At 37.1% G+C, this 126904-nt stretch overlaps 11 protein-coding genes and 1 long non-coding RNA gene across 25 annotated transcripts; 6 read left to right on the top strand and 6 right to left on the bottom strand.

Annotated features, from left to right (window-relative positions):
- The first annotated feature begins 1351 nt into the window (after window positions 1–1351).
- On the top strand, window positions 1352–2601 carry LOC116164230 (carboxypeptidase B-like). Its single transcript, XM_031478378.1, has 5 exons — window positions 1352–1486; window positions 1533–1599; window positions 1659–1821; window positions 1873–1964; window positions 2023–2601. The coding sequence occupies exons 1-5, from the start codon at window positions 1428–1430 to the stop codon at window positions 2599–2601; spliced, it is 960 nt and encodes a 319-aa protein (XP_031334238.1). The 5' UTR covers window positions 1352–1427.
- Window positions 2602–3926: 1325 nt separating this feature from the next.
- LOC116180695 (proteasome subunit beta type-6) lies at window positions 3927–5055 on the top strand. The gene is made up of 5 exons (XM_031500814.1): window positions 3927–4068; window positions 4128–4195; window positions 4246–4377; window positions 4494–4768; window positions 4822–5055. Exons 1-5 carry the CDS (start codon window positions 4024–4026, stop codon window positions 4947–4949), a joined length of 648 nt encoding a protein of 215 aa, XP_031356674.1. The 5' UTR covers window positions 3927–4023; the 3' UTR covers window positions 4950–5055.
- A 1910-nt stretch (window positions 5056–6965) lies between these two features.
- LOC116177894 (eukaryotic translation initiation factor 2 subunit 1) lies at window positions 6966–8512 on the bottom strand. The gene is made up of 5 exons (XM_031497064.1): window positions 8453–8512; window positions 7826–8318; window positions 7541–7773; window positions 7377–7492; window positions 6966–7204 (listed from the first exon to the last, which is right to left on the bottom strand). The coding sequence occupies exons 2-5, from the start codon at window positions 8293–8295 to the stop codon at window positions 7040–7042; spliced, it is 984 nt and encodes a 327-aa protein (XP_031352924.1). The 5' UTR covers window positions 8296–8318; window positions 8453–8512; the 3' UTR covers window positions 6966–7039.
- A 5124-nt stretch (window positions 8513–13636) lies between these two features.
- Window positions 13637–35169, top strand: LOC116159363 (putative vitellogenin receptor). The gene is made up of 19 exons (XM_031472327.1): window positions 13637–13755; window positions 14013–14215; window positions 16564–16694; window positions 16739–16988; window positions 23211–23492; window positions 23777–24078; window positions 24125–24312; window positions 24362–24563; window positions 24609–24918; window positions 25476–25739; window positions 25790–25934; window positions 25981–26174; window positions 26223–26375; window positions 29684–30257; window positions 30311–30402; window positions 30453–31182; window positions 32835–33780; window positions 33827–33993; window positions 34930–35169. Coding segments are annotated over exons 1-19 (5292 nt in total). The 5' UTR covers window positions 13637–13753; the 3' UTR covers window positions 35087–35169.
- A 3352-nt stretch (window positions 35170–38521) lies between these two features.
- Window positions 38522–51145, bottom strand: LOC116160302 (trimeric intracellular cation channel type 1B.1). Of its 2 annotated transcripts, XM_031473479.1 has the most exons (6): window positions 50900–51145; window positions 44737–44826; window positions 40000–40156; window positions 39319–39591; window positions 38996–39273; window positions 38522–38950 (listed from the first exon to the last, which is right to left on the bottom strand). In XM_031473479.1, exons 1-5 carry the CDS (start codon window positions 51018–51020, stop codon window positions 38997–38999), a joined length of 918 nt encoding a protein of 305 aa, XP_031329339.1. In that variant the 5' UTR covers window positions 51021–51145; the 3' UTR covers window positions 38522–38950; window position 38996. The 2 variants fall into 2 exon arrangements, with proteins under 2 accessions (XP_031329339.1, XP_031329340.1); XM_031473480.1 differs by lacking the exon at window positions 44737–44826 and having other exon boundaries at window positions 50900–51129.
- Window positions 51146–57294: 6149 nt separating this feature from the next.
- On the bottom strand, window positions 57295–61808 carry LOC116182429. Of its 4 annotated transcripts, none has more exons than XM_031502973.1 (7): window positions 61639–61808; window positions 61240–61450; window positions 60432–60610; window positions 60171–60386; window positions 59913–60115; window positions 59699–59861; window positions 57295–59649 (listed from the first exon to the last, which is right to left on the bottom strand). In XM_031502973.1, exon 7 carries the CDS (start codon window positions 59533–59535, stop codon window positions 57445–57447), a length of 2091 nt encoding a protein of 696 aa, XP_031358833.1. In that variant the 5' UTR covers window positions 59536–59649; window positions 59699–59861; window positions 59913–60115; window positions 60171–60386; window positions 60432–60610; window positions 61240–61450; window positions 61639–61808; the 3' UTR covers window positions 57295–57444. The 4 variants fall into 4 exon arrangements, with proteins under 4 accessions (XP_031358833.1, XP_031358841.1, XP_031358826.1 ...); XM_031502981.1 differs by having other exon boundaries at window positions 60171–60368; XM_031502988.1 differs by having other exon boundaries at window positions 59213–59649; window positions 60171–60368; window positions 60428–60610.
- A 2500-nt stretch (window positions 61809–64308) lies between these two features.
- On the top strand, window positions 64309–69469 carry LOC116169771 (glycine receptor subunit alpha-3-like). 2 transcript variants are annotated; one of them, XM_031485939.1, is made up of 6 exons: window positions 64309–64541; window positions 64591–64673; window positions 68594–68728; window positions 68780–68956; window positions 69004–69209; window positions 69258–69469. In XM_031485939.1, the coding sequence occupies exons 1-6, from the start codon at window positions 64381–64383 to the stop codon at window positions 69408–69410; spliced, it is 915 nt and encodes a 304-aa protein (XP_031341799.1). In that variant the 5' UTR covers window positions 64309–64380; the 3' UTR covers window positions 69411–69469. The 2 variants fall into 2 exon arrangements, with proteins under 2 accessions (XP_031341799.1, XP_031341806.1); XM_031485946.1 differs by having other exon boundaries at window positions 64312–64541; window positions 69004–69213; window positions 69258–69437.
- LOC116169785 lies at window positions 68876–71263 on the bottom strand. The gene is made up of 2 exons (XR_004145074.1): window positions 70763–71263; window positions 68876–70715 (listed from the first exon to the last, which is right to left on the bottom strand). It is a non-coding gene; the product is annotated as an uncharacterized LOC116169785 (long non-coding RNA).
- LOC116169736 (nuclear factor 1 B-type-like) lies at window positions 69979–81012 on the top strand. Of its 5 annotated transcripts, none has more exons than XM_031485898.1 (9): window positions 69979–70479; window positions 71269–71424; window positions 71488–71863; window positions 71913–71981; window positions 76227–76331; window positions 76380–76535; window positions 78949–79145; window positions 79193–79534; window positions 79590–81012. In XM_031485898.1, the coding sequence occupies exons 1-9, from the start codon at window positions 70399–70401 to the stop codon at window positions 79974–79976; spliced, it is 1869 nt and encodes a 622-aa protein (XP_031341758.1). In that variant the 5' UTR covers window positions 69979–70398; the 3' UTR covers window positions 79977–81012. The 5 variants fall into 5 exon arrangements, with proteins under 5 accessions (XP_031341758.1, XP_031341772.1, XP_031341765.1 ...); XM_031485905.1 differs by having other exon boundaries at window positions 69982–70479; window positions 76227–76322; XM_031485928.1 differs by having other exon boundaries at window positions 69982–70479; window positions 79193–79538; window positions 79590–79839.
- A 3127-nt stretch (window positions 81013–84139) lies between these two features.
- On the bottom strand, window positions 84140–94544 carry LOC116160291 (DNA (cytosine-5)-methyltransferase PliMCI-like). Its single transcript, XM_031473465.1, has 13 exons — window positions 94430–94544; window positions 94088–94383; window positions 92368–92949; window positions 90991–91662; window positions 90347–90537; window positions 90130–90292; window positions 89835–90075; window positions 89587–89784; window positions 89375–89535; window positions 85542–85813; window positions 84887–85489; window positions 84610–84836; window positions 84140–84558 (listed from the first exon to the last, which is right to left on the bottom strand). The coding sequence occupies exons 1-13, from the start codon at window positions 94434–94436 to the stop codon at window positions 84359–84361; spliced, it is 3813 nt and encodes a 1270-aa protein (XP_031329325.1). The 5' UTR covers window positions 94437–94544; the 3' UTR covers window positions 84140–84358.
- A 1490-nt stretch (window positions 94545–96034) lies between these two features.
- LOC116160661 (glycogenin-2-like) lies at window positions 96035–116671 on the bottom strand. Of its 3 annotated transcripts, none has more exons than XM_031473920.1 (11): window positions 116444–116671; window positions 112321–112456; window positions 111586–111760; window positions 111372–111534; window positions 111192–111318; window positions 104199–104379; window positions 102382–103014; window positions 98357–98558; window positions 98267–98305; window positions 97273–97362; window positions 96035–97227 (listed from the first exon to the last, which is right to left on the bottom strand). In XM_031473920.1, the coding sequence occupies exons 1-11, from the start codon at window positions 116448–116450 to the stop codon at window positions 96200–96202; spliced, it is 2781 nt and encodes a 926-aa protein (XP_031329780.1). In that variant the 5' UTR covers window positions 116451–116671; the 3' UTR covers window positions 96035–96199. The 3 variants fall into 3 exon arrangements, with proteins under 3 accessions (XP_031329780.1, XP_031329781.1, XP_031329782.1); XM_031473921.1 differs by lacking the exon at window positions 102382–103014 and adding an exon at window positions 104085–104102 and having other exon boundaries at window positions 116444–116667; XM_031473922.1 differs by lacking the exon at window positions 102382–103014 and having other exon boundaries at window positions 116444–116666.
- A 4894-nt stretch (window positions 116672–121565) lies between these two features.
- Window positions 121566–123870, top strand: LOC116160662 (protein Spindly-B-like). 3 transcript variants are annotated; one of them, XM_031473926.1, is made up of 5 exons: window positions 121566–121623; window positions 121670–122333; window positions 122381–122560; window positions 122609–122740; window positions 123572–123870. In XM_031473926.1, exons 2-5 carry the CDS (start codon window positions 121672–121674, stop codon window positions 123765–123767), a joined length of 1170 nt encoding a protein of 389 aa, XP_031329786.1. In that variant the 5' UTR covers window positions 121566–121623; window positions 121670–121671; the 3' UTR covers window positions 123768–123870. The 3 variants fall into 3 exon arrangements, with proteins under 3 accessions (XP_031329786.1, XP_031329784.1, XP_031329785.1); XM_031473924.1 differs by having other exon boundaries at window positions 121604–121638; XM_031473925.1 differs by lacking the exon at window positions 121566–121623 and having other exon boundaries at window positions 121659–122333.
- The last annotated feature ends 3034 nt before the right edge of the window (window positions 123871–126904 follow it).

The raw sequence follows: 126904 nt of genomic DNA, 5'->3' as shown, positions 1-126904 counted from the left end.
TACAGGAGTGTACCGCCTCAATCCCCATTTCTTTTAACATGTGTTACTTACAGATTAAAGGCGAATTTCTAAGAAAATAAGAACGTAATAGGTTTTAATAAAGATTATTGATTTTTATTCATTTATCCTTTCCCATTTCCCCGAGGCCAGAAAAGGACCACCGACTGATTGTTAGCCGGAGCCCAACAACAATTGTTTTATGTAAGAAGAACTACCCCTAAATAAAGTAGCTTGAGGAAGAAACGGTAGGAAGAGTTGAAAAGTAACCATCTGGTTACACAATATATAGCCTGGAATTCTTTTGAGATGAAACTTAATATTATGTGAGCAGACATTGAAATAACCTTCACTGTGTCATTTCTAGAAGTAGACTGAATTTGTGTTGAAAAATAGCAACTTAGGTTTAATTGGTATAATGTTGGCAGGTGTTGCGATGCGAATCCATTTATTGTTTTTTTTATCACACCCCGTACGTCTCTCTTAACAGACCTGATATTATAGGGGACCTGTGTCAGCTTATCGAATTATAAAATAAAATTAAATGTGCATGTAAATTTGTAGCTTACGCTTTTTCATTCCGAAATATAACCTTAATTTTGTTTTTTTTTCACCGAATTAAATCGCAATATATGAGACTACTCCTCTAAATTTACCCATAAAGTGATCATGATGGCTACCTATTTGCGAATATTTATTTTTTGGTTTGGTTAATAAAATCACATTATTTTCGCCACTAATTACGATTATCAATTTTTGGACAACTGCTTGCGGAAAGTAACAATGTAGTCGTAGTTCAGACCTCTTTACCACTGAATCTTTCTCCTACATACTTACAGCTTACACCTTGTATTATGAAGTACCTACACCAGCCTCTCTAATAATAGGCGCTTTCTTTCGGTGATCCAAACGCGTTTGGATCTTAGACCATATAGTACATGGACTGCTATTAGCCCTATGCTTTCAATACAAAATGGGTGGTCACGGATAGAGGGCACTGTAGTCGTGGGTATGTGATTCTCAGGGTAAACTAAAGTCGTATGAACACCAATCGGATCGCGTAAAGAGTAGCTTTTATGGTAACCGCGTAGTACGGGAAGCTTTAAATACTCTTCATTATCTTCTATACGTCCACAAATAAGAATATGTTTGTTATTTTTGCCATATTTAGTCTCATAAGACAATTTCGGATAGACTCGTTTACCCTGAAAGGTTTGGCAATCCGTTTCATAATTAATCGAGAACCAAAGGGAACCGCTATACAAATGGTTCAATGATTTGCGGTACGTAGGTATATACTATAAATTTTAACCCACGATTCATTTTTATTAAACATAGTTGTCACAAACATGACAGTTGAAACTTCGATACATATATGTGTAGCTATGCTTCGATTTTGAGCCACTTTTTAATTATGTAGCTAATGAAATATGAATTTCATATATTCATCAATCATTATTATTTGCAGTATATTATATAACAGCTCAAGGTAAGTTTCTTCATATATTTGAGTACGATTACGAAATATTATTTAGCGCATATCTTCAAAATGAGAGGAGTGATGTAGAAGTCCGTTTTGATCAGTATCTTCGTTACAAAGACGTAAGTTATCCACTACTTATCATTAATGGGTGATAGATACCTAGTTGATAGACTTGCAGATCCAAGCGTATTTAAACAGGCTTGATCGAACAAATCCAAAAGTTGTGCAACTAAAGCAGTTTGGGCTATCGGTCGAGAACCGTAATCTTACAGCTGTTAAAATATCGACAGGTGGCGGCAACAGAAAACCGTTAATTTTTATAGATGCTGGTATACATGCACGTGAGTGGCTTGGTCCGGCTCAAGCTATTTACATAATTAGTCAGTTGGTAGAAAACTCTAAAACGACCAAATTACTGAAAAAGGTGGATTGGCTAATTGTACCATTGGTGAATCCTGACGGATACGAATATTGTCATGCCGTAGTAAGTTCTTCATCAATTCGAATTGAATTGCCATCTTCTATGTGGTTTTAACATTTAGGATAGGCTTTGGAGAAAAAACCGAGCAAAAGGTCATGGATGTCGCGGAGTCGATTTGAATCGCAATTTCGATTTCCAATGGTCAAACCAAGGCGGATTTGATCATGAATGTTCGAACACATTTGCCGGTCAATATCCCTTCTCCGAACCGGAAAGTTTAGCTCTGAGTAAATTGCTGATGGAGAATGCAAATCGAATTAAAATGTACATCAGCTTACACTCGGCAGCGCAATCAATTTTATATCCCTGGGGATATACCACTGATTTGCCTAATAATGGTAAAGAACTGCACAAACTGGCCGTAAAGTTTTCCGACGCTATATATAAAGTAAATTTAACTGAATATAAAGTTGGCAGTGCAGCAAACGTCTTATATTTAGTATCGGGAACAAGTCGTGATTGGGCATACGGCGTTGCAAATATACGGCTATCGTATACAATTGAATTAAGGGGTTTTCAAAGCCACGTGCTAGAACGGCGCTTTCAGATTCCGCCAGAACACATTGCAAACGCTGTTTCTGAACTGTTTGAAGGAATCAAAGAATTGCATTCGTATATTGAAAACAAATATACGTTTTAATTATCTGCAAATTGACACTGACGTATGAACAGTAGTTGCTTGTTCCCTTTTTCCAAACATTTTGTAATGAACCAAGTAAAAAAAATATATTTGAAATTAAAAAAAAAGGGTTTTAGGTGAGTGCCTATATAAGCATTGATATTTTGCATTCAAGAGGTGGGAAAAATATCCCTTAGGGGCCAAATCTTTTCATTAAGAAAATGGGCAAACGGATTGCATCTAGGAAACAAAGTAAATTTCTTCTCATCAATTCAGATTCAAGTCACTTGGACATGTATAACCTCCTCATGTGGTTTTATCCCATTTGTATGGTCTGCGGCACAATTTGGCGGTAGGAAAATACAACTTCGAAACGTTCTATTAGGTACCTACCTACATGCAGCAATCGTTCTGTGCCGAAAAACAGGGAATTTTACACAACAAAGCTTGTCAAGAAAAGTTAGCGTCGTTTCGGTAACGGGATTCGATTATTTCGAATTCGCCGTTCGAACGTGAGTAATGGTATGTCTAACGTTTATGTTGTTTGGTGTACTACTGACATTTTCGTACTCGTGGTGTTAAATTAATTGAAGTCAATACTGGAGTAGAACTATGCTTTCAACGTCTTACATTTATACGATATTCCACAGTAAGTCTAAGTATATATAACTTATGGGTCCAAAGAGTTAGCTAGCAGCTCACAAGATACTTTTAACGTGTTCTTTTATGCGACATTCCACATTAAGTCCATACATTCGGCATTGTAATTTTTGACTTATCCTATATTTACAGTTGGCGACTCTGTAAAAAATGTACAAGAAGCGGTGGTTCGGGTGAGCCCACAGCCTCTATTTAATTAATTACTTTTTATTTAGATCAGTGGGTGACCCTTAAAGCTACAAGCCCATTCGTATCTTGAATGTTAAGATGACAAATTTCATTTTGTGTATTCGCAACAATATTATCTTCTATCTCCAACTCTGCTTTATAGGTCACAATCACAACATTTTCATTTCGTACGCTTAATTTTACGTTGTTATCCGCATTCATTTTACATTAAAATTCCTATGAAGCGTTACGCAAGTCACCACCCTGTATATCTAAACACTTAATTTTGAATACAACAAAAACAAACACACAAATAATCCTGCTAATTCTGAGCTCTAGTGACCATAGTAACAATTGTTGACATTTGCAAGAATTGCCAAATTGATGCTACGCACGCTTCAAAATTGAACTATAAATACTTGTGTCTGAATGCGACCATTTTTGTCGAACCACCGAATCCTTCCATCACAACGATAAAAGTTAGTGGTACCAACCCACTTATAATTTCTAATAAAAGACACTAATATTTTGACAACATCAAAACGTTTTGCCAGTCATTTGAAATATTTTTTGTAAAAGCTAACCTCTTTGAAAGAAAATAAATTTTTCTCCAAAATGGACTATGCAAATGATTGGTTGAATGCCGCAGAAAGTACAGGGGTAAGTACTTTAACCGGTTTCACATTTCCTACAACATAAACTTGTTCTCGCCTCCTCAGACTTCGATAATGGCAGCGGAATTTTCGGATGGTGTTGTTATAGGGGCGGACTCTCGAACTACCACTGGGTAATGAAAAGGTTGTCTGCCTTAGAACGTTCTGTAATGATTGGTTTTAGAGCTTACATTGCAAATCGTGTTACGGATAAGTTGACAAAGGTAACGGATCATATATATTGCTGTCGTTCCGGATCTGCGGCCGATACACAAGCTATTGCAGATGTAGTATCGTATCATCTAAATTTCCACCAGTAAGTATATTGTGCGGTTTTACAGCTTTATATTTATGGCTGATTCATATTTTACTTGTAAATTTGCAAAAAAAAAAGTTGGAATTGTAAAATCGAGCGGTGATAATTTTTTTCAGGATGGAATTAGGCGAGCAACCGCTTGTTGAAGCAGGCGCACAAGTATTTCGCGAGTTATGTTACAACTATAGAGATTCCCTAATGGCCGGTATTTTGGTAGCAGGATGGGATCGCAAAAAGGGAGGGCAAGTGTATTCCATTCCTATTGGAGGAATGTGTGTACGTCAGCCTGTATCAATTGGGGGTTCTGGGTCAAGTTATGTGTATGGTTACGTTGATGCCAATTTTAAACCGGGCATGTCCAAGGAGGAATGTGTTAATTTTGTAATTAATAGTAAGTGAACGTGTTGCTTTTTGTTAAACAAGGTTCTTAAAATTTTTTTCCAGCATTAAGTTTAGCTATGGCTCGAGATGGGTCATCTGGTGGAGTAGTTCGTGTAGGTGTAATCACAGCTGAAGGTGTAGAGCGTAGAGTTATTCTAGGAACAGATCTACCAAAATTTTATGAAGGTTAATTACTTACTAAATACAAATTTATAATTTGCGTGTAACAATGATTTGTTCTATTGGTTGTTTTTGTATTCCAATTATATAAATTCAGTAAAATTTGATTTAAGCCTACTTTTTGAAGCCTGCTTTGTTTGTTCCTACCTGTCTTCTGTATTCAAACGTTCCTATACATAATTGTTTATATTTCTTAGAGGTAAGGTACAGGAAGAGAGCGCTTATAATCAGTTCCGTAGAACTCAATTCTGTAAGCTCAAATATTTAAATACAGTATAAACTCGCGCTAATGTGAACATTCACATAAGTATGTGAACGATGTAGTGTGAACAATGTACACTCTCAGTAACGAGAACAGTAGGTACATTTTGCAGGTTCAAACTTGCTTGCAATGCAACTGTTTTAGTACATTATTAGGCAGCGCGAGGCCTGGAGTGGCGCTCCACCCTAAGGAACGTAACCGTCTACTGTATTTCTATTGTCTGGCAATTTGAGCTAAAGTTGTAATGAATATAAACTAGACCTAGTAGACTGTAGATATTTCAAAATGTTTCCACAATATACAAGGTGTTTAATTAAACACTGATAGATGCTAGAGTACATAGGTTCCTGCTAATAGATCATACTCTTATTAGTTTATTGTATTCTATCTTCATAAATAGATACCAGTTCATGTCATGAGCCTATTCCACTATTGAGCATTATTTGATTCATGATTGCCACATACTTACCTATCTACCAACAGAAGAAAAACATGGCTTTGTCAGCTAAGTTCCTAACCTCAAATAAAAATTAAATGTTTATTGCTTGAAAAAGCATCAACATTACAAAAATGAAGGAGATAAATAAATAAATACTGTTACCTACTATCAGTGCGTCCCTAAGCATCATACAGTTGTCGCAGCTGTATTTTACTAGGTGGGTGACACAAAAACAACTAGATTTATCCCTAAAATTGCGCGGTCCATGGCTACATGCAAGAAAAAGGTGCCCCAGTTCTATAAAAATTGCATGCAAGTGTCTTGTAACAATTGATCAGCTGGCTTTGATCTGTGCATGCCTTTCGTACTTCCTCTTGCTCCATGTCAAGTGCTCTTAAAAAAAGACGTCTCCATAAGAAAGTGTCCAGTTTGGACCACCCTGTACAGCAATCTTCGAGGTACAAATCTCCACTTGCAGATGTGTTCCACACTGACTCCCTGTACTGCGCAAACGCAAGCGCGCCAAAATTTGAATTTGTGTACAGCTGTCAAGTGTAAGGGGTAAATAATATACACAGCACAACCCGCAAACGTTATAATTGAAGATAATTTAGCTTACCTGCTTACCTATTATATGTAGTAGGTATATGAAAATGCCATGTTATCAAGATGAATTTTGTTATCTACATTTGGAGTGCATGGTCATAGAATATGCCAAAGGCGATATTAGGAAACTGCTTCGGTAAGTACTATAATAGTTAATTAGAAAGAGTTAATGACATTTACTTGCAGCAATAACGTTACAGACCAACATTGACCTATGGTAAAGAGAGAGTCCGGTGCTGAACGAATCACAAAAAAAACAGACTACAAGGATCATGACTGATAGCTAAAGTAGAGGTTTGCTTTCAAGTTGGCGCTATAATGTATTTAACTGGAATTCACAGTAGTGACCGAAGGCTTTAATTCGAGAAGAAGAACATATTCTTTCCGAAAATACAGCGACATTTGATTTGTAATATGGAAGTCAGCAGGAACTGGTATTATAAACAAAACAAAGGTGGCACGTTAAAGCAAATTCAAATTTTAGCGCGCTTGCGTTTGCGCAGTACAGGGAGTCAGTGTGGAACACATCTGCAAGTCAAATCTCCACCTACATGAACCGAGCCTGCAGAAAGGAACATCTATGCAGTGATGCAACAGGTTATAAGCTACTCTGCTGTATATCTTCAAAATTGAGGTTTACAATCAAAATTCATCAAGCAGCTACCAATTAATTGACAAAAGCAGGAATTAGAAATCTCTTGATAGACTCGCAAAATAAGATTTAATTTGTTTTAAATTATATTTAAAAAATGTTTGAGATACATGTTTTTTTAATATGTATCCTTAAAATTAATTTAGTCCTCTTCATCTTCTGCTCCATTCTCACCTTCACTAAATGCCTGACCTTCTTCCTCCTCTTCATCATCATCGTCATCACCTTCAACCTCAGCATTTTCAGCTTCTGCCCGTTCCATTTTTCTCGCTAATTCTGCATCGTCCATAGCAGTTACAACTTTCGGCTGTAACAAAACTTGTTATCAGACATTTTACGGAAGGTGTAAAAAACTAGGTAAACAATATGGTCAACAGAGCAGTAATTACGACTAGCTTACTTTTAATAAATATGTGCATACCAAAAGATAAAGAAAGACAAATGAAAGTGACCTCTGCTATTTGAGACAGTTAACTTACAGCCATTTGCACTTTAAATACACCACCCAGTTGGGTAATACTTTGTTCGATAGTTTCAATTGCCACTTGCAAGGCCTTCAATCCATCTTGCTTTTCAGGTGTGGAGGTTGTCATAACTAGCAACAAAAAAAACAATGCACAGCTACAATTATTTTACCACTTACCATACAAAGGAGGCGCAATAAGATTAATTTTTATAGGCAATTCTTCAGTTGACAGTGCTAAACCGGTTTTCAGAGCAGTTTTAACAGCATCAATACCCTCATATCCGTAACAGGCGCATTCAATATCCGCACGAATCTTAACAGCTTGAGATGTAAGTTTACGCCTAATGTTACTTAAAAGAATATCTTTAGTTTTATCATCTAAGCCACACTCTGCCAAAATGCTGGGATCTCTAATCGAAAAGAAAGTAAGTTTAAAATAAAATAAAAAATAATGTAACTTACACAACAGCTTGTTTAAAAAAGTCATACGCACTCGCCTTGTTCTTCTTATACTTCTCCTCAAAGTGCCACGCTGTCTTCTGATAAAGTTCTTCCAACTCGGAGTCTGATTCGTACTTTAATAGTTCAGCTACGTGCCTCAAAATTGAATTGACAGCCTTTGCTTTGGCAAATCGTTCTGTACACTTTTCAACATCCTCTGTACTTACACGTCGCTTGGACAAATCAATATAACCTTTCTCTTTGTCCACCCTAATAACAACAACGGGCTCCGTTTTCCCCACACGAATTAATTTGTTAATCGAACGAATACGTCTCCTCGACAATTCGGATAAGAGAATCATCCCTTCGATGTTGTTATATTCTAATAAGTGAACGTAGGCGCCCATTTCGGCAATCGACCGTACATTAACCATAACGACATCTTCCACTTCTGGATATTTTTCCTTGTAGAAACGACAGGATAGTGGCATCTTGAACGATTTGTAAACTTAACCTTAAATGATAGGAACGATATTTTAAAATTATTCAGCTTCTATTAAACGTGGGCATTGAAAATATATCTTTGAATGCATTAATTTTACTAACAAAAATCCCGATGCAAATTATTTATCTGTGTTGAATACCTACACGTGAAGTTGATAGAAAACGGGTTTTTTGCAGGTTAACACTATTACCACAGAATAAATTGAATGATGAAATTTTTAATTTTGCAGTACCACAGAATGTAAACACAGTAAAGTTAAACCAGGTAATGATTATACAGAGTCACTAGATATAGAAAGTACCGCAATCATCCGCCATTTTTGGGCAAAATTTGCTGTCAACTTAAACAATGGACAACTAAAATCTGAATATCTGAAGGAATTATGGATCCGAGGGATCTTAGGTACCTGTAGAAATGTCTATGTTAAATCCGCAAATATACGGTCGTATACGTAACTTTAAAGTGTTGGACATTGCTGAAAATCTTGTACTAATAATGGCGTTTAATTCTTTACGTCGCGTCGATTACTTTAGAACGTGCTTTTGCTGTTACTGTAACTTCTGTGTAACTGTAACCAGCTTTGAAAATCCTAAGGAAACTGTAAGAGTTCCCAGGTAGTTCCTTATATCTAGCACTTCACCCTTTAATATAATATCTTGGTGGCAAGAACATCGCTCAGAGAGATCAAAAATTATTCCTTATATTGTGCACTCGAATTCCTTTGGGAAATGTTATAAAAATGTAAAACCTCAAAAAAACCAAAAAAACCCTGCTATCTAAAAAAATACAAAAATTGAGAATTTTTAAATCACTCACAGCCCCGTCCTCCATATGACAGGTACTCCCCCCCCCCCCCCCCTCCGGAGTTAAACTGACGCCTGCGTACCGTACCTTGCCGTAATTTACCAATACACCTCTGATTACAACAAAACAATGAAAAATGTCGTGGCCAAATCACAAATATTAGTACAAATTAAATTAATACAAAGTACAACTATTCAACAGTCTTGACCTTTGATTAATAAATCCAAGTTTGTTGGAGTCAAACTTAAAAACAAGTTTAGGATACCTAAACAAGTACCAAAAATTCTAAGAAAGGGTGAAATACACAGGATGTGACTCGTCTTTGGGGGAACTAAAATACTTAAAATGAACGCGATATCAAACAAAAAGGTTAACGGTATCAAACACATGAATCTACACTGGGATGAGATTAAACCAAGTCAACTTAAAAATAGGAGATTGACGCTCGCAAAAAATATAAATTTCGTTGCGGCATATAAAACACAAATACAGTATAAAGAAATGCATTAAATAACGCAAAAAAACAACAAACATTTACGGCCGATGCAGTGATGCTGTCGTAATCGCCATTACAGACAAGATGTTGGATTGGATACTTGCAGATGTGTTCCACACTGACTCCCTGTACTGCGCAAACGCAAGCGCGCTAAAATTTGAATTTGCTTTAACGTGCCACCATTTGTTTTGTTTATAATACCAGTTCCAGCTGACTTCCATATTACAAACCAAATGTCGCTGTATTTTCGGAAAGAATATATGTTCTTCTTCTCGAATTAAAGCCTTCGGTCACTACTGTGAATTCCAATTAAATACATTATAGCGCCAACTTGAAAGCAAACCTCTACTTTAGCTATCAGTCATGATCCTTGTCGTCTGGTTTTTTGTGATTCGTTCAGCACCGGACTCTCTCTTTACCATAGATCAATGTTGGTCTGTCTGTAACGTTATTGCTGTAAGTAAATGTCATTAACTCTTTCTAATTAACTATTACAGTACTTACCGAAGCAGTTTCCTAATATCGCCTTTGGCATATTCTATGACCATTCACTCCAAATGTAGATAACAACAAAATTCATCTTGATAACATGGCATTTTCATATACCTACTACATATAATAGGTAAGCAGGTAAGCTAAATTATCTTCAATTATAACGTTTGCCGGTTATGTGTATATTATTTACCCCTTACACTTGACAGCTGTACACAAATTCAAATTTTAGCGCGCTTGCGTTTGCGCAGTACAGGGAGTCAGTGTGGAACACATCTGCAAGTTGGATTGGATGGGATGCCCAACGGAACACCTTAGACCATATAGTACATGGACTGCTATTCACCCTATGCTTCCAATACAAAATGGATGGTCACGGATAGAGGGCACTGTAGTCGTGGGTATGTGAATCTCAGGGTAAACTAAAGTCGTGTAAACACTACTAGGATCGCTTAAAGAGCAGCTTTATAGTACCCGCGTAGTACGGGAAGCTTTAAATGCTCTTCATTATTTGCTATACGTCCACAAATAAGAATAAGTTTGCTTTTTTTGGGATATCTAGGCGATTAATCAATTGACGTTTGTTAATTTATAGGTTGACAATCTCAAATCGTGTCTCATCGGACAACTTCGAACAGACTCGTTTACCCTGAAACTCACATACCCAGGCGATGTCCTTGACCATATTTTAGTTACAATTAGCAGTCCATGTACTATATGGTCTAAGCGGAACACACTTTCGTGCTCTCTAGATTGCGCAGAGGGCTCTTCCCCTTCCAAAAAGTGCGTAGTTGTCAGCTCTCAAAAATGTATGCATCGTAGTAGGTTGAATATACAGCGTTGAACCTCCCATACTGATACATAAAAATAATTGTTGTTGTAATAATTTCTTTTCAAGTTTTAAATTTAAAACAAAAAAATAATAGGCCATTGGATTTCAAATTGTTACTGAAATAAATAAATTTTATGTACCTACGCAAAAGTACAGTATAACTGTAAACTGGTACCTAAACCACGGTGTAAAATAGAAAGATATGCATAAACTCCTCCTCTATTTGCTAAGGAATTTCGTGGTCGTCCAACACAAAAAACGGACGGCAAAAGTTAAGGTAAGTTCATAGCTCTACGTTCATACGTTTCCGTTTGTCCGTTAGCCAATCAGAAGACAGCAAATTTTTAAATCGTACGTCGTCCGTTTACGACGGAAAAGTTGGTTGAAGTTGAACATTTACGTTTCCGTTGGTCCGTTTTTAACAAGAGTGAGGTTATGTTTGGTACGTTAAGTCGTTAACAGTATTCGCCTATTCGTTCTTCACAGTAATAATCAGATAGCAACGTGTTTTTACTTTCGTATCATTTTTACATACTGAAAATCACAGAGGGTATAGTACAAAATAAAATTTAGGTTATGGTTATACGTTGCAAATGTACAATGTGGACGGATTGCTATGAACCTTAACAAAATGTACTATGCGTTTGACGAATCAACGCAACGGATGAACGGAGAGCTATGAACCCACCTTAAGTTCAGTCTATTACACATCCCCTAGTGGAGTCTTAGATACTAAGAACACGGATTCGTAGGAAGGAGTCAGGGGATGTAAAGAAAGGATGCGAAAGAGGAAAAGTGCAGGTTTGAGGTGTTCGGAAGAAGTAAGAAAGCCATAAGAGCTTCGAATCAAAGAAAAAACGAAGAGAAAGGATGGAGAAAGCGGAACTGAAATAATGGAGGACGGGACAAAGGACAGAGAAAACATAGAAGAATGCATAGAAAAGCTGATGGAAGGAGTAGGAGGAAGAAGTAAGGAGGGCGGCTAAGGAAACATAAGAACAAATGCGTATGGGGGAAGAAATGTAGAGAAGGGAAGAGCAATATGGGATAAGGAAAAAAGAAAAGTGATGGAAAGGCTAGTAAAACTAGAAGAAGAAAATGACAGAAAGAAAATAAGGAAGATAAGGAATAATATAACGTTACAAAAATTAAAGATTGAAAAAGGAAAAGAGAGAGAAGGCACGGAGAAATGGTTAAAAGAAATGCTACAAATAGAGACAAACGTAGGTAAAAGAGGTGAGAAAATTGGAAGTAGAGGGAAATATCAAATAAGGTAATTGTCGCGGAACTAAAACAAAGGGAGGGGCACGGGAAAGTTAAAGAGACGTGGGGTATACATACCTAGATGTCGAGCAAACGTATGAAAGAAAACGACACAGAGAGAAATTAGGGAATTAGCACCGAAAAGGAAAAGAAGAATAATAGAAAGATAAAAAGGAGGGTAATGGAAGAGGAGGAATATAGGAAACAAAAGTGGAAGTAAGAGGGGAAAAAATGAGAGTGATAACCACTTATAATAGAGAATGAACGAAAGACTGAAAAATAAAACAAAAAATATAGTAGAGGAAAGAGGCGCCCACATACAGGTAAAGTGGATTGTCAAAGCGAAACTTACCTGTTATAACCAGGATCTCTTTACTTCGGTGGAGAAAGGTAATTTTCGTTTTGATAAAGTGTTTTCGGGAAATCGTCATGAAACCTTCATTTTTTGCCCCCCTTATGCCAGGAAATTTTCGTTTCCATGACAGTGGCAGTAACACATTACATGACTACTTTTATTGTCCCTTGCCACTTTATACTAGACTATAAAAACTGATAAATTAATATTAACCAAAAGTTTTAATATGGTAACACATTATATTTTAAAACACTTTTTAAAACAAGTTGTAAATCAGCATATCCATGATGCAAGTGCATTTTTGGTAATACCGATCAGTATTTTATTAGCGAATCTCATGAGTAATCTAACTCAAAAGACTAGAGCCTGAACATCTACACTACATCAGAAAGCTTTTAATGAAAAGTCTCTAGCTATTGTAATTCCTGAGATCTCATCCGGACAGCCAGCCAGCCAGCCATAACGAATATAATAGCGTATTTTTTTCAAAAATGCGCCATAAAGACAATTTCGGAAAAAATGTAGGTAGTAGGTACAGAACTCGTCAGTAAAATGACACGTGACTCGTGAATTAAAGTATTCGGCTCCAAATGAGCTCACCAGTAATGTGTCTTTTTTCTTACTTATGAACAAATTACTTACATTTCTAAATTAAAACATTTTCTTTAACCATACACGTTTCTGAAATTTTGTTTCTCTGTATGGTTGTCAAATAGGATAATAACGGTAGCAGAAGTTCACGATACGACATCTTAAGGACCCTTCCTCCCCCAAAGAGATTACCTCTTCACATATAACTTCCCTGAGTAAAAAAAGGCCGACAGAGCCGGACAGGAGCGTTCACAAAAATGTGCTACTGAGTTCGCGCTTTACTTCCTCTCGTTTTTTAGTACATTTTCCGGTTTTACACTCAAAGTTACCCCCTAAATCTGAAACAAAAATAAATGTAGGGGATCGTGATAAAAGATCTAAAAGGAAGAAATTGATACCGGTTTAATATTTACGAAAAATTTCTATGAATCTAAAATTTGGGCAGATCTTATCAAAATAAATTCCCAGGAATAGTTGATACGTTCGTCTGGGCGAAGAGATAAAGGCTTCATTGTACTCTTATGCATGTTCTCTCCTTTTAGTTTCAATTGTACGGTACTTGCGAGTGGTTAATTTTATAATTACGTGTGTTTTTAATTAATTTATTAGTAATGTAAGTATTAAATACTACAACAAATTTTTCATTTTTCTGTTGTTTGTCGACACCAATTTAATGAGCAAGCAGTGGGTTAAAATTTTTGATTTGTCTATTGGTGATGGAAATAAAAAAAACATTATTTCTACAGAACTTAGTAAACGTCACCAGGTAATGAATTCATATAACTCAGCAGTGCAAAAATTTGAAGTAAGGTATCTCTTACCATCGACCTGCTAATGTTTCTTTTCTGATACAGCATTTTTACTTTACAGGTGTATAACTCTACATGGGAGTTGCGCTAAAATCGCTCTTATCAGCGCCGCGTGTGTATTATTCACTTGGGAATCTTTAGCGGAGGCCATTTGTGCCCCTAGTACGCAATATCAGTGCCATGCTAGCAAAGAATGCATTCCGATATCTAAGAGATGTGATGACTTCAATGATTGTATCGATGAATCAGATGAATGGGATTGTGGTAAGTCAAATCATCTCTCATGCGCTCTCGCTTTCCAAAATTTTACCAACTTGTGATGACCACAATAGAAATTGTTTATCACAACTTCAATAATATGTGAACAATATTTATTGGCATAGATAAAGACTTATGTATTTAATATTGTTGATTATTGGACCAGTTGACGATAGATATATCTTTATGCAGTTTAAACAATGCCGCATAATTTTTCCAAACAGCGCACCAGTTTTGCTTTCTTCTACTTTAAAGTTGACCCTCTATGCCGGGAGTTGCCTCGTATTTTTTCATTTTTTGGGAGTGAAAACTATTCCTATTCGAAGGTAATTATTGTAGATTCGGGCGTGTTATCGATTAAAAACAAAAAATAAAATTGAAGTACCTACATTAAGGAACATAATTTATGATTTATTAAACAGTTTCGCCCCTAAAAACCACCCTCTAGAGTTGTAATTAAAACAAGTTGTAAATCAGCATATGCATAAATGCGCATTTTTGGTAATGCAGATCAGTATTTTTTTAAAAATTTATTTATTTAGGCTATTCGGGATCAAAGCCCATAAGCCACGTGGGGGAATACAAGAGTGTACTAAGGAATCACAGGGCCACACGCTTCACGATTCGGGGCAATCACACAAACGATTAATCAGCCATCGGAAAATGGGTTGTATCGCACAAAGGAAAGGGGGAAAAACGGATAGGAACTCTCGTATTCTCCATTCAAATTTTTAATTTGCATTCAATTATGTATTCAATTATTGCCTTATATGTAGGTATATATTAATGTTATTAGTTTGTAAGATTTGTACCATGTTCGTAGGAAACATAATACCAAGTTGTGTCAGTTTATTGTATAATAGCTTCCGCTGGATTTCATATTGACTGCAGTTTAGGAAGATATGATTTAAATGAGCTTCTATGTTCCCGCACACGCACTCCGGAGACCCGATTATTTTTAATTTATATAGGTGAGCTGGATATTGTCCATGGCCAAATTTTAAGCGCGCTATTGTCGAATAAACGAAACGTGATACATTTACATTCTTATACCACTGATCGAAGCTTATGGAGGGGTGAATTTCTGCATTATTAGCAAAGTTTAAAATTATCGACCACACGAGTAATCTAACTCAAAATAGACTAGACCTGCACATCTACACTATAGCAGAAAGGCTTTAGTGAATTCTCTAGCTATTGTAATTTCTGAGATCTCAGCCGGACAGCAACCCAATATATTATTTTTTTCTAAAATGCCCTAAAAATATTCTCAAAACGTTACGCAATAACTTCCAATGATTAACTATCGACCTTTACTTGCCACTGCAGCAATTCCTTGACTGCCTTATTTAGGTACGACCATTAAATAAGGTTTTTATTCAACGGTACGACGGAGTGATGCGCCATCATTATCATTATATACTTATACAGGGTGGTGACTTAAGTAACGCATCATAGGGATTTCAATGTAAAATTCATAACATGCGATTATTGGCGCCCCAAATTATTTTAGAGCAAAAATGTATTAGTTTTTTGTAGAAAACATTTTTTTACGCCAATCAACCGTATTAGTTTTCAATTTTTTTCATATAAAGACAGAAAATTGGAAAAATAAAACCCGCATCTTTTTCAATAATCTGCGATGCCATGGAATTGTCTAAAACAAAAAGATATCCAGTTATCAATTAGCAGCAGTTCGAAATGGATTTTATGATCGACTTGGTTACTGTCTTGCAGTTAATGGTGACTTATTCGAACATTTATTGTAAATTGTTATATTAGGAAACCGTTTTTAGTGATTTTGCCTTTCTTTATGTTGAATTCGATGTTCTAAATATAATACTTTTTGATAGAATTTGATTTGTTTTATAGCAATTCCATGGCATGACAGATATTGGCGTAGTTTTTGTATTATAAAATTCCATGGCATCACAGATTATTGAAAAAGATGGAGGTTGTATTTTTCCAATTTGCCGTCCTTATTATGCAAAAAATTGAAAACTAATACGGTTGATTGACGTAAAAAAATTTTTTCTACAAAAAACCTTAATACATTTTTGCTCTAAAATAATTTGGGGAGCCAATAATCGCATGTTATGAATTTTACATTGAAATCCCTATGATGCGTTACTTAAGTCACCACCCTGTATATCGTTTTGTAACAAAATGTAAAAAATAAAATGCTTGGAATTACAATTTTTTCTTCAAAAAGTCTTTTCACTCAGCAATGGTCTATTCTCTCAAAGGGAAAAGTGTGCCCTAACCCATAATTTAACCAATCAAGCAACCCAACTGAACTAAATTATATTCATATCGGGATTTTCTTTACAATTTAACAACCCTCTTATTCACAGATATATATCGATGTGAAAAGCCATATTGGTTCCGTTGCAAAAACAAGGAATGCATAAGTCAATCGTACATATGCGATGACGAGAATGATTGCGGCGATTTTTCCGACGAAGAAAATTGTACACCGAACAAGGTAATTGAAAGACATCGCCCTTTTCCCTCAACATATGATTTCAGAACATTTCGCAATTACACACGTCGGACGATTGCGGTAAAGGCAAGTGGCAATGCTCGGATCGTTTGTGCATACTGGATGACTGGGTGTGTAATGGTAAAGAAGATTGCTTGGATGGATCCGATGAGACGGTGGGGTGTGAGCATGCTAAGTGTACTGGTTTTAAATGTAAAAGTGGCCAATGTATCTACAAGGAGTGGCATTGCGATGGTTATAAGGACTGTAAAGATGGAAGCGATGAGATTAATTGCGGTGAGTACTTATTCAGTCGTTGTTATTTCGTATTTCATTTTGAAGGAGGTGAATTGAGATCAAAATAGCTTACAGATGACTTATACAAATCAAATTTAAACTGCAAGCTTAGTAACGAGCCCCCAAGCGAGTTCATCATGATTTTAGACTTTCTGTCCGCCCGTCCGTCCGTGTCCATGATAACTTGCGAACGGTTTCGAATTTTCCAATTCTTTTTTCAGGTTCAGTGACCCAGGAGTTCGTTCGCTATATTTATTGTTACAAGTAAAGTTTATTTATTAAACTTAAGAATTAGTAGCAACTACTTTAGATTCTAAAGATTAATGACTAGCATGCGCTTGTTTTAAAACACGGTACCTCTCTAAGTTGTTAGATACTGGGGACAGTGAATCTTTTTAGCGCATTTTCCAACTCATGTTGGAAGGCGCTATTATAGGCCAACTAAGTATTCCTACAATTTTCAAGATATTTAATTCGTTAATAGCAGGTAGACTAGAATTTCTTGCTAAAATTTTCTTATGGTTATCGATTTCGGAACGTAATATCTCGTTCCATCATCTTTCCGAAATCGACAACCATAGGAAAACTTGACCAAATATAAGAAATTGTAGTCTACCTGCTTTTAATATACTTCTTATAATTCAATGGAGCTCTACATCGAAAAAATTTATTTCGTTCTTTTTGCATTCGGCACCTTATAGCTCTGCCACCTCAATCAGGAAAAACCTTGGTGATTCATGTTCGCATTTTCGCTATTTATAGAGGTATTTTTTAAAATTGCTGATCAATTCATGAAAATGCGCCTTAAGGCAAAAAAAAACTTTTTTTTTTCATTTTTTCTAGTCGGAGATCTTTAGGTTTCAACGAACCGACAGGAAAGAATTGTTTCATAATGATAGAATGTGGGAAAAACTAAAAAAGTCCGAATTAATGTGGGTTGTTCATGCAGAAATTCAGTCCAAACATTTGTTAAAGAATGTTCTTCAAATGACAGACCTTAAAGCCCGGCGCACATTGAGACACGCAACGCAACCCACGGCCACACACGCGTTGTATTCTGTCGGAATTAAGGAGCAAACACATATTATGGCGCAATGTACGATACCACGTGACTCATATCTGACGCCACACAGTGTCTGAGACACATATTGTTTAGTAATTTCAACAGTACCCAAAGCGTGTGTGGCCGTCGGTTGCGTTGCATGCGCCGCGTGCGTCTCAATGTGCGCCACGCCTTAAGGTTTCCTGTCAAGTGGATTCCAAACGGGCAAATTACATATCTATCAACTCGGTGAAGAAATGTCAAAAAAATTAGTGACACTTTGACGACTTTTTGCCTCTAATTAGTTACAACTATAATCTGTTCACCATAGAGTTTTCTAACTCAATGCTGTTCACTCAACAGATGCAGTTAAGCCACTCCCAATAAATTTTGGCCGATGTAATAGCAGACCCGTTTCACTGTCACAAAAATTATAAAAACCATGAAATTTAAAATCGCATGTCACATTGTATGATTAAGTTATAAAGTGTTATGTTTTGAATATTGACCATTCAACGCACAGCAGTCCATAGTTTCAAATTGTTTATTAAGTTCAAACAGATTATTTTGTTCGTATAAATGAAATTGTTTATTGTCGATCGTTACAAGTAGTGGACTGTATATAACTTTTGGGTATGGTTGAAGAAAGCACTCTTGAACTACAACTGTTTATTGATTTACTACATACTACTTCAACCAAACGCTTAATACTACTCGAAGTGAATAATAATTTCTTTAGGGTGGCAACCGGTTAGGCCTTAACTTCTCCCTCCACTAATCATGGGTAACAGAAATTAAGGGCAAGTTGAGGCAAGACAAATACAAAACGCAATGACAGGTTTGACGTTACGGATGTCAATTCAGATACGGCAATTATAAATGGAAGCAAATAGTTGCGCGTGTTACAGGTTTTTAAAATTCGGCCAATTAAAAATGTTCATTTAAATTTGCCGGGAATTTTTCGGGAGGAGCTTAACTGCATCTGGGAAAATAAAAACGTTGCCGCTCTTTTCTTTTTTTGAAAACTGATGTCTAACTACGTTGATGTCAATTTCCCGATACACTAATAAAAGTAATAGATATCCATAGCATGCCACAATTAAAGAGCTCTAAATTGGCCACTAATTAAATGTCAAAACTAAAAACATAAAAAACTCAAGTCTGCACTGTTGCTAACTTTGTTATTACAAGGCGCCGGCGCCGTTCATACTGGGACGATATGTTGCGCCGATATATTGCCACGGAGGTACATACAGCGGGTGATATCTTGCGACTGCGAACTTTATTTATCGCCTCCCTTTGAATTTCAAGAATCTCTTAATGCGTATAGCGTGTCCTGACTCCTGTATCGCCTACGATATACGTTGCGCCGAAATAATTTTACGGAGGTAAGATCAAAGAGTACCTCTTTGGTAAGTTCACCGACAAAAGTAATGATAATCGGATGCTTACTGCCACTTAGGCAACCAACCATAAACAATAAATTAAATAAAAATGGCAACGTTGAAGCGTAAGTTTTCCGGCGGGGATTCGTGTGGGATGGGCCGTACGGTATCGCGCATTGTCGTATTTACTTCGGCGTTTCTTCGTAGCTGCCTTGATATAAACGCTAGAGAGCAAGTACAATTACAAGAATTGGTAAATTTTTTTTTAATTTTGCGTATTGATTTTCCTAATTGTTGCAATATACCTACTACTCCCGTTATATCAAGACAGCGACGAAGAAACTGCTAAGAAGGAACAAAGTGCGACGCCTGCGGCCCATAACAATGGAAATGTTAATAAAATTACTTCTTAGATAAGCAGTCTGGTTTTTCCATTAAAAGGAAATGTGATTTTAAATGCCGAGGGAGTATAAATTACCACTTCATCGGTTACTTGTTATGAATTGTTCGCTGAAGTTATTACCTCTATTTTTTCAATTTAGAGTAAAAGGAAATTCATTGACAATAATTACAATTTTTTTCACTTTCGGTTTGGCTGGAAACAACCTAAATTAAAAAAAAATAAAACACTGTTTTTTTGATATTTTGTGATTTTATGATAATAAAACACAAGTAGTATTTAAATCTTTAAGTTTTATTTTTTTGCTGCGTTATTACGTGGCTTTTTTGTCAGTGTGTAACAAAACTGGATCACTAAAATAAGAATTACTTGTCTTGCAAAATTAACCTTAAAAACCAGTTTTTATGTCAATGGAGAGAAAAACGAGATTGAAGATACAAATAATGTGAATTAACGTCTCTTAAGTTTTCCAGAATATAATGCATAAACTCGAGTTTTACCAATTCTTGAAAGTATACCACTATGTCTGTAGCGTTTATATCAAGGCAGTGACGAAGAATCGCCGAAGCAAAAACGACAATGCGCGGCGCCACTGTGCGGTTCATCTCACACGAATTCCCGCCAGAAAAGTTACACTTCGACTTTGCCATTTTAGATATAATATTGTATATGGCCTCAGAATGAACGTTGCCCAAGAGATGTACGGTCGGTTAAGACTGCTTAAGAGCCTACCTACACGCAACTTTTTACATTATAGTTGCAAGTGACAAATTGATATTCTTGCTTTGTCAACTCCTGTCTTGGTCCTTAGTTAGGTCCCGCCGACACTGTGCAGCGGCGCCACTTGCTACACTCAAATTGTTGATTTACCGCCCGCCAAGATACAGAGTTTATTTACAAAAAATATGATTTCATTTTTTGGGGTAATGTTTAGAATCTAGAAAACTGTCTGCTTATTTCCATAAATCGTCTTGATCGAGATTAAAAACTAAAACAGATTAGCGCAATAATCGGTGCAATCTGCATTCAGTTGCTATCAACTTTTTTTTTTAAAAAATAGTCATTTTGTAGATAAAGGTCTAAATATATAAAATTCTAAAAAAAAATTTTTTTTTAACAACTCGCGTTTTTATGGCGGGCGCTCTTATGGAAATATACATTGGGTGCAGGTGGGTACAGAAGACTCTTAAATTAGAGAACTAATGTGTCTTTTTACGCTGATTACAATGGTGAAAACAAAAAAAAAACAATGACAGTGACATTCTCAAAATATCAACAAAAACGCAATTTTTGCTAATAGAACACGATGTAACATTCCATTATACCACATTTTTCTAAATGCGTAAATGGGATTTTGTCCTAAAAATACTGTAATGTAAGTTTACAGTCTTGAAGTGGATGAATTTACCTATAACAGTCAATTATTTATCATTCACAATTTATAACATACACGACCGCATCGATGTTGGCACTAACTCGCAGTACAATTCGATTTCCGATTATATAGCAAACAACAATCGTTCATTGAGTACTCTCATTGGCCCGTATGAATATAAGTAAGCAAATGCTTATATTTGCAAAATTCAAAGTAAATACTCATAAGTGCCCCGTGGCGTGCAATAAGTTGATGAACTAATAGTCTCTCTGCGCATTTAGAAAAGCAATGTTTTCCGTAAATGTTGTATTATTGTCTAAACAATATAAATAATTATTAACCACGACTGCAAGAGAAATTTTTGATATTAAATTTTCAATAAAAACATTTTATATTTTCATAAATATCGCAAAAAAATTTAACATAATTTTTTTCCGTTGATATTAAATTTTCAATAAAAACATTTTATATTTTCATAAATATCGCAAAAAAATTTAACATAATTTTTTTCCGTAAATTTTGCTATTATTGTTTAAACAATATAAAAAATTACTTTCTGATATTCGGATGTTTCTGATTTTGAATAATACTAAAAAAACACGCATTAAAAAAATTATCAAAATCGGAGCTGTTGCTCGACTATTATACGTCTTCGGCCTTCCTTATGTCAAGGTGCGCCTTTATTGATAAAGCCTGGCTATTGAATGTTTGCCGCTGAATTTTTTACCAGTGGCGGCGATCCGACTTGTTTTCAGGGTATCATTAACGGTGTATTTTGTGGGTGGCCTATTATCGGGGACCCAGCCAAGTCAGATTGAGAATTTATTTGGTAAATTTGAACATGTCTGGTGGAAATGCACTTGAATTATGTTTTTTAGAAAATTGGAATATGTCGGTAAGTGTTCAATATACAGGATGTTTTTTGGGAACTTTAGTTAAGTAAATATGTTTCTGAGAAAGTGAAATAGGTAGGTTTTTGAAAAGTTGTACTTAGAAGTTTAAGGCCGAATCAATGTATTTTCAAAATGGTGACACTTCATACCGGAAGTAGCTAGTAACTTCGTTATTTTAAATGGCAACCCCTATTTTTTTTATGGCAATTTTGGATTCTACGTAAAATATCAACTCTTTTGATACCCACAATGTCGATATCTACAATTTATGGTTTTTAAGTTATTATGTTATACCTTGGTTATTGTTGGCAATCCATTTTTACCAGTCCATAGAGAAAGAATAGGGCTTTCTTTTAATGCACTTAAAAAAAAGTTAAGTTGCGTACAACCGCACCTATGGAGATCTAAATTTAAGATATTTCAAACACAGTTTTTTAACGAAATGACAATTTTCTTACTGTTGCATTTAATAGAGAATCAAAATTGGCATATTTTGATATTAAATGTTCCAAATTCTCATTTCATTGAATTGTTACCATTTTTTTAAATTTTCTTTTTTAGTAGTCCGCCTTTTAAACGAATCTAGCGACACTAATCCGCACCTGTTATAGCATAACATAAGGTTTTCGATAACCGAAATCTGACTCGCAGTGGTTTCCCCATGAAGATTTTTGGAATTTAATGGATATGGTAAATTGGTCAGAATCGCGGCACGTGCTTGTCGTACATTGAGCGATATCAAGACAGACGTCGTCCTAATGATACCATTCGAACATTGAAACGAAATTGTTTAAATTTTGTCATAAAATCACGGCCGATTACTAAAAAGAAAATCCGACAAAATTGTTAAAAAATTCGAAACATTTAAACGGCGTAGCGGGCTCCCGTTACACATATTTGAAGCCGATAGCGTGAGTGGTTTCCCAGACCGAAGGTTTTCTTTAATCACTTGATTTCATGCTTATTATTATTATTATTATTAATTAGTATTGTATTGGGCGAGAGACATTTTAAATGAGAAATTGATTGAAGAGTTACTAGGCTACTTTTACACCTGAAATTTTTCACGAACGATATATTGAAGATTATGTTAATCTCCCTACAACTACAATTACTTTACGTTTTAGGTGTTCATCTAAAACCGTCTCAGTGCGATCTCGGCAAAGGGCTGACGTTTTGTAACGGTACCTGTATAACCTTGAACGTATTCTGTGATAGATCAACGCAATGCTCTGATGTTGATGATAAATCTGTCTTATGTATGAAGACTGACGCAACCTGCCAAAGTTTATCCTGTCAGTATGAGTGCGTAATGACATCATTAGGGGCCAAATGTGTTTGTCCAGAAGGATACAGTTTGAGTAGTAATCACTTAAACTGTACGGAAGTAAATGAATGTGATATTTACGGTAGGTATTACTCATAAAAATTCAAAATTTACACATTTCATTCTCTCACTTGGAATTTGGATTTTCGGGTCTTTTTTCATTGAATACCTACAGTCGTTTGCATCAAAGATAAACTTTACATCACTGGTTTGTGAACCAATTTCTAATTATACGTATTTCAAACTGTTACCACTTCTATCTCACCCATATGACCACAGAACTCTTGTAAAATTGGTTCACGATCAAGTAACGCAAAGGTAATCTTTTGTGCAAACGACTCTATGATGACTTAATTTTCTCTGCAGGTATATGTGATCAAAAATGTGAAAACACTCCCGGTTCGTACAAGTGTTTTTGTGACCAATATTACGAGTTAGAGGCCGATAACAGAACCTGCAGAGTTCGAGATGGAGAACCGCTTATGATCTTCAGTTCTAAAACCGAAATTCGCGGCTACTATCTCGATTCTGAGCTCTATTTCCCCATTGTAAAAAATCTATCTCAAGCCATTGGCGTTGCGTTTGACGGACGGTACGTTTATTGGACGGAAATAATGGCCGGGCACGAAAGTATAGTTAGGTCGTTGTTGGACGGTTCTCATAAGCAAGTGAGTATAGGAGACAGGAGGGATCAAATAAATTAGCGTCTTGTAGGTTTTGATTTCATCCGGTCTTGATACTCCCGAAGATTTGGCAGTTGATTGGATGACCGGAAACATTTACTTTACCGACGCCGAGTTGAAGCACATTGGAGTTTGTACTAACGACGGAATGTACTGCACAGTGCTAGTTAACCAAGACGTTCAAAATCCGCGATCAATAGTACTTTATCCAGAAAAAGGGTACGCTTCAAATTATCCTATGAAGTCCACTTGGAATGTTCACTTTCAGAATCATGTACTGGACGGACTGGGGAAAACGGCCGGAAATTGCACGAGCCAAAATGGATGGGACTGATGACATTTCCTTTGTCGCAAATGGAATTTACTGGCCAAATGGACTTGCTATCGATATTCCTAATGAACGACTGTATTGGGTTGACGCAAAAATTATGACTCTTCAAAGCATCAAGCTTGATGGCACCGGCCGACGCGTATGTATTTTCTTATAAAGACTGCAAATTAAAGACGCTTTGTAGGTGATACTAGAAAGGATAGTGAAACACCCGTACGCGCTGGCGGTCTTTGGAAACCAAGTATACTGGTCTGATTGGTCATCCAACACCATAGAGTCATGCGAAAAGTTCACAGGAAAGAATCACAATGTTATTATTAAACAAAAAGAGAATATTTATGGAGTGCACATTTATCATCCCGTAGCACAACCCATGTCGAGAAATCCATGCGCTTTAAAGTCATGCAGTCATATATGCCTTCTTAGCGGAAGCCACTACACTTGCGCATGTCCAGAGAATAAAATGCTTGGTTATGACAAACACACTTGCAGAGGTAAGCACTTCTAAGGTCCGGTTTTTCATGGTATATGCTCCCACATTTGTTTCCGTAATCCACTCCTGAGCACGAGACCAATAAATTCTTCGTAGATGGTAGAGCTTTCGGTTGTCGTTTACGTTCTTTAGCGGTATCACACGTTTCAGTAATTTATATATCCATTTGAGGTCCTGACCGCATATATGATGTGAGATGTACACGGTTGAAATTCAGAATAAAGCACCGTGCATACTTCTTTTCACCTCGGAGAATGGATTCTCCTTCCAGTCAGAAACACAATACAAACGTTGACATAAAAATAATACAAATCTAGAAGCATAAAATTCGTCATAAGTCATATCTATTAGACCACAAAATAGCACACACTCTGCACTAAGCACTAGGTTTTTTTTAAATTAGCGGACCACTACCGCATGCAATTGGCTTTTGCGTGGTAATAGGTATTCTTTTCCCGTTCCCACACTTAACTTAACCGGCTGTTTCACCATCATTTTGTTCCATTTGTTACGTGCTTACTTTAAGTTGCCACTCTATAATTAAGTTATGTGTTTTAGCCGCTGCCAAAGACCAAATGCTGGTCATATCAACCAACACCACCTTGATGACAATCCTCTACCAAGAAATGGGCAAACATAACTTGACGATATCTCCCGTTAAAATACGCAACATTACAGCCTTAACATACAACAGTAATAATAATATTTTGTTTGCGAGCGAAGCTCATACTCGTACAATAATTGCCGTCGATTTGCAAAATGGCCTGAGAGAAAACGTAATGCATCCAAGGAGCGTTGATTACATTTCGTCAATGGATTTTGGTAAGAATCCCATGTATTCTTGGTCTTGGTTAGTCAACGTACCTTTTCAGATCCGATAGGCAATAACATTTATTGGTGCGATTCAGTTCGATCGACCGTCGAAGTATTAAACCTGAACAGCATGTCCAGAGCGATTTTGCTCAGCGATATGGCAGATGAAACTCCAACGTCTATATCGCTTGTACCTAACGAAGGGTAGATGCAATTTATTTGTGCAGGTTTATCAATGATGAAATTTTAGAGTTATGTTCGTGGCGTTCCAGCATCCCAATCATCTAGCACATATTGACCGGATGAACATGGATGGTACCAACAGAGTGCACATTCAGGAAGAACATTTAATGGGGCCGATAAATTTATTATACGATGCCACGCTCAACCGGATATTTTGGGCAGATTCTGGCAATGGCGTTATGGAAAGTACTAGCGTTGAAGGTGGGACATTATGTATATGAACAAGGTCGACAGTTATTATTGTTACAGGTGACGACAGGCACGGTTTCCAATCGCCACATCAGCCTATAATTACCTTTGCTTCTTTAAACAAAAATATATTTTGGACAACTGAAAATTCGAGGAAATTGTTTTGGGCGGATAAGATGAACGCGAATGATAACATCAAGACGCTGGACGTTGGTATGTTGCGATCGTAATTATTTATACAATTCTTCTGTACTATTTCAACTGTACATACGGAATTAAGAAGTTCCATTTTGAGATTGATAAAAGATTAGGTACATTAATAATTAGCATCATTGACATAAATGTTGGGTTTCGTGCACATAATATCAAAATTTATTTTTCTGAAACAACTTTAGAAACGATACTACTTTCGTCTCCAAAAAGGGTGAAGAAAATGTGATTTTCCTCTCTAGTGCGGAAAGTAAAAAACAACTACTGCGTTAATATTAATAATGACATTTAAATTGAAAGATACCCGCATCGAGATTGCTATGTGTCAAACTTCATTATTGTATACGATAATCTGTTATTGTGTGTAAAACTTAAGAAGAAAGTGTTTTTCCACTCTCGTTCAATTTACACATGAGCGTAGCGAACTCGAGTTGAAAAACTTTACGTTTTTCTGTAGCACGAGCACAACTATGTCTGTCTGTCGCATTGGAAGCAGTAAAATAAAAAATAATCGAAGTTATCTAGGATGATACTTTCGATTATAACGCAATCAAGGTTCATTGATACCGATTTTTTTTCATATTAAAATCATATAAATTATTTTTCATGCAACCGTAATATTAATTCAATATAATTCAATATACCTAGGTAAGTCAACATTTCAATATAATGGTAGAAACAGCTTGACGGCATGTTTTGCCGTCCGTCAAGTTTGTCAACGGTATCGGGTCCTCCGTGAAAAGTTGAGTTGACATTCATATGCTCAAAATTTGATCTGTTCACTCACTTAAATTTGCAAAAAAACCTTACATCATGCACCGATGACGTCATCAATGAAGCGCTTTTATAGCGATTTTGAATTAAATAGGGCCGGGCACGTCCGTGAGGGGTCTTAAACTCTCTAAAATTTCCATCCGCATGTGTTGGAAGCATTTTGTCGCTACGAAAAGGCTTATTTTCCTTAATTTCCTTAAAATGAGAATTTTCCGCCATTTTAAGAAAACTAAACGTCAAACTGATGGAAGAGTCCATTTCAAGATAAACAAAGGGGTGTCCTAGGTCGGGACTTTATTTTAAGGGAAATTAACACAAATATGAAAAACTTAACACGAGTAGTCGTCTAAATTGTCTTTTTAGAGCATTAACTTAAGCTTTGCGGTTGGTAACAATCAGCGAGGGTGTTTTTTAACGCCAAGTATATAGCAACATACGACCTAAGTATATTATATTTTCTCATTAATACTAAACAAAGTTAATACGTAAGAGTTGCGCTTCAAATATACATAAAGTACATTCTAAGGACTTCAGTGAAGCTATATCTATACCTAAAAGACGTTCACACTTCACAAATATCTAAAAGTAGGTACCTACAAGAAAAATATTATTATTATGATACTACACTTTTTTTGCACACTAATGCCGAGCGAGCCGAAGGCGAGTTCGGCATAGCTCGGGCTCTTCCTTAGACTCGCCTCTCTTCGTCCACGGTGGCAAACGACGTTTTCCAGCGGCCAAACACACACTACACTTTTTTGCACACCAATGCCGAGCGAGCCAAAGGCGAGTTCGGCATAGCTCGGGCTCTTCCTTAGATTCGCCTCTCTTCGTCCACGATGGCACACGACGTTTTCCAGCGGCCAAACACACACTACACTTTTTTGTAGATTAATGCCGAGCGAGCCGAATGCGAGTTCGGCATATCTCGGGCTCTCCCTTAGACTCGTCTCTCTACGTCCACGTTGGAAAACGACGTTTACCAACGGCCAAAACACACTACATTTTTATGTACATCCATGCCGAGCGGGCCGAAGGCGAGTTAGCCATAGCTCGCGCCTTCCCTTAGACTCTCCTCTCTTCTTCCACAGTGGCATATACGACGTATACCAACGGGCAATCGCCAAACAGACACTGCACTTTTTCAATCATACATCCGACCTAATAAAAAACGGCGATCCTCCCGAAATAGCTTTAAAAAAAACAAAAACCGTCGTTAGACTCACATTGTGTAAGACATGATAAATTGAAATAAGCGACATCTGATAAACAAACGCGGTTGTATCGAAATGGCGGATGACTCAAAACGACTACTCTTCTCCTAACAAAGTAAGGTGATCTAGGGCGTACGATTCTTAACCCACGCACCTTACATACCAATCGAACCGAAGGTGAGATCGGCATTAATCAACCGCCAACCCGAATTTCGGGGTTGATAAACGATTCCGGTCACAAAATGTGAAGCGCATACTAATCATCGGCTCGCTCGGCGTAGCTCCAGCTCGCCCTCCTCATAACGAAAATGGCTCGCATTTTTCGTTTATCAATGCCGAGCGAGCCGAGGGCGAGTTCGGCATAGGTAGGGCTCTCCCGTAGACCCGCCCCTCTACGCACAAGGCGGCAAACGACATTTACCAACGGGTAAACACACACTACACTTTTTCAATCATACATCTAACCTAATAAAAAACGGAGATCTTTGCGAAAAGGTAGAACTATATAAAATAGTGATCCACTACCATTATATTCCACCCGAAAACTTGTAAAGCAAACATTTCGCTTCTTTGGATATTTACACTGTGGGGTACCGATTATATTAATTGCTTCGGCAACAGTTACGTTACATTGTATAAAAATGTCTTGTTCAGTGTGTTATACTTGCGAGAACCTGATGTAGAAAACGAACCAAAGGCACATGATCACTACCACTTGACAGGGACGTTTTAGGACACTAACCACCTGAAGTGCAATATACATTTTCTTGTTTTTTTGTTAACACGTTAACTGCCACGTGTAACCGATGTGGTGTTACGCAGAATCCATGTTAACGGCCGCGTGTATCCACAGTGGGGTCTCGGACCATCAGCTAGTTTCAGCCGCGTGTACTCACATACATGTCTCGATTGTGTGTACATCATATGGATACCATAGATATCGGCTGTTAGAAGCAGAAACCTGTTACATTGCGTCTTGTTAGTGGGTACACGTGGCTGTATCATCAAATTATATATACAAGTATATACATAGATATATATTTCTCTGTTGGGATTTTTTATTTTTACATTGCGGCAGCTAACGTGAAGCACAATTTTTATTTTTTACTACTACGTTTCGAACGATTGATGCTACGCGTCCCGGCTGTATTCCTAAAATGGAACTGACCAAGTTTTTTGAGGTTAGTTGACACGGTCGTATTCGAAGGAACTCGGCTATAAACCATAACGCACAAATTTAAAAATCACGAATGACATGTCAAATGCACATCGCACCTTGTCGTTTCAGCCCTTGAAATTCATGTAAATTATTATTAATTGCAGATGCACCGGATAAAATAACGCACATCCTGTCTATAATTCCACGCAAAGTCAATCCTCATCCTTGTCTCCTAGACAACGGAAACTGCTCTCATGTTTGCATACCAAACTTCAAATCCGCCATTTGTCTGTGCCCATACGGTTTAAAGCTACAGTCCGATCGGAAGACGTGCCTAAAATCGACATATTGTGAACTGTACGAATTCTACTGCCCCCAATCCGACCTATGCATTCCGCGCGAAAAGCGTTGCGACAAACACAGGGACTGCGTGTTTGGAGAGGACGAAAGAAATTGCACCTTCCATAGAGCTTGCACGTTAGGTGAATATCAGTGCAGAAATAAAGAGTGTATTAAGAAAGAGCTGGTGTGCAACGCAAACAATGATTGCGCTGATAAATCGGACGAAGAGAATTGCTCTACCGATATCAACGCCGTAAGCTGTCCTGCAAACAATTTCCGATGCTCCAATGGAGTTTGCATAGATAAGAAGTATGTATGTGATACCCGCAAAAATTGCGAGGACGGAGGCGATGAAGAAAATTGCAAAGATTTTGAGTGTAGGTTGGATCAATTTAAGTACGTAGTTGCTACTCAATGATTCGCGAATTTCTTTAGTGTTTGAATTTCAGATGCGCTTCGGGAGCGTGTATTCCAAAAAGATGGATGTGCGATCAAGAATATGACTGTCCGGATAAAAGCGACGAGCACGCGAACTGTAATGGTAAGTTGTATGTTATGGGTTCATTTTATGCCTGCCTTGTAAATTGACAGGTGATGAATGCGCCTCTCCAAACTTTAGATGTGATAATGGTCTATGCATTGAAAGTATGCTCAGGTGCAATAAGCAAAACGACTGTGGAGATTTCTCCGATGAGGAGTCGTGTGAGAATGTAGAGCTGAAGGAAATGTGCAATTTAAACGAATTCCACTGTGTTGGAAACAAAACGTGCCTGCCCCTTCGAGTGCGTTGTAATGGTGTCCAAGACTGTCCGCGTGGCGAAGACGAGCAAAATTGCACTAAGTGTCAAACGAACGAATTCGAGTGTAACAATCGCCACTGCATCCATTCGCAATGGTTGTGCGATCACACTGACGACTGCGGCGATGGATCTGACGAAGCCGTTAATGTTTGTGCCCATATTTTGGATTCCTTCGAAGATAAATCTCTCACTACCTGTGGCAATAAGTATCAGTGCAAAAACGGAAAATGCATCGAAAGGTCTTTGGTTTGCAACGACGCGAATGATTGCGATGACGGTTCGGACGAGAATGGCGCCTGTTCATCGTCCTGTTTAAAGGATAGCAATCCTTGTTCTCAAATTTGTCGCAGAACGCCCGCCGGTCCACAGTGCGAGTGTGGTGAAGGATTTAAGTTACGAGGAGATGGACGTACTTGTTCTGATTTAGCTGAATGTTCTCTTGAACCCCCTGTGTGTAGTCAGATTTGTCACGAAGCCCATGGGTCATACAAATGCAGTTGTCACAGTGGATTTGTTCTAAGGTGAGTTTCATTCTAGGGATTAGTTTCAGATTTAGTTACGCTAAAAATCTACAAATTAGAAAATTATGTTCGCACCTGCGCAATCCATTTCTTCCGCTGAATTTTCAGAAAAATTGAGTTGAAAAATAAGAACTATATGACTGCACATGCGTAATAATTTCCTTGGTTTTTTAGCGCATTTTCCAAAAAGAAAATGGAAGCTATTGTCCGCACCTTGTCTGTCTGTACCGAGGTCGGTACCAGTACTGGCTCTCCAGTTTAAGCTTTTTCGTTTCGGTTTCTTTCTTATACGATGTAGAACAGCCCCGAGACCAGAACGATTAGTCACATCCTTCCCGAGTTACTACTGATTCTGTGCGGGGAAAATGCGCTTTCGTCGGTCCCGAGTGACCACATCTATACTAGTTAAAAAGTTGGGTCCGCGCATGCGTAATCAATTTTTTTTAACATGTGCACATAATAAAAATAGCCCGAAGTTATAACCATCGCTGTCAATAGAGCCAATTTTTTGACACAAAACCCCCCTAATCTCGCTTTTGGTGCTCGAAATAAAGCTGATGGACCACGTACTAATCATCTACTTGTCCACGACCGAATCAATCCCGAAAATCTCCCGCATTTCTTACACTACCGAAAGACCTCGCGCTTATTCAGTGGTTTGGAGAGGTAAGTCTATTTCAAATACCCACTTTGGCCCTAGTTACAACGAAATCTCGTCTCTGCACATCCGGAACCCATTGTGTAAACAACTCTTGATAGAAATTAAAAGACGCAGAAAAGACAATTTTCAATTTACAATTTTACAGATTATTCTTCCTACACTACACTAGTGAAATAATTTATTGAAAAATCGGTCTTCCAAATTTCGACACCCTGTAATTTTTGTAAAGCCTAAGCTGCCCTAACTCTTGAATCTGTAATGCAAAACATTTGATTTACCGTCCGAGGCCTTTACATATTTCATATTTTTTAAATATATTTTGTTGAAATTTTAACCACAGATGCTTCTAGTAAAGGTAAACAGCGTATATTGTAAAAATCAGGTGTGTGCATGCGCAGATTGCGCAATGCCAAGGTTATAGGCATTTTTTGAAATTCTATCCATAGACGGTTTAGTAAAAAAAACATAACACAAATAGCTATGTCGTTTTGCTCTGAATTGCCCCACGACTCTCTTAGAGCAACCAAGCTTCCGGCACATTTACATTTTAAAACTACGCCCATCGAACATTCAAATCTGTTCTACCAATCAGTAGGGTTTTTTCAACCAATGAAATCCCTCGAAACCCAAATAGTCATATAAAACTGGTCCACGTGCGTAGGAGACTCGATAACGGCGGACCCTCACGTAATTTTAGCTAATTTCGTCTCTTCCCACGACTTTCTGGCGCCGACAACTTTCACACGCAGTTAACTCGATAGGACCGTACTCAGAAACCATTCGTCCAAAATATACAACAACATTTTCAAGAAACTGGTCCTATAACGATACCACTCTCGATATTTTGCATCTACCAAATACCAATTAAAAATCGCGCAAGTACCTACATAACATAAATAGTGACCACAAAAAATAAAGGCAGGAATTGGACTGCGGACTAAGTTATAGGAGATCCGTTACAAATTTATAGTAATATGCGTTCGTTTTTCAGATCTGACATGACTTCATGTAAAAGCGAAGGCGAGACGGTGTCCTTTATATTTGCATCACCAAACGAAATTTTCCAACTTTTACCCAAAACCTACACATTGCGACTTCTCTACGCTCAAGATGAACATGACATTACCGGTTTAGATGTGTCCGTAGAACAAGAATATATATATTTCAGCACGGAATCGAGAGGAATGTTGCATAGATTTATTGTAGAAACGGGCACCATCGAAGACATCGGAGACGTTGGAAAACCGGGAAGACTATCGGTCGATTGGTTAACGCAGAATGTGTATTACGTGGACAATTCATTCCCGAACAACGCGATTAGAATGTGCAACTTCTTGAAAAAATCGTGCGCGCATATCATCGATACCGGAATTAACAACAACGTTTCGTCGTTAATTGTCGACGGAGTAAATAAACATTTATTTTACGCGACTCATAGCGTGCAGATCTTGGGATGGTATGGTACATTTGTCTACAGATGTAATTTGGATGGGTCGCAGTTGCAGAAATTAGTCAAAACGGATTCAGTACTGATCACGGGATTAAACTTTAATCCGTATACTCAAACACTATTTTATATTCATAGCTCAGGGAACGTTTTCAAAAGTTCATACGATGGAAAAAACGAATTGAGAATTGTTACTAACCTTACAAATCCGTCGACGTTATCAATATTTGAGGATCATATTTATTTTTATACACCCATCGGTTATGTCACAAGATGTCCTTTATACATTAATTATCAAGCATGCATTAGCTTTAAGATACACAATAGTTTTAGTAGTTTGTTTGTTTTAAATGAAAATTCTATGCAACCGCAAGTACCAGACGTCTGTGGTGGCGTTTGTAGAAGTTTGTGTGTTCCAAAAAATAACACACCCCAATGCATATGTGACCCAAACTGGAACGGAGTTGATCACCAGTGCCAAGCAGTGAAGGTACTCCATCAATATGTGGCAGTTTAACTTTAACCACACTTTTTAGATAAACTCCGTAGAATACGTCCTCGCAAATCACATGAATGATGGAAACGCCAAAAGTGGTAGCAAGAGTGCAGTCATTGTTATTGTTGTTGTGGTTATTCTGGCGGTACTATCCAGCACTGCATACTTTTACATCCAGAGGAAACAGTCCGGTAGTTTTAGCATCAGGTATGTATAGTACCTACCCACCTACTAATTTCTGTTAAAAAGCAACCGTTACAGTAACCCCAAAAATCTGTTGCCATACGTTACCATGCCAATTTTTATTAGCTCCCGCTAGTGCGAAGCCGGAAATTTTACTTTTTCCGATATCGCCATAATATTCTTTCGTTATTTCGTGTCGTTACTAGACGTTTCTTCCAGAATGTGGGAAACATCAACGGTCAGTGGCGAAAAGTTAATCTGCATTTAAATCGTCAACACCCATTAAGTGTGACTCAAGATCACCATTCGCATATCAACATTTGAATCATGCAAAAATCTGCCAACGGGCAGACGTTGGATAAAGTTTGTTTTATATTATGATGAAATGGAATTTGCACACGCTTAAAACCGTGGCACATCTAACCTCCAATGATAACAGACCGTTTATTTCCTCTCAGTCCCACTGGTTCACAACGAAAATTTCTGTTTGGAATTTCGCCAAAAATTTTTTTGTGCTATATTTCTAACTTTAACTCGAAACTTAGCACTGCAATTGAAACCATTTACAACTTTAAATGTTGCTAGATTATTGCTAATTTCCAATATGCATAATTGTTTATAAAAAGGTAAGATATCTTTTACCAAAAAAATTATTGACTTGATACCTACCCCTAAAACATTTACATCCCGTTTTAGATTCGATTGCGCTATATTTTAATGCAAGACATTTTATACTTACTCTTTCTTCTTTTAAAAAGAATTTGGACCGCCATTTCAATTCACAATTTGGCCATTTTGAGTTCTCATTCAACAATGCCTACAAATAGAAACTGTAATCTTAATTATCCACATCAAAAAACTATCGCCGCTATTTTGAATGTTACGTAGGTATCTACTACGAGTATATTGTTTAATAAATAGATTGTGTAACCACTTTCAATATCTTACTCATTTTTTCAGCATGCGGTTCCAAAATCCGATGTATGGTTGTCAGCCCCACGAAGTTCCCTCTCAAGTGATTCTAAATCCGAGCGAACACGAATTCTACAACCCTCTGGATACGCACACAAACCAATTGAAACAAAATGAAATACTTTCTAATAAACTATTCTCGTAATAATTTATAAATATAGGGTACATTTTTAATTGTTATATTTGTTATTGTTGTACGGCTGCTAAAATAAATGTTTGTGTTACAAATACGGTATTGCATCGTGCTGCGCGTTGAGGCAAAGTTTCGTGTGGCGGTCATATTCTCGATTATGGGTCAGGTAAGCAGGTACCAAGATTCTAAGAAAGGGTGAAATCCACAGGATGTGACTCATCTTTGGTGCAATAAAGTCCTTTTGTTAAAAGCAAGATGGAAAATTACATGGCTTTGTAGGCAAAAAACAACATATATGGAAATCGCCACTCATTTATAGGACATAGATTCTAAACTGAAGAGCTTTGATTAGCGTAATCCCGCTCCTGCAAGATGGGTAACCCGCTTCTGGTTTCGTGGTTTCGAGCCTACAGTTGAATGTCGAAGACAATCACGGAATTAGGTGTCGTAACTCAATTTTAACTACAGTTTTTTTTACCACCCGCGTGACTGCTTCATTCACGGAGAAAATTGTTAGTAACAAACAACAAGTCAATACATACATCAAACAAATCGGTAATAAAATGAAAACTTATATGAATGTTACTTCAGGGACAAGACCAATTAATCAACATCAATAAACATAAATTAAGCAGGCATTACACCAAAAACGTAAACCATTACAAACAATAGCGTAACAGTATCATATATGTGATTCTGCATTGCGGTTAAACCAAGTAAATTTCAAAAACAAAGATTCCAACATACAATTATACAAAAAACATAAAATGTGGCATACAAAACACAAATACAATATAAAGACATGCAAAAATTACTACCTGCATTAAATAACACAAAATAACAACAAACATTTATGGAGCGACGCATTCACGACCGCCATTCAAGACAAGATGCCCAATGTAACCCCTGTTCGTGCTTTTTAGATGGTTTGGTTTTTCTTTTGCAAAGCGCGCGTCTTGGTGGGGTAGTCAACTTTGGACGCCCAAGCCCAACGGTATCTTAGAGCTCTAATCACGGTATCTCATTCTTGTGTCGCCAATAGAAGCTCGAGCTATGAGAAGTGCCCAAAAATTGAGTACTATTCTGTGGCGAGTTTTTAGGGAAATTCACGAAAATGCGAATTGCGGGTGAATGGGATGTCGGAACTATGTACCGACAAAGGAGCTGTGGTATAATCCCCCAACAAGATCTTACTAATGGGAGAGTCAAAACTTCAAACGCGAATTGTGCGGGTGAACACGACGTTGGAGGTGGGTACCGACAAACGGGACCGACGAGATCTTACTGATGGTGGAGTTAAAACTTGCTAATAGAATACTAATCTGCCATACACAAATGCGCTGAAGTCCCTTCGATGTCACACAAGGACAAGGACAAATATTTCATAATATAAATCCTGCCGAAAAATTTAAGAAATATAATGCTGCTTTCCCATTTAGTTCAAGCTTTGAATATAATATTCAAAGGTTCAAGTTCATTTTTGGTTTCCTAATGTGTATCACAAGTTTGCCGTTTTTGATGTTGTATTGTGTGTTGCCTACTTTATGTATAAAATAAGGTTTCCTCAAAAGCGGTACCGTCTTTTAGCGGCCATCAAAGATGGTAGGTGATGTCACAAACGGTGCCGCGTATTTATTAACCAGCTTCTAGCGAGTTTATAATTTTGCGGTGTCTGTCCGTCTGTCCGTTAGCACGACATCTCGATAACGAATGGACCGATTACGATGAAATTTTCTAGGTGGATTCCTTATCAAATTTGTAGATCGGAGTTCGTGAATTGGCAATATAGCCCAAAAAATAAGGAAGGCCCTTTTGACATCTCTGTGAGTTATGAACCGAATTGTATGAAATTCAATATGCGTATAGCTTTACCCATATCAAACGCAATTCCAAAAGTTGAGTCGAATCGATCAACATTCACAGTGTCCTTTTCGCATCTCGACCATTTACAAACCGGATTGCATAACCACTTGGAATAAAAGAAAATATAACGCCAGTTTCAAAATTTGGTTTTGTGCATGATGTGCAGTGCCAACTTTCATATTTATGGAAGCAATTAAATAATATTTCATACGTAACACTAAATAAAAGCACAACTACCACCAGGTTCAAAATTTGGTTTTGCACATGCTATAGCCATACCCAGGAGCTCGTTTTCTATATTTGTTTACACGTTTATAACGTATTAAAACGGTGTCGTTTTAATTGAGGCGGTGAACCAATACGGCGGGAATAGTTCCGCAACGTTTTTGCTTTTGTGACGTGACTCACCGGATTTTAATGCCCGCTAAAAGACTGCACCGCTTCCGAGGAAACCGAAGCTTTACGAAAGAGTGCAGTCAAACTGAGAGGTTCCAAAAGATTTTTCAAGTTCAAAATCGATCTGTTTAATTACAAATTTTAAATTTAAAACAGCTTCAAGCTTGGGAACCTAACCAAATATTTGAATAGGAATATTTACAAATGTTTGAACTTGTTAAACTGTTAGGGACTCAAATTGGAACACCCCACACTAACACTTATAGGTGTGAAGGAGGATAATTTGGTGATGCCTGATCCATTCACCTGTAATGTAATGTGTTAATAAGTCAGTAGACATTATCTCGAACAATGAAGACACCAGAGTACTATAGTGCAAACGGCATTCATTAATAATTAATTGTAAATAATTAAATCACTAATTAAATGTACGTTGCAGTACCTTCTCCACAAATCATATCCTTTTCTCCCATGGAATTCTGTATAGGATTGGAAGCGTATTTTGTTCAAAGAGCATGTCTTAGTGTTATAACTCATTTCCCATAAGTTGTTCAGGACGGATAGAAATTTAACATTTTTACTTTTTGAAGGAACCACTCTCGGTCTACCAAATTTTGTCCATTTTAAGAAAGATAATAACTAAGTATGTACTTTCTTTTCCCTTATTAAGCCCCTTTTGAGTTGTTTTGGTGAAGATTTCACTTGGATACTTTATACTGATAAATTATACGTATATAACAGCCTGTTTTCGATAGCTCTACCCCTACGTCCTTCTAATTAATCTGTTAAATATGCAGGATTTATCTTGTTTTGACTTCGGCTGGTAGGTAATTGTTGAAATACTATCCACATCAGGTAAAAAAAGGTTTTTTGTCGAAAACAAAATAATACCGATTTCTTTTACTAATTTTAACATAGCTTTTATTGCTTTAACGACAACTATAGGTACTATGATACGTCTGTACCGGATACCTACCTTTTGTTAATACTGCTTCTATATACTTATCAGGGGAGTGGAAAATTTCTCCTCCATTGTACAGGTTTTGCAATTTCTTGTCTGGTATTGTAATTTGTAATTTTCATAAGTAATTGTAACGTTTTATAATTGTTCTACTCAAACATTTTTTATCAATTAATCGATTAATCCTATATTTGCTAAGTGCATAAAACAGATGTTACAAATAAAAATTTCGTATTTCAAATTTGTATTGTCAAACTAAATCCGGTGGTAACATTACATTGTACAGTGCAAATTAAGTTCATCACAATTTGTATGGTCGGGTCACCCAATCAACTGATGTACATTACATTATAGTGTTTTTATTCAATGATTTTAGGTAGGTACACATGCAAACTCCCAAACTTTTAAATTAGTGTTGGTTTCGTGTAAAATGTGATTGCCTTAGCTTAGGTACTTTACTAAAACGTGATGAGTATAAGTCAAAATATGTATATACCTATCTTTACGTTATAGGTAGATTTTTTGGTAATGACGTTGACCGGTTTATTGGATAACGCGACTATCTACAGTTTTCTTCATTCATTGGTCCGTAAATGGCACTCGTGTGATTAACCCAACTGAATTTAGTTGAAAGTAAATTTCCAAATGGTAGGTACCTAAAAAAAATTGAATAAATGCTATTCTCTATACGACCTGCATACCTTAATTTGTCTTTTTATTATCCTTTGCTTCCTCTTTAACTTGTCCGGATCCAAGGAGCCTGGACAGTGAATCCCAAATTCCGCCAAAAAAGAGAGCGCACACCAAATTTTCGAAGGGTACAAATGGATCATGTATTCCAAGTAGGATAGATGACAGTTTGAAGTACACAAAGAATATCACTATTCCAAAATATACCAAAGCGTGAGGTGCTGATATCAAGTCGGTCTTTTTATCCAAGACAAATATGATCGAAGCGACTAGAGATGCCTTCGTGTAACTGAAGTGAAATAAATTTGAGAAAGAAGTTTGGCGTTGGACTTACAATGAAGGCTGCATAAATTCCATGGCCGTTGGTGTCCAAACGCCTCGAATTAATCTTTCAAATAGCCTCACGAATCCTGCCCCATTGCCTTTTATTGTACCAATTATTATCATTATCAAAAATGCGTTCGGGTACAATTTGCCTGCGTGGGATACACCATCGTACACTTTTTTACACCTGTAAACCTCCTTCATTGCAGCGCATACAATTTTGATCGGCAAAAATTTGGCTAACTTATATCCAATATCGGCAGGTGTGTAAAATATAACGTACCTAAAATAGCAAAATAAAAATTAAATGCAGACACGCCAAGATTTGCCAAATTTTGCGTTGGATGATGATTATATGATGTACCTATTAAAAGTTGGCCAACGGTACGGATTGCGTAAACGCTTCATGCAACAGGTTGGTTAACAGTTTACTTGAAGTACACATTCCACGTAAAACTTGCTTGTGTAATAGTAAACATGCCAATCATTTAAAACTAATTTCTGCCCAGACAAAACAAGCCGTGTTTTTGGCGTTTGCCAAATGTTTTCCACTTCTCATTGAGGACTTAAATCGGTTGTTGTGCCTTTTAAATTTTGAAAAAAACTTACAAGATCACGAATATACTACGATATGATATCAGTTTTTCATGGTATTTCCGATAATGAAAAAAATATGGACTCAAACACTTACCAAACTAATGTAGCCACAAGAACTTGTGGCGTGTTCTTTATAGGCGCCAGGATAGGTTCTGCCAGTAGAGCATTGCATACCATTCCTCCAGCAAAAACCACCAACATATAAGAAAGCCAGCATGCTAGGGGATGTTTTCTTGAAAACACTTGTGAACCTTTAAAAAAGTGTCTAGTATAAGTTTTGATTACTGGCAAGGAAAGGTAATTTAATAGTTCGGTTGAGATATAGGTAGTAATATTACATTTCTGACACGATATCAATGACTATAACACTATAATGAATATAATATAGTTCAGAAAACAGTAGCCGTGGTTAAATACTGCCTTACAATATAAATCATATCTATGCTATAGGTATACTAAACCTATAATATGCTATAGAAACCATCTTTTTTAAGAATTTAAAATACCAATAGAACTGTTGCCTTGTTTAACGTTCCCGAGTTTTGCTTTTGTCGTTAAATGCAAGGTACCAATTTCGCGAAAGATGTTGAAATCTGAAGTGGAAAATCCAAATCCATCAAGTTAAAATTGTCGAAATTATATGTCTAAATGTATTCACACCAATGCGTCATCTTTCCGAGGTAAAGTTATTTTCATTAGTTTCGTTATTTGGTTCACCACGTCCCCTCTTTGGTTATGCCATATGTTTTATTTTAATTACTTATCTTTATTTTTGCCTATATCACAATCCGAAACCCCTTGTTCTGCATGAAATGCCAACACTCACTTTCGACTAGAAGATTGGTATCTGTCGGTTAGCTGGAACTTATCCAACACATGGTATCTAAGTTCGACGAACTGCTACGCAAATAATTATCTGAAATAACCGGAGATATCAACGTGCACTGTGCAGGTATCCCGTAAAGTTTTTTTTGTCAATTATCTTTTGCCTTTATCATTAATCTTACCCCGTGGCCATTAAGTTAGATAGTTAATTTATTTATCTTTCTGTCTATCAAGGAGATTAGATTAAGTTATAGCATTGAATAAAAACACTATAAGAAGCCTAACGCTTATGGAAGAAAGCGCGACAAATCCCCTTGCACCCGCATTGGTTGTGATCACCGAACTCTCTTTGCGGTAAATAGGAGGAAAGCAAATTCTCATTCTTCTCAGTTCAAGAATCGACACTATTGACAGTTGTTTCCATTATATTCTCAGTTCAATCTCTGTCGCGCTTTATTTCCACGGGGTTAGGCTTCTTATAGTGTTTTTATTCAATGGTTATAGTTTGTAAATAACAGCGGCCCTAAGAATTCGCATTTAATTAAGTGTAGGTAACTTTGATCCGAATTGCAAATTTATTTATTGTTTTATGCAATTAAATATTCAAATATGTATTATGTATCGTTCTTTACAAAACAAAAGTTTTTTACCCGCAAGGAGTCAAGGACCTGATCATCCACAAAGCTTGTATTCTTATTTCATGTTTAGTTTGCATTTTTATTTCTTTTTTTTTTGTGTGGCTTGTCCACAAGTGGTACATTTGAATAATATGGGAGTACCATGGAGGGGGCGTGAAACGATTATGCTCATAGGCTTTCAGCAAAGTGACGTAACCGCTCTCATAGAAACGCATGTGTCCATAGGTACACCTTTAAAAACTCAAAGGTTACAATCTTCCCGCTTGAAATCGTGGCTACTAGCTTAGTTGTGTGCGTTTTAGATGTTGAATTAAGGAAAATTCTCACATAAACGACGCAGTGCGCCACGTCTAAACTAAAAGAAGGGGACAGACAGGGTGCACAAAATTTATAAGGTGCGTTTTTCTAAAGGTAAATTATATTTTTTGTACGAGCATTTACTGAAAGACTCTAAAACATTTCCGGATAGCCTTTCACAACAAATAATTAGATCTTTTATCTTACATTACCATTTTTCTACAATTGCCAATAATAGTACAGTATATATCAGGTAGAGAAGTACAGTATTATTGCAATAATAGACTTCTCTACCGTGGTATATATACTATTTTTTTCACTACTAGCACTTGAAATCCTCGAAATTAACATATTATATTGATAAGAGAGTTAACGGTTGGACAGAATTGTTTGTTTATTAATTTAACATGTCAATCAAGTGCGTAGAAGTACAAGTCAAACAGGCCGTACTTTGTTCTGTCATTGAGATATTTTAAAAGAGTAATTTCGTTTCTGCCTGTGACAGGTGACGCAAGTTACAAATGACATTCTCGTGCAATATTGCCAAGTCATATGTAATCGGAATGGATCTAGCAGCTGATTGGTCGGGATTATTAATTACGTCACAGAGCCCGGCACAATCATCTCGTTTTAAATAAACCCCTAATACCGCACATGTTCATTATGGTTTCAAGTATACGCAATTATTAAATTAGAATTACGGAATTCAACTATACTGTAAACCCCTATTGCGTATCGTTGCTTTGCGTTGGGGTCGTTTCCGTTTTTAAAGCCTGCATTCTCTTAATTTGCAAGGAGATGTACGACAGTCGCCATAGCGAACAGATCGTCCCCTAAAATTGAGATTACGAGAGTTATCGTGAAGTTGGTGTGACAGACAGGTAAAAAACGAGCAAAGATCGTCTTTAGAGTACAGGCACGAACTTATTAAGTTCGTGAGTACAGGTACAGGTCTTCCGCAAACACTGGAAAAAAGGAAGTTAGGGGTGTGAATGTATTAATAAAAGAGTTTCAAGCGGGCCACTATAAATTTTGTATGTGAAATTGTGAACGAGTCGAAGAACGGAGTGTCTCAATAAAATTCGAGTGGGCGACGGAGAAGTAAAGACAACCAATTGTAGTAAGTGCATTTTAACTCGCATTGGGTAATTCCATTGAATAAAAACACTATTTTTATTCAATGGTAATTCGCAATACGTGATGTGCACTGTTTTTGTGTTAGTGACGTATGATTAGTTTTCTATCGCAGACTTGAGCGACGCCAAATTAATTTCGTTCTATAATTGCGCAAAATACACAAGAGAAGAGGTATTATTCGCACGAGTAAAATATACTAGACGTGCACTACGTGCTCTCAGCCGCGCCAAAGAACTCGATTATCTCAGATATATCCATTATCAAAAAAGACGAATATTAACCTAAGGAAAGCTGAAACCGCATTTTTATTAGTTGACGGTTTGCTAGGCAATCAGATTTTCATTACTTTATTCGGTAACATACAAACCTCTTGTGCAACTATAAGTGATTATTTCCTTCATGTAGTAAAAGCATTAGAATTGCTACGCTTACTGTTCATATTTCAACGATTGTTAACATCTAAAATTAACAAAAAAAGATCACATACTGCGAAGATCTATACAATTAGTGTTTAAGAAGTATTATTTTCGTCTGTGCTGTTTGATGAACATTAAATTTGTTTTAAGTAGATTTAATTCAGGTAGTGTTTGGAAAAGTTAGAGTTTAATTTTATATTTAAAGTGTGTAATTTTGTTTTTTAAAAATGTCACGTGTGTTTATGAACCTAGTAAATTTTGTTTCTTGTTAATTGGAGCAAGCCGAGCGGTTATTTGAGTGATTGTGTAAACCAATTACATTTTGTGTTTGAAATCTAGTTGTTTTGGCCTTTCGAAGTCATTTTCTACGGCAAATAGTGGAGTGGGACACTCATTTCTTTGCATTTTCTTGAAATTCTGCGATTCAGCATTTTGTACTTTTGTGTGAGTCACACTGTGCACCCTGGTGAGTTACACAGCAATGTGTAGCACCAAATACAGAGTAAGAAAGTTAGGTGATTCAAAAAATTGTCAAAAATTTTCAATGGTCTTTTACTGCTTCATGCTGCCTTTTCTATTCGTTAGGTATATTTGATAATTTAGTATCAGTGATTTTTGTGAGTAGTAATCTACATTGATCAATTAATAACTCATACACAATAATAGAAGCGTTCATTTTATCAAGAATCGCAGATAATTGACCGGTGGGGTTTTGTCACGTTGGGCATTTGACCGGCGAGAAAGTCACGGCGCGGGATTTTTACCTTGCGGTTGAATACTTCAATGTCCAACAACGAAAAACAGACATCGACATAAATACAGATCAACTGCGCGAGCCAATGCTAAGCGCGGATACTGCAAGTGAGAGAGAAGGGGCAAGCTCTCCCTATCATACGATCGACATATATGCGACATAGACGTACTGTCACAACACTGTCGATTGAAAATTTAATAGGACCAACACAAACGCGACAGAGAAAACTAGCTTGCCTCTTAGTTGTCCCTTCCCTGTCACCTGCAGTATCAGTGCTTAGCATTGGCACGCGCAGTCATTCTCTGTAGACAACAAAATGGTGAGACTGTTCCTACAGAAAAATGACCGGATCCCCTTTGCTGACGTCTAATATCTAAACAAATGTTCTGTCAAGGCACAAACACGTTTAAGTAGAATCGTTGTGTCTTGTGACGGAACTATAACTACACAAAAAAGGCATACGATTTAGCACAAGCGAACAGTGTTTCGGTGCAGCGTTAATTCGAACAGTGCGGAGTAGTATGGCAAAGAACAACTGTAGCAGCGGCAACTTATACAAAACGTTTCTGTCGTACTCATTTTTCCAGCTCCAATACGTACTTACATTACATTGCAATGGTTTAGTGAAAAAAACACTGACTATCAACTATCAAATTAAACATTTGTAATTACACAGTTTGTGTGAATTTCTCGGCCGAAATTAAAACATTGGCAATGCTCTCTATCGCTAGGTACAGCACATGAAGCAGCTACCATCAACTTACTATAAACTTTTTCGTTAAACGAATCGATCACCGTGGTCCGACCGTGTTGGTCTGTAACTTGGATGGATTGGCATTGTAGCGTTCTCGGTTCTAAATTGATAGGAAGAAAAACAACTTCAGTTTAGTAGTAGTGCGTTTGATGATCATAGCAAAAATATAAGTAAGTATTAAAAAAATAAATCAAAACCAGATGTACCGGTAACAAAAATGATTGTTCATTAATGCGAACGCAGGAAAACTGCCTATCATATTTCAGTTTCGCGTCCCTGCGCAATGGTAAAAAATAAATAATAATAATAAATAGTAAATACTTTAAAAGTTTAGACCAATCAAAAGTATTTAAATAAATACTAAATACTTTTACGTCCAGCACGAGCAAATTCTAACTACAGTATTCAAATCCTTTCAAAAATATACTTTAGAATGTATTCGAATACTTTCAAAAATATTCAAATATTATCAAACGCATGTGAATACATCAAAAAGAATTTCATTACTTTGAAAAGTATTCAAATATTCGTCACTGAAATACATTAAAAATTTAAAAATTATCCTATAACGAGGCACCCATTTCCGGTCTTGAAGTTCACCCGCCTTATGATGGCCGCTCTGTATATAGACGAATAGTTGGGCGTTTCGTTACTAAAAAACGATAGTTTCTGAATTTACTTATTTGTTCTAGGAGACGAGGGATTGAACTTTGTGTGTTTTCATAACGCACGTCAGTTTCGTATTGAATTTATCCGTTTTGAAACCGTGTCCGTAGATATATTTCAATTGCTTTTGTTGCGTCCGAAACCTCTTTTCATTTCTAAGAAGAGGCAAATTAAATTTTAGAATTTCAGTCACGTTAAGCCATGATTAGCAGGTTTTTGTATTTTAGGAGCTAATTAAAACTGCAAGGCCATGCAGGTTTACGCTGTTATCATTGATTAAAGAAGTTGTAATTTTTGGATGTAAAATACCGAATACGCCGCCGGCCGACTTGAGCTTTTTCGTAAATTTATTTTGCATTCGTACAGTTACAGGGGGGGGGGGTTGTTTCGGTTTCCTGAGTTTGCATTTCCATAGACACCTCTAATTAATTTGAGTAATTTTGCTTTGCTCTGTAGTTTTCCCGAAATCCCGCCATTAACAAAACTCGTCCCATTCCTGGCGTTGCCGTTTGCTCTGATTGAGTTTACCCGAGATTTGCGAGAGCTATCAGTCTAACCGCTGCTACCGTCGACCTTGACCAGGGGCGATGTCGTACCCTTGGTGGTGCTATATAGTCCGTCCGTCCGTTCGTTCCGCCGACAGAACACCCAGATTGGTGCCGACTGCCGCTACTTTCGTCCCCTCACATGATTTACTTACTATAACTTGTAAATTTATTTATTTTTCTTTTAAGTTAAATTGTTCCCAAATATGCTTTTCTACTACTTGCTGTAAGTGGAGCCCGCCTTGTAGTTTACAGTTTTCTAATTCAAAATTCGGTAAATATCATTAATAATCAATTAGACTCCTGTGTCTTAAAATAGGCAACTTGTTACCATACCAAGCAGGCATTTGTTTAGTAAATAAAGTTTCTCTCTCTGAGTGAAATTGCATATCTGCCGCTTCATACGAGTCAGTTTGTTGGCGATAAACGTGCGCATTTAGAATGCGTGGTTTTTTTCCGAGATAGCAGCGTGTCGGGAAAATTTCGTTGGTTCGCCCTTTTCCAAAGCTGAGATAAAACATTTCGTAAATGCGGGCTTAGAAGAGACGCTGGTCGAGGAAATTTCGTTGGTTCCGTTTTGGGATAACCATACATAGCGAAGGACAAAGAGAAAAAGGATAGATAGATGCAGACATCAATCGCAGTAATGTGTCTGTCTTCCACTCTGTTTGCGGTTACGAGAATTAGATTGCGCGGTTAGCGTAAACATTGCAAGTAGCGGCATGGATTTAGAGTAAGGGAGATCCACAATTTTAATTATGAAAGAATAAAAGTAAATAGTGTTTTAAAAACGTAAGGAGTTAGTGTAATCACGGCGACAGTTTATGTGAAGAATTATTAAGAAGGTTAATCGGGATCGCGCCACTCGAAGTTTTTAGCTAGTCGTTATGAAACGAAGCGCGGAGTTCTAAATAAAAATTCGATTGAACAGCAAAAAACCAAAATAAATTCATTTCATTAACGTGAACGCATCGTTTTGTTCGTATTGGGAAATACGTGAGATTGTAATCGTGTTATTGCATTATTGAGAGAGCGGCATACGTGTGAATCTTCTATTATAAATTTGAGCAATATCATTGAATAATTCTTATGATTACTTATTCAATGGCGATATTAAATGAATTTGGTGATATGATCTCCCAAACAAAACATTCTACGTAGGTATGCATTACCAGCTTTGAGAGCACCGCACTTCATAAACCCTTACTTATGAGGAATTAACTTATTAAAAAAACTGGTTTTTATCATGGTAAATAATAAAAGTCTCAACGAAAGGAATTAATTTCTACCAACCACCGTTCGATCCATTATCGAGGGCTAAGGATTATTATACGTATTTGGATGTCAAGCAATAGGCGAGAATGGATTGTTTCGTTGCGTCGGAGAGCGAGAGGTGTATTTTCTGCTATACCTTCGCATCTATAAAAACAGCCTGAACCTGGTTTGCGGTGGGTCCGTTTCGTATTCGGCGAGTACTTAATTAAAAATCTGGTGGGAGAGCGGCATTCTTACTCAAACCTTCAAAGTTCGAGCGTTGCATTTTTCGATCGCGTATTTAATTCTTAGCCAGACTCTTCTAGGCAGACCTACGTATCGTAAGCGCAAAAAAGTATAGATCGCGTAAAACCAAACCAAACTTTCGAGGCGAATATTGTGAGTTACACCATTTTTGAGATAGCGCAAAATTTCATGGTTAATTAAAAGTTGGAACCGAAAGCCGTATATAAAAGTATCGTTGGCCCTGCCACCATTTTTCGACGAATTTATTGTCGTGCGTACTTTATATGTATATTCAGTGGTAGTTGCCCTTTCGAACAGAACCAATACAAAGAAGCAATAAGGGGACTAATGGACGAAGAATTTATGTTTAATTGAAAATGCACTGCGAATAAGTTACCTTCTTAATACGGACGTGAATATTTGCGGGTCATTACACGATCAGAGTAAAGTACTCGCTTTTCAATAGATTGTTACCACGAAAGTGTTCGAGTCCAAGGTGCAAAAATTTCATCGCACTATTTTTTGGAGTGGCTAGTTACGTTAAAAAATTCACAGATTTCGCAATCCTTGCAACCATCGGAGACATTGGAAATGATAACCGTATAACCTACAAACATAAAGCCATAAATAACCCTTATTCACACGGAATAATCTTGCTCCACTCGCTCGCAAGCTCGCTCGTTTCGCAAACGTAAACTTTCTGAATAGTAAGCGGCGTAACATGCTTGTAATACTATCACGGGCGATGTGCGAGAATTTTAAATTCGAATTAACAAAACCCTTGCGCACTGTTAAGTAAGTACCGTATCGACAGTATTCGCGACTTTTCCTGAATCTACCGATTGCAGTCGAGTACGGTCAATCAATACTAGACGCGACACCACTGTCTCTTTTTCTACTCGGCAAACTGGTAAATTCATACCCATACAAAACATAAGCATTTCCAATGCTAAAACCAGTTTCTTAATCAAAATTGTGTACTTAATTTGTTTACAAGATGTGCTAATAAAATTATAAAAAAAACGGCAACCGTTAAAAAGGTTAAAGACAATTAATGTGTGCTTTCGGTTGCCGCAAACACGTAATTTTTGAACATTTCCATACTGCGGAACATTCGTAATTTTTTCCATAAATAAACTAATAAATTTTAATAAAGTTTTACTTTAAATGAATAACCAGATAAAAGGCGTTCTATCATTCAATTTTCGAACTCGCTGCTATCTTTCCAAAGTAGAAAATCAGCTATCAATTGGAGAATATTTCAACTCATCGATAAATGTAAGTTAATTGAATTTTTACATTGCATCAAAATAGGAATCGGCAGGTTTTGGATAAGGAATTTACACATAAAGTCATTCTAACATTTCTGAAAAAGTCAGCTTATGGTAATTTATGGTGAACTAATGTTTGTGTGTGTGTGGTTTTTTTTAAACGATAAGTGAACCAAAACCAAAGATCAATATAAAGTAAGTTTTTCTCATTAATTGTGAAGTTTTTTTAAGTTCAGTAATAATTATTTTGTGTGAGTAAAATTTTATTCAACATCCAGAGACGTGTAAATTTGTTTTTGGATAGAATTTTGTACCGGGTATTGAAGTAATTATAAATAGTAAACAAATGTAGACAATTAATTAGATATTTAAAATTCATTACGAAACAGGGTTTAACTTTTATTTTATATTAAATACATGAAGTAGATCAATCTTTTAAATCACAAAAAATGTAGAGAAAATTGGAGCTCAAACGAGATTATTTTCAATAGTATATTCGCATAATTCAATTTATATGAGTACTTATTTGAGAGTTGTAAACAAGTGCATCAGAGTTTTATTTTTAGAACATAGTGCAGACATAAAGAACTAACCTTTACGCAAGGTAAGAGTCATTGAACATTCATTACGTGGTATCAATTATTTCATTACAAAAAATTAATTGTTACATTTTTACCATCAGTGCCGTAGACAATAAAATTTATTTTCTCGAAGAGGAGTTTCTCTTTCTAACTCCTGTAAATGTAACTATCTCGTTACAAGTTGCAAGTCTGAGCTTTACGGAGCTTTTCAACCCTGGATCACTGGTCCATCGATAAACCATCCAAAAATACTGAGGGAAGAATTTCTATACATGAATATAATTTCTGTAGAGTTGATAAAGAAGATATGGCTCTGAGAATTGTTGGGTCAGATGGGTTTCATTTCCAGTGATTATTTTGCTCATTTTCCGTATGTAAAAAACTACGTGAGAACTCATAGGTAGGTATACCTGCTCTGTTGTCATCCCCATCGTTGATAGCCCACCCCAATTATTATTCCTGATTGGCACATTTGTGCATTTTCGGCTTGAATTAGCAGTAAGGCAAATTTTCTAAAATGCCAGTGACGGAGACGGGAGCAGGAACGGTAACGACTCTGGTGTTACCAAAATTTATACCGGAGGCCGTTACATTGCATCACGCTCAGACGATTTAGAATTTTGGGAATGCTGTCAACCGCTAATGAAGAAATACGTTCGTAAGTTTTAATGAGAGGTCTTCCTTCATTCGGCACAAAATAAAAACCCAGTAGAATTTGCAAATAGAATATAGATACCGGGTGATCCCTTAGGATCGCTTCAATCTTTCTCACTTTTCAACGTGGTGTAACTTATGATTTATTCCAACGGTATGCCATCATGCATTCACTATGATTGTTAAATCTTTAAGCACGAAATTCAAAGGATCCTCAACTATGAAGGATCACCGGGTACAAATAATTAACGTTAAATAAAAAAGCGGACTATCATAATAAATGCATACTAATCTCAGAACTGTGTGTGCCGTTAAGTCACTGTTTTCTACTTATTGTTAAATATAATATCAAAAGAGACGCCGTGACAGAATTCAGCATTGTATTGTGTGATTAATTAATCTCTTTGTGTGCCAAAATTTAATGCCTGCTACATTCAAAATGGTTATGCCTACTTTTCAACAAAACCATAACGTCACAGTAATCTTTTATTATAGTAAGACATGGTGATAAAAATAACATATGCCCCGAAGTGGAATATTTATATTACACCTATGTACCTACCAATATCACCAGTGTAGTAGAGTAGATGATACCTACCTACATATGATTTACTTAATTTTTAATAAAAGTACCTACGCGCGATCGAGCGAGGATAAAATTGTACCTATAATTTTTTGGTTCCTTTTAAAGAGCACTTGCAGCATCTGTCCGTGTACATACTTTTACCAGAATCAATGTAAATTGACGTCGAAAGCGAAACTCTATTTAAATAGATATGAAAATAACTTGCTAAAGTAACTTTGTGGAGAGAAATATAGTAGGTAATTAATAAACTTTTTACAAATCAATACTCGAGTGCTCCTATATGACGCTAGAGGCGGCGGCGCTCGCGACGACGCGAATTGTTCCACGTAGCGTAGCCATAATTACATGTGCAGACGATTACTTCACTTACCATTTCCTAAATCCTCTCTGACAGACAGAGCGCATAACACACAATACGCTATATCGAAATACGGAAACATTTTTAACTTAATCACTTGATTAGCAATATCCAAAAACGATTCCGGATCCATTTTTCAAATTTTAATTTAACGTCCCGCTCGCTAAACCCGTTGTACACTAAAATACTAGCTCAAAACTACATATGGCGTCGCGCCAGATTTCTACTGCTATTTAAGATATTTTATGTTTAGCGCTGTGTATACCTATACATATTCATACAACAATGCTAACTTTATTTTTAGTCCAAATTCGTAGCGTTTAATTATTATATCATACATTACTTATTTTATAGACATTATATTGCTGCGGTTTTTTAGTTACTATTTTGGAAACGGTATAATTAGCCTTAGCCGGCCTTGTCGGGCACCATAGATAGATGTTATAATATAGCCATATAGGTACCTATGCCTTTCTAGTTTTTAGAGCATTGTTTATCAGTTTATCATCTGTGATGTGATATAAAAGAAGCGTTTAAAGGAGGTGAAGGAACGCATATAAAAGAAAACGTGAAGGGGGCATGAAGATATACAGTGAATTTTTTTTTAATGCAAACATAGGAGTTTGCATGCAATGTAATTTCCCTATGTTCGATTTTTAAAAAAACACCTCAACCTATTGAGTAGTTCAAATGAGTAGTAGATACAATTGACAGCTGTCACATTTTTAAAAATACCGACGTCCAATTTAATTACGAAATCGGTTAGGTTATTGCTTAGAATGTCTAGGAAGACACTTCGAACCTTTATTGTAATTGTTCTCGTTATTTATTTTCTTATTTCCTTCATTTATGTATTGAATAGATCAAATTAGTAGAATACCAGGTGCACATGACCTAAAAATAATTGAAGGTTGGTTCACAATGAATGGTGATGTCAGCGCGTGCCATGTGAAGTCAAGTTATCGTAAGTTTAAGAAAAATGTATCCTAAAGTTGCTATGGCCTCACATGGCTTCTTTAAAAAAATCTTACCGAGTGCTCTACATCATAAAGACTATGAGTTGCTGTTCATAGTCACACAAGTTGCGCGTTTTGGGAATGTGAACCGCGCACACCTCATAGATTGATGTGTTTTTTTTAAAATCGAACATAGGGAAATTACATTGCATGCAAACTCCTATGTTCGCATTTAAAAAAAACTCACTGTATATGTAGAGAATACGTGAGGGAGATTTAAAGAAGAAATTGTGGTTGGTGTCTTGGTGAACAGGAAATAAAAACAAATGGCGGACAGCGAAGACGATTTGGAGAACGTGTGAAGGAGGGGTAAAAGACGTTATATACCTACCTATGTATGCGTGAAGATGACTTGACAGAGGATTGAAGCAATAAAAGTGAGGATGAAGGAGATGCAGAGAATGTATGAAGAAGAGAAATATTTAGTTGAATGGAGTTGAGGGTGTGATGTTAAGTGTAAAGGGCGTGAAGACGATTTAAAAAATTATCAAAGTCCTCGTGTGAGATCGAAGGGCAGATCAGTATCCCATTAGCCAATGTTGACTCAACAATCAATAAAAGATCTTGTCGAAGGCTACTACATTCCCTTTGTCGGTATCCACTTCCGATGTCCCGTTCCCTTCCAATGCGCGTTTGAAGATTTGACTCCACCATCAGTAGGTAAGATCGTGTCGGGGGCTACCACATTTCCTTTTTCGGTGCATACCTATATTACACCACATTTTGGTGGGTTTCGCTAAAAACATTCCACAAGATAGTACCTACTTAATTTTTGGGGCACTTCTCATTGCTCGAGCTTCTATTGGCGACACGAGAAAGAAACAGCGATTCGAGATTTACGAAACGTTAAATCGCGTGATAAAATTCGCAACGGAAGGTAAAAGGGGCCCGAAATTGACTACCTCTCGAAGACGCGTGCGCGCCTTGCAAAAGGTCGTTAATTTCGCCCCTAGGACAAAAAACAAAATTGTGCGCCTTTACAACATCTTTTCGACGACACCGCAATTTGAAAAGAATCAGACCAAAACTGTAGTAGAAGATAGAAAAAAACTGAAGAACCTTCACGTTAGTAAACTACGCTCGAGGATGACGCCCAGATGTCGCCAACCCCACATCATGTAGCCCTGTCACTAAGGTTGACAAACTACACGGCCTTGTAGATACACGTACATACACCCGCTGCCTTTCTACAAGAGTTCTTCTACGCGCCCACATTTGCTGCCAGCCAGCCAGCCGACCAGCCAGCCCAAGTGAGATTAAAAGCTACTTTTTAAAATAAATTAAATTTGCAAAAATGCGCTAAAAAGGAGACGTGAAGTTGACTTGGGGCGCAAAAAAAAACAGGTGTACGAAGCTGATTATTTTGGAATAGGTATCTATACGAAACGTGTTTTTGACAATTATAAATATAAGCTGGACGACATTCAAAAACTCGACCAACTCAGTAGGCAATAATAATGTTTCCATTTTGAACCCTATTTCTAGTTATTTTAATTTCGCTGTTCATCGTTATATGATTGCTTGTAGCTGTGTAGGTATTTTTGCACTTTAGCGCCTCTGCACGACCGGAAGATATTAACCGATTTTGAAAAAAAGTTGTGTCTTGTTTTGTCTATACAGGGTCATTCTTGACGAGCGTCAGTTAGAAAGATATGGAAAGCCTTTGAAAATTAAGCTAAACTGATAAGTCCTTTAAGGGTTTTGGCACATGATGAATTGAACGAAAATATTTTCAAAATGGCGCCACTTCCGGAAATACCGGAAGTAGCCATCAACTTTGTTATTTTAAATAGGGACCCCCTATTTTTCTTACATTTTCGGATTCTACGTCGAATTTGGAGTACAACGATACCCCATTTGTGTCAAAAATTGAATTTGCAGGGGTAATTTTAAAAATTTATTATTCGAAAACGGTGAGAGATATTGCAAAACAGTTTTCAATGCTTTATTAAGGAAGGATCGAATTTTCTTATGGTATGCGTAACAGTCTAAAAAAGTGAAACTACGTCACTTTTTCAAAGCTCTCAACTTTTAAACTTTTAAATATCCGTAACTCCATTTTTTCAAATAGCACCCCCCATTTTGTTCTTCACCCTTGTTTTCCTTTTTCCTAGACCTTTAATTTGATGCAAAATGTCAAAAGCTGCTTCAAACGGTTTCCGAGATATTCCATGTTTTAGTTGCTTCTTGTGGAAGATTGATAAAAAAATTAAGTCGCTTGATGTTATTCTTTTGTTTTTATTCGCAATTCGCAAATTACTACAACATTTCACGAATAACGGTATCTTTCAAACAAAAATACAAAAAAAGGAAGCCTGTGGTAGACTCTGAAGAACAGGAAATAACTGTACTGGTGTATTTTGCTGCAAATCCAACTGCATCGCTTAATGATATCCAAAGAGAAATTGACATTTCAGACACGAGTGCACAAAGAATGGCGCCACTTCCGCAAATACCGGAAGTAGCCATCAACTTTGTTATTCTAAATAGCGACCTCCTATTTTTTTAATTTTTCGGATTCTACGTCGAATTTGGAGTACAACGGTACCGTTATTCCTGAAATTTTGTAGTAATTTGCGAATTGTAGCCTATGCGGGTTGCGCCTTGTCATGGTATCTTTCGGAAAAAAGACGACAAGTCCTGGCAGCTATTCGATTACAATCACCGTGTATTAATATTAAATTCACAAAATCTTCATTAGTGTAACCCAAACGAGCCATTATTGACCAGAAGTATAAGTTCAAACAGCGAAAAATTTGACGTTTAAACATTATCATAATAAAAACAAAAGAATAACATCAAGCGACTTAATTTTTTTATCAATTTTCCACAAGAAGTAACTAAAACATTGAATATCTCGGAAACCGCTTGAAGCAGCTTTTGACATTTTGCATCAAATTAAAGGTCTGGAAAAAAGGAAAACAAGGGTGAAGAACAAAATGGGGGGTGCCATTTGAAAAAATGGAGTTACAGATATTTAAAAGTTTAAAAGATGAGAGCTTTGAAAAAGTGACGTAGTCTCACTTTTTTAGACGGTTACGCACACCATAAGAAAATTCGATCTTTCCTTAATAAAGCATTTAAAACTGTTTTGCAATATCTCTCACCGTTTTCGAATAATAAATTTTTAAAATTACCCCTGCAAATTCAATTTTTGACATAAAAACTTGAATATCGACGAAGCCCTTGGAGCAAAGGGTCAACTATGGGGTATCGTTGTACTCCAAATTCGACGTAGAATCCGAAAATGTAGAAAAAATAGGGTGTCCCTATTTAAAATAACAAAGTTGATGGCTACTTCCGGTATTTCCGGAAGTGGCGCCATTTTGAAAATATTTTAGTTCAATTCATCATGTGCCAAAACCCTTAAAGGACTTATCAGTTTAGCTTAATTTTCAAAGGTTTTCCATATCTTCCTAACTGACGCTCGTCAAGAATGACCCTGTATAATTCGCATATTTTCCGCGGTCTTACAACTTCGAAATCAAACAATGAGTTTTTTCGGCCCACCCTACTATTTAACCACTCATTTCAATTTTTAAAAAAATTTGCAGCTTGATGTCCAAGTCCAATGTAATTTTTTTTCTGAAACTACCTACCTACTTTAAAGATAACAATTTTCGCCTGTAAAAAGGGTAAAGAAAATGTGATTTTAAATAAACACTGAAATCGTGACAAGTTTGTGTAATATATATATATACTTATTATTAGGTAGGTACTTATGAAGATTGTGAAAGCCCTGAAATTTAGTTGGTGTACATTTAACGCGTAAACAAAGCAAGCAAAGTCAAAAGGAGCTGTACTCTCGCGACATTTGATTAATACTTACAGCCCAACAATTAGTTAACAAAATAGTTTGTGGAATTATCAAGTTTAAGCAGTGGTTAACAAAGATAGTAGCGTAGGCGGTACAACTGAATATTGAGGTAAACGCTGCACTTTGTGACAAAAGCATGAAACTCGGTACACATATTTATTAGGTCCAAATAAAACTTTTGACCCGCAGCACCCACCGAAATTTTCGTGTGGGTTCAAAATTTGAACACTTTTGTTCAAAAGGGTGTTCAAGATTTTAAACCTGTAAAAATTGACGAATTTCGGCATTCTAGGGGTCGTTTTTGAATTATTTAGGGTCGCTGGTGCCAATGGCAGCATGAAAAAAGTTGTATATCTGACCCTTAGGCCCCAAATTTGGAGTATTTTCAAAATAATGGTTGAATTTTGAATTTGATAGTTTTAACCCTGCGTGATGTTTCGGATGTCGATTGCAGCTAATTTTGACGTGCACTACATGCTAGAAATATTATATTGAAGTTAAAACAGTTTTTGGTGTGTAAATAGGCCGTTAATCGTTCAATAATTTATTCAAAATTTGGAAATTCCATACTTGAAGGATTTTGCCGTTCTTGGTGTCGTTTCCATATAATTTGTGGTTGCTGATTTTGTATTCAGAAAACAGTTGCGACTCATAGTTAGGCCCTTTTCATACTATTTTACCTATTAAGAGAGAATGTTCGGTGCAGTCATACCTTTGTTGTCCCGGATTGCAGCAACTATTGAATGACAAAGAAAGACGAAAGAGACGGGCATTTCATTTAAGATTCAGAAGTGGACATGTTCTCTGACGGGATATGCCGCCTATGCTTCCATTAATGCCCTCCCGTCATCGTTTGTTGGGAAATCTGTACTTCCAATCAGTCTTGAGCTCACTCCACGACAAAGTAACATCTTGCAGCTAGCTATAGTAGTTCCGTCCGACTCGTGCCCCTGGAAATGAGGATATTGCAACGATACCGTGAAACGCGATCGATCGCGACGCAGTGCCTGGGCGTGCCCTGAAGTCGCCGAGGCAGCCCCCAAAGTACATCAGACGGCGGGCGATACGATTAGGCCGCGAGTCACACTTCACAGGCGTTTTAGGCCCTGCGCGTCGCTGTAGGAAATCTGCGCGCATATTGAGAGACCGTTACCACCATAACCTGACCAGCCGGAAGCTGGTTCTGGTTCCCTATGCATACACCCAGCAAACATAAACACGTTTTAAAAACGTGAAATTTTGTTCAATTTTTGACGTAAAGACGTAATAAGTAAACGTTTAATTAACGTGTTTGATACGTGAAAATGTCACATTTTTTTTACGTCTTTTATAGACGTGAATTTACGTCTTTTCTAGACGTGAATTTACGTCTTTTCTAGACGTGAATTTACGTCTTTTCTAGGCGTGAATTTACGTCAATTGTAAAAGTAAATTAGACGAAAAATTGACGTTTAATAAACGTGAATATTAGTACATTTTTTCCAGGATTTTAACGTGCAACTTATACGTGTTTTTTTCGTATCACATGTACAAATATTTCACGAAAAATTAACGTGAATTGAAAGAACCTGTAACGTATTTCAACGCGGATTTGAGGTACACTTTTTATCCAATAACAGAATAGACCTTCAACATGGAAAGAATACATTTTATTTGAGAACAAAAACATAAAAATGAAACATAATGGGTAACTATAAAACAAAAGAATATTTCAAATAAAAGTGCTATACAGAATGTATGATTGGTATTGATGCCCAGCAATTGTTTATAGTTGGTAAAAGCATACATTTAGTAAGTTTTTTGGACAAAATGAAAGCAACACACTTCTTGGATATTTCTGAAACTAAATATATATCCAGTACTTTTGAATCAAAAGGATAACTGTATAGAGAGCATTGAGATTTAAATTTTTTCCCCACAATAACTATTTGTTTGTTGTGATTCATAATTATGTTATGAATTTCCACTACTGAACCCTCGATTAGACAGTAGCAATCAGCCTTGGAGTATGGATAAATTGTAAAAATTGTATTATTGTAGTGCAATTTTTTATACTGTAGATCATGATTTTCTAAATTAATAACTGGGCCACAAGTATGTGGGTACTTAAGTTGCAAACCCTCTGACATAAAATCACTTGCTGCAGCGCACGAACTCTTTTCAATAAGGCGATTATGAATTTCTACTAAGGGATTAACAGTAGATTTTACCAAACGCTTTAACTGGTACAGATATGTTTCAAATGGAAAACATGAAAAATTATCCAACACTCCATATGTCCGAACATCATGCGTAAGATGAGAAAGATAGTGAACATTGTATATTAAAAAAGAGGGACCATATAAAACATTCGAGTGATTGACAAATGTATTTAACATCTCTTCAGGTAAATCTAAACCAAGTTGATTTAAATGAGTAATGGAGATTAGTATAGTTATTGCTGAATGTAATAAAAGGAAATGCTCATAAATGGCTAAGTCCACTTTACTTTTAAGCACGACTGGTCCAAAGTATAATAAAAAGGATCGAAATTCAGTGGCTTTCCATCTCGCCAATTCAACCAAGCTGCGTGGTTTTCGATTAAATTCAATAGGAGTACATTTTGCAAATGACTCTAATAACTGTGATATATTTTGAACCAGTCTGTTTTGCAATCTAAATTGCAATGGACCATTTAGCCACAAAGTAAGTAACTTTTTAACTACCCCAAGGCATATGTTATGCATATAATCTATGGGGAATTGGCTTACCATGCCTAGTTGTATCTCAATTAAAGGAGAAATACCAGTATGGTGGTCTTCGTCAGTTTGATTTTTGAAACTGTGGTCTGTTCTTTTAGGGGCGGAAGTAGATAGAAACACCACTCTACCATCAACATAATTTCCAACCTCAATGCACTTTTCGCAAGAGGAATATCCACTATGATATTTAATACACTTAAGAAAAGCTCTTGCGGGACTATCACACATAAAAGCAAAAATCTTAACACGATAAGATTTTCCCATAACAGTAATACCTTCTATCATAAGGATGTTTAATTCATTTATTAAATCCTTCAAAAACAATTGTAGGGGCTGTGGTTTTGCATTACCATAAAAAACTCCTATCGGAAATGGCGAGGAATTACTATTTTTTATTTGCCCCAAGATTGGCCATAACTGAGAATTCTTACTTTTATATAATGGTATACCGTCTATATTGAAACCAATCTGAAGCTCATCACCAATAAATTGTGAATTAGTTAAAAGAAAATGTGTGATACCTTTTTGAAGACCTATATGACAATAACTTCCTGTTTCTAATTGAATAATGTTAGTTTTAGTGGGAGTTTTCAATAATGTTCGGCAATCTAGTGGCAACTCGGCATGGTAAGGGGAAAGAATATGAAGCAGATTTGTAACAGTAGAGTGTGTCACACCAGAAGTTATAGCCCACTGTTTCAATTTTGTTGATAATGAAACAGAATTAATAGCTATATCCATTTGTTTCTCATTTTCATTGATTGTCTGATCTAAATTAGTAGCTAAACTTTGATCACAAGCACTAGAATTACAAAAATTGGGAACATCTACATGTTCATTTAAACTATCTTGCTCATCATCGGAAATGCTCATGTGTGGAAATGGCTCATACGAATCTAAGACACCCTCTATATCAGTAATGCTGCTTATATCAAAACGTAAAAGTGTATTGCAACCAGAACTTGTACTTACAATTTGGGCATCAATACCGCCATTTAACATATGTAACAGTTGTTCTTTTTGTTTGTTTAACTTCCTATAAAACTGCCTCTTCCCCACTATCTTGGAACTCATGTTTTTTCTGTTTTTCCACTTCTAAGGCATGGCTTTTAGGTGAACGTTTCAGCCATATTTTTATTTGATCCTCAATTTGCCTGGTGGATGATGGGACAGCCACTTTCACTGCATCTAAATACTATGTTAATTAAAAAAACACATGTGTGTATGTGCTACCTACCAACGATAACTTTTTTGAGAATATGCACACTGAAAGGTTTTTTATTGTTTCGAGTTCCAAGGTAGCTGAATTCTTTTGCTAATCTAAATGATACGCAATATTTCAAAATAGCGTTGGTTGCAGAGACCAGACTGGTTTTGTCCAAAGTCGATAAGAAATTTGACTAAAAAAAATTTATCATACATGTTCCAACTACAAGTACTAGGAACCTCACCAAAATTTGCTGATGATCAGAATCTCCAAGGTAATTTTCCAATGTTAAAAAATCTTCAAATTTAGAAAGTGGCAATGTGACTGGTAGATCTGGGCAGTTTTGGGTATGTTGTGGTGTATGTGATGTATTTTTAAGAAGATGTAAAATTTCTTTATTCTGCTCCACTACCCTCGATAATAGTCCAATAAACCTGCTCTGAAAAACTAACAAAAAAAAATTAACAATGGCATAATTAATGTGCAAGTACAATTTAAATACCTTGATTCCCACTAAAAGTGCTGGACGGTGTTACAGGTGTACTACATCGAGACTGCACACTGTCATTGCTTTGGGAAGTACTAGGTAAATTTGAACTTTCTCGACAATCCAATGAGTTTTTTCTTGAAACAGTGGAAATTGTAGAAGGTGACCGTGACTTCTGTGACTTCCCTTGGCACACATCAGCATTCGTTATAGCTGAAAAAAAATGTAAATCTGCAGATCAATTGTGTAATATTTATACCACTCTATTTTACCTACTGCTGTGTTTAGAATTTTTGGGGGTCGTGATAACTGACTCTCCGTTTCCTCCTCCTCACCACTCTCGTTTTGAAATCGCAGTGGGAGCACTCTAGGTCGTTTCCGAATAACCTGAGTATCTTCAAAATCTGAATGTACTTCAGCTAATTTCTCTTTCTCTTTTGCATCATCATAATCATCTTTAAAATAAATAAATGTTAATGATATAAAGATAAAATACAAAATCCACAAACTTCACAGGATACAACCTTCTTAGAGCGAACCAAGGAAATTTAGTAATTGAACTACATACATAGGTATAAACATACCATGTCCAACATAAAGAAGCATAACCTGTTCTGGTCTAAAAAGGTTACAAGTAGGTCGATGTGTTTGTATGATGCAATTATCCTTAACAATATAAGCAAACGTTAAGGTGCCATTTTACTGGTGCATTGCAAAATTAAATTCCGATGCCGTTCTAAACGCAACTGTATAGTGTGATAAACCGACACTGCAGAGTTTGATCCTGGAGTTGAAAGTGCCTCAAAGCTTGTATCGACATCAAGCAGTATGTACGATTGATCATATGTTTAGATGCAACATCCAAAAACATACAAACAAAAAACACTTTAAAGTAAGGCACTCAAATACATTAATGGCCGTTTTCACCGACAAATTTAAGTAGTGCTTAGCGTAAGCGTAGCTTAAAATCCATGGCAACCATTGTCTTAATAATCGTTGTCATGGATTGTAAGTTACGCTTAAGCTAAGCAGTACTTAAATTTGTCGGTGAAAACGGCCATAAGTTTCCTACATACAAACGTACCACACGAATAAAAGATTTTTTTTATTTTGTATAATTTCCAGTCCGATTGCACGGTTTCTCCATCTCGTAAACATTTATAGAAAGAAGCACTTCTTTTATGAGGTGGCCAGAAGACCTCCGTTTTACGTGGCGTTAACCACTCACGATGGACAATAGCTACCGAGGAGCCGTCTTTCTCTTCAAATTGCACAACATTAAAAGCGGCCATTTTCTGCAAATAATCTCCACTTAGTAACTGTGTAACAAACCGTTATTGCAATATTGTAATATGTAAATTAATAACAAATTAATTTTAAGGTTATGTTAACATCTAAATGAGTAAAATAACATAAATGCTTTCAGAATACGCCAAGCATAATTGCACATACGATGAGAATTGAGTAACATACAGAAACTTACCTAATATTCACACAAAACTTCTGAAAACACCGGCAAACAAATATTACTAAGCGCCAAAACGAAAACAAAAATGCGTACCAGCAAGCTTATAACACGTGACGCGATGTGTTGCGGTGGCGCGCAATACGAAAATGAAGGTATCGCACACGAGTGCAGTCTACTTGGATTTGTATTCCTACAACCGTTATTTTATTAAATTATCGCCTTCAACGTGAGGTTTATTGTTTGGTAAATTTTAGGTCAAGTTACGATGAAGTTGAATTTCAACTAAATTATGAGGTTTATTTTACGTCTTCTTTTACCTAGTTATATTTCAACCAAAAACTCACGTTTAATTTACGTTTCTTTTTACCTAGTTGAATATCTACCAAATAGCAACGTGTATTTTACGTCTAAAGACGTACTCTGTTTGCTGGGGTATAAAAACGGTTTTTTTGTTTTTTTACAATACTTTTTTTGTAAGCGGTACACGAAAAAATTTCCTTCCCTTGGTGCAAGACTCGACACCATAACGAACCAAATAGCGAAAAAAGTAGAACAATAGCTCTTAAGATAAAAAAAACTATAGTAGCGTCTCAAAACGAGCGGACGGACGGACAAAGTGGCCACAATAGGGCATTTTTTTAAATTTTGAAATGCGCTAAAAAGGAGCATCGCATTTAAAATAACGGAGTGAGTCAACTGCCGGTTATAACCGGGAAGCAGTGGCGTAACTAGGTAGGTGCCAAAGGTGCCGCGGCACCGCGCTCTGAATGGGGGAGGGCGTGCCGGAGGCGCTGAAGCACCGAGGGCACTAAGTCGGGATGGGCATCGCGGTGTACCGTATAGGCCAGTCATAAAAGACAAGAACGGCGGTTAAATTCTAATAGTTTGCTAAAGACGAACACAGGGTGCAGTGAAATATAATTAAAACTAAATTTACGGTCCTTTAGGATGAACGGAACATCCAAGGGATTTCAGCGCATTTTTGTGTGGCAGATCAGTAGTTTTATTAGCCAGTTTTGACTCCACAATCAATAAGATCTTGTCAGGGGGCTACCACATTCCCTTTGTTGGTACCCACTTCTGACGCCCCCACAGACGGCGGAGGTATACAAAGTTTGAATCAAAACACTTGTACCACCCTATGATAAGCGCCTCAATATGAATGGCGACTATGTTGAAAAATAGCCTAAGAGTGTAGCTTCCAAATGTATATAATAAAAGTTGTTTCTTACACTTTCTTAACTTTTTATTTCAAACTTCTGCTTGCTACTTTCTGAATGGCCCTTGTAGAACAAAGCTACAGCGGTAGGAAAAGGCTGCAATTTAAACTAATAATAATAATAATAATACTTTATTTGTGATCTATACAATAGTCTGTATTAGTGTGACCAGCATTTGCACCCTTATTCTAAGACGCAATCATTTCTACGACTTGTATCCTATGTCATAGCTAAATTTGACGCGAGAATTGGAAACAATATAAATAAATGTAGGTATTTCTATTCTTCGTTGAGTGAAAGACTTCACTATTCAAAGCATTTTTCTAAAATTTAAGTAGCGCAGCGCTTTTAAAATTTCGTGTAGTTTCTCTCAAAAATGTACGGTGTTTTATTAATTAGAGCTCAATGGTAAGTGATAAGGCGCCAAAACCTGATCCGGCACCGCTTCGTATAAAACTGAAAAACAATTGCTGAAACGTCCTTATTGAATAAATGTACAACTTTTCAAAAATGAGTTTCCTATATAATAGCCGACAGCATCGTTAGACACCTTGTAGGTCTGTACAGGCAGAAAATACCCCCATCTCATTCTGACCCCTAACTTTACTATAAAGAAACCTATTACAAATATTCAATGACTCCGTAGGGTCACACCGAGGTGCTCTGTCACTTTTTTTAGATTTGCTTTAGGGGTTGATTATTTTTTGAGTCTATTTTCCAAAAATTTTGAAAAAAACTTGTATGTGGATTAGTTTCTCGCATAGGAGGTACAATTGACCCAGCTTGTTTTTTGACACACGCTCTCACTCAAACTCAAACATCTGAAAGTGCATACCTACAGACTACAAATTACATAAAAAACCTTTTTAGACTAGAAGAATTTTCACGTTTATAGCGCATTTTTCTTTAGCGCATTAAAAAAAATTAACACTATTGCCCGTGCTTTGTCCGTCTCTACATGTAAATACAATAAATAATAAATAAATTTTGGGCGCGAGGCGAAGGTCGCGTTTACGGTGAAATGGTAAAACATAACTGTGAAGAGTCAGAAATTCCTGACATTTTGAGTAATTATTTAAATTGGATTTAGTATTGGACATGATGTTCAGGAGATGAGAGCAATATCACTTACAATTTCCACCCTTTTTCAAGATAACGGCGATCAGTTACGATTTCCGGTCGGAAAACGTGGCATGCTTGTCTTATATAGGTACCTAATATCCGTAATACATTTCCATAAGTGCAATGTTTTAGATATTAATATAGACACTTTTTATAACCGTTTGTTCAAATATCCCTTCCTTGGTATGGGGTAGATCGGGTCTTGAAAAAAATCCACATTTAAGTGACACGCATTTGCAACCCAACATCCGCATTCGGTATTTCTACATGTCGAAGGATAATTTTTTAATTGTTCGTAGCTGAGTAAAGGTACTTATCTAATTTTTTTTTGAATTTCATTTTTCAGTAGACTTATGTAACAGACATATTCCTGGCACAAAGCTGGCAAGATCCGCGCTTACGTTTCCCAGAGAACATGAGTGAAGAATATAGGATTTTAGACGTCGATTGGCTGCACAGCATTTGGAGACCGGATTGTTTTTTCAAAAACGCGAAAAGTGTCACTTTTCACGAAATGACAATTCCAAACCATTATCTATGGTTGTACCATGACAAAACATTGCTGTACATGTCCAAGTAAAATGTCATTAAGACTATTCAGTGATCGCTAACCGTCGATTTTCAGGTTAACCCTCGTATTATCTTGCGCCATGAAATTTGAGTCGTATCCCCATGATACGCAAATATGTTCCATGATGATAGAGAGCTGTAAGTATACAAAAAATAAATCCAAATTTATGATGACAGAAAAATACTTCTACAGTATATGTAGACTAGACAGTAACATAACTATAAAAGTACGAGTTTGCTCATCGACCCTGAAATGCAATTGTATTTCATTATAATCGGGCTGTAGGGTTGTGAATTATGTAGGGCGGGGCGCTCGGGTTGGATATCATTATCATATTAATCTTTCAAACTGTAGTATCGCATAGGGATTACGACTTGGTTTTTATATGGAATGTAACTATAAATCCCGATACTGAGTTTCTTCAGCTAGACAACAATTTAAATAAATTTCTTCTTTCGACAGATTTCCTCCACATTTTCCTGGTTATTCTATCTAAATTATTTAAATCGAATCCACATTCGTAAAATTACAGCATCATCTAGACATAGTGATTACAGAGCTAGAAGTTTTAATTTCTGAATCTTTCCAAGCTAAAGTCGACGTTCTGGAGATATTTCACCGATTATGGCTCATTTAAATCTACAGCAATGTGTCCCATTTTTAAGGTTACAAAACCTTGATAGTCTCGGACGGTTTGTGAGAGCTTCAGACAAGTTATACGGGATCTTGGATAGCCATAAAAAGTTTGAGGCATTTTCAGTGTAATATATATATAGTTTACAGAGCTTAAAAAAGTGCCGCAGTTTCATTTAAGTTTACAGAGTTTTAAAGGATGCCATAGAACTTGAAAAAGTTTTGTAACGCTCTATGGAATTTGGGAGCGTTAGTGGGTTTTAGAGGACTTTAGAGAAGAGCTAACCTAAAGAAGGTTACGAGTTTCCATAAGGTTTCCAAGAGTTTAGAAAGGAAGTTACACAAATTTGTGAGATTTTGTCCAGAGAAGTTTCAAAAAAGGATTAATAAGGATCAATCGGTGTCCGAACGAAGGGATAGACGGACAAAACGCAAACACGCACTTTTATAAATATAGAAATGTGCCAATTAAGAAGGTTGTTATATATTTCAAGTGACAGCAATATTAGAGAGTATTTCTTGGTAAAATTTTTCATTTCCGATTAGAGTTCCGGAGGTTGAGGCTAGAGATTCAATAAGAAAACAATGGAGGATTTTTACTTTTGCAATCAAAAAATACAAAACAGATTTTCTTGTGCAATCTAATACTGCGCCATTAAGAGCCAACCCCGGATACCATGGTTGGCGATGGGAGGGGAAGGTGAAGGTGGGGAAGTATAATTTCTAATCTTTAGAAATTTTTAATTTAAATAAAATTGATTTGAGGAAATATTTTAATAATTGATCAGGAACTTTTTAATACCAATTATTGATGATCTTTTCAGATCTCTAAAAGCAGGTGCACCCTCCCTTCCCTCCATATTTTCATAATTAATTTCCGATAAACTCATATAGAGAATTAATTTACTAGCTTTATGGGGGGGGGGGGGATCTAATGACAATTGCGCAATTTTATAAATGCGCAGTAGATAACATTTCACATGACGTATCACACCTGACACAACCCCATGTGTCATTGAATTTCTTGAAGGAGTGACAACCGCTCTGAGGAGATGAATTCAGAAGCTGATTTATTAGCATTCGCAAACTCTGTCACTATTCCCGCATTTCTTGCGCCGTTACTAATATTTGTTCATTGTTCTATTGCGAGATTAAGACCTTATTCTTTCAAAACATCCATACATATAAATCTATAACAAGACAATATGGAATCGTAGTTTCCAAATTGGTAGAATATTTTGTCGCTTTATTTGGATTTGGATAATTTGGCAACAAAAATTAGAAATCTTGATGAAAATCGTCTAAAACATTTGTAAAATTTGTCTCTAAAAATTGAAATTTGGATTTCTTGTCGGTCCCCATAAAAGAGGATATTTTTTGACCTGCAGAAAAATGCCATATGTCAGTGCTTTTAAATAGCCAACTGTATTGTTAGTATTTTTTACTGAGTAAGTTGAGTAAATAATAAGTTAGTAAGCAAATGATAAAACTAAGTTCATTTATTTTATGGCAAAGGTTAAATTGATATTTTAATAGGTTTGAATGAGTAGACAATGGCTTTTTAACCGTAAGGGCAGAGAGAAACAAGTATTGTGCATTCTAATGAAATCTGTCATTCTTATTAAAAATGAGACGCAGAGCACGATATAAAATGCAGTTCAGAACAGAATACAATATTGTTCCCATAGAAACGACGGGAGAACCTATAAGCTTGGAACGTCTAAATTAAATACCTTTCAGAAGTTTTATAATGATTTCTATGGCTTCTGCTATAAAATAAAGTTGCGATTTATACACGACGATAAAGGCAAACTAGCCATCCCGTAAAAATTAATTCACTCAATGGTTAAAACATCCCTTTATCTCAAAATATAATAAAATTACGCTGTTGTTTATAGCAATTAAATCCTATTGTTTTTAAGTTACGTAGACTATCGAATTCGGTATTCAGATGGTATATGGATTTTTATATTTGATTTTGTGACAATGGAAACTTTCCCTAAACATTTCTAAATTGTTCTCAAATATTTGAATAACTTAAAAGTACTGCCTTTTTTTGAGGCGGGAAACAAAAATTGTCTGAGATCGAGATCGATCGAGAGTCCATAATTTCAAACAGTTTGAAGATTGGGCTACTAGATCAAAAGTTACAGCCCTTTGAATTTTTTTTCGAAATTTGTTTTTGTCCATAACTTTATACTCGTATTGAGAGGTCTAATCGAAAACGTACGAATTGTTTTGGATTCTACGCACCAAAATTAATAAGAAAAAGTGTTTTCCCGAGAAATTTTGGTGCAGTCGATTTTTGGTAAAAAAGGAAGGTTGTACACTGCCTTTTTTTGAGGCGCGGAACAAAAATTGTCTCAGATCGACCCGGAAAAAAATTTTCTTATAGAATGTGGCCTGTAGAATCCATAATTTCAAACAGGTCCAAGATTGGGCTACTAGTTCAAAAGTTACAGCCCTTTGAATTTTTTTTCGAAATTGGTTTCTAGTCTATAACTTTTAATTGAGAAGTCTGATCGAAAAAGTACGAATTGTTTTGGATTCTACGCACCAAAATTAATAAGAAAAAGTGTTTTCCCGAGAAAGTTTGGTGCAGTCGATTTTTGGTAAAAAAGGAAGGTTATACACTGCCTTTTTTTGAGCCCCGAAAAAAAAATTGTCTCAGATCGACCCGAAAAAAAAATTTTCTTATAGAATGTGGCCTGTAGAATCCATAATTTCAAACAGTTCCAAGATTGGGCTACTAGTTCAGAAGTTACAGCCCTTTGAATTTTCTTTCGAAATTGGTTTCTAGTCTATAACTTTTGATTGAGAAGTCTAATCGAAAAAGTACGAATTGGTTTGGATTCTACGCACCAAAATTAATAAGAAAAAGTGTTTTCCCGAGAAATTTTGGAGTAGTCGATTTTTGGTAAAAAAAAGGAAGGTTAAGTATTCAAATACTATGCGAAGTATTCGAATACTTCTCAAAGTATTCAAATACCTTGCGAAGTATTCGAATACTAAATATTTGTGAAAGTATTTGAGTTACAAATACAAATGCTGCTTCCATAAAAGTATTTAATTATAAAGTATTTGAATACTTTAAAGGATTTGAATACTAAAAAGTATTTACAAAATCGAATACTGCCCAGCTCTGTGTTGAATACGCTTGAAATATAGCTATATATAATTTTGTCCTTTTTGGATGTTTTATATCTGGTGGGGCAATAGCGAATTCTGATTATTATAAATAACTATTAATGGGAGGCATAAAATTGTTTATTTTTGTCATAGGTTTATCTTTATTCTTATAGGTTCCACTTTAATATATATATTCATTTTATTAGGGCTGCCAGCGGAGCCCCACCGGGGGCTTTACGCGAGGCACCCAATTAGCTACATGTTACATAAAAGATTATTATCTTTCAAATTGCAGTGTCGCATACTGATCACGACTTGGTTTTTATATGGAACGTAACTAATCCGTTGGTAGTAAACCCTGATATTGAACTTCCTCAGCTCGACATCTCGAATAATTACACAGCCGACTGCACAATCGAATATTCAACGGGTACATCCTTCAAAATTTTGCCCAGCGAATTTTACGATGCTCAAATTCTAGGTAACTTCACGTGCTTGGCGATTGTTTTTAATTTACGACGTAGACTGGGCTATCATCTATTTCACACTTACATACCGTCAGCTTTAATAGTTGTTATGTCTTGGATATCGTTCTGGATTAAACCGGAAGCAATACCGGCGAGAGTGACGCTGGGCGTAACTTCCCTATTGACTTTAGGTATTGTAATTTGCGCTCATTGATGAAATTATATCAATTTTTGCTAGCTACGCAGAACACACAATCTCAGCAGTCTCTTCCTCCCGTTTCCTACGTAAAAGCTATCGATGTCTGGATGTCGAGTTGTTCCGTTTTTGTATTTTTGTCGCTGATGGAATTTGCAGTCGTAAATAACTATATGGGGCCTGTGGCAACGAAGGCAATGAAAGGCTACTCAGATGAGGACATAAACTCGGAGACTAATAATTTTCGAGTAGGTAAGTAATCTCTTTTTTGTAAGTATTTTTATGATGCGTTTTAGGCAGTGGAACGTCCTTGTTTCGAAAGTCAGACACAATACGATACGTTTTGTCATAGTCGAAGTACGGCAATTTGTATTGATCAGTTTTCCAGATTTTTTTTTCCTTTTTCATTTTTTATTTTAAATGTTGTATATTGGTGCACATTCCTTTGACGGAAGCCATCGCACATGTATTATTGTTGATCAATAAAGAAATCAAATGTTACGCGGTATTTACGCCACTTATTTACGTTGAGGTTTGTTCATTTCCTGCTGAACAGGAAATAGAAATCGTTTTAGTTGCCTGGCCGAATCAAGAAAATTTCTTTTTATAGAAAAGTTATTTTGGACGTTCTATAACAGAACAGAAGCTAGTTGAAAGACAAACTTAATTTCGTATCTCTTATGAAAGTTGGATAATAAAAAACTTTGTTTCGCTAAACCGCACCGATTTTGTACCTCGAAATAGCATCAAGACGCTTCTGGAGGAGATTTTCGGTTTTCTTTTTTGGTCCTCAGGTAACAAAAATACGACTTTGGGAATGCGGATTAGTTTTGCAATTAGTTTCAAGGATAATTGATAACCGATAGGTATAATAGAGGAATTTTTGGTGGCAGCATAGTGTTGGTGGTGTAGCATTATTTATATCGAAAGGCAGGTGTTTACGTTCTATAATTGGGATCTGGGATGCGAAGCGTCGACTAAGAGCAAATCGTCGTAAATCTGCGATGGTGCACATGCAATACCGATCGTTACCCAGAGAAGCAGGATCGTCAGAAGTGCGGTGGTAGTAGCGTCGCGGTGCGCCGTTCGCGTCGCCGCAAAGCTTTGATATTATCGGCAGTCATCCGTTTGAAGCTATTCGAAACCAACATGTTTCGTGGGCATAAAACGATCCCAGCCGGCACCCCCAGCGTAGCAAAATATAAATACACCGAGAGTTGGCGTCTTTATTAATAGTAAGCATAAGTACTTGGCTATCGCGCGGTAGAAAGGGTGCGTTTTATGTTGGCATGTGACGTGAAATCGAACTATTGACAAGACTGCAGTGCGCAGTGCGAAATCAATGAAAAATACGTCTGTTTCCTGCGGTGGCGTTGTGAAGAGACGCTGGTGATGGGACAAGGCGCGCACCACGGCGCCGGCCGGTGACCCTGAGGAATGTTCATCCCCGATTCGCTGCGTAGCTGCATGGTGGAGCCCGATGTATCCTCGTACCTGCAGACGCCGTCCTCGGGACAGGTGCCTAACCGCTGCTACCCTTCCTAGTTCCCCCGCGGCGTGATATGTAATTAACATGATTAACCTCAATGTTCTGTTTTGGCGGCTCGGGTGGATGCAGTCGCGGCTGGGCCGCATCTACCCCGCTGGCCCTCGATGTTTGACTGATGTTCTGTTGTTGCAGTCATACCTTTCTGTTGTGTTGTTGCTGTTTGCTATATATTGCTGCTCGGCTCTCATTTTCTCATTGCTAGCGGCTAAAAATAAACGGATAAAAATAAATTTAAAGACGAACATTTCTAACAATTCTAATTCGTAGACAAGCCAAAGTCCATTTGCTGGATTGCTATAGCATGAGTTGATGTGTGTGTGACATTTCGACGCTTCCATTTCAAGCTGTTAACAAATTTCTTCCCGCCCGACACCTATATTTATAATTTAAATGTCATTATTAAAATGAGATCCGCGAGTCATTAAAATGCATCGAATTATGGGTGCACTGTCTTTGATTGTTGTTTATGTGATGCAATTGTTGTAGTGTGCATGCAAAGTTGTACGTGACCAAAGCCGGGCGATGGCGATAGCCCCAGCCGCGAGTCGCAAAGCCCGCATTTTAGCCCGTTCATTGTCCACTCCACTATACGTTCCTTACTCTTCACCTACCGTTGCTACTTATTCTATTTAAATCACAATTGATCGAATCTTTAAAGATCTGTTTGTATCACCTGTGTATTACGTTTGCTTCTATAACACTTTCACACAATCGGTTGATTTAAATGAACGTTGATGAGTGCATGTATATGTCACCAGGACGAGTTCCACCCCTTCATCGAGGCGCTACTGCCTTTCGTCAAGTCCTTCTCTTACACGTGGTTCAACCTACAGGCGGCTAAAAGAAAATATTACAAAAAACACGAGAAACGAATGTCCCTGGAGGAGGAACGTCAGTGTAAGGAAGCTCTGCAGGTAAAAACCCTTAAACGACGACGATCGACGCCCTACTAATTTTCGCTCCATTTCATTACACAGAACGAAAAATCCGAAGTTAAACAAAAGTGGGCATCGCGACTTTTGGGAAAGTTACGCAAGGACATTACACAAGAGTGCCGCGAGGACTTTGTGCTAAGTATTACAGGCAAAAGACCTGCAGTGTGTGTCTTATCAAATCCTGATCAAAAAGGCAAAATGCGCCGCATAGACTGTTTACGACAGGCAGATAAAGTGTGGCGTCTCGATCTTGTCATGGTCATCTTGTTCAAAGCCATCCCCCTCGAAAGTACGGACGGCGAACGTTTAGAGAAAAACCCCGACTGTTCGCAACCGGGATTATGCGTTAACCCCTATCACATTAACGTGTCCGTTCGAGAGCTGGATTTATATCTCGCTAATTTCATCAACAGTCACGGTATGCAATTTTCCGTTTTTCTATAAATAACATCTCGCTCTCTTTCCAGATATACTAAGCGGAATTAGTTATAACAATAACAATAACACCAAAAAAGAAGACGAACGAAAAAATAAAGGTAGGAAGAAGGGGGTATCAAGCATTCAAAATTTTCTCCTAATTTTTATTAAGCACTTTGATCAGTTCAAAATGATTGCAAAAATTAACCTCTTCAAAAATCGACAACTAAATGGCGTAGTTGTGGACCATTCGTTACGCGCTTCTGGCGATAGGATAGCCCTTGTTTTGGGTGATTAAAACCGCTATAACTAACTCATATTTTTGATTACTTAGTGAAAGTAATTAGAAAAATAAAACAACTTTTTTTTATTTCCCACAGGAAAGGGTTCCATTAGAATATGGAAATTCATTTTACTATTTTTATTGATTTAATCACTATCAGGGTACGCAAATCCATCATTAAATCTCAGTTTCACCACCTGTTAAATTTAAGCTGGTAACGATTAATCATTACATTCATAAAATGCGACTGCTACATTGGAAAATAATGTAAGAACGATAGAAAACTAAATTTTTTTAACCTTACACAAATGTATACATAAAGACCTCGTAAAAAACTATACGGAAGTTAATTCACAGTGTAGAACTTCACGTAAAAGGGGATTGGAGGAAAAATTTAGCAGTGGCAGTGGCAAATTGAACATGTCGGGCCAGTCTGAAAATTGCTTTCGCGGATTGTTTTTAGTGCACTTTCACTTTCAAAAAATAAAAAGTGCACTTTTGCGCTCCTGATGATGTCTGTCTGTCTGAGTCACAAAGGCTCCTTACTTACAGACTTCGTATTAGTGCCATTCGATCAGAAATTAAAAATTATTTCATGTTTGTATTCTCGTTAAGGCACGAAATGTCCATAAGGGCTATTAAAATCGAAAAAACAAGCTCACAAGCGGCTTAACGAATTTTTTTATTTGTAAAATTTGATTGAATCATAATAAAAATAATTAATAATGAGCAGGTTAAAAAATGACTTTCAAAATTGTTTTACCCCAATAAGCGTAGGCGTAATTTTACTCAAATTAAACTTTCCAGAAGGTTAAAGTTTCATGGAAACGTAGGCAACTCACATACTCGTAGATCTTAAAACTGTACTAGCCTCATAGACTCTAAATTACCGTATTAGGGTGAACCAAAGAGTCTCTTTGAATGTGAATTAAATTAAATAGGTATGGGGGTAATATTGAATAATAAAAGTGTGCTAATACGTCTTCCTTTGGTCTACTTTTATACAATTTGAGTAACTTTGCCCTGTGTAAAAAAATGTCAAATAAGCATCGACAAGTACGTAAATAAATAAATAAATAAAATAACTAATGCGGTTGCTTTATGGAAAAATATCTTTGGTGGTGGAGAAACTGAAAAAGATCAATCGGGGCTAACCTTTGGCTACCCACTTCAATTATTTGGCCTAGATAAGAATGAGCGTGGTATCAAATGAAGTTGTGTAAGTGTAAAAAAATGTTGAAAGGTATTTAGAACACCAATTTGCTGAGCACGAACGGTAAGTGCCCTTTTGTGGGTTTTCCGGGGTACAGCTAAATTTAAAGCCCTTGACACACCGCATCAAATTTTAGTACGCCAATCCTTTACTGACAACTTATTCCCACCAGTAGAACAACCCTGACCATCAACAATATTTTGTAGAATATTCTTTGAACGATTTGGCAAACATACACATTAGATCCGTCTAACTAAACAATAATTTCATTGATGAAGTTCAAAAATTTTAATGTCCAAGGCAATTATTACACTTCTTGTATTTGAATTTATTATTTAAGAATATACTTCAAGTCTGCACCTTTATTAACGAGCTCCTAGCGAGTTTATAATTTTGCGGTGTCTGTCCGTCCGTTAGCACGATATCTCGCCCCTTGGAATAAACGCAAATTTAACGCCAGTTTCCAAATTTGGTTTTGCGCATGCGCAGTGCCAACTTTCTTATTTATGGAGGGATTTAAATGAAATTTGATACATAACTTGGAATAAAAGCAAATATAACACCAGTTTCAAAATTTGGTTTTGCGCATGCGCAGTGCCAACTTTCTTATTTATGGAGTGATTTAAATGAAATCTGATACATAGCCACTTGGAATAAAAGCAAATGTAGCGCCATTTTCCAAATTTGGTTTTGTGTAGGATGTGCAGTGCCAACTTTCTTATTTATGGAAGCAATTAAATGAAATTTCATACATATACACTTTAAATAAAAGCAAAACTAACATCAGGTTTAAAATTTGATTTTGCACATGCTATAGACATACCCGAGAACTCGTTTGCTATATTTGTTTAATTAATTTATTTATGAATTGAATACTGTTTATTTAAGTACATGCAAGAGATATAAAATATGGAAAAAATGGCAGGAAGTTTAGTTAAATGCAATATCGGTTTACTTACAACACCACCTTCGATAAAAACGAGTAAAGGTTTAGGAAAATTTTAGAAAATGGCCGACAATTAAAAAGTGATTTATACAAAAGCCACTCGCAAGCAATGGGGATTTTAAATTAATGTTGTCGTGTTATTGAATGTTAGGTACAACGAAAACAATTGCACAAGAAGATTTGTGCGACCGCTCAAAACTAGCTATGTTATAACGCAAATTTAATTACGTGGTTTTATTTATTTACAAATCATTGACAATAAATGTATAACAGTCTTAAAATAGGTTCATTTATAACAGTGGGTAATTAATCACTCACTATTTATAACAACTCAAGAGGGTGTCGATGTTGGAACTGAATTCGAAACACAATTCTATTTGCTTATATAGCAAACCTAGAATGTTCTCCAGTGGATTGCTCAAGGTCGCTACAGAAGGTTCTTGAACAAATATATAATAATAATAATATTTCTAGCAAAGATTACGTCATATTCCCCTTCGTTCTTTATCGCCGATGACTAATCTTTCATGGAATTCTGGAATATTCGCTACACTATACAGGGTAATTCAAATCCGACTTCGGCCACCATGGGGATCTCCGGAACTCTAAGAGATAGATAGGTAGTTTAAATTTGGCAAAGTTGCGTATTTTGATCCTTAACAAAATGCAGTTTTGAAACAAGACAAAGTTTTCTAGGCAAAAAAAGAAAATATTTTAATAATTAAAAAAAAATTGTGATGTTTATATTTTTGAACTCTCTTTTGAATTCTCTATCAAATGACCCAAAAAGTAAAAATTACTTCCATAAGAAAAAACAAAGTTGGTGATGGTTGATTGGTGACAAAACGCCAAACTTAAAATTTAAAAGTAGCATCTTGTAGCCATAATGTATCATTTATTTCGAAATATCTCTTTAAACTTCAGTAAAAAATCAAAACGATTTTGCAAAATTTCGGTTTTTTTCTGATATCTCCAAAAGTTGTCGGAATTTTTTAGGTTTCAAAACTGCATTTTGTTAAGGATCAAAATACGCAACTTTGCCAAATTCAAACTACCTATCTATCTTACAATTCCCGAGATCCCCATGGTGGCCCTCGAATTTGAATCAGCCTGTATAAGTACATGTAAGTGATATAAAATATGGAAAAAATTATTCCATGGAAAAATGGCAGGACGTTTAGTTAAATGTAATTTCGATACCTACACACAAACGGGTAAAAGTTTAGGACAGTTTTAGAAAATGGTGAACAATTAAAAATGGGGTTATTATTGTGCAAGTAAGACATCTGATGACTCCTTATTTATACCCCTGGAAAGGTGAAACTGGCGTGTGTTTTTTATGCCGCCCTTGTACGCGATGTAAGACATATTGCCCATCAACATCCCGTGCCAACCGTCGTGTGAGGGATGTGCAACCCTTGAACTGACAATTTAACACATTTCTTATCGACATACATCAAACAAATATTTTTTTTTCAAATAATCCGGCAGTCTATTTGTTGTCAAAGAAACAATAGATTAGACAGGGCATGTGATATTACAGGTTTGTGCAATAATGCCACTGAAAAAACTGTTAACAGTAATTAATTGCAATACTAGTTTTGGCCCATTTAATGGGATATGAAACTGGAACTTCACACACTTCACACTTCAGTGAAAATGGGAATTTCGGTAATAAAAGACGCGCGAGGACGCATATCCAGGAGGTGTGGAAGAGATCCCGATGCGTCAACATTATTTGGTTTCACACTTCAAAAAATTGTACGGAGATTCTTTTAGAGCAGTTTACCACGTAAAAAAATTCGAAGGGTTAACTTTGCAATCATATAAGATGTATGGTTGCAACGAGTCCACACTAAATGAAATCGACATGTTCTTTTTGAAAGCTTGGTCCATTATCCAAAGTATGTGATTAATTTCAGGATATACCCATAATCCCTACAATGGTGTCGTTTGCAATGAAATAATAATGGCGACGGGTGTATTCTCCTCAAAAGAATTATGGAAGCTATCGAAGGGTAAAATAGGTTAACGAAACATTAAAATGCGTATGATTTATTGCAATTACTTTGCAGCCTCTATACTTCAAGAAATTTCGGAACCACAGCCCAGCATTAACAGCGTTAAGGTCGAACATCCGGCGTACTACTGCAACAGCTATTCCGATCAAGGAGCTGTTGTCGGGGATCGATCGGCGTCCGTTGATGCCATGGTGGTCTCTGCGGCATACTGTAAGTTTTCTAGTTAAAATTGTAACCTTTTTGCGCCATATAGGCACCTGGACATGCTTCTACTTGCTGCAGACTTTTTTAGTGATTAATTGCATAGCGAAAATTTTTCTTCGTTCATTATATCGCTCAGGACTCTAGTTACAATTTTTTGTAATAAACTAGAAGGTGAATCAATTTCGAAAACGGTATCATACATAGCACAATATAGTTATATGGCAATTGAAAAAGTCAAAAAGTCAATGCAATGATTGTAAGAAAAATATATACCAAATACATAATATACAATATACCAAAATTGCCGTGGCTAGCACAGATACCACTCGTATACACCTGCGCATGCGCGTTCTGGCCAAAAGCTTTTCAGTTTGTCACACTACGATTTTTGGCCGCCTTTTAGTTCTGGCCACGCCTCATTTAATGAAATACTGAAAATAATAGATCCGTTTTTGTTTCCGTATAAAATGCAATGCAGGACTATCTTTTTCAAAAATTTTGAAAAAACTTAATTCTTTCAAATGTTCAAATTTTCTCAAATTTTTGATTAAGAACAAACTATGGAATCCCATTTAAAATAACGAAGTGAGAGTAACGACATAACTCGAAGTTATACTATAAACTGGATTTATTTGAACAGGACTCATTGAATATCCCATACTTTTAGACATATAGCAATCGACCTTGGACAACGTGTATAGGTACATTATTTTATTCCCAGATAAATCTGTAAATTCATGATTAAAATTATGAAATTATTGAGTATTGGAAAACTCTATTCCCCGATCAGGTACACGCAACTTCTTCATTAAAAAAAATGGCGGCCTTCTGCAAAAATATGATTTAGGTTGTAAGTATCAACACACTTATTTGATACAGAAAGTAGGTACACAGGGCGCAACAGGCGTTACCTTACGTCCAGTAGTATGTATATATATTCTCATATCTGCGAAGAGCAGCTAACATGTACTAACAGACTTTTACAATTACATGCTGGTTTTAAAAACCATGAGGTGTTCATCTTTAAGAAAATAATTGCAGATTCATTCTCTTATTCTAAAACAAGCTAATTCACAACCCCTCAGAGTCCAACACCTAAAGGAGGCAGAGGAAGCAAAGACCTCTGGGGCCTCCACCTCCTTTGAGTACTCGTGTCGATAAAGTTTCCCTTATCACCTTTAAGGAGTCATGGTCGAGTTCGATTTCACAAAACATTACTCCTGTATTAACAAATGGCAATCCATCTTTGACCAGAAAATATGCAATCAGAAGTTGACCAAGTGTCGACCATGTACGGCTTAGGAGTCCAACGTAGGGAGAATTCTTCTCATATTGAAAAAACTCCTTTTATCACATTTGATGAGTAACCGTCGAGTATACTTTCGTTAATATTCTACACCATGGCTCATTTCTGGAATTGGGTAGCTCACAAACTTTTATGGGTAAAAGCCATGGAGTCTAGCAGTCACCCGCCTGGGATACTTAGCTTCGCCACTGAAAATATGACTATTGAGCCCCACCACCATGACAAGAGGGCTATTCCATGGTGGGGCCTTTTTTTATATAGTGTCTAAGATAGTTAGTTAATGTTTCAAATGCAAAATGCACAATTCCCCCTCCTCCGTGCCCACCGCCACATTCGAAAAATCGACATTTTCTTCAGATTTTCGTTACGTTACATTTTAGCTACAAAGGAGTACTACTCAATGTTAAATTTCCTATAATGTAGTTTCTAGTTATGGAAATATGCATTAAAAAAATTTAAAAATCTTACAAATTTAGAACGCTGTATTTCAGTTGTGGCCTATCCTAGGAAAGAAGTATTAGAATAAAATTTGTAGGGAATTTAATTATCCACAAAATGCATGTAATTTTTGTTCAACCAACACTACGGAGTGCGGGGTACACATAAAAGTGAAAACAACAACATTTTGCTTTTTTTGGCTATTGCGACTAAAAAATTCACTACCTACTTATTTTCCAGTTTCCGCTTGAATTTTGAGTTTATGCCACTGTTTCAACATCATTCAAAAATTTGTCAGTGTGTCAGTGATATTGTACATTTAAGATCTAATGTCTTCCAAAATTATGTTTGCTGCCACTGTCACTACTCTGTCTGTTTCCTTAGTCATCACCAGTTATTTTTTTCCCACAAAGGCAGCAATGACCCCTGAAGTGAAAACATTTCACAAATGACGTGAATAACAAAACAAACTGTCCACAGGGTGCGGTCTGTGGACCAAAATTATTGAATTCAATTCAAATTTGGGTACCTCCTCCTCCTACATAAGAATGTTAAATAAATTGTTTATGCGGATGACACAAGACCAAAACTCGATGTGGTTTCCGCCGAATTTATGAAAAATTTTTGACATCTCTACGTTATAATCGCCTTAATTAATGGACATTTCCCTTTTAGCTATGCCACAAAACACAACACTGGTATCATCGAGTTCACAAGCTGCAAGTCCGAGCACATTATTTTATCAGCATAGTCCGGAACCACACCATCAACACCAGAATCAAGTTAAATATCCAGAAAATGGGCATGACACACTATCCGACTTTGTTACGTTTGTGTGTCAAGAAACGGAGAATAGTCAGCAGAGTTCACAGGTAATAAAGCAGGCGTAAATAATCCGTCAATTACCTTTGTACCGTAGATGCAAAACAATTTGTCTCGAAGTCCGAAATCGCAGTACTTTCCTTCAACGATGCTTCCACCGCCGCCATTGCCACCGATGGCGCGTCCCGTAGCCATTATCCGATCAACAGGTGATGTAACAATGAGTGGCACCAATTCACCACCCGCTAGCATAACGCCTCCTGGAAGTGAAGCTTCTCCCGCAAATGACGTGCCAGAATTAAGTTCGTCTCCACCATTAAGTCCCGGTAGCCAAGATCGCCGAAAGTCTCCATCGCAGAGGAATTCGGTTCCAACAAGCAGTCCATACTCGCCGAACCGAGACTACTCCTTCAACCATTTTCATCCACAACCAGGACATGTTGGTAGTACATTATGTGCGATATTTATGTTGTCGTTAACATTCCCCATTTTAGCTTTTCAGTTACCAGAGTATGAGTGGAATGTCTGGTGTTATCAGTCCTACCAACCTCAGCATGTACTCACCCAATGTGAATACGGCGAGAGGTACTCAGCGTTCTAATATGATGCCTCGTTGGAGTACACCATTGTTCAGCCTTGATCAGGAAGACTTCAGTATGATTACTCACCCCGTATCAGGATCGAATCCTGAAACGGGCACGGTCATTTTAATGGACGATACGGCGACCACGGGATCAGCCTCCGATCATAATCAGTGTTGTACAAGTTCAAATCTTATGTGCGAAGCTGATAGATTCTTTCAAGCGAGTGTGTCTGGTGATGGATTAGAAACGTCCACCGCGCGGGAGAACGAATCACTTCCAACACCGAAATCTCCGTGAGCCTTCTACAACGATAAACTGCCTTATCATCTGCAGCTTTTCTTGCCGATTTATGTGTAAACCCTATGTTGAATTATCATAATTTCGAAACGTTAGTGCGCATTAGAAGCTGCTCAAATTAGTATAGACTGTATAGTAATTGTACTTGTACTTAATTAGGTTAGACATCAAATGCCAAACTAGGCTGTGTACACACTGCAGTCCTGAGTATCTTACGGGAGACACACCCGCAAGATACCCATTATTGGCAATGTTAGGTTGAATTCTGTTCCTATGTTGGGTAGAATATCCAGCGGTGCTCGTCTTCCACGAACATGCTTAGCGTGCGCCGGTCAAATTTTTGACTACGCCCGCAGAAGCAGTGAGCTGGGTCTGTGCCTTAGTATTACAATAATATTGAATACCGTAGCCTAGTTATTAGAGACATATTATCCGAGCTTGCTCACAGCGCAACGCCAGCTCAGTAGTATACTACGTTTAACGGCAAAATGCCAGCTGCACCAATTGGCACGACAATACACCGGAAAAATCATTTCCCAAGATACATTTAACGAATGTGTCGTGCGAAACAGATTTCTCGTTACTTGTCGGCAATTTTTCGATATAAAATCTACTGTGATCGACAAACCTTAAAACAGTTGTGGATAACGTTAACGTTCAATGGATAGGTCACCATTAATCGTACAGGTCATGCTTATCCACAACTTCTTTGTAAAATTTCACTTCTAGTCACACAACGAGCAGAGTGACCCTGACTGATGTATTTATTCCCTCCGTTTCGATACTAACTTTGTGCTCTGCTGGGACACTCTGCCTCATCCAGCTATTCTACTATTGTACTGTATATAACAACCAAATCTTAATTAACACATACTTATAGAATCGGGTGATATTATAACCAGTGCCATGATATTGTTAACTCAATTGTTAGGCGTATTATACGTCAGTAGTATTGGTTATTAATTATTGTAGGAAGCTTAAAAACTCGAATGTATTAAATTACTTTTAAGATTAAATCAGAGGGTTTATTTAATAATATTTGTGTTTCATTTAAACCTGTAGCTTCATCTATGATATTTTTTATAAGTGAAATTTTTTCCTTATTCGTGCAAGCTTCCGCACTGACGTAAAAAGTACATCCCTTGCTTTTAACATAAATATCTGATAGCGACCCGGCCAGTTAGGCGATCATAATATTGTGCATACTTTGTCCGCCTATCTATTTCTCAAATTACATCTTACTATAAACTGGTGTCGATTCAAAATTTTGTGAAAAGGTTCCTTTAGTAATGGGCAAGTACCACAAAATGTCGCCCTGCATTCGCTTTCCCTTCTGTCCATGTGTTCAGCTACTTGTCAATAAACGAACTAGAAAAAATGCGCCCTGCCAACCTTATAAGATCATATCATCCCTTTCGCTTGGTGCCTAGGTGGTCGGCAGGTATGACCAAAGCAATCTTCCGCCCCCACCTTCTCTGTGCAGGTATATCCTATCTTGCTTCTAATACCCTTGTGGAGATTACTTTAGTAATGAATCTACTTATCTATCTTCTACCATTAGTGGTATAATGTTCCCTCTCCGTCCACCAACCCTCCTAGCCCTATCGCTCCCCTTCCCATTTAACACATTCCGGCACCGCGTGCCCCGCGCTGTCCACTCTATCACAGTCTATACAGTCTTCCTGCTCCCTTTTTTTCTAATTCTTTTCAGGTACGCGGTGTTTTCACCATGTCCAGTGATAGTCCAGGGAATAGAGGGTTTTAACTTTTTGCATGTCATAGACAGTCATCTGGTGGTTAAGAATCTAAGTTTTCGACCTCCCACCCCTTGTGCTTCCCCCGTACCAACCCCAAAACCCCTGACATTTGGTTGGTTTCTTAATTTTTCATATCTTTTTAATGGTTTACTTAGTCAGAGAGTACAACGTTACATATATTTTCTAAACCTCTTTAAATATCTATTCCTACCGCGGTGGAGGGGGGTGGGGTGGAAAAATGAAGCTGAACTGAATTGAGATAATTTTTTTGTTTCAAACGTATATTAGAAAGCGCTACACTACAACCTCATAGTGATTCAAATATCCCCACTAGCAAGAGTTGAAAGTTAAATTATTATGCATCTCCTTTGGTAAGGGTGCAGGGTAGGGGGATTTATACCATGATAAGTTCAAGATATTTTCTCATCCAACTCTTAATTATAGAAATAAAGTATAAAATTTGGTTAAAACATCTAGGTACATACAAATTTTAGAATTCTTAAAAATATAAACAACTCTGAACCTCTATATCGTTTTTAATAAACATTTCACAAAAAAGTAGTGTATATCAAAGTTGTGTAGAATGTTATAGTCTACAATTTCTGATAACAATATTTTGTTGTAAAGTGAACCTATAAAAAGATAATATGATTGAAAAACAAAAAAACCAACCAAATTTCTTTGGTTTTAAGGGTGGTACGGGGGAAGCACAAGGCGTGGGAGGTCGAAAACTTGGATTCTTAACCACCGGATATTTTTTCATGACATGAAAAATTGGAACTACTTCTCGTTTTGCAGGAAATGTTCCATTTTCAGTCACTATTTCCCGAACTATGAAAAATTGGGTGAAATCGTATGTAGTCTCTCCTTATCTTCTCACCCTTCTCATTCCATTCTTCCTTCCAGTCTTTAAAGACATCTTCCCTGATCTGTCCCATCCACCTGGGCTTAAACTAGTATCCGCAATGGTAGTATGCTGGCCGTCACGAAAAGACCTGCTGAGGACACTGTTTGGTATGCCGGCGCTACCCTTAAGGTCAACTTCCTCTGGAACTTATCTAGCTCTTCCCTAACCTTCCTTCTTTAAACCACGGCTACCCATCTCGCATCCATACAAAACTATATTGTTTACTGCTAATCCCAGTACCCTCCTCTTACTCTCTCTGGGGCCCCAGCAGCTCCACAGTATCCTCTCTGCGCGCTTGTTGTTACCCTAGTTGCTTTTTCGACAGCCTTCTCCACATGTGAAAAGAAAGTCAAGCTTTTATAGATTTTGAGACCCAGTATCTAATCCTTTCCAGTGCATCCATCCACTAACACTATCAATCACGCCCTCTATTCCGCTCTTCGCCTCTTGTAGCTCCCGCTGAACCACTAGCACACTAACATCGTTCACGTAACCAATTAACTTAACTCCTCCATATTCCATAGGCGTGGTCCTCGAACTGCGCCTTGTGGTTCCCCCTCCCCCAGGAAGAGATCAAAGGCCACACGCAAGTTGTTGATATTCGCTTGAATGCATTGTTTCATTCACAATCATTCATGTGAGGCTTAGTCTTCTCCCGATAGCTAGGTTAGCGATCGAGTACCGCATATTAAAAACCCTGGTGTTGAGCGTAGCATAAGTGTTGTATACGAACATATAATATAAATAAAATCCTATGCACCATAAAAAAGTTTAAAACTCACACGCTATATTGGTGCTCTTTTCACCTAGCGCCATCTAGCGTCACTTTTTAATCTTCTAATGCCGTTAATGCTTCTGTAATAAATCCCCTACAACTTTCAAAGTAAACACTATATCCGAAAAAGATGATACATGGCATTCAACCGAAAGCTGAATGATTTAGTAACGATCCTCAAGATTGGTTATAATTTTATATTGCTGTCTGTCTGTCTCTCCGTGTGCACGATAACTTTGTTTAGAAAAGTCCGATCACTTTGAAAATTGGCACATGTACATAGAGAATCGGGCCAAAAAGTTACAGTCCAAAAACTGCCCAAACCTCGAAAAAAGTTTCCTTTATATTCTTGTTACAAAAAACATATGAATGTCCGGTTTTCTGTGTTAGTAAATATTCCCTAAATCTCAAGCACCTAACAGATTGAAAAAAAATTGCGCATGAGCAACCCAACTTTGGTATTTGCGCAATCCAATTTTTTTTTGTTAAGATAAGATAATTTTGTATGTAGGCACCTCGAATCAAATTAAAACTAATGATGAATAAAACAATTTGTTGCGCATGCGCACTTGTTGAGATATTTAAATGAAATTTTGTACATAGGCACCACGAATGACGAATAAAAATAAACTAATGGCGAACAAAAAAATTTTGTTTTGCGCATGCGCAACCCAATTTTTTTATTTATTGAAATATTCAAATGAAATTTTGTTTAATTACGCATTAGGTACATTTTGTACATTCAGGCGGGTCTTTTTTTATAAAAAAGATAAAATTATAACAACAGCCAGATAATAATAATAATGCCTACATAGTCATGGTCAACTAAGCAAAACTACAAAATACACAAAATTATAACAAACACATTCTAAAATTGGTTAGCTGTAGACATTAAGAAGAATAGATCTGAACTACAAAATTATAAGTTCCGACAGTATATAGTTTAGTTAACCGGTTTAAGGGTTAATGTTAAAGCTTTTGCAATTTCTTTACCAATCGCTGCACCTAAGGGAGGTGGTACTGCGTTACCAACTTGTCGATGCTTGTCTAAAATATTTCCATGAAACTGATATTTGTCTGGAAAGCCTTGGGAACGTGCACATTCCCTCACGCTAACAACACGATGCTGCTCTGGATGCAACACTGCACAAGCAATTTATGTACAACTATAATAAAAAGATTACAATCACGCACCTCTTCCTTGCTTCCCCATTGGCTCAGGGTTGGTGACGGTTGTGCTGAAAAATCCATCCCAACCCAGTCGTCCATACAATCCCGACCAATTGTTGTGCCTATCAGCTGTGTGTGGTAAACACCATGGGATAAGAGTGTTTGACTGACGATCAGCTGCGTCACAGTGACCCGTAACAGCACAGGCGCACACGCCTCTGCACGGCTCAGAACTTTTCTGCTTCTTAAACCTGAAATGGAATTTCATTAAAAAAATCATAATAAAAATAAAGAATCAAACCTGTAAGGATATTTAAGTTTATTGGTGAAAGTCCCATCAGATAATCTTAAAACACTATTTGGTAAATCTCGCCAATCTGCTCCTGGATAAATAGGAATGTGACTCATGCGAGACTCCACAATTGGCGCCATCTCCTTACAAATATGATCGATAACACAATCTGTTGCGTTATGATCGCGTATGACTCTTTGGAAATGCGAAATAGGTTCAGAATCGTAAGGCATCTTTTGCGAATTGCTGCCATTTCGAATCTTGGGCAAATCGGACATCGCATCTCGTACCGTTATAGTACGATAAGGAGCTGACGCGCCCCATTTTACACCGGTGTAGAATTTAAAATCGTCGACCGGCACTGAAAGTTGACAGCCCTTCTTGCTAAAAACATGTTGGGGTTCGGGATAAGCAGGTAGAACCATTCCGGGTGCGGCAGCCATTATAATCAACCTACGTCTGGTTTGTGGCACACCGTAGTGTCCTGCCTGCACGACACCGAACGTCACTTGATAACCAATTGCTAGTAGACAACGTAGCGTCAGTTTTAGGACCATGCTTCGTTTAAATGATACAAAATTGCGGACATTTTCCAAAATGAAGTACGCCGGTCTAAAATTTGCACAAATCCAATCACGTGATTGACAGTGAGGTAATTACAAACCGATAGTAATCGCAGAAGCTGAGATACGAAGAGATTAACGAATTTTTGAACAATGAATATTGGCCTGCATTGAAACGATTCATTCCGGAAAAACCTTGGCACGGAGGGCCACCCACCAATAGCTCTACTTCGCCTTTCCTTGGCAGTCCCTTACGTTTACTTTCCTTTTCTGACATAATCATGCGCAGCAGCTCATTGCAATCTTCTGTATATACAATCGCATCCGGATTGTTTAACTTAAACGCACGTGCAGCTGCAGGCTCTTTTTCAATCTGGAATATAAAATTTATGGAATGTTAAGAGAGCAAGTTTAGAGATATGTGATATACACTCATACATGTATATCGTGGATAATAAAAGGCTTACTGTTTACTGTGTCTCTTACAGTCGTATATACATCACACGTCTGCATTACCCATGCTCTGTGGCAGATTACAATGGGTAGAATTGGAGACATCTTGTCGTTGTTGAATTTGTATTTTGCTCAGCATAGGAAAATTTACACAATGTACCGCTTCATTGCAAACGTGAAAAATGGTATGTCTGGCTATAAGAAGAAATGTAGTGCGGAAAGCGAGCGCGGTTGCCACGATCTCTTGGGTTTCATTCTACGTTTATTCGAATTTGCGTTATTTAAAAAAAAAGGTTATATTTGGCCGTTTGCGATCAGAGCTGGGCAGAATACTTTCAAAAACTATTTGAATACTAAATACTTTTACGTCCAGCACAAGCGAATACTCGATACAGATACATAGAAAAGTATTCAAATACTTTAAGAAATAAGTATTCAAATACTTTAAAAAATAAGTATTCAAATACTTTAGAATGTATTCGAATACTTTCAAAGGTATTCGAATACAGTAAAAAGTATTCAAATACTTGTCACTCAAATACATTAAAAATTTAAAATAGTATACTAGATAAAAGTCTTAATACTACTTAAAAATCAAGTTATACTTTGTATGGGGTTAGCTTTTTTATATTTCTATTATTATATACAAATTTAAGAGGAGTAAAAGCGTGTATTATTATTATATAGGAGGTACCCACCAGGACCTTTCTTATACCTTTTCTTATACGTGTACCAGTTTTCAAAGCGTCGTGCACATGATAAGTACGCCTTTCTGAAATTAATCCTAGCGATTTTGGAACAGATCCATTTGTGACCATCCGTTTGTCCGTGTGCATGATAGTTTAGAAACGTGCGATCGCTTTGAAAATTGGTACACATGGTCGTAAGGATATAAGAAAGGTCCCTATTGTTTTTAAGTTAAGTAGACTATCGAGTCAAAAAGTTTCACTCCAAGATCGTTCGGTATTCAGTTGTATCGGATTTTTATATTTCATTTTGTGACAATGGAAACTTTCCCTAAACATTTCTAAATTGTTCTCAAATATTTGAATAACTTAAAAGTACTGCGTTTTTTTGAGGCCGGAAAAAAATTGTCTGAGATCGACCGGGAAAAAAACATTTTCTTATAGAATTTGGCCCGTAGAATCCATAATTTCAAACAGTTTGAAGATTGGGCTACTAGTTCAAAAGTTACTGCCCTTTGAATTTTCTTTCGAAATTGATTTCTAGTCTATAACTTTTGATTGAGAAGTCTGATCGAAAAAGTACAAATTGTTTTGGATTCTACGCACCAAAATTAATAAGAAAAAGTGTTTTGCCGAGAAATTTTGGTGCAGTCGATTTTTGGCAAAAACGGAAGGTTATACACTGCCTTTTTTTGAGGCTCTCAAAAAAAATTGTCTCAGATCGACCCGGAAAAAAATTTTTCTTATAGAATGTGGCCTGTAGAATATAAGAGAAAGTGTTTTCCCGAGAAATTTTGGTGCAGTCGATTTTTGGTAAAAAAGGAAGGTTATACACTGCCTTTTTTTGAGGCGCGAAGAAAAAATTGTCTCAGATCGACCCGGAAAAAAATGTTTCTTATAGAATGTGGCCTGTAGAATCCTTAATTTCAAACAGTTCCAAGATTGGGCTACTAGTTCAAAAGTTACAGCCCTTTGAATTTTCTTTCGAAATTGGTTTCTAGTCTATAACTTTTGATTGAGAAGTCTGATCGAAAAAGTACGAATTGTTTTGGATTCTACGCACCAAAATTAATAAGAAAAAGTGTTTTCCCGAGAAATTTTGGAGTAGTCAATTTTTGGTAAAAAAGGAAGGTTAAGTATTCAAATACTATGCGAAGTATTCGAATACTTTACGAAGTATCCAAATACTTTGCGAAGTATTCGAATACTAAATATTTGTGAAAGTATTTCAGTTACAAATACAAATACTGCTTCCATAAAAGTATTTAATTACAAAGTATTTGAATACTTTAAAGGATTTGAATACTAAAAAGCATTTACAAAATCGAATACTGCCCAGCTCTATTTGCGATAAGAGGGTTTATTGTTGGGCGAAATTGAATTGATGCACATTTGCAGTTGCAGGTGCTTTACGAAGATGTGCGCTTTTCTCGGCGCAAATTAGGACGCGTTGTGTCGAATCCGGCGTTATTCATGTCTTATTGTGATTGGCGGTTTATTTGAAAATTCATAAAGAAGGAGATTATGCTTTGATAGAAATGGTGGATCATTTAAATACTATGGGGACAACGTTTTAACCAGACTTTTTGTTTGCTTGTTACTAATGGTTTGCGAACCTTGCACATTTTGATACGCAGTTATCTTGGGCAATCGGTCCTATCTTTCTTGAGTTGGAGACCAAATTAATCGTTTTTTTTTAAATAAAGTTGTGTACAAGAAGGTTAAGTTAGCACGTTGAGATTTAAGTTTTAACGACGTAAATTCATGAAACGTTTTTAAAGCGTTTTGTCCGTTAATGAAAAAAATGTTAGTTCGAGTGTGTGTTTGTGTGAGTTCCGAGTGCGCCCGATTTTCACAAAATTTGTACAGCCACATTTATTGGAATATTGAAAAACTTAAAGTACCTAGGTAATTAAGATTTCTTTATTTAATTGTCTGTCGAACGCCTGCGTCCGTGGTATGTGTAAAAACAAGCTCTAAATGCTTTTCTTCCTTTCAGAATTGTTTTAATTTCTTTAATGTTTTGTGAAATGTCTTTGTTGTCTTTGTCAATTAATGTGTGTTTAATCGAACCCAAAGTGCGGCCCAAATAGTTTTTTCTAATCGTGCCGGAGAATTATATGGCGGGTGTTAATTAAAATTTGTTTAGTTAATTCTTAGGAATTGTCGGGAGTTAATCTAGGCCACTGTATCTCCGAAATTTAATAAAATTCAAGTCAGTATGGGGATTTTTCTTTGTAATCGAAGTCGGACATGTACGAGGAAAATAATAAAATTCAAAATTTCAACTTTAATATGTTTTGAGCTGCTGGACATGTGTTTTGGGGGTGTCTTAGTGACCATTTGCCATTGCACACAACGCACTGCCCAAAGTGCGTAAATATTTTCTATTGATCACAAAGGCGCGTTTGGCCCAGTTTCATTCAAATTCTGATCACACTAGCTGTAGTTTTGACTAGTATATTCTTTATGTCTGTGTGGCTCAGTGGTAAAAAGTTGGGCTACACAGCCGGGAGGTCGGGTGTTCCAACCTGAGTTGAGGTGAATTTTTCATCTGTGACATGAAATGGGAATTTCCAAGATCAGTTTCGAGAAATCTGTCAGCTACGCCGAATTAGATTGTTCTGCAATTTTCCTCATTCGTAAGGTAAATGCCGGAATAGTATAGAACAACTTAAGACCTTCTGCAGAGGAACCTCTAAAAAGCATTATGAGGGTCACTCTGCAATTCGACGAAAACCTGTTGAGGGCCCTTCAACAAGAGAGGGACAATAAAAAAATAAAAAAACACATACCGCCCATTTTGTTTCTGCAATTTTGGCTTGATGGAGGCCCTCAGACAATCCACCACAACCGGCAAATACGTCCATGCACTTTAATTTTCGTGGAACGTCCCATTCAGGAGCCAGATCTTTGGAAGGCTTATCAACCTGTTTGGATTTGCCTTTTCCTTTGCCTGACAATTAGTAACCACAAATAATGTGATGATTTTGTACGGAATAAATACCTTTGCCTTTGCTTATTAATCCAATATTAAGTCCCTCCGAAGGTACATCATAAAACAGTTGCTTTTTTTCATCATAAGCTTGAGTGAAATAAAATCGATAAGGTCCTCTGCTGCTCCATTCATCAACTGGAATCTCCAGCGCATTGCTACAAGCAATGTAGCACTTACCAGTTACAAGACTAAAGTTTACTGTCTTTTCTGAAAGAATAATCTTACCATTAAAAAAAAAAGCATAAGAAACAAACAACCTTCAGTGGACCAATACACAAGGTTTAAATCTTTCCGATAAGATAATAATGAACCTTCATGAGTATTTTCTGGCCTGTAAAACTTGCGGACTCGAATTTTCACAGCATTTGAAAATTCAACAATATCTTCAATTAATGCAATACAAAACGGATCGGGCGTCTCTGCATTGGATCCCTTCAAATTATCGCTACGTTTACGATAATACTCTGGGTACAGCTCGTGATTAACATGATTTTCGTTCTAAATCCACACAAAAACATAAGATAAGTTTTAAGTATTACATGGTGTACTTACCTGATTAGAGGAGTTAGTGGTATCATGTGTAGCATTAGATTTGAAACTGAAGGCATCTGGTTCAAGAAAGACTCCACTTCCTACCCTGTAAATATCACCGCACCAGTGGACAGCACCGTTCTGGTAAGTAATTAATTCGTGTTTCTTTTTCTGATTGCGCCTCCTAGGGAATATTACATGTATGTTGCTCAACGAAAAATTGAAAACACTATTATACCTGCAACAATCGCAAGGTGTATACGGGATTGATTCGTCCTCCTCTTCCTTTTGCAAATCAACAAATCTACTGTTCTCCGAGTCATATCGTTTACTATAAAAAAATGTTCGCCCATCGTCATCTAGACGAGGTGGTAAGCTGTCTAAACCACCATTCGTGGCCCAGTTCTTCGGTACTGTTCGTTTTTCCACCTAAAGTTAAATATATATAACTTAAAACAACCTGTGGTTACATGATTTTAATATTCCTAAAGGAATCCATCCATGAGTATTTATTATTGGCACAAAACAGACTTTGTATTGAAAAGAATCAAATCGCAACAAAGGATGGGTATTTTGGTTCATTCATTGCAATTTTGCATTTATTTTAAGTAATACTAGTCCTTTAATTAGATTTCAAATTTGTTTAGGATTCAGAAGTGTGTGTATATTTCAACCAGGAATATTGATTATGTATAAAAAATTGGCAGTTTAGATAAAGATTACTTCTACCATGTGATCACAAAATATCACTGCATTTTTTGTATTTTTTTTTATAAGTCAAACCATATATTTTACATCAACAACATTTTACACAAACACAATACACCAATAGTATGCTAATGGCACAATATCAACTGATCAAAAAATATAAAAGAAACTTACGTTCGCTTTGCGCACTATGCTGCCTAAAGGACAATTTTCGCACACATCTACAACAAACAGTTCACGTGGATCCGCAGTCTCTCCCAATACTGTATCAGACCCACGGCAAAATAGATGTGCGTGAAACAACGTCGCATCGCGTTCTTGCCACATGTATCCTACACGCGCTATCCAGAGCGGTTGATTCGGCTCTTCTGAATTAAGTACGACGCAATCGTCTAATTCAATGACTAAATCGCCAACTTGCGCCGATTGATAATAAGAGCGAGCTTTATGTTTAAATGTAGCTTCATCAATCCACATGACCTTGTGAATAATACGTTTCGACAGTGACGCCTTACTTTCCACATTTACACTATCGGCTTGATCGTCCTCACCATCCGACGCGTCTTCATTGGCAGCTTGAATGGCCATGTTCGGGCATCTCCGTACTAAACAGGCCTGTTTGCTACGACCCGTACCTCCAAACTTCAACATATTCTGACAGTGTGCGCACTTGCCGCAATCCGGTCTCTGACAAGCTTCGCAAATACCGCAGCGTTTACGGCGGGGGCCTTTATCGTCATTCTCCTTTCGATCGATTTGGTCGGGGAAAAAAGTTTCAAAAACTTCCTGGACTAATTTTGTGGTCGTTGCTTTGCTCCAAGCTGACGGTTTCTTTTTAATCCCGGTCTATACAAATAAATAATAATAAATTATCTGATCAGAATTGAATATCTGCTAATCTCGTTGAATTTGATTAAATGTGAGTTTGGGGGCAAGATACGTGATTCCAGTGTGATCAACTCATTAACAACCAAAACAAATTACGTGTTAAAAGATTCAGCTTATTCTTTTGTAAAAGTGTTACCGGTTACTGCGATAAGAGTATTATCGCTGCGTGGGCTAATTAGTTTCAAGATAAGCACGTGTTATCGCAGGGTTTCTACAAAGAACATATGAATGTCCGGTTTTCTGTGTTAGTAAATATTCCTTAAACCCCAAGCGACTATGCAGATCCTAAAAAATTATTTGCACATGCGCAATCCAATTGTTTTATTTGTTAAGATATTTAAATAAAAATTTTTATGTACCAACTTCGAATAAAGGTGAAACTAATGCAGGATCAAAAAAATTTGTTTTGCGCATCCGCAATCCAATTTTTGTATTGGTTAAGATATTGAAATAAAATTTTGTATGTAGGCACCTCGAGTAAAACTAAAGCCGAATCAAAAAAAATTTTGCGGCACATGCGCAATTTTTTTTTTATTAGTTAACTGGTAATTAAACATTATAGTCTCTCGGTAGGTACATTAACACGCTTCATTGTGAGTTCATTAATGGTGTAATCATAATGGAATGGTTTATTCTTCCTGGTATGGTCCTATATATGCTTACCTTATTTTCAATTTTCCTCATCCTTTTACGCACTCTAAACGTAACTCCGGCCATTTCAACAAGTGTACGCATACAAGGTGTGGTAATGAACATCTGTTCATCACTATCGGCAGCTTCATCAAAACTTGAAACTTGGTCACAAATAAACTGAGCGTGTCGCAACAGTGTGTCCTCAGTTTGGTCCGGATCGTTAGACTGAAGCAAGTACTGAAGTAAATCTTCGTATGTCGGCTCCTGACACGCTTCCTCTATCAGAAATTCAATAACAATTTTCGCCAAATGAATTTTTATTCTCAAAATCTTCATCATGGGTTCGTACTCAGGTGATGCCTCCATCAAATAATATTCGGCGAATAAAGTCGAGAATCCCACCAGAGCTTTTTCGCCTCCGTCAAATCCCGAAAGGAACCATTCGTTGATAGGTCCCATGTCATGTGTCGGAATCCCATTATTTGTCGTAGGATCATCTTCGTAAATAGGTTTGATGTAACCAGAAAAGTACAGAGGTTTATTGGCTTCTATTAAGCCGGTATCAAATGGGCACAGATGCCCATTTTTGTCATATACGCTGAAGTACGTTATCTGAAATGTTAATAATAACATGTCAAAAATAAATTTAAAAATAATATTATAATTACGTCAAACGTAATAAATGAACTTTTTTTTTAGGAAACATTCATGTCCGAGACCGTAAAAGTATCACTTATGGACCTAAAATACCTGTCTTTATAGTCCACTCAATGTAGTGGTTTAACGTCGATTTTAGTTACTCAGAATTTCTGCATTTTTGCAAAAAATTTTTGAAAAATCGTCGTTTGAAGATCGATTCAAATTTAATGCATTTCCCGGTATTTTTTAAATCCCCATGGCCAAATGTATAAAATGAAATAGGAAAATGAAAACAAGGTTTCTCCTGAGGCCGAGTAACTTTAGCGCATTTTCCATGAAAACATCCGAAAGGTCATATAACGGACTATTATGTGCTTGGGCATGCGGACGTCTAATTTTTACAATATGCGATATGCGTATCTCTACCAGAAGAATCGGTGGTTAAAATTTCAAAAAAATATCTCTATAAATAAAAAAGTTGACATTGCGCATGCGCAAATTAATCGTCAGGCTCAGGTGCCAGAACTATAACCTACCAAATGCAAAAAAACGAACTAAATATCTTGAAAAATGTGAAAGTAGTCCATAAAAGTTGGAAAATGGAGCTCAAATTTCGATTGGGTGGTATATGGAGAACATCACACACACCAAACCTTCTGTGACGTGTTCTTTGGAACAAATTACAATGTCAGAGATTTTTGTACAGAAGCCCCCCTTTACAATACCTAACCCAACGTTGGCACCAGAATTTTTTTTGCCCATTCTATTAAATGTGACAAAGTGTTTTCCAAAGCGAAAGGCCCTGTGGGAATTTCCTTTGTACCTCACCTGCCCAGTCCGACTCTGGCACGGACCTCTTAAACAAATAAAAGGGCCATGGACTCTGGTCACCCTGTATACTGATGGCTATATTAGGTACATAATTATTAATTAAGTACATCAAATTTTGCAAAGTTTGTATACATCTTTTCCAATATATCTTCTAGGTCCGACCTATTTCCCGTATTTAGTCCTAACTATATGTGCCCGCGTACAATAACATAATCTAACAGAATTTAAAATAAATAGGTACAAATCTCCAAGAATACTTAACTGCATTAAAGTTACTTACCTTATGCACAGGATGTACGTCCCTTTCATTTATATCACTCTCTTCACCCGTAAACAACATTAACTTGGGATCTGTCAGTGAAATAAATTCCTCGACAGAATAATTTGGATGTCCGTTGTATATTGCAACTTCGTTGAGATATTGTCTACAGATGTTACATCGTTCTGTCTTGAAGGGTTGTGTTTTAATTGTGTTTTCGGTTGTGCCATTGTGGTTATCCAAAATTTTTAGTTTTTTGATTGTCTGTTCCTCAATGGGTATGCAAGGCACTGTATCTTCAATTTTTCTTTTCCGATCTGAAAGAAAGTAGTGATGGTACTTGCAAGATTAATTATGGTTTACCTGACATGACTGTAATTCTCACTTCCACAATGAAACCACCTTTCTTTCCTTTTTTCTTTTAAAACTTTCATATAAAACTTTGCAACTGTCAAAGTATCTTTGGTTAGAAAACGCGGGAAAACGCAAAACTAGCGTCTACAATCCGACGTGACTCCGAAAAATTGCGCATGCGCTACCCGCTACGATTTTAAATGCGCGATTTATAAAATCCCCGCTTCGACTAACCGTTGTTTTAATGAATAAACAACGAACTAAGCCGCCTGCGGACTGGGAAGATCTCAAGATCGCTTAGCGCAGGTATAAGGACCATGTTTGAAGATAGAGGGAACATTGAGGGTCTTCTGGAAGTCCAAAAATTTCATAAGATCATTTCGAAAGACCCGGGGCGAAAGTGGGGACCCTGAGGCTTCCATGCGGCGGATATATACGTCTACCGCGGGTGATGCTCTCAGTACATGTCTCCTGTAAATACATTTTCCTGACTCTGGGGATTACGGACTCACCAAAAGGAGCTACCCGGATCGGTCGCTAAGGTGGTGACCGTGGGATCTCTGAAATAGGCGGCCAACACTTTCAGTCTATTTAAGAATGAATCAAGACCGGACGGGATATTCCAAAAGCCTTCTTACATTTGTTACACCTCTTTAGAGCCTACCTGGCTGTAGTGTAGAGTATATCCCCAAAAGCTGGCGGAAGGAGAGAGTTGTGTACCATACCTAAGCCGGGTCCTGCCAAATATGACATGGCGAAGGATTACAGGCCCATTAGCATATCATCATTTCACCTAAAAAAGGTAGAGACGCTGGTGATGGATTTGCATAAATGACGAATGGGTACTGTATTATAGTGTCCTTAGAACACTATACATCTATTGGTTGGAGTGTTGTCTCCACTGCTATGGTGCCTGGTGCTAGACGGGCTCCTCCGCACTCTGATCGGGGAAGGAGCGTATATACACAGGGATACACGCATAACTAGAAAGTTCAATTCTAACCACCGTGAAAGAGCTCATGCAGGGAACCCTTGAACAGGGGGATGGGTGGGACAGTAGCCCCCTCTGTTATCAGCGCCAGAATTGAAAACTGAGTGACCAGTCAATTCCAGGTACAGTGGCAGCAAGCAACCTGACTCAGGGTCTTCTTAACAGGACCCCTTGGCACATCTGTCTTCTATAAACTTCTAAAGCTAAATAGAAGTTAGATTAGGAAGATCACCGATCGTGTCCTCACAGGGCACTCACTCACCTGTACAACAAGGGGGTTGTAGGGAAGCCCAGTTCTGAACGTCAATTTATTTCAGGACCCGCGTCCCATTTTTAATAAGAATGACAGATGTCATGTCATTGCAATACACAATGATTTGTTTCACTTTAGCTAACGTCTGCTATAAAATAAACATACTTTATTATGCTTCATTTTGAAAAATAAAATGCTGCACATTCCCGAACATTTTCATCGCGCGACCGGACTCCGGACAAACTTTTGAAAATCCTAACTGTCCGTGTGAAAACTGTGTCATCCCTAACTCAAGTTGGAAAACTTCACTTTCTTCCCCAGTTACAGTAACAGTACAAATAACTATTGTCTGGCGCAAAAAACAATAATCTTATAAGTATTAAATGCTTGTGTTTTTATTCCATACATAAATACATAAAGTAATACAATTGTGATAACAAACATACAGAATGAAAAAATAATAGCAAGCTAAAATATGTGAAAAACACATGTATCCTTAAATAAAATAAATAATTTTCAGCTGTAAAAAAGCAACTCATTTTTTACCACCCTTTGCTGCTGGCTTTTTAGGAGCGCTACCCCCACCGGCGGTAGATTTACGCGGCGGAGGAGTCGGACCCGCGTCCGCCGGTGGTGTTGTCGGTTTTGGGTCCGCCGGCTTAGCAGGTGTGGGCTCCGCCGGTTTTGCAGGTGCGGGGTCCGCCGGCTTAGCAGGTGTGGGTTTCGCGGTTGTCTTGCTCGGCGCTTTTGAAGGAGGTGACGCTGCGGGTGCCTTTTCTTTATCATCGGACTTCGCGGGTGGGACTGGTTTGGACGTATCAACGGTGGGTGCAGGTGTTGGTTTTTGTGCGGGAGGTGCGGTTACTGCTTTGGGAGCCTCAGAAGCGATTTTTGGAGGGGAAGGTGATGGTGCCTTTGCCTTTTCGTCATGTTTCGCAGGAGGAGCTGGTTTGGATGCTTCAACAGTGGGTTTTTGTGGTACAGATTGTGGAGGGACTGTTGTGGGGGGTTGAGTTACTGTTTTGGGCGCGGATGGGGCGGGAGCATCAGGAGCCTTTTGTTTCTCGGCGGGGTTGGTGGGAGGAGCTGCTTTAGATGTATCAACTGTGGGTTTTTGTGCTTCAGCCTGTGGAACGATTGGTTTAGGAGTTACTGGTGTTGGGGCGGATGTAGCAACCGAATGAGGTGCAGTTGCAGGTTGTGGAGGAATAGGTGCGGATACTGTAGTTTTCTGTGTTTCAGCCTGTGGAGGCGTAGGCTTTTGTAGTTCACTCATTAGAGAAGGGGCTGGTTTGGGCAACTCGCACACAGTGGGAGAATCAGGTAGGGCAATAGGTGGACTGACAATTTGCTGTTTTGGTATAGGTGCAGGTGTAGAGGGTGCCCCAACCGGGCATACTGAAATAGGTGAAATAGGTGTAGGTGGTAGTATTGGCTTTTCAGTATCTTCAGTTTTGCCACATTTTGATTGTAATGCAACAGTTTCTGATTTAGCTACAGGAACTTCTGTTGGTGCTTTCGGCAAAGGAATCACAGCAGGTTGTTCAGATTGAGTTGCTGCAACTACAAAAGCAGATGAATCGACCATCGATTGTTCTTTTTATATACCTTCAGATAACTGTGTTGATTGAGGTTTGGTGAATTCAGGTTTAGATACCGATTCTGGCGGTGGTGTTGGTGTAATATCTGCAGTTGTTGCTGCAATATTTGGTTAATTTAAATTTTTACATAGTGCTTTTAAAATGATCATGCAAAACAATCTAAAAATCCCAGTGTAAAATGAGTTAGTTGTTAATTTAAGCTAATTTGTCTTTGAACATGCCTTAACACTTTATTGTAAATATAGACTATAAAATTATAAAACATGACAGTGTGATAAAATACATAAATAATGTGGCAAGAATCTGGACCTATACAAAATAACAGTTTTTACACATAATAAAGTAATAGTTCGGTTTCTAATATATTGTCTATATGTAAAGAAGGTGAAGTGTAAGAAATTGACTGATCTTCATATTTATGTTTCTGTAATGTCCAGATCCCTTATAAAAGTATCAGTTCCCATGTACAAAATTAATAACATGTGGTTGAAAGAAAGATGATTCATTTTGCAAATGATCCCATACACAACAAAAACAATAGAAGTTAATAACACTATAACTAACAGGTAGATAAAAACAAGTCATTAACAAAAACAAACTTCTAATAGAATCAGTACGTACTTATCTTAACTGAGGTTTTTAGCTGCGGCTACTATCCGTTGATTAATATTTACTCCATCTGATATAGACGGTGATAAAACAATAGTTGATGCGGAGGATACAACAAACGGGTAAATTCATATAAAAGTTTAATTTGTTATAATATATACATAAAAATGAATATTTCTAAAAAAATAACTTAACATTTGGCTGTATCAGTTCAGTGCCCTTAAAGGATTTACTCAAAAATAAATATAACCATAATTTAAAAAAGCCATTACAAACTCTAAAGATCAAATTTTATACATTAGTCTTAACTCAAAACGATCATTACATTCCGCATTCATTTAGCTATTGTTATTGTTTTAATGGAAGCATTTTTGTTGCCATATTTGACTGACCTTGTTTAGCTGCTTCACTTGGAACTGCATGACTTGGTTCTGTCAAAAGTCCAATATCAAACAAAATTTTACATTGTCTAAGTAACAAACCTTGAGATTGATCGGGTGGTGCTGGGGCAGTGTTAAGCGTTTCACATATTTTAGTCCAGATATTATCAAAGGAATCGCGCCCCATGTAATCAATGTTACCAACCTCCCAGCCTTGCCTGCGTAATTGATCTTCTAACATAGCTTGTTCGGCTGTTCTAGGCGCTCCAAGAGTCAGTCGAGCGAAAGCACCCGCCAATCCCGCCTATATTAAGTACACTTTTAGTATAGAGAAATAATAACACTGCAAATAATAGAAAAAAAGAAATGTGCAACTGAAATTTATCAACTTTCTTTTCATAATAGAGGTAGAATTTGCACTTACGTTCAATTATATTACACAAAAGTAACATAATACCTACTTTATTAGGAAAGGTGAATAGAAAAACACATATACTACAGTTAAATTAGCAAAATGCAAGCAAAAAAGGGGCACAACACTACATTTCATCACACTCAATGTAAACAAAAAGCTTACAGAAAAAGTGAAAATGAAAAACTGCAAAAGGATCTATTAGATTAGACATATTTTATGTACGGGGTTATTACAAATGATGTTCACGATTTCAAGCGTAATAAACCTAATTTTATTTATCATACAAAGAACCTGAGGGATGTCACCCCATCAGGCGCGTCCCAAAGTGGCGGATAGGGGAACGGTCCAAGCGAGTGAGCGTAAGTGACGCATAGGTTAATGCTAGGGATAAGGATGCTCGTGGCTAATGAAACAGCGACTGGTAACAACCATAGACAGCATCGCGGACCAGCTACCCCGCCTAGCTGTCGTGTCTTGGCCAAGGGTTTGCATGGTTTAAACGACGCTGACATTCACATTCATCCATCATGTCGATATGCACTAACCTGGTGGGCTCAGGATGATGCGGGGTCTTGGCTTAGCCGCCTGGACCAGGAGGAGATAATCTCAGCCAAGGGTCAGAGGGCCGGATCAAGCCTGGTTTCTCTCAGTGGACTTGGATGGCCCAAGAAAAACAAAAAAAAAACTAACTACTCCTGGAGCACCTGGTAGAGCCTAAAAAATCTCCGGGCAGCGTGCCAGCAACTAAAAAATATGAGCCAGGAACCAGGGAGCTCTACGCAACCTGACCTCCCATTTGCTGAAGTGGAGCAACCTGGGAGCTCTAAGCGACCAGGAAATGCACTTACCAAGGCTGCACTGAAGACTGGGACGGAAAAGCGACACAGGTCTGATTGAAGCACTCCCAAGGGAAGTAGCTCAAAAGCCGCAAACGATACCAGAACCTTTAGTCAAGCAGCCACAGTAAAGCCCTTCTTAAACGCCCAGACAGTTAAGCCTATCGAAATTTATATGCAAATGTCATCCGCCATCCAAAACAAGAGACGTAGAATATGCTATCGGCTAAAGTCTTTTTTAGATCGGCATAGAGAACTGATCCCAAGTTACAAGAATGGGGATTATGTAGAAAAGTAGAATGAGGTACTGCACACTTGCAACCATCGATTTTACGTGAAATTCACCAGGGTGACGTTCAAACTCCAAGACGAAGGTCGAAGGCGCGGGGCCAATACGACTGAAAAGAGCGCGACTCATCGGTGAGCTGACTGAAATCAATCCCAGATCATAAGACCATTAGGAAGACAAAACGTGACCAATGGAGAAGGTACTGTGAGGAAATTGAACAGATTCCACAGAGCTCTACAAAAAGGAACAAAGGGTAGACCGCAAAAGAGACCTTGGAGCTTTTGCTTGAGTCACATTTTCCGTGATCAAAGATCCTCGCTCAAAATCACGCGGGCGAACCTATTACTCTGGAAGCACTTCTCAGGGGTACAGTGGACATTGGCAGATAGTGAACCTAACCAAAGTTAGGTGGGCAGTGAAGACTTTCCATCCGTATAAAGCCTCCACACTATGTATGTTACTACGGGCAGGTATTGCCCAGGGATACTTACCTATGACATGGAAGGACGTATAAGTCGTATTCATACCGAAACCAGGATGAGACTCATACGCCCAAGTCAAGTCATTTAGACCCATCAGTCTAACGTAGTTTCTCCTAAAACTATGGGCGTTTTTAGATATAGAAATTATCACTGCCTCCCTTAACGACTCTGTAGTGGTTCATGTTCAATATCAATGAGCACAATAGACCAAAAGGTCGCAGTTCAGGAACCGACTGGGACCACCTCTAGTACAATAATAATAATAATAAATACAAAGACATTAAATGGTTACATTTTAAGGCAAAACTCAAAAGTTTCATCACAAGCACTCAGAATTATAAATCAATATGAGAACTCCTTGTGGCATGACAGACGTCAAGTCCGTAATTGAGCTCTTGCCACACCAAGTATATTTTCAATCGAAATCAGGAACATCATTTGTAATAACCCTGTATAATGAGGTCCGTATTATACACAATTTTTTTACCTAATTTCCGAAATTTTTACCATTTGAAAATGTTACTATTGTTACAGAGCACTATTACCAAATGTGGGACCAAAGCCAACATTTAAAGGCACGGGTACACATTTGAGCACGAATGCGGATGAGGCAAGCCGAGGCCGCATGAGCATGCAGATGTGGACGACTGCACGAGTCACATCGAATAGCCTCTTTGGCTCGCTGCTTACATGCCTCGGTCACAGCTTACTTACTTGAGCTGTACCTCGGTCCTCACATGTGGATAGTTCACCATACGAGGCACACCCTCGGCTTGCCTCGTTTGCTCAGATATGTATCCGCCTTACTGTGGCACCTATTTTTAAAAGATTAATTATTTTATAATTAACATTCAATTGGTATTATTCTGTAGTTGTATTATTAGAGTGTAATAGTAATAGTATATTTTCATGCATTGTAATACAAGATTACTTACATTCGTCTCAAACTATTGCTTGTGTGTTGTGGCCCAGAAATTCCTGAACCGAATAGAAGCCCTTTGTTAAAAGGATTTTTTTAATTTTCGCTTTAAATAGAGCATAGTTGGTTTCTTTAATGCAATCAAGCAGATGGTTAAATAGTTTCTGGGCCATAACATTAGTTCCGTTTTGAGATTTAGACAACCTACAAAAAGGTACACATAGATGACTTCTAAACCTAGTATCATAATCATGTAAATCACTATGAGTTACAAAATTACTAAGGTTAGATTTCACGTGACAAACACAAACTAAGATAAAGAGACAAGGTAAAGTAAGAACATTTAATTTAGTACAACTACTCCGGTAATCGTCACAGTAGCCCAATTTATCGACGACTCTTATGGTGTAAGCACAATAGAAGAAAAAATTGACATATCGATGATAACAAAAGTAAGCAACTGATCTGTTGACCCTCCCACCCAATTCTTATTGTCTCGTCATCTCCGAAACATCACTCAGTCGTTCCATTTCGACCTACTAGCTTCGAATTTTTCTCTTCCAAAACGCGAAAAGGATAACGATCAGATTTCCTCTGTTTGCACACACCTCTCAAAGTTTTCCTCAGTGCAGCGCGGCACTGGGGTAGAAGGAGGGCACCACTGTCTTTATCGCTTGCTATACGGACTGATAAATGTGGAAATAAGATAAGATGGCTTATTACTCCTACAAAAAGTAATGCCTCTGGTGGATTCTTTTCCACCTAATGGTTCAATTTGTTTCATACACATCAATTCACGATTCAATCGAATCAATTTACGATTATGGAAATTTTCAACTGCCAAATAACTTCAATCGGCATACCCACCACGAAATCGACTTACATTGATCTATGTAAACAATTTAAATCGTTTACCACTTGCTTTCCTGTGCTCACACTTCCTCTAAAGTAGTATTTCTGAAATACTAGGAATGTGGGAATGTCAATAAATGGAATTGTAACTAACACTGTATGATACACACATTACATCCTGTAACCATAATACTATTATGATATAAATTCTGGCAATAGGGGTTCTAGAGAAAATGAAACTCATTAAATGGGAGAAATTTTGTAATGTAGGCCTTGAGTAATACATTAACAAATTTCAATTGCACATTTTCTGTCGAGTTATTTAGCTACTTACACTATTGTCAAAAACTTCATTAGACTCGTGCAAAGCGCTTTCATTGGTTACACTGCTAGCTGACTCACAACTTTGTGGTCGTGCATGTTGGGTGCATTCAGTACCAGGTTCAACATTTGTATAGGAAGTACAAATATCTGGTTCTGGACTAGGGGGTTGAAAGGATTGTTCTATGTGAGAATGAACTGAATCATGTAGTGGGTGTGGTGGTGGTGTATGATCTGATTGATTACTAAAACTAAATTCGGGCTGATTAACGAATGTGTCTACATGAGATTCTTGATTGTGACTCACATTATGAAGCATGTGTGTGTTAGTATCATGATGAAGGAAATGAGATGACTCTGGGGTCTCCTGACTATGTTGAAATGTAGGAATATTATTATTATCATGTATTTCTGAGGCTATGTGGACGGATGTGTCTATATTTTCACTATGAACATTAGGAACACATATTGTATTTGATTGAATCTCAAAGTTGTCAATTTTTTCTTCATATTCTTCCCAGGGATCCCATACATTCTTTGAGGTAGGTTTATTATAAGACGAATCGGGATTGAATTCGTGATGAACTGTTTGTTCCATACTAGAGTGAAAAGGTAAAGGAATCGCAGCGGGTACTCTGCTTGGTGCCTGAACAAACATGCATGCAAAAGAAAGAAAATTTAAAAGTTATTTCGTGCTTTGTACTCTCGATTATCTAGAACAGTCTAGCTTTTAACAACTAAAAATAACAAGCGCATTTAAATAAACAAACGGCACAAGATGCTTAGTATGCCTGTTAGAAAGCAAAATAATCTTCAACTCATTAAAATGTTTCATTCCACTAAGTACATTAAGATAATTCTCATACAACACCAATGCAAAACAATTAACTACGCTATTTTGAGAAAACTCACAAGTACCTTTAGTTTTTAAAAAAACGCGTAGCTTCTTTAAATTTCATTTTTTTTAAATCAAACACTAGACTGTTCATCTCTGATGTTCGCCACATACTAGCAATATAAAGGTACGTAGACAACTAAATGTCTAAGAAAAGTAAAACATAATCCTAGAAAATTATTCCAAGTGCATATTCTACTTCCATATTTAACTAAGTGAAGATAAAGAACATTTCTAAGCACACAACTGGAAATGACGATTGAACACCTTTTAACCGTTATACTACACTTTCCAAAATTTCTCAAATCCCACTACAAGGCGGGATAGAAAGCACATTTGAGTCCATTTCTTCTAGTCCTGTATGGCACATAATAGATGCATACTCATTCAATAATTTACTTATTAGCGACCCCTGTCTATGGACATTGTTTAAGTTATCAAGAAGAGTTTTTTGTGTTCCAAAAAGGCAACAAAAAGTCATTTTCTTTTTCAATTTTGAAGTGTCAAAAATTAAGTTGGAATTTTGTTACAATTTTGCCGGCCTTTGATGTACGTGACATTCCAAACTCTATCTATATTAAGCTGTGGAAAAGCAACAAGAAACGGAAGAAGATATTAAAATAAGCGACAAAATTGCAAACTAAAATAGAGAAATGAATCTGAAAGAAATTGAATCACAAACTAAAGAAAAGGAATTGACCAAGTTAAAAAAGAATTGAAACAATGACCCCCGTCCCTCCAACTTGGAGTGCTCAATCATAATTTCAGATATGTGATCTTTTATTAAACAAAATAGTGCTTCAATCACTTTTAGCACTCACCTTTTGCTCGCTATCTGACTATATTGATCCTTTTATTAGCATGTATGCATTAATTAAAGTTAATCTTATTGGCAGTAATAGAATGGATCACAAATAGAGGTAGAAATATCTTACCATTTCGGGTGACAGGATTGGATGAATGCACGAACAGAAAATATTCCACCATTGTTGCAGTACAACTCGCAAATGCTGGAGGTCCGATCCCACCTGAACCTGACGAGTTTCCGAATCGAAATATTGTAACCACGGCTTAGAGCTGCCGATGAAGTGGATTATTTTGACATTACCTCCGAACCTAAAAATTTAGTAACCGGTAATTAAATTTTTGCTCCATTCACTGGTTATCTAATTAATCTTAATTATTAGACTAATTCAGGTAATTACAATTAGTCAGTTATCCGCGGTTATGTAGTGTTGTGACCGACATTTAAGCATCGGTATCACACACGTGTTCTACGAAACTCACACCCCCTCCTTCACATAGGTGCAAAAGTCATATTAAATTGCTGATATTTGTATGCCCCGCTTTATTATTAAACACAAAACTGTTCAAATTCCCACAGGAAAATTTTTTCTTGGTACATACGTAATTGGAAATTGGTTTGTTTTGGATTTCTTCGTTTGATTTGTGCAAAAATGGTTTAAAGATCTTTTAATACAGTGCCCAAAGCCCAAATCCCCTAAATTCGGAATGCGTTTGCAACCTTTCTGTGTGCTCTTTTACGAAAAGATTCTGCAATTGGTTTCATTAGAGCAGTATTATGCAAAGTGTGTGCCGTGGCACACTGGTGTACCATGGTCATTAATTGGTGTGTCACGGAAAAAATAATATTTCTTATAAAATTAAAAAAACGAACCCGCGGAAGGAAAAAAGTGTTCTTTGCAAACTTTTCACTTCTCAAAACTTACTTTCATAGCAACAAAAACTATTCATTAAAATTAAATTACAGTTTACTTTTTATGTTGCTTATGTTGCTATGATGAAAGTAGCTATTTAAGTTTTTGTTTCAGTGTAGCGACACGTAGGCCTGTGGTGACATCGGTGCGCCCGCAGGCGCTATGAAGGCGATGAGCAATGAATGAACGCGGATGCGATGCATTCTTTCCTTAAACTATGACACTCCTCGACTTTTTTGTTTTTTTTTTTAGAAACTTTCACACAGTGGTACATTTTCCCTCAAGTCTAGCTATACATTTGTTTCTGAGATACGAGGGTAAAAACCAAAAATTGCCTTTTTGGAACGTTATCATATCTTTTACTACCCATGTGAGATATAAAAAGGTAAAAGAAGGTCTGGAGTTCAGACATGGCGCGCGCGTGTCGTGTTTGTGATAATTCTATAACGAATTGTGGGAGCTTTATTCAATGCACAGGCATTTGTTTAAATTGTTTTCATATCGAATGCGTGGATATAAGTGAAAACAAAATGATGGAACTAAAAAACACCGGTCAAATTAACCAATGGTGCTGCAATTTATGCTCTAATAAGAGTGATGTGTCAACTTGCGTACCCGAATATGTAAGTAGGAACGCAGAATTGTACACTACCATTCCCGATTTAATCCAACAAAGCATGGAATACGTCTTCAAAAATCTCTTCCTCCCGGAAGTGGTAGCCCTGAAGAATGAATTAAATTCACTTAAATTAGAAAATCGTCATCTCAAATTGGAAATACATAAGCTCAACGAAAGCGTATGTAAACCACAAACCGTATCGTACTCGAAGGTCGCGTCTGCTATCACAACAGATACAGGCCGGCAAAATATTCAAAACATTAAAAAACCCAATAATGATAATGTTGCAATAACTGCAGGGTATCAATTTCCACCTAAATTAACTACACAACCAATTAAAATGACTAGCCTAAGTCCAATCGTAAATGCCAATCAGCAAATCAATACAGTAGCAAATGCTACTGTACAACAACCGAATCCCAACAGTAATACTCATCTTTCAATTAAAAGCAATACATCCTCAAGAGATGCAAGTCAAATGTTTCCACGAGGTTCACAAATGGATTCGGAGGGGTTTACTGAAGTCACAAGAAGGAAAAAATCAAAAAAAACCTATACTGGAAGGCTCAGGTGAAGATACAACCATTAAAGCGGCAAAAAATTTTTCCCACTTGCATGTCTACAATTTAGATCCCACCGTTACGACGGCTCAAATAATTAAGTACTTAGCGGACAACAATTTCGCAGAAGCAAAATGTGAAAAATTAAATGCAAAACGCCCTGATGATTACAGCTCGTTCAGAGTCTCAGTTCCAAGCGATCAATTCGAGGCATTGAAAAAACCAGATCTGTGGCCAAAAGGCACACGCATGAACAATTTTTTATTCCGGCTGGTCAACCGGAATTCTCCAACCTAACCAATATAATCGCGGAATCCCAGTGTTTGTTATCGACATTTCTAATATTATTAAATATTCAAAGTTTAAAGAATAAAGTGAATGACTTGCAGGTATTAACGAACCAATATAACCCCCTATTTTTGTGTGTGACTGAAACTTGGTTAACAAATCATGAATTAGACATATGTAAAATCTCTAAATATAATAATAAATATAATTAGTGCTTTCAATAGACAATGCGTAAAAGGTGGTGGATGTGCAATTTGGGCACGGTCTGATGTTAATGTGGCACCAATTGATGTGTCGCCGTTTTGCAGTGATAAAATACTGGAAATATGTGCGTGTAAAGGTCATTTCGGGTGCTTAAAATTCACAATTATAACGATTTATAGATCTCCATCCGGAGACTATAAAGCTTTTCTTCGCTACTTGAACGCAGTAATAGATCATGTTTACGAACCGAATATAGCATTGTTTGTGGTAGGCGACTTCAATGTAAACTTTGGAGCAAATGATGGAAAATACAGGGCATTAAAAGACCTTTTGATATCGTTTAATCTTCTAGAAACAGTTCACACGTTCACGAGAGTAAGCAAATATGCTAGCTCGATACTTGATAACGTCTGTACTAATGCATCTATACCAATAGAAAGTGAGGTACATGACGTTTATTTTTCTGATCATCGAGTAATTACAATTTCCTGTAGTCTACAAATGACTCCAAACCATCATGCAAGTGACATGCTACGAAGATGCTTCTCCAAACAGAACATTGAGCGCTTCTCATCGTATTTAACAAACGAAGATTGGTCTGAAATCTATATCGTAGACGACATCGATGCAAAATTTCACAATTTCATTACTACCTTTCAATATTACCACAATATATGTTTTCCGTTAAAAAAATTTCGACAGAATCCAAACACTAAACCCTGGATCACGACTCAAATCCGAGAGTCAAATGCTAAGCTGAACGATATGTATGTCCTGCAAAAACAATTTCCTCTACTAAAGAACAGGTATCAAGTAATGAAAAAAATTCACAGGAATCTTGTAAATACCACAAAAAGACATTACTATGACTCTTTTATTAGGAATGCGGAAAATACGAGTAAAGCCACGTGGAAAGTCCTCAATTCGCTAAGTGAAAGAAAAACTCAGCCCCATAAAAACATTGAACTTAAAGATAAGCGGGGAGTACCTGTTACTTCTCCTTCAGAAATAGCTGAGATCTTCAATAAGTTCTTTTATAATGCACCCATATACGACTTCGAGAATCAATACCAAATATTAATCTTCCAACATTCCATCTGGAAATCAGCAAACACTCAATCTTCATGTCTCCATTTTCTGAAGAAGAAGTACTCAACCTCTTTAAGAACATAAACTCCAACAGCTCGCCTGGACTTGACGACGTCTCCCCTAAATTATTAAAACAAGTGAAACTTAGCATTATCAACATCATTACTCATTTAATTAACTCTTCCCTACTTTCCGGAACATTTCCAAGTTGCTTTAAGAAAGCAGTGGTATCCCCGATTTTCAAAAAAGGCGATACCTCAAATACTGTAAATTATCGACCGATTTCGCTTACGTCCTCTATAGGAAAAATTTTAGAGTATGCTATGAAAGAAAGGATCACTTCTTTTATTGCAAAATTTAATATCATCTCAAATAAACAGCACGGCTTCCGTCAAAAACAATCAACCACAACTGCTACTAAGGAAATATACGAAAACATTCTCCTCTCACTTGAAAGAAAGCTCGGCATTAGGGGAATATTCTGTGACTTAAGCAGTGCTTTCGACTGTGTAGATCATGATATTTTACTACAAAAATTGGATTGGGCAGGTATACGGAGTACCACACTTAAATGGTTCAAATCGTATTTATCGAACAGGACCCAAGTTGTTCGCATACCAACATGGTGTAGCAATATCAAACAGCAAGTTTTCTCAGAGACCTTACCCATTACAGTTGGAGTTCCGCAGGGAGCAGTTTTATCGCCTACTTTATTCAACATATATATTAATGATCTCGTTTACTACATGGCCAATTATGCAGAAGTTATGTTGTATGCGGACGATATTAACCTCTTGGTCAGTGGAAATCATAGTTGTTTAGATGCCCAAACTAACTTAGCAGTAAGTCACGTTTATAAGTGGTTAACTGCTAACAAATTGTTTTTAAACAAATCTAAAACCAAATCTACGCTGTTTAATTTGTCCTCATTGCAAAATAAGAGAACAGACGCTCAGATTCAAATAATGAATTCGCCTATCCAACATACGGAATCCATAAGGATACTTGGTATGGTGTTTACCGACAACCTAAAATGGAAGGAGCACATTCGATTGTTGAACGCAAATATATCAAAGGCAACATATAAAATCAAGCAACTTAGAAACATTTTATCTCTGGAGACCCTAATGACCATTTACTACGCCGAAATTGAGTCACGACTGCGATATGGCATAATCATCTGGGGAATCAGCCCACAGACATACAACACTCTGCTTCTACAGAAGCGAGCTGTCCGATCTATATCAAGAGTTTCTTCAATAACAACCTGCAGACCAATATTCACTCAGCTCGAATTACTAACGGTTATTTCATTGTATATTTTTGAAGCGGCATGTTATGTACATAAGTTGAAGCCTCAATTCACAAACAAATACAACATCGCACACGCCTACAATACACGGTTTGACCAAATTAGGGTTCCACAACATAGACTGAATACAACAACTAACAGTCCCCTTTGCATGCCCATTAAGATCTACAATTACCTACCAAAGACCATTAAACACTTACCTTATTACCCGTTTAAAAGAGCAATAAGGAGATACCTTGTAGAAAACCCATACTATAATTTAAATGAATTCTTTGCCAGGTCAACTCCGTAATTCCAGATTATTATTTCTAGTTTTTTACTTATTTGTTGATTTTTCAATTATGTGTATGACGAATGTATGTAATCTTCAAATTACTAGGACATAATAAAGATATTGATTGATTGATTGATTGAAAACGGTTTGTTTTAGATATTTTTACGTAGGATGCAGTGGCGTAGTAAAAAAATTATTTGGACCACCGTTTCTGAGATTTGACCCCCAGTTGGTATTTTTTAAATGTAACACATATCTTAACGTCATTTTTTGCATTTTCTTCCGTCCATTTTTATAGGTTGGTACACAGAAAAATAATTTAATTAAAATTTTGTTTATTTTTGAAAAAAAAATTCTAGGCCTTTTTTTTCTAAAATCCGTCCCGTTTTTGCGTTTCCGTATACCTAATATACATAATCCATAACAAATAACAATAATAACAACATATATTTATCTTTCTCATACAAAGCACCCTATGGCAACCCTGAGTCTAGGAAAAAAACCCGTGAAAAAAAAACCCGGAATAAAAACCCCCGGAATAAAAACCCACGGAAAGAAAACCCCCCGGAAAAAAAACCCTGGAATGAAAACCCCCTTTTTTAAATCTCCACAATAGGTATATACCTATAGTATAAGTTATTCCAAGTACAAAATCTGAAAATTGGATTGAATTTTTAGATTTTGTACTTGAAATAGCTTATAACTGGTATATACTTGCATTGTGGAACGGGCCGGTTACATTGTAAAATTTCTAAAAGTGCGAACTGTGTACTCCTGTGCTGAATTAGCTTGCAAAAAGCGTTGTTCATTGACTTATACCCGGTTTCACAAAGAGTGCTAGGTAATCAATGATTATATGGTATATGATTGGTCGATTTTTGATGTTTACCAAATGACATGGGCTCAAACCAACGTTATTCATCTGTTAAATATTAACAAATGATTGTGATCTTAATCACGTTTGCGAAAACATACTTTAAATTCATTTAAAATTACACCAACAACATTTAGGTCATTTAATCCCAAAAAGGAAGAAAGCAAAATATGTACTGCTGCAAAGTAGGCTAAAAAATATCTGCGAAGAATACAGCGCCGGACAAAGAGATGTGGTAAACTTCTTAGAAGCTATAGGTCATAATATTAGGTTTAATTAGGGTTAATGGTAGTTTAGGATAATATCCAATTACGTATTTTGTAAAAATTGTGAAAATTTGTTAATAGAATATCTCAACCAGAGTTCTGTTTGATATTCCTGTTTCAGTAAACTATATGCAACTTTAGCTCTCGCGCAATATTTCCTTTTTTTTCCCTGTGGTTTTTCTTCCGGTTTTTTACCAGAGGGTCTTTCTTTCCGTGGGTTTTTTCCGGGTTTTTTTTCAGGGGGGTTTTCTTTCCATGGGTTTTTATTCCGGGGGTCTTTATTCCGGGTTTTTTTCCAGGGGCCTTTTTTCCGGTACCGGGCAACCCTATTCGCCGCCTATTCGCGATTTTTTTTAATCCATTCATACAAGAAAATATATATACATTGACCTCATGTGCGGAATAAAAGGCAGGTCAGGCACGCCTGGCTATCATTGCATAATAAGATTATCTAAGGCCACTATTTATAACTTGACCTTGGATGCCCTAAAGAATACCGAACTGCTGTCACTTTACATTGGCGTTCATCAATAGGTTACAAAAGAGATATCAACTTTTCAACCTTGTTGTGTAAGTAGATCCATTAACTTCTGGATATACTGTGTTTATGCATTTACCACAGGAGGTTAACTTTCCAAATCGCTTTTCGAAATGTTTCCAATAGTGACAACACAGATAAGGCCATATGCCTTTCAATATACATTAACATGTAATATATACTTACTGTTTAAATGCAGGAAGGTATGAATAACAAGCGGTTGAGCATGTATTGTAGATAAAAGGCAAATGTTTACTAATATCTTTATGGGCCCAATCGGAAAAGTATAAATTAAGTAAACCTTGGTCCCCACCTACAAATGTTGGGGCATAATAAATTAGTTACAAATTTGATTGCTCCACTTACCATCGAAACTGCCTCTTTCCAGGGCAAATTTGACAATGTTACTGTAGGTCTCTTCCGATGGACGGTATACAAACACCCCAGAATTAAAACAGTCGGGCCAGCCTACATCGGGCGCTGCCGAAAACTCTTCCTTATCGAACAATTCGTCTGCATTAGCTAAAACCTACAATAAACCAGTGTCAGTATCAATAATATAAATCTCTCTCAAACTCACCATGGTGTCTGCGTCCAGAAACACGCACTTTTCGAATTGCGTCAATCTCCAACAGTGTAACTTTGTAAAGGTTACGCCGAGTTCCGGCCGTTTTAACAGTCTTAAATTAGCTTCATCTTTCGAATCCAGAATATTCACATCGACAACTACATTGAATACTGATGCCAACTTTGCCCTAAACAGAAATTAATATAGTCGGAATTAATATAAAATAAAGCGCAATTCTAACACTAATAAGCGGGCACTTAGAAATGAAATACTGTAATTGAGGGGGTACAATATCATAACAGCATTAGGTATATTCTGCACACTTCAGTTATTGTCAAGTTTCTTTCAGATGCAATTTCGATCGTCAGTTAACATTGCTCAAAAATAAAACGTGTGCATTTTACTAAATTGGGAAATATTCTAAAATTACCTAAACCTATCAGAAAAATCTTGAGGCAACAGCCTTACGTTGTATAGATAACAAACAGAGAGAGAGAAACAAGTATTGATGCAACCTTATCAGTGGAAGATGAGGTAAATTATAGCCTAGAAACGCCACTGGCGACACGTTTATTTCACGCCTCTATGTGTTCGCAAGGCGCCTATATCGTGACCTTCGCACAATCAACTAGTTAAACTAAGTACAATTTGATATAGTTATATCATACTATATTACATAATAGCTATATGTTTACATTACGACACTTAAGTTCGGTTTGTATGTTAAAAAAATGTACCTATACTCACCTCATAACAGGTGTGACCCCTGGCGTTACCAAAACAGCCAGCTGATGGACTGTGTTCACTTGTCGCAAAGAATGTGCCAATACTAAAGCTCCCAATGAGTATGAGTCATTGGTCGCCAAAGTTACCCACGCGAACCCTGAAAGGGAAAAACATACATCAGAAATTTTGTAAACTAAAGGATGCTCTCACGGCGACTCAGCTGGTTTCTAGTAAGGGTAGTCTTTAAAAAGTTCTGTGATGTCACGAAAAAAAGCACAAAGGACTTAACAGTTGTCGCCATTTTAAATCCAATATGGCGGGCGCTTTATTATTTTCGATATTGCGAAAGGACAGAACGAAGATCTTAAAACACTTTCCATCTTTCTTACGATTGCGGAAAATATGTACTGTACAGGGTGACCAAATGTTGATGCCCTCAGTGTGATCCAAAAAATTCAGTTCATGTTAATAACGAGTGTTTTCTTGAATTTCATTCTTACATCATTTTGGGATTTGTTCTCATCAAAATGAGAAACTTCGATACTAAACTTTTATTATAATTTTTATAATTTATTATAAAGATAAGTATTTAGTTTTTTTAGAAATCAGTTTTTTCAAATAATTTTTAATCGAGTCCGATTCTTCAAATATTCCGAACAGTTTTAAATAGCAAACAAAACTGCAAAACTTTGCCGAAACAGCAAAGCTACCCATGCAATCCCACCTAATCTGTAATAAACCCCTAAATCGGATCTAAGAAAGTGGCAGAGCACATTTGACCCATTTTCAATAGGCTTGTTACATGTGGCATATATAGATCAACTGTGCAAAGTTTGAACCGAGCGTTTGGCAGATACAGAGAGACGTGACCCAAAATAGGAAAAAGATAAAAACGTAATCTAATGCAAAATTCGTTTATAATAAACGAATTGCGTACGTACTTAATTGTTTAAATTGCGCGATTGTGAAATTCATTTTTTCAAAGATGATTTATTTTTCTAAATATCGAAAAAACACAAGGGATAGAAGTTGCATACTTATAATCAAATTTTACATTAGATTTTTCATATATTGCCTGATTTTCTGGTTGTAGCACTATATTCTTAAAAATCACTGAGATACCTTGCAAAACGTAATTGAGCCATTTTTTGAAATTTAACAGAGATCAATACGGCCGAGGAGTTAATCACGAGGGCAACTCTTGTCTCTCATATAGGAAATTTCGAGGAAATAGCTGGGAAGTATGTAGGAAATGGGACGAAATTAAAAGAAATACTGGGGATATTTTAAAGGAATAAGGAAATTCTGGGGAGATATTAGAATATTTTGAGAAAATTCCGAGGAAATTTAGAGGAATATAGAGGAAATTTTAAGGCAATAAAAGGTTTCTATAGGGCGGTAATAGTACTCGTTTCAGGTTAATTCGCAGAAATGTTGTGTAAATTTGGGGAAAAGTAAAAAAAATGTTGCGGGAAATTAAGGGAAATGGGGGCAATTTTTACACAGTGAAAGAAATCTTTGTCCCCTTAAAAGTTGTGACCAAACTTTAGGCGTATAGGAAGGTTTTTTATATGTATATAGCATTAGACTACGTCTATTTGCCACAGAACTAAAAAAGCCCCCCCCCCCCAATTTGTTTTTTCAATATTTTTTTTAGATAAATGTGCAAACGAAAAATCGAAGTGTGCCTAAATGTGCAATAGAAGTGCAAACGAAGGAACTATTTCACGTTTGACGATTATTTTAATGTTGGGGGGACTAAAATCGTGAAATTGCCCCCCCCCCAAATTTGTTTATTAAAAATATCTATTTTTAGAAATGTGCAAACGAAAAATCGAAGTGTGCCTAAATGTGCAATCAATGTGCAAATAAATGCAGTATTTGACGTTTCATTATTTTTCTGTTGGGGGGGGGGGGGCTAACTTCACGCGGATGACAAGTAGTCACAGTTTATGTTTTGGGTTAGTTGTAAAAAAAGTGTTATACAATTCCCGTAATTTATTTATCGTTGCGAATATTCGGGAATATAGTAGTCTTGGGACACCTGCGTTATTCTTTGACTGATGTACCGCCTCCAGTAAACTCCCCGCCTGGCGGTGTCTTCAAATCGGTTCGCGACCGAGATCCGACGAGCTAATCCATTTTTTAAAACAATAAAAGCATCCAGAGTTTTTAATTGTTTATTTAACATACATTAAAAAACTTTTCAGTCTCGGTTCAGTGCCATAGGCCATAGCAAATTAAAACAACAAATTAAACTGAAGATTCGAAACGAGCGAAATCGAAAACATTCACGAAAATGCAGAAAATTCCATGGTGCGAATACCTGAGCAATGAAGAAGAAGAAGCTGCTGCCTGAGTACATTTGTTAGCACTCACGTGTAGCCTAGTGAAATCGGGGGTTGCCAGAATAAAACTAGTACAAACTGGAAATTTCCGAAGATCTTCTCGCGAAGTTCTCGAGAATTCATGGGAAATATTTGGCGTGCGAAAATTTGTTCTTCGCAAAACCGGATATTTCCGGAAATATTGCAAAATTCGCTTGTTCATTGGGGCAAACCTATTTCTCGTATTGGCATTTTAGTCACACCTTATGGATGTTTTTGTAATCAATGTCAACAGCATGTTTCACACCAATGCGACTGGCACTCATACGATGCTCAAGGTACGCTCAAAATTGATGCCATGAAATCAAATAGGAGTATTCGCACTACAGCCATAGTGTAAAGAAAAGCTTTACACTATGCTACAGCTTAACACACACATTCATTTGAGCGTCGCTTTCTTTTGCCGGTGATATTTTTTGGCTCACTTTCATTTAACAGCAAAGCGATCAACAACTGTTCATTGGCAAAAAATCATTTTGTCATGCCCGTGATCATATAGAAAAACGCTTGAATTTTGAGCGCATACCTTGAGCAACGTATGAGTGGAGCGTGAGAACAAGCTTCACAGCAAGGGACGTTCACGCTCCACTCAAGGTACCTACGCATTGGAATGAAATCAAATAGGAATGTTCATACTATAGCTAGCACCAAGCTTACACGCATTCCTGTTTGATTTCATTGTATCAATTTTGAGCACCGAGCGTGAGCGTTGTAATAAGTGAGGAGGCGGCCACGCGCATTAAATACTTACGCATTTTCGGGTTAGCTCTAACGATTTTTTTTCGAAAATGGTGTTAGCAGCATCATGAAAGTTACATTGGATTCTAAAGCCTTTTTCCACGTGTCCCTTGCAACAGATTTTTTATATTTTTAACGAAAATACTAAAAATATTATGTATCATCAAACGTATCAAAAATCTGTTACAATAGAGACATGTGTCCTTTATCTTGGCATCAAGGGGATAAAATCCAATTTACTCAAAATTCCCACGCCTCTAAAACTGTATAATTTCTGCCCAAGCCCTTCCCTGATCCCTCCCTAGTCGTAATGCAGAGAACGTACTTTAACGCGCAAATGATGTGTAACGTACTAGTAAACAATGTACAAACCAAAGCGATTGAGTAACACTACAAAGCAAATTTATCTCAAGTATATGAATGAATGATAGATAATGCGAGTTGGAAGTTTTTAAACGTCGTTAGCCAAGAAATTTTTCCAAAAAACGTAATGTACTTCGCTCTATATATAGGCACCCCATAATCTATAAATACTTCGCAGCGTAAGTTTGAAATAATATAGGATCCGAAGATTATTTAAATATAGAAATGCCTCGCGCACTCCAAAAACTGAAAAATCTTGAACCACCGCCCACAAATTCCAAAAAAATATTCCAATTTACCACACGTCTCTACAGTTATGGAATCGAAATTGTAAAACACGTGCTCTCAAGTTTCAAATTCAAAAGTTTGAGGGTTATCAAAGAGGTTACATTTATATACGTTAAGATAGACAGTGCAGCTTAATGAAGCTAAATACATAAATGCATCTAACGAAAAACATTCTTAACCGCCCTCATAGAAAATTTTCAATTAAACTGATTGGCTGAGGAATGTCAAACCCAGACGTCTATAAATGTTTAAAGCAATAAGGAAGCGAAGACCGGCGAGATGATATTAATTTAAATTTTTTAAATTCGTCCAGCACGTTTTGAAGGTCAACGGGTCACGTAAGAAACTGAATGAAAATAGTCACTTACCACCCATATTCCTTTAACCTGGTAGCTTGGCTACAAAAATGGTCACTGCACTTGTAATAAAAACAAACGTGTGAAACTGCGTTACTTGCTAATACTAGCCCGACAGCACAACTATGCTGCCTGTTATTTACTACACGATTTCACAAAGGCGAGAATGAGAATCTAACGTAAAGACGTTCACGGCGCAGCCCCACGTCTAAGCGCCGCGCATCCCATAGATTTGATGGTCATGATTCGGGATCAGATATGATAATGAACTTTGATTTTACTACCAATAATCATTCCGATTTAAAGTATCCATGTAACAGTAACACGGCCCTAACTCTCCTCCTCTCCTGGTTATAATTTATATGAGTGCACATTTCAGTGACGGGTTCAGGTTTTTCGCCCTGAGACAAGGGAAAACTTTATTTGGCATTCAATTTCAACCCTTGCGACTCACTATGAGACATTGTGATTGTGACAAGATTGAAAGGAAATCGATTCAGAGCGCAGTAATAGTAATGCTGTGGATGGTTGAGTTGTCCCATCATGAAAGAAATTGACTAGGTACCAGAAACATGCTACTACAGTTTATTTTTAGCGCGTTTTTGAAAAAATAATATACGCCAGCGTTTCCCAACCGGTGGTTCGCGGGGTTCGCGAGCGCTTTCCAAGGGGTTCCCAGAACAAAAAACGATAATGGCGGAGTTAATTTACTTAAGCTAAATTTAGATATTTCAATCATGTATAGCCCTAATGAGTAAATCCATTAAAATCGTTTGCGCATGATTGCAACATTCAATGCGAGTGTAAACGAATGAAAAACGCGCTACAATATATTTCTTTCACTTCTCAACTCAGTGCTAGCTTTGAATATAAAATATATATTCAAAGGTGCTAGGTACACTTGACTTCATGACAGGTTTAACTTTTAACCTTAAAGTGAAAGTGATTAGGAAAACCACTTCAAAGGCAAACTATGGAACAGTGGCTGAAGACAGAGAGTATTATTAGGTCCGATAGACAAAGTAAGGAGATACATGAGGTACCGCCTGACGTTTCTGCGTCATCATCAGTTACGGATCGTGAAGTAACACACAAGGATAGTAGTGACGTAGCGGTAGCACCTCCCCAATCTAGTAAAAAGAAATGGGAGTATAGTGACATGAAAACAAAGAAGAGAAAGTATTTTTTTTTTTTTTTTTTTTGCCTTTATTTTTGAGTGGGCGCGGTTTCAGCCAAGGCTGCTCTACCAACCCAACCCACTATACATTTACAAATATCCATGCCCCAACCCGGATTCGAACCAGGGACCCTTAGCACCACAGTCCAGCTGTAACTGGACTGCGCCACACGGGCCGGAAAGTATGACAATGTTAAATTATGAACAAGAATAAGTTGGGTTCGCCAGCAAAAAAAATCTAAAGAGGGGGTTCGTTGTTAGTAAAAGGTTGGGAATCACTGATATACGCTATTATATATTCGTGATGGCTGGCTGGCTGGCTGGCTGTACGGCTGAGATCTCAGCAAATACAATAGCTGGAGACTATGCTATAGTGCAGATTGGCAGGCTGTAGTCTATTTTCAGTTAGATTACTCGCGAGATCGATAATTTTAAAAATACTGATCTGTACCTATTACCAAAAATGTGCTTTCATCATGCATATGCTGATTTACAACTTGTTTACTGTATAATATACTGTATAGATAATTATTATTATTTGTATATCATGCGCTCTAGCTTTTGATGTAGAATGAGGTACTGAAATGATGCTCTTTTTCATTAGTTTTCTCGAAATCTTTGTACCGGCCTCGAATTCGAGTGCCTGAGTCTGAGTGCAGAGTGTGAAGACGGCACTATTGTTAATGTAGTTGAGAAAATTGCGTTCCAAAATGAAATTGACCAAAGAAAAATGACATTGAAATTATTCGAAAACGATTGTTAATTAGTACAATTTTAGACCCTCAAATGAACAACAGTTTTAATTAAACATTATCTTTGTTCTTCAGAATTAATTATGGCTAATTTGCACATAGGCATAGGCATGTAATTAACGATGGTCTTTCCTTTTAGTGTCTCAGAATTACTCCAATTTTTTATTAAATTTCGTACAAAGCTGTCCCAGAATTAGCGTACGTAATAAATCACCATGGTACGAAAGAAAATAACTATTTTTACATAGAAGTGACGACAACTATTTGCCTCCAAACCAGAGCTGGGCAGAATACTTTCAGAAGGTATTTGAATACTAAATACTTTTACGTCCAGCACAAGCGAATACTAGATACAGATACATAGAAAAGTAAATACTTTAAAAAATAAGTATTCAAATACTTTAGAAGGTATTCGAATACTTTCAAAGGTATTCGAATACTTTCAAAAGTATTCTACTATCAAAGGTATTCGAATATACTATAAAAAGTACTCCAATACTTTGAAAAGTATTCGAATACTTGTCACTCAAATACATTAAAAATTTAAAATAGTATACTAGATAAAAGGCTTAATACTACTTAAAAAATCAAGTTATACTTTGTATGGGGTTAGCTTTTTTATATTTCTATTGTTATATACAAATTTAAGGGGAGTAAAAGCGTATTATTGTTATTATATTATTATATAGGAGGTACCTACCAGGACCTTTCTTATACCAGTTATATCCTTAAGAATACGTGTACCAGTTTTCAAAGCGTCGTGCACATGATACGTACGCCTTTCTGAAATTAATCCTAGCGATTTTGGAACAGATCCTTTTTTGACCATCCGTTTGTCCGTGTGCATGATAGTTTGTTTAGAAACGTGCGATCGCTTTGAAAATTGGTACACATGGTCTTAAGGACATAAGAAAGGTCCCTATTGTTTTTAAGTTACGTAGACTATGGAGTCAAAAAGTTTCACTTCAGGATCGTTCGGTATTCAGTTGTATCGGATTTTTATATTTGATTTTGTGACAATGCCAACTTTCCCTAAACATTTCTAAATTGTTCTCAAATATTTAAATAACTTAAAAGTAGTGCATTTTTTTGGGGCCGGAAAAAAATTGTCTGAGATCGACCGGGAAAAAACATTTTCTTATAGAATTTGGCCCGTAGAATCCATAATTTCAAACAGTTTGAAGATTGGGCTACTAGTTCAAAAGTTACAGCCCTTTGAATTTTCTTTCGAAATTTGTTTCTAGTCTATAACTTTTGATTGAGAAGTCTAATCGAAAAAGTACGAATTGTTTTGGATTCTACGCACCAAAAATAATAAGAAAAAGTGTTTTCCCGAGAAATTTTGGTGTAGTCGATTTTTGGTAAAAAAGGAAGGTTATACACTGCCTTTTTTTGAGCCCCGAAACAAAAATTGTCTCAGATCGACCCGAAAAAAAAATTTTCTTATAGAATGTGGCCTGTAGAATCCATAATTTCAAACAGTTCCAAGATTGGGCTACTAGTTCAAAAGTTACAGCCCTCTGAATTTTCTTTCGAAATTGGTTTCTAGTCTGTAACTTTTGATTGAGAAGTCTGATCGAAAAAGTACGAATTGTTTTGGATTCTACGCACCAAAATTAATAAGAAAAAGTGTTTTCCCCAGAAATTTTGGTGCAGTCGATTTTTGGTAAAATGGAAGGTTATACACTGCCTTTTTTTGAGCCCCGAAAAAAAATTGTCTCATCGACCCGGAAAAAATTTTTTCTTATAGAATGTGGCCTGTAGAATCCATAATTTCAAACAGTTCCAAGATTGGGCTACTAGTTCAAAAGTTACAGCCCTTTGAATTTTCTTTGGAAATTGGTTTCTAGTCTAAAACTTTTGATTGAGAAGTCTGATCGAAAAAGTACGAATTGTTTTGGATTCTACGCACCAAAATTAATAAGAAAAAGGGTTTTCCCGAGAAATTTTGGTGCAGTCGATTTTTGGTAAAAAAGGAAGGTTATACACTGCCTTTTTTTGAGCCCCGAAAAAAAAATTGTCTCAGATCGACACGGAAAAAAATTTTCTTATAGAATGTGGCCCGTAGAATCCATAATTTCAAACAGTTCCAAGATTGGGCTACTAGTTCAAAAGTTACAGCCCTTTGAATGTTCTTTCGAAATTGGTTTCTAGTCTATAAACTTTGATTGAGAAGTCTCATCGAAAAAGTACGAATTGTTTTGGATTCTACGCACCAAAATTAATAAGAAAAAGTGTTTTCCCTAGAAATTTGGGTGTGGTCGATTTTTGGCAAAAACGGAAGTTATACACTGCCTTTTTTTGAGGCTCTCAAAAAAAATTGTCTCAGATCGACCCCGGGTAGTTAAAAAACATCCACTGTGTAGGGGAGCAATTGGTTGTCGCATGTAATTATGCACGCCTTATTTTTAAAAAAATTAGTTAAGCCGCTTGTGAGCAAAAGGCAAAGTTTTCGATTTTAATAGCCTTATGGACATTTCATGTCTTACATGTCGCGAACACAAACATAATTAACATAATTTTTAATTTCTGATCGAATGACACCAATACCAAACCTGTAAGTGGTGTAGTTCCTGAGCCTTTGTGCCTAAGACAGACATACAAACAGACAGACAGACATATAAAGAGCACAAAAGTGCACTTTTTATTTTTTGAAAATTAAAGTGCACTACAAACAACATAGAGAATAATTTATCCCCCCCCCCCTCCCTCTCTCACACTTTCAAAGTATTGGCTACCTATTGTAAAAGATTCCAGGACTCATTTTTTTAATCGTTAAAAGAATGCACTTTATTCAAAGCTGCTCTGTAATTAATCCGACAAATCTCAGTTTTCATGGTTGATGTGTAAGAAATTAATAGCTGTAGTGGATACTATTCGAAATAATCAAAATCTGTTTGAAATACAAGCGTATAGAAGGATCTACCCCCGGAATATTTCATCCTCAAGAAAATTCGACCCCTGAAGATTCGCTCTGGGGGATTTGTCTCCGGGGGCGAATCTTCCTGAGGGCGAATGTTCCTGGTGGTGAATATTCCGCAAATTTTCGGAGGCGAATTTACCGCACACATGAAATACCCCTAAGTAAAACGCAACCAACAACGCATTTACTTGGAAAAGAGTCACATTTTCTTTTAGATGTAGTTTGATAATTTTGTGTTTAAGTTGGCAAACCCTGAACAACACAAAGTTTCCATTGGTTTATTTGAATTCAATCGGAGACCGTTACGTTAGAGATGATAACCAGCCAGTAACTACCTCATGTGATGTGTTTTGAAGTATTTTGAAGCTTTCCAAATTGTATTGTAGTGATGGATTCTTCTATGACAATGAATTGCGAAAGGTTAAGCTTATTAGAAAAGGAACTGGAAGCTAAAAAGCAGGAAGTTCACGAAATGAGGAATAAGATTGCAGTAGCTGTTTCTCTGGAAGCCGATTATTTAAGCGAAATCCAAGCAATTCGTTTAAGTAACCTCGAAAAGGAAGCTAAAATAAAAAAAGAGATAAAAGTGGAAAACCTAGCCTTGATAGAGGTTGAGAACAAGTTGGTACACCTCGATCAACATGACACACTAATTAAAGATTTAATGTGTCAAAAACTTCAGTTGGAACTCCAGATAACTGAAGTGGATAATCGCAGGGAAGAGCAAAGGGAGGCAGCTTTAATGATGCAGCGTGATGCTGAAGAAGTCTCTATACTTATGCGTAAGGTCGTCGCCACACAAGAAGAAATTGATGCTCTAAACCAGGAAGCCACATCATTGCAGTCAAAAGAAAAAGAATTAGACGATCTTATAGAAGAACAAAAAGAGATTTTAACATCAACTAAAGCCTTTGTATCTCAAAAACGTGACGAATTAAGTCTCTTACAAGATAAGTATAGCTCACTTAAAATGGCCGTTGAGTCGGTTGACAGCGAACCACTGAAACTGCCAACGCAAGGGAATTCGTTATTTGCTGAGGTGCATGACAGGTGAGTTAAGTTACGTCCGAGACATTTACTTTTACGTTGACTTACAGCGAAATGAAACTGAGAGCAGGCTTGTCGCAATTAGAAAAGTATTACATGAAGCTAGACATAAAGCATTCATCTCTTGCTAAAGAACTGGAAGACCTACGTGTGAGTCTTGTGAATCTCTGCGCTGGGCTCAAGGGAATTCACGAACTTGATATTGAGGATGAGACTATTAAGCAGTTAAAGTAGGTCACAAAGGTAATTTTCATTTTATTTTACATCCCCATTTCTAGATCTGAACTTGAAAAAGTAAGAGCAGAAGGAGAAAACTATAAAAGCCAAGTAAAAGAAAAATATCAACTGTTTGGTGATAGTAACCCAGATTCCACTACTCAATACTTTACTGCTGTAATAATGGAGGCATGGTAAGCAATATTTAATGTACTGTTTAGTACAGTATGGAGTTAACTACATAAGATGGCGCTAGTTATATCAAATTTGAAACAGGATAATTGGAGATTTGTGCTTTCAATGTGTAGCTGGAAGAAAATTCTGGTTTTTTTACATTGGTTTCGTATATGGATTAGCATTTCTTTAGAATCAACAACAGGATCTTTTCTCATTTTTTTTATTCTCTCCACGCTACATGATACTGGTACCGGCACATAAGGGCTATGCTCAGATGACTTATTTAGAGTCTACAGGGCGAGGCATTATTATTAGGTGCAATTAGTAGAATATAGTGGGGTTGCGTGATCTTTCACCTTCTTACGTACCGGTACTAGTAAATCAGGTGAACATTTAAATTACGTTTATTTTTCAAATTTCATACTTTTCAATTAAGACCGCCCTCTCGGTCCCTGGTATTCCTTTGCTAAGCACGCGTATAGATGGCAGTCATGAGGGGCATAAGCACATATATTTCGGCTACATCTGGAGGTAGTAGTCTAGGGACCATCATCAGTAGTATTGATATGTATATGAAAAAAAGGGCTATATACGAGCTATTTTTGTACCGGAATTAATCATTTGGACTCAATGAATTTAAAGAGAATGTGGAAGCCAACTCTATGCGAATCTGGCCCAGTATGTGTCACAATTTGTATATATAAATTTGGGGCTTTTGGTGGATTTTAACAATCACTGAAATAACTCAAGATTTTCTCGGAAAGTTTCAAAATAATTTCCAGTACTCCTAATAAGTAGTCTGCATTACAACATTACCTAAAGGCGTTAATGGCATTTTTTTGTTCTAGGTTAGAAATTGCCTCTGATGTCAACGCTATAATTGGACTTTGTCTGGAGGGACTCGACGAGACCGTAAAGTTAACAACAGCAAAACAAGAAGAACGTACGATGCAAAGAGAACTTGTTACAGACAAAGTAAAACTAGTCGAGTTGAGAGGAAATTATCGCAAGGCTGACCTTGCAATGACTGATGTTGCTAAATAAAAAGTATGCGAATTGTGTACGTTAAACTTTCTTCCTATATCAAGGCTGACCTTGTAAAGTTTAAGTTTTGTTTTTCATTTTCAAATAAATTTATTTTGCATTAGTTTTCTTTTATTATTTAAATACTACAAAAGTTTTCAATTACTTATGTTTTCCCTCAAAGATAAACGGGGTGTCCAAAAAGGAGGTAGTGATGCTGCCATAGGTGACCATCATTTCTCTAGTAAGTACCCTATTGACCAGGAAATTAAGAACATAACGGAGAAAGGTGTCCCTCTAAGAACTCCAATAGGGTTATCCGCGCCTGCAAGCTCTTAGGATAGTCCACACAGTGTTTCAATAGCATCAGCGGAATAAACTGCGTCAGTCCGATAAATACACAATTGTTTGTACAGTAGAGTGACATATAGAAATGAACCGCGCGCCAATCCTAAGCGCGGATACTGTACGTGAGCGAGAGGGGGACAAGTAAGAGGTGCTTGCTCTCTATCGCGCTTCTGTTGGTTGCATACAATCGGTGTAGCTGTGTCAGTGCGACCAACACGAGAGCGTTTGCCTCTTAGTTTACCCCTCTCGCTGACACGCGCATTCAATTTCAATACGCAATGATACAGTATAGAAGGTGTCTCAGGGAAGGGATTGAATCAGCCTGTACTGCGGAACGGGAAAAGAATAGGGATCGACCGATGCCGCGCGCCCGATATTAATATCGGTGCAACCCATACTATATAACAAGGGTGAAGGGGAAGAAAATGCTAGACGGATCTACACCCGACGATGCTGGAAAAGGGCTGAAGAGTTGGTACTCAAGTTCAGACCCCTGGAACATCCTATCAATGCCTGTAAGCAGGTTGTAGAAGGACAGTAAGTAGATCACAGCAATTACCCTGAGAAGAACAGCAGGGCTCATATAGATATGGTTATATAATTGGGCCCATGAAACTATATAAGGCTGATTGCATGCGTACCCTAAGGCATACACACTGTGTCTAATCAATGTCTAGCTAGGGCATGGGAAGGCGCAACTTTCAGGGCTACTATTTCAGCAAATTGACAGAAGCACATGCTGTACCAAATCGACGAAGATTTGGTAAAAGAGCTTTTGAACAGATTTGAAGTGCCCTCTGGAACTACCGAAGTCTCCGTCAACTATTAGGAATTCGTAAAAGTAAAACCAGAATTACTGCTTTACACACGGTCAAGAAGTACTTAGAAGTGTTAAATTTGTGATGATCACCCGCGGTCGCGCCTAATTAAAGTGTGATTGCAATTAAGCCATAAACATTAATAGAACTGCTATAAATCAATCTCATTCGAAAACGTTTTATATTTAGTTTATCGGTAATGGGTAATAGTGTTAGTATAAATAATCAACTTTATATAAATAAACATTTAAATAATTATTACGTTTCAATATTAAGTACCTATGAGAGTTCCAAAATTCCTATGGGATTCGTGACAGAAGTGTATACCTACGGTAAATTCGCCCCAGCGGAAGCGTTACCCTTGGAAAATTTGCTGTCGCTATCTCTACTGTCAAAGATATCTAGATCGAGTTTTCTTAGGGGGAAGTATCCCGAAAGCAAATTTTTGTGGCCGACTGTGATGTGGTGAATTTTCCATGAGTGGATTTTACTGTGGTGAATGTACACGAACGACCCTTTAAGTGACGAATGTTTTAAGGAGTGGCACAACCTTGCAGGGTGACTTTTACAATCCGATTTACCAGAGCATAGATGCTAGTCAAGAAAAATATACCTATATAGTTCACAGTTCACATAGCTATGGACTTTTGGTAAATACTGATCAATGCAAGGAAAATGCGCTAAAGTTATCCGCTTTTGAGCGAAAACTTTTTTATCTAATGTACCAAATTTGGTTCCAATCGGTTCAGCCGTTTAGCCGGATATGAGAGTTTGGCACACTTGCGCTTGCGCGATTCTGCCCAAAACTCTTCCTTGTATGTCTAAGAATGAATGTGTACCACATTTGGTTTCAAACGATTCATCCGGACATGACCGACAACATCGAGATTTTGTTTGATTCGGATTCCTGGTGCTTAAAAACGTGTACTTCCTTCAAAAAGTGGGGTTGGGGGGGGGGGGGGGGGGGGTCATTTTTTACCTCAATGCAATACCTTCCTTACGCGCGGGTGGTAAAGAGAGGAGACTATAGACCAATAAGCGTCTCGAATAATTCTACTCTATCTACCCAAGAGTAGTGCAAAACTCTAATCCATGTCCTTAGGAACGGAGTAACAATGTGCAGGATAATGCCATCTTCTTCTCAGAGCCCACAATCCTAGGATTGGTTGGACGCAGTCCTCCACCCTTTCCTATCCTGTGCTAATCTTTTCATTTCTACATAATTGTACGTCTCTATTTAGTCCATGTATCTAAGCTTCTGTGGTCCTACCCCTCTCTTTTACCCTTTGCCCTACCTTCTCTAGCTACCTGTACTGATCCTCCGTGTCTTAGCACGTGCCCTATCATTCTATCTCGTCTTATCTGTACAGTTTTCCACATTTCCCTATTTTCCTGTACTAGCTACAAGAGTGCTTCGTTTGTTATCCTGTCCATACAGCTAATCTTCATAATCGTTCTATTGCACCACATTTCGAATGCTTCTATCCTACTTTTGTCTGCCCTGCCTATCGCTCAGGTTGCGCACCCGTATAGAGCTACACTCCATACTTTACGTTTTAGTAGCCTTTTCCTAATTCCTATATTTATCCCGGGTTTTAGCAGATCCCGCTTTTGTTCAAATGCTTTTTTAGCCTGCGCTATCCTGCATTTTATATCTTCCTTGCTACGATTATCTTGTGTAACCTTACTACCTAAATAGCAAAATTCCTTTACATGTTTTTTTGTGGGTTCTTTTGTTTTCCCTTTCTAGATTGCCTTACGAGCGTTTGGTGCAATTTGAGTTGCCTATCCTTACGTTAGTGTTTTGCTTTCCGGCACGGAAATTTTCCTTTGGACCAGAAAGTATTCCGAGGGGGAAATTTTCCGTGTGCTAAATACTCCGAGGGTAAATATTTCGACGACGTATACTTTGGGGGAGAAAGGGGGTGCGAATCTTAATTTTTTGTTGAACACAAAAAATCCACAACATAATATAACAGCGCCTCGAGCTCA

The sequence above is a fragment of the Photinus pyralis genome, unplaced genomic scaffold, assembly GCF_008802855.1.
Source record: "Photinus pyralis isolate 1611_PpyrPB1 unplaced genomic scaffold, Ppyr1.3 Ppyr1.4_LG1, whole genome shotgun sequence".
NCBI classification, from domain to species: domain Eukaryota; kingdom Metazoa; phylum Arthropoda; class Insecta; order Coleoptera; family Lampyridae; genus Photinus; species Photinus pyralis.
The sequence above is the reverse complement of the archived record's forward strand: the minus strand, read 5'-3'. Positions and strand labels throughout refer to the sequence as shown.

Bases quoted from the DNA above. Each gene is read 5' to 3' on its own strand.
- LOC116160662 (XM_031473924.1), top strand. The intron at 122,334-122,380 runs GTGAGTTAAGTT...GTTGACTTACAG, and splicing joins TTTGCTGAGGTGCATGACAG to CGAAATGAAACTGAGAGCAG. The intron at 122,561-122,608 runs GTAGGTCACAAA...CCCCATTTCTAG, and splicing joins GAGACTATTAAGCAGTTAAA to ATCTGAACTTGAAAAAGTAA.
- LOC116160291 (XM_031473465.1), bottom strand. The intron at 90,076-90,129 runs GTAAGTACACCA...GTGTGGATTTAG, and splicing joins CCACTAACTCCTCTAATCAG to AACGAAAATCATGTTAATCA. The intron at 89,536-89,586 runs GTATTTATTCCG...ACTAATTGTCAG, and splicing joins ATTAATAAGCAAAGGCAAAG to GCAAAGGAAAAGGCAAATCC.
- LOC116169771 (XM_031485939.1), top strand. From the start codon at position 64,381: ATGAGTGAAGAATATAGGATTTTAGACGTCGATTGGCTGCACAGCATT. The intron at 64,542-64,590 runs GTAAAATGTCAT...GTCGATTTTCAG, and splicing joins ACATTGCTGTACATGTCCAA to GTTAACCCTCGTATTATCTT. The intron at 64,674-68,593 runs GTAAGTATACAA...TTCAAATTGCAG, and splicing joins TTCCATGATGATAGAGAGCT to TGTCGCATACTGATCACGAC.
- LOC116169736 (XM_031485898.1), top strand. From the start codon at position 70,399: ATGTTCATCCCCGATTCGCTGCGTAGCTGCATGGTGGAGCCCGATGTA. The intron at 76,536-78,948 runs GTAAGTTTTCTA...TTTCCCTTTTAG, and splicing joins GGTGGTCTCTGCGGCATACT to CTATGCCACAAAACACAACA. The intron at 79,535-79,589 runs GTTGGTAGTACA...TCCCCATTTTAG, and splicing joins TTCATCCACAACCAGGACAT to CTTTTCAGTTACCAGAGTAT.
- LOC116177894 (XM_031497064.1), bottom strand. From the start codon at position 8,295: ATGCCACTATCCTGTCGTTTCTACAAGGAAAAATATCCAGAAGTGGAA. The intron at 7,774-7,825 runs GTAAGTTACATT...CTTTTCGATTAG, and splicing joins TTTTTTAAACAAGCTGTTGT to AGATCCCAGCATTTTGGCAG. The intron at 7,493-7,540 runs GTAAGTGGTAAA...TTTTGTTGCTAG, and splicing joins TATTGCGCCTCCTTTGTATG to TTATGACAACCTCCACACCT.
- LOC116182429 (XM_031502973.1), bottom strand. From the start codon at position 59,535: ATGAGTTCCAAGATAGTGGGGAAGAGGCAGTTTTATAGGAAGTTAAAC.
- LOC116180695 (XM_031500814.1), top strand. From the start codon at position 4,024: ATGGACTATGCAAATGATTGGTTGAATGCCGCAGAAAGTACAGGG. The intron at 4,069-4,127 runs GTAAGTACTTTA...TCGCCTCCTCAG, and splicing joins ATGCCGCAGAAAGTACAGGG to ACTTCGATAATGGCAGCGGA. The intron at 4,769-4,821 runs GTAAGTGAACGT...ATTTTTTTCCAG, and splicing joins TGTTAATTTTGTAATTAATA to CATTAAGTTTAGCTATGGCT.
- LOC116160661 (XM_031473920.1), bottom strand. The intron at 111,319-111,371 runs GTAAGTGGAGCA...CAACATTTGTAG, and splicing joins GGAAAGAGGCAGTTTCGATG to GTGGGGACCAAGGTTTACTT. The intron at 97,363-98,266 runs GTCAGTCAAATA...CAAATATTGCAG, and splicing joins AAGTGAAGCAGCTAAACAAG to CAACAACTGCAGATATTACA.
- LOC116160302 (XM_031473479.1), bottom strand. From the start codon at position 51,020: ATGGATCCGGAATCGTTTTTGGATATTGCTAATCAAGTGATTAAGTTA. The intron at 44,827-50,899 runs GTAAGTGAAGTA...CTATCAATTTAG, and splicing joins CAGAGAGGATTTAGGAAATG to AACCGAGAACGCTACAATGC. The intron at 39,274-39,318 runs GTAAGTCCAACG...ATTTCACTTCAG, and splicing joins GAATTTATGCAGCCTTCATT to TTACACGAAGGCATCTCTAG.
- LOC116159363 (XM_031472327.1), top strand. The intron at 16,695-16,738 runs GTAATTGAAAGA...ATATGATTTCAG, and splicing joins AAAATTGTACACCGAACAAG to AACATTTCGCAATTACACAC. The intron at 30,258-30,310 runs GTACGTAGTTGC...TTTGAATTTCAG, and splicing joins TGTAGGTTGGATCAATTTAA to ATGCGCTTCGGGAGCGTGTA.
- LOC116164230 (XM_031478378.1), top strand. From the start codon at position 1,428: ATGAATTTCATATATTCATCAATCATTATTATTTGCAGTATATTATAT. The intron at 1,822-1,872 runs GTGAGTGGCTTG...GTCAGTTGGTAG, and splicing joins AGATGCTGGTATACATGCAC to AAAACTCTAAAACGACCAAA. The intron at 1,965-2,022 runs GTAAGTTCTTCA...TTTAACATTTAG, and splicing joins ACGAATATTGTCATGCCGTA to GATAGGCTTTGGAGAAAAAA.